The following is a 137,093-nucleotide window of genomic DNA, read 5'->3' as shown; positions in this document are numbered from 1 at the left end:
GGGATCCATCCCCCTGTCGGGCTCCTTGGACAGAGCCTGCTTCTCCCTCTGCCTGTGTCTCTGCCTCTCTCTGTGTCTCTCGTGAATAAATAAATAAAACCTTTAAAAATAATAATAAACAGTTCACATTTATTATGGGAGCACTGCTGTGTGCCAGGCAATATGCATATATAATCTGTACAAGAACCCCACGAAATATGTACTATTATTTCTATTTGACAGTTAAGGAAATTGACATTAAAAGAAATTAAGAGGAAACAGCTAAGATCCAAACAAAAGTCCCTTACCAAAGCAGTCTGATTCCTCCTAGCTCTGTCTTGCAGTCTTGCAAAAAGAGGGCATTGCAAAGGTTCCCAGAAGGCCAGTGGTACCCGAGTCCAGGAATCTGCCACCTCTGACTGGAATATAGATTTGAGGGAAGCAGGACAAAAGACGAGGCCCGTAGAGAGATTAAGTCCTTCTACTCAGACTTCTGATGGCCTTGGGGAGCTAGGAGGAGTTTAATCCAGAGCTGGTTCATTTGCTTTTGGGGAAGCTCCCTCTGGCTGCAGTGCAGGGAGGAATGGATTATTAGATCTGGAGAAAGAGGGTTTGGGGGTGATTGTGGACATTCAGGCAAGGTAAGGTCCTGGGGGCCATCGTGGTAGAGAGGATAAAGAGCTTGGGACAGATTCCAGAGCTCCTTAGGAGGCAATAGCGATAGGATAGAGAGTAGTAAAGAAGAGGACAGAAGGTCTTCAGACAGGGACACTTCGTGACAGTTTACTCTGGGGGCAAGGACGGTTTTCAGGGACTCCATATTCAGATCCTCTACTCCTATGGGTCTGGACCTAAGCACATGCCTGGAGTCCTGGACGTTCAGCCTCCTTCTCCTGTTTTATAAGGAGCTGTCTCCAGCTTTACAAAGGAAAGTCTCAGGCACACACTCATTCTGCATCTTGCTCTGCTGCCTCCCCCTGGGAAATAAAGAAGGGTTTCTGATTTACTTTCACTGTGATCCAAGGAGGATTTAATCCTGTTGTCAGCCAATAAGTCATTCAAAATATATACTTTTTGAGCATGGGTAATCACCAGGAATTAAAAGAGCTGAGAGACACTGACAGAATAAACCTCCTTCTATCTGCTTTCTATGTGGACCAATGTTTATCGGTGCTTACAAAAGGCCCAAACTCTGTCTCGTTGTTAGAAAAATTAATATTCATCCCTGGATCTAAAAAGTTACTGGAAAAATAACTGACTCTACTATTCATGAGAGACACAGACAGAGAGGCAGAGACATAGGCAGAAGGAGAAGCAGGCTCCCTGCAGGGAGCCTGATGAGGGACTGGATCCCTGGATGCAATCACAACCTGAGCCAAAGGCAGATGCTCAACCACTGAGCCACCCAGGCATCCTTTCAATGGCACTTCTAATGAAAATTTACATCTTATGTTTAAAGAGGATCTCTCCTGTAACAAAGTGCTTTATGTTTGTTATTTGATCACATGTACTGAAAATACTTGCGACAATATCTCAACTTAGAAGGGAAAAATTAACGCCTAGAACTCTATGGGTCCCAGAGCACTTTTAGTGTTAATGAGATCAAATTTATATACATAATTTTGTGCCATAAAGGCATGATTGGCTGCTCCAGATAATATTGCCAAGCATGAAAATATAGTATGCTGGGATTGACGCCATAGTGGCTGAATGGAAATAGAAGTTCAAGAAGGGAAAAGAATGTTGCATATAATGTAAATGAAAAACAAATCTGGTTTTAGTAAGGAGAGACAGTACTTGAAAGGATTATTTGGAACAGGGTGGGAGGAGGGGAGAACTATAGTCATAGGGGGAGTGCTCTGACCAAAAGATCTGCTAAGTTAGGCAAAAAAAAAAAAAAAAAAAAAAAATGGGGGGGTTTCTTTTATAGGGAGGAGTAAACAAGGCTAGAAAGAATGCCAATGGGGGGAGGAATGAACAGGAGTGATCTAATCCAATATCCAGATGGTAGGTCGTAGAGTCTTTGGGAGATTGTTTTAGCCTAAGGTCTATTCTCTGGAGGGGTCATTAAGGAGGAATTGTAAACTGGCTGTCACTGAGGGTGGGCCATAGTTGAGGGGTCTAGAGGAAGAAGAGAAGCTTAGCCAAAGTTTGGTTAACAGGCATTTTGTTGGGGATCCCTGGGTGGCTCAGTGGTTTAGCGTCTGCCTTTGGCCCAGGGTGTGATCCTGGAGTCCCAGGATCGAGACCCACGTCCGGCTCCCTGTGTGGAGCCTGCTCCTCCCTCTGCCTGTGTCTCTGCCTCTCTCTCTCCGTGTCTTTCATGAATAAATGAATAAAAATCTTTAAAAAAATAAAAAACAAGCATTTTGTTCTGATTGATCAGTGGGCCCCGCAGGTCAGATACCCATCCATGAGTCAAAGAATGGGCATTCAGAGTGTCTGTGCCAAGCCTCATTATAGGTAAACAAAGGGGGAACCCATTAGTCTTATCTCAGTGAAATGTGACAAAGTGTTTCTTTGAATAAGTCATTTTCAGAACACAAAAGGATTTGAGAATTTCTTAACCATTGCTGCTTTCCAGGAGCACAAGGCTCAGGGAAAATTCAACATTGTCAGTAAGAGTCTTTCATTTATTTTTAAAATAGATAACGATGGGGCGCCTGTGTGACCCAGTTGGTTAAGTGTCTGCCTTTGACTCAGGTCATGATCCTGGGGTCCAGAGATCCAGCCCCACATTGGGCTCCCTGCTCCACTGGGAGTCCACTTCTCCCTCTCCCTCTGCCCTTTCCCCTGCTCGTGCTCTCTCTCTCTCTTTCTCTGTCAAAAAAATAAATTAAAATCTTAAATAAATAAAATACATAACATTATCAAATTGCTATGATATTTAGACTTCACTGCACTCATTTAAGGACACTTTTAAAAAGTGTATTTACAACACATTTTTTAAAGATTTTATTTATTTATTTGACAGAGAATGAGAGACAGAGTACAAGCAGGCAGAGCAGCAGGCAGAGGGAGAGGGAGAAGCAGGCCCCTGCTAAGCAGAGAGCCTGATGTGGGACTCCATCCCAGGACCCTGGGATCATGACCTGAGGCGAAGGCAGATGCTTAACTGACAGAGCCACCCAGACACCCCACAATACATTCTTTATAACTATGTACACTTATGATTAAAAATATTATCAAGCAGAAAGGCTCCGGAGTGGCTCCGTTGGTTGAGAATCAACTCTTGATTTCAATTCAGGTCATGATCTCAGGATAGTGAGATGAGCACTGCATTGGGCTCCATGCTGGGTGTAGAGCCTGCTTAAGGTTCTCTCTCTCTCCTTCTCCACTGCCCCTCCTCACTTGTGTGCTCTCTCAGAAATAAAATAAATAAAATAAAATAAAATAAAATATTAAAAACATATAATCAAGCAGGGGCGCCTGGCTGGCTCATTCAGTGGAGCAAGTGACCCTTGATCTTGAGGTTGTGAGTTCAAGCCCCAATGTTGGGTGTAGAGGTTACTTAAAAAATATATATTATTGGGATCCCTGAGTGGCGCAGCGGTTTGGCGCCTGCCTTTAGCCCAGGGCGCGATCCTGGAGACCCAGGATCGAATCCCACATCGGGCTCCCGGTGCATGGAGCCTGCTTCTCCCTCTGCCTGTGTCTCTGCCTCTCTCTCTCTCTGTGACTATCATAAATAAATAAAAATTTAAAAAAAAAATATATATATATATTATCAAACAAAAAACTTGAAGGTCCCCAGGTATATAATACGGATGGCCCAATACTGGCATCTTGACTGTGGATGGAAATATCCTCAACCTCACCTTTAGGGATCTCACTCTCTCATTCCTGGAGTGAAAACATCTCCTTCCACAGAAGCTGTGGCTTCTATATAGCAGAACCCTTGGAGCTGGGCTTGGTGGGAGAAAGTCCATAACCGAAGTCTTGTCGCTACAGACCCTACCATTTCCGCCTCTACCTTACCAATCCCGAAGCATTTGAGACATGCTCGATTGGTATTGCACTTACAAACCATCATTGCACTTAGAATTCATCAAAGCACCATTCTTCCTGCCACGTATCAGTTTTGAGGACTGTTTAGGATGCTATGGGATTCTCATGCTGCTGGACCAGGTGCAGACTTGAAAGGTGGTGTCAATCTGGTCACTTTGTAGGCCAGTGGTTCTCTAAGTGTAGTCCTAGACCAGCAGCAGAGGCATCACCTGGGAATTGGCTGGACCTACTGAGGCAGAAATCCAAGGGGTTGGAGCCCAGCAATCTGTTTTAATGAGCTGTTTGACAGCTTTTGGGTTCATGTTCAAGTTTAAGAGTCCTTGTTTAGATCGTATAAAGCTGACAAAACTTTGGGAGCCAAATGAAAATAATTTACTCATTTTATTCAATCAGATTCCCTCTGTATAGCATGCTTGATCCAACAGAGACTTTGAACTTATTTGGACACAGCCTGTCACCAAGACGCTTGGGGTACCTTTATGCCTTCCCTCAACTTCTGAGAACTTCCAGGATTCTTAATGCAGGTTAAGTCTCACGTAATTGAATTTGTTTAATGGAAAATGTAGGGCCTCTGATCCAGTGGAATTGTATCCTCCACCATTACGTGTTCCATTCTAGACGAGGGAATATCTTCACAGATAAAATCAGCTTTTACATTTGTGGTCCTCAATCTCGGGTGAACATTGGAATCGCCTGCAGAGCTTTCAGAAATACTGAAGCTTGGTCACACCCCAGGACTTTGATTTAACCGGTCTAGAGATGCATTTCTTTTAAAGCTCATCAGAAGATTCCAGTTTGCAGCCAGACTCGCGGTCAAAGCGCAACTACCTAGAGAACCCAGCAGAGGGCGCTGCGTCCCCGCTCATCCAGGGAAGCAGATGCGCGCGCTGGAAACCTGCCTGCTGGTTGCACACATCTGCTGCACGCAGTTAAGGAAAGAGGACCCAGATGTCCTGACCCTTGGATCATCAACTCTTTTGTGTTCTGACACCTAGAAAGTTTCATTAAGAAGTTGTAAGCTGTGGGGCGTCTGGGTGGCTCAGCTGGTTAAGCATCTGCCTTTGGCTGGGGTCACGGTCTCTCCCTGGTCAGTGAGGCATCCGCTTCTCCCTCTGCCTCTGCCCCCTGCTCTCTCTCTCTCTCTCTCTTACTCAAATAAATAAATAAAACCTTAACGAAAAAAAAAGAAATTGTAAACTATTTTGCTGAATGACCTAGAGGTAAGTCACACGCCCTCTCTAAGCTTGGTTTCTACTTTTTCTGATAAAAAAAAAAGGGTGGTTTGCAGGGAGGGAGAGGGGATCTGTGGCCTATATTCATTCTTTCAATATATATTAAGTTGATGTAAATATATCAACATATGTTTATGTGTAAAATATAATTATATATTATATATAATTATATAATATAATTATATATTGTATAATATATGTATATATTAAATGGATAAGATACTGATCTGGGGAGGGAAAAGATAAACATCTGAATGGGATAAAACTCCTACCTGATAGGGGAGACGATCTTAGAGAGACTGTGAGTAGTTCTCATGTGTTCCTACTTCAGGGAAGGAGACCTGTGGATGACCCAGGTCAGGGAAGAGAAAACCATGAAAGACGAGGCAAAGAGACTACCACTGAGTATTTACATGTGCCATTATGTATTATGACACTTCTCTGGCGTAATTATCATTAACAGCTAGCATGGTTAGTTATGATAAGTTCCTTTGTACAAGTGAGAAATCTGAGGCTCAGAGATGTTAAGTGACTGGTTCAAAGTCACACAGCCAGTAAGTGTTGGAGCCAGGATCTGAACTGGGGTGTCTGGCTTCAAAGCCCAAATTCCATTCCCACCCCCACCCCCAGGGAGTGCCTAGTTCCCTCTGGTTTACATTCTGCTACACATCAGCAAGGGCTCTCTGACGCATCTCTCAACTCCAGAGTGCCGGCACCCCACTTTCCTCCCCAGATGTTCCTTTCACTGAGGCAAGGTCTCTCCCCCTCGATCCCCACACCAGGCATGGTGGCTGAGGGCTGTCAGGGAGAGATTTGACTTCCTTCCTCTCTTGTTCCTTCTGCCCCAACGAAGGACAGACACCCGCTGAGTGACACCAATTTGCAGCCTTCTCAAGTGTGAATGAGATTTCTAATAGGACCGGTTTGCCCACTGGCTTCAGGCAGGGTCAGGAATAAAGAGAAATTTAAGAGGCAGGAAATGGGAGAGAAGGGAGCCGGTTTGGAGGAGCTGAAGCAGCCACTGAAGCTGTGACAGCAGCAGCCTCTGGTGGGAGTGAAGCATTTGATTCCTTCAGAGGCTTAAGTTCTTTGCCAAACGTCACACAGCTGGCAAGTGTAGAAGCAGGATGAGCGCAGCTAATGGTTGCATTTTTAGCATTCCCTAAAGGAATACAACTCCCAACCCAATTTAAGTTGGTAAGGGAAGGGGCTTTAGTGTTAAGATTTTTTCCAGCCTTTGCCTCCCTAGGTGGCTGACCAATCCTCCGCTTCTTCAGCTGGAGGGTTCCAGGGTGCCTTGGGCCTGCTGTGAGTGAAGAAGGCTGGGAGGGTATTTGGGATTGTTGCTTGAAAAATGTGTCTCCACTGAAGGTCTCATCACAGGAACTTGGTGGCCATGTTAGAGCAAGTTGCCCCACATACAAAGCCATGGAGATGGGCTGGGGAATCCTTTTAAGGATGAGCTCTTCTGTCACAATGGAGGTGGCCTCCCAGCACAGCTACCCTACCCCAGTGTTTCCCTTGGTGATGCCTCTGGACCCAGCAGCACTGAAGCAGATTCTGGGGTCCTGAAGTTGCATACATAGGAGTCTACGCTCTCAGCCCTGAGGTAGGCAGTGGAAATGCTCCAGATGAGCCAGGGGTCTCTGTATTGCTGCCAGGGCACTGAGCATGATAGGTGCCTCTGCCATGAGTACCTGCTCCTCTGTGCCTGCACATACCACTGCTCTGCTGCCAAACACAACCCAACTATGGGCACCCAAGGGAAAAATGGTGGTTGGGTGAATTCGTGAGTAATTGAGAGGAACTGTCTTTCCTTGCCCTTTAGGGATGTGGAAGGAGCCCAGCACTCCAGAGGACAGACACCCTCATCCTCACACCACACCACCACACCCCCCTTCCACGCTCCTCTGCTCACACTATAATCTGTCCTTGTTTCTGGAAGAGTCTGCTCGAGGTGTGCTGGGTGGTTTCCAGAGGTGTTTTCCAGGACATAGAGAAAGCAGAAAAAGAACCTTGGAAGGAGAGCCAAAAAGGGGGGCATGGCCCTCTCCACACTCTGCTGCAGTGGCCAGCACCATGTGGCAGACTGGGACTTGTTGTTGGATGCAGTGAGACAACAACAAAATCACTAGTCTTCCAGATGGGGCGAGCCAGTCCACGCCCACACCCTGGCCTCTCCTGTAGGTGACTTCAGCACAGGCATGTTCCAGGAGGGCCAGGCCTGCTCCCTGCACCCCTCGCCCAGCCCAGTGCGTCCCCTCCCAGCACTCATCCCTTCCCCAACCTCCAACCTCTGAAATCTCCCCATCCTCTGCTCAGAAGGGGGAGGGAAAGGGTGGTGTCTTCTTTTCTTGTTCTTGCCTCTGGAGTGTTTCATTTTCTATAAGGAACATACTTCTTTAATAACAAAATCTTATTTTTCAAGGGAGTCAGGAAGGCAGCTCATTTCTCTACCTTTCTTCATTAATCATAAAGCAGTGTGTTATCATGGAGATGAGGAAAAAGGAAGGACTCCAGGTAACGGTGACCCCTCTCTACCAGGTCTCTCTGGTCTCCCCAAGGCCTGCAACTCCACAGTCATGGTCCTCCCATGACAAGGTGAAAATCCTCCCAGTGTTTACTGAGCCAGAGTCCAGAATGAAGTTGGGGGTGAGGGTGCGGGGGCAAGCAGAATAGAAAGGAGATGAATAAGGGACCAGTAGTGGCCTCTCAGCCCCCACAGCGTCCCCTTCCCTGGAGCCCCAGTGCCTGGCTCCCCACTTCCCCAGCCCAGGTCACTGATGGAGGAGAGGCAAGGCCGCCCCTGTCTAGCCCAGCCCTTAATTGCACTGGCAGGACATATCTGCTTCTTAATTGCCAAAAGCCACAATATCCTGGTGGCTCAGAGAGCACGGCCCTAATTTTATTTCTGCAGCAGCTGAAGGATAATTACCCTTCCCTATTGGTGCTGCTTTTAATTCTTTCTCTTTTTGATTGAGAACTCTCTCCCTGGAGCCCAGCTTTCCAACCTTTGGTTTGTTATCTTCACCCAGAGTGGGGCAGTGCTTGCTGCGAGACACAGAGTGGGGACTTGGAGAAGACGGGAAGTGCCCGGCTGAGGCCCAACGCCTTCTAGCTGTTAGCCCCTCACCATGAGAGCACGGCTTTTTTTGTTCATTATTATATTCCAGTGCCTACTGCAGAGACGGGCTCATGAAACTCGTTAGCAAAGAGGCAGAATTCAGAGACAGAGTTTGATCATGGGGTGTGACTACAATAGATCCGTTTTCATTAATTTTTTCCTGGCAGGACCAATAGAAATGGACATAGCTCCAGTTTTCTTAATTTTTTTTTTAACTCTGGGCACTTTCTTGGTTGGGTGAAGATGCAAATAGAGGGGCGCCTGGCTGGCTCAGTCCGTAGAGCATGCAACTCTTGATCTTGGGATCATGGGTTCCCGTCCCAGGTTGGGCATACAGCTTACTTTAAAAAATAATAAAATAAAAAATACTTTATTATTTTTTAAGATGCAAATAGTAAAGGAGACCATTACAATCTCAGAGAAAAGTAGCTTGAAAACATGACCTGCCCTTGAGCTCCCCACCTCCCTCTCCCCAATTCTAGTTTCTTTCCTCTGAATTTAGAGCCATCCCCTTGGCAATGCTGGTTTCCATGGTTTCCTCCATGACAATGATCCCCAAACCCCTCCTCTCTTTTTCCTCCAGACGGTAATGGGTGATAGGGATCCTCAGTGTGGCCACTCCATGTAACCATGGTAACGATGAACTGAGCCTTCATTTATCTTTTGTAAAGAGAGCTAGGGAATAGAAGCTTTTGGAAGGAAGAGATGGGGGAGGGTCCAGGGCTAGAGCTGCCATTGTCATAAAGAGGAAATTAAGAGACTTGTCTTGATACTAGCCTGTAGGATTCAGTTCAAATATTTTTGAGCCCCTATTTTAAGCTCGACTAAGTTCCAGGGAATCAAAGGTGTGCATGACATAGCACCTAATATTGAAGAGCTTATAGTCTAGTGCTAGGAATCATGGTGCCACTGAAACCCTGGCTAAGATGAGGCCATTAAAGGAGGTGGCCCTTGAGAACATCATCATGATCAAGTATGTGTCCACTCCAAGCATCCCCTCCAGCTAAGAACCAAGAAAAGACTGATTAAGGGGGTCTGTACTCACATTAAACCTTCTTCCAAACTGTTGTCAGTTTCTGTCTTGGAAGGGGGAGGAGACTTTAATGCCCCTTTCTTTCACAGAAGTGTAAGCTAAATGCAGAATCTCCAAATAGGACTATTTGGTGTAGGGAGAAAGAAGGAAAACATACCTGCCCAAGTCCAGTGCCACAAGGGGCTGGGATAATCTTCAGTTCCAGGGATCATCATCACCTACCTGCCACAAACCCTCTTGGGAAGTGCTGTATCTGCTTCTACACTCAACTGGAGTGTCATCATCTTCATCCACCCAGATTGTTGTCACTGAAAATGCAAGCCGAAGGAGAAGCTATGAAGAATTAAAGTAAAAAAACAAAACAAACGAACAAAAACAAAGCTACCAGAGACACCAAAGTTGGACAGAATGAACCCAAAAGCTGAGATACAGGTTTGTCATAGGTAACACAGCTCTTCCCTCTCCTAGCTTCTCCTCCTCACTCTTGAAAGTTTTCACTAAATCCTTAAGGGTGGGAACCAGTTCTGAACTTCTAGGAGAAATCACAAAGATTCCATGGACTTTTCGAGTGCTGATACCACAAACCTGCACTGACTTGGAGAGATGCTCAAGATATATTTTTATTTTTATTTTTTTATTTTTTAAAAGATTTTATTTATTTATTCTTGAGAGACAGAGACACAGACAGAGGGTGAAGCAGGCTCCATACATGGAGCCAGATGTGAGACTCGATCCTGGGTCTCCAGGATCATGCCCTGGGCTGAAGGCAGGCACCAAACCTCTGAGCCAACCGGGCTGCTCTCAAGATATATTTTTAAATGAAAAGAAAAATCTACAGGACAATGTAATTTTTGTTCAAGAAAGCTACAAATAACTAGGTAGCAAAATTTGTTCTTGCAAAAGCAAGAACTGGATTAGCCAAAGTTCCTGGGTCCTAGAACTCTGAGCTCCATCCTTTGCTGCTGGATGAAACTAAGGCATATTCAAACATTCTGGGTACTCTGTTCGCTCAGCTAGTCAGAAAAGGGTAAATGGCATCCTCTGATTGGTTGGCAAGGCAATACAAACTAACCAATGAAATAATGTCTCTCCTTTACTGGCCAGTAAGATCTCAGTTCTCTTCTTGAAAGGAAAGAAGATCCTTTGTCCATAAAGAAAATAGGCAAAAAGGGAATAATAATTAAAAAAAAAAAACCACTGTTGCTATGGGACATTATTGATGTGATCAGTGATAGCTGTCCCAGAGAATTCATAAAGGAGGCATGTCTTTGGGAAGAAAAGTACAAAGTACCAGCTGTCTGGTCTGCATTAAAAAGAAGTTTCTATAGTAACATGTGAAGGAGAAGAATTTTAATGTAAATCTCCCCAAAACTAGCCAATGGAGGGTAATTTTGACCTTCAACTTAGGTCGAAGTTATAATGATTCTTCTTTTTTTCTTTCTTTCTTTCTTTCTTTCTTTCTTTCTTTCTTTCTTTCTTCTTTTTTTTTCATCGGCAATATGTGAAGGAAAAGGCAAAGAAGAGAAAATGAAATGCGTGTTTTCTGATGCAGGGAGTCACAGATAATGATATGACAGCTACAGTTTGAAACAGATTTCCCTGTTGTCAAGTCATAGCTCAGTTTAAAACAATGTTTTGGAAATGGAAAGTTCATGGCTCTTAAGGAAAAGTATTCTAGGTGAAATAGTGCACAGGACACTATTACTAGTGTCCTATTAACTTGCTAGTGATATTCCTTGAAATCATTCTGAGACTGTTACAAATGTCTTTGGGAAATGATGGGTAAAATGCTTTCCCACAGATACTACAAACAAACGCAGGTGGATAAAGCAGACAGGTGAAAAATGGAGTCAGTGTTTGTCAATCAATGGAAAGGACGAAGATCCGAGGATTAGAAGCGTTGAGTGCCATATTTGCTAACTACAAAGGCAGACTGGAGAAGAAATAAAGAGAGGGGAATCCCATGGAATCAAAGGCAGGTGATGCCCATGGCAATTTGTTGAGGGAGCAGCATTTCTACTGACCTGCGCTATGTGGTTTGTGGGAAGAAGTCTGAAGAGGGGGTGATCTAGAATTCAGCTCCCCTCTCATGATGGATGTTGTTTAGGGAGGGAGGAACCACGGGCAAGCCAAAGAGAAATGCTTTCTGTACCAGAGACACCTTTGGACAATTCCCCTGGCTTCCTTGCATTCATCCATGAAGAACAAATATGTTTTTCTCATTTAAAGAGAAAATAAAGAGAGGGAAGATCAGACCTTCCATCTAAGGGACCAAATGAAAAAAAGGAAAAAGAAAAACCCCCAATTGTAAATCTCAGATAAATGGCAGGATAGAAGATGCTTACCTCAGTGAAGAGGTCGGGGGGAGAGAGTGGGAAGTGTTGCCATGGTCGAAAGGTAGCTGCTTCACCATAAACTTGACTTAAAAAAGAAAAAAAAAATTCACCGTCTACAATTTTCTTTTAAACCCCTGGGATTTTATAGGACTAGTTGTGACTCACATCCAGCCCAAGGAAAGCAGGGCTCCCCAGTAGATAATTTAAAGAATCAAGGTGCTCACGGATAATCAATGGCTAAAACCCCACCACTCACTGTAACCAAGGCAACAGGAGGCTGGGGCTGGTTGCCAGGTAACCACACTCTAGCCTGGGTCCCGTCCCTCTCCTCCTCCCCCACATCCGTTAGCCCTTTTGTGATAACGTCTTCCCCTCTGCGTCTTTTTTCCTCTCTGGCAAAAGAATCATTCTGCTCCTCGTGTTAAGGGCACGCTCTGGGCTCCTTCGGCTAAAACTGAGGACCTTGATGTTCATTTTGGACAGATTTCATCTACACCCAGATACTCTGACCCAGATAAAATGTGCTTCTTATCTGGCTTCAATAAATATCTTCTCCCTCCATCCCTTCCTTCATCCGCGTTAGGGAGTAAGGAGATTGCGGAGAGAGAAGGAGAGAAGGAAGAAGCGCAGGTTGGTGGGAGCGAGAGAGAACACGGCTTGGATGTGGCAATACTTTGGAACAGAGCAGTACCTGGCGTTCCCACTGTCCAGCTTTCCCCTAAACTCACCTTTTCCAGGCGCGCCTCTTCTCTCTGGCACCCTCGGGCACTTTGCACCAAGTTTTTCCTATTGGTCTTAGAGAAGGGGAGATAGAGTGTCCTCCTAGAATCCGACACCTACGCTCCCGGAGAAATGGGGAGGATGAGTGTGTCGCCCACCCCACCCCGCCCTCGGCGAACTCTGCCTCCTGGCCTCCACCGCGTCGGGGTTGAGGAATTTAGGGCAAACGGAGTCGGGGTGCAGCGGGTCCGGGCGCTGTCCAGCCTCTGGTGCTGAAGCCGGAGCCTCGGATTCACCGTGGAGGGACTCGGGGACCTCCAGCTGCCGGCTCCTGGCCTCCGAGGAGGGGATCCGAAGAGCAGGAGCCCTTTGCCCGGGGTAAGGGCGAGGCTAGGACGTGTCTGCCAAAGAAGTGCTTTCTCGGCAGACCGGAGTCCCTCCCGGGCGTCATCCCCGGAGCCTCTCCCTTCCCTTCCCTTCCCTTCCCGGAACTGTGTAATTATCTGCGGCCATCGCGGCGGGTAGAAAGAGCCCCTTGCCCTGGGATGAGTATCCACCCAGGCGACTCCTGGCACTCCCCTCATTTTCTCCTTCGGAACAGGCTGTATCCCCGGACTCCTGGGGTGGGCTCAGATCTGGTGGTGGGCAAAGCCGGGAAGGAAAGCCTGGAACACCGAACCCCGCCACTTTTCTACATGCAACAGGTCTGCTGCATCTGGAGTCTGAAGGGCGAGCAGAGCGGAGACCGGGTTGCCGTGATGGGCCTGGGGAGACCTGGTGCGGAGAGCGCGCGCTCCGGAGGCCGGTGCTGCCCCTCGCCGAGCGGGCGTCTGACCAGCCAGACCAACCGCCAGCCCGGGGTCGGCGTCCCGGGGCTGGGGAGCGCAAGAACCCAACGCCCCCAGAACTCGAGCGGGCCGGGGAGGCCGGCAGGAGTGCTCAGCTGCCGAGCTGCCGAGCTGCCGAGCTGCCGAGCTGCCGAGCTGCCGAGCCGCCTCCCGCTTCCCAGGCGCCCTCGCCGCCTTCTCTAGGTGAATCTGTCAGCGGGCAAGACACCTTTGGCAGGTGCCGAGCCCGCCCGCCCCGGGCCCCCCGACGCAGCCTCGGGCTCAGTCTCGCGAATTTCAGCTCCGGTTGGATGCTCCGCGGGTCTCCGGCCCTTGCCCCCGGGGGGAGGTTGGACGGCGGACCCTGGTCGGGGTTTTACCTGGCACGGGGCGTCACGGCCAGGGAGGACGACAGCTGCCCTCCACGTCTTTCTGGAAGAAAGCCCCCTTACGACCCCGCCGTGGGCTCGCCGCTTCTCCACCTAGAACTGCAGAGCAGGGGCGGGCGGGGTGGGGGCCGCGGGTTGAGGAAGGTATTCTGCGAAGCACCCTTGATTACTTGCCTGTCTTGGGTGATCTTCTGTCTCAAGCGGTGGCCGCGCCGCCAGGGCGGGAGGCAGGTGCTCCGGCTGCAAACAGTCGCCACGGCTGCGGGGGCCCGGGGAGAACAGCTGCTTTAAAGCCGAGACCAGCCCACAGGTGGCCTGTCAGGGCCACGGACATCCATGACGTCATCCAGAGGACAAGTGGAGAAGGGAAGTTGGTGGTGCGGGGGGTGGGGGTGGGGGGTGGTCACGGCGCTTCACATCAAAAGTCCCCTGTGGCCATGGCAACAGCCCGCGGGGCGGGGGGGGGGGGCGCACCAACCGCTCGCCGCCTCTGCTCTGTCCTGCGGCGGGGCTGGGCTCCGGGATCCCGCGCTCCACGGCCGCAGGATGCTGGAGCGGGAGCCAAAGCCGACCTTACCCGCCCTGGACGAAGCCCTAGAGCCAGTCCCGGGTCCACCTCTCCGTTCGCGCCCCTGTTTCGCTGTCCTAGCTAAACTGGGGAGGAGAGGGGCTGCCTGGCCTCAGGGAGACCCCAGAGAGCATCGCGCAGAAACCTCCGTTCCCACAGGGACATCCCATAGCCTCCCCCTTCAGCTCCCACTGCCCCACCTGGGCAGTCGGACCCCGCGTCCCTGACCGCACACACAGCCTGTCCTTCCTGAACTCAAGAATGCGAAGGCTTACCCTTCTCACCCACTCTTCAGTACTGAGGGAGCACACCCAGGGAGCGCCCGCACAGAACCACCTGCTGGTGTCCTCACTCGTTGACACGGATCAACGAGGCTCCATTGCTTCAGAGAGCAGAGCAAACCGAGAAGAAAAGAGCAAACCCACCATGGATCTAATGTACATCTAGGGTTTCCATGCTGGTTTCCAAATGGGGCACAGATGTGTTAACTGGGGTGGGGGGGAGGGTTGTCTCACAGATTTTTTTTTTTTAATGAAGTACTTGTAAACAAGATTGAAAATGTTCAGATAGAAATCTGGGCATTCTATGTCTTTCAAAGGTAGGACTGGGGTTCTGCATGCAGTGGAGTAGCACTGACCCTTGTAGAAAGGACTGGGGTCCAGTCCAACCCAATGAAGCCTTCTATCCTTTTTGTCAGTGTCACCAAGGCCATTAATCAAGTATTTTCCTTTTTTTCCCTTTATAATAGTAAAAAGGAAAGTGATATATTTTTGTACCCATCTCAGTTGTTCACTTCCTTAATGCCACCTTCAGGCCCCCAAATCATGTGAATTTTCTGCCCCCCTATGTCCAACAGGAGCTGGTAAGGGCTTTACGCAGGCTGAAATTTTTGTTTCACTACTGGCTGGCAGGTGCCCTACAGGTCCAACCTTTGACTGGCACATAGACCTCTGTGCTGCTCATATTTGGACAACATAGGGAGCAGGATATTTCCTGCTAATAAGGGTAGGTTTCTTTTTCTCTTACATTTTCACATTTCAAAATACACAGGTGTTGGAAACATTTAAAAATTTGTATTTTTCATTGATCATCATCGAGCCACAAAAAGACAAATACTGTATGATTCTACTCATATGAGGTACCCAGAGCAATCAAGTTCATAGAAACAGAAACTAGAACTGCGGTTGCCTGGGGCTGGGGGAGGAGAAATGAGAAATTACTATTTAATGGGCACAGAGTTTCAGTTTTGCAAGATGAAAACTACTACAGATGGGTGGTGGTTATAGCACAACAATGTGAATATGTTTCATGTCACTAAACTGTACACTTAAAAATGGTTAACTGCATATTATATGCAATTTACCATATCTAAAAAATTTTAAAGGAGGTGGTTATAGTTATAATGTCCAGCAAACCTTGAATTGTTCTGTTTGGAGGAAAGAAGAAGAAGAAGAAGAAGAAGAAGAAGAAGAAGAAGAAGAAGACGACTCGGGACGAGAAATGCTAAGCATTTTTTCCCCTTTTTAAAAAGTTTTTATTAAGTAATCTCTACACTCGACATGGGGCTTGAACTTAACAACCTTGAGATCAAGAGTCCCACACTCTACTGACAGCCAGCCAAGCATCCCTGTTACATTTTCCAATGATTTGTTCAACAAATATATATGGAGTACATGGTATACACCAGACAGTACACTGGAGCCTCAAACACAAAGACAGTGGGACAACCAGTAAAGTCTAAAAACAAATATACTTAAATTTTTGTAAGTTCTTAAAAAGAAAAAATAAAGGGGTGCTTGGGTGGCTCAGTTGGGTAAGAGATGGACTCTTGATCTCAGGGTTGTGAGTTTAAGCCCCAGATTGGGTTCCATGCTGGAGCCTACTTAAATAAATTAAAAAAAAAAACAGCTAAAAAGATAGAAATTATATTTAACCTCCAGACCAGCAGAGGAAAGAGGAGGAATGAGAAAAATTCATTCAATCAAGTAGAAGGTTAGATAGGAAAACCAAAGACAAAAGCCCAAAGTAAACAGAAAACAACAAATAAAATGGTAAAAATACTTTTAATATTACTAATCACAACAGGGGCACCCAGGTGGCTCAGTTGGCTAAGTGTCTGCCTTCTGCTCAGGTCGTGATCTCAGGGTCCTGGGATGGAGCCCTACCCCCCCCACCCCTCGGGCTCCCTGCTCAGCTATAACCAAATTATAAGAGACATACATAGTCACATAAACATAGAAACTTTGAAAATCAAGAGTTGAAGAAAAAGTATATTTAGACAATATTAACTAGAATAAATCTCGTATGAAAACTTATGTAGGGGATGCCTGGATAGCTCAGTGGTTAAGCTCTGCTTTCATCTCAGGGCGTGATCCTGGAGTTCAGGGATCCAGTCCCACAATCAGACTCCCTGAGGAGAGCTTGCTTCTCCCTCTGCCTATGTCTCTGCCTCTTTCTCTCTCTCTCTGTGTGTCTCTAATGATTAAATAAAATCTTAAAAAAAAAAACTTATGTAGAACTTAATGTAGAATTTAAAGCAAAAAGCATTAAATGGGGCATGACTTAATGATTTTAATGATAAAAAAAGTAATTGGCCAGGAAGATAAAATTGAATTGGTGAATCTTTAACAAAATCTACCATGCTCTACCCTAAAATACATGTGACATAAAATTCAGATGGTTATACATGCAAATCTTACCACAACTTTGAGGAATAAAATATCTCTATATTACAGAACCAACCTGACCGGGGAAAAAAGAAAGGGGGAAAGGAAAGGAAAGGAAAGGAAAGGAAAGGAAAGGAAAGGAAAGGAAAGGAAAGGAAAGGAAAGGAAAGGAAAGAAACAATAACAAATCACAAGAAATAGGGGAAATAAATGTATAGAGCAAACTAACTTATAAACAAAGATGTAGAAAACAAATTTTTAGTAAGCCAAACTTACATAATAAGTAAGATTTATTCTATGAATGCAAGAATTTTTAACATCTGGAAAATCTAGTTATGTAAATTAATTCAATTTTAATAGATTAAAAGGAAAAAATCTTATGAACAACTGAATAAATCTAGAAGCATTTGATAAAATTCAATATTGATTTAAGATTAAACTTTTTAACCAACCTAGCATGAAAGGAAATTGCCACTCCTTAATAAAGGGTACCTACTCACAGCTAATATCACATATAACATTGCAGTATGAGAAGCATTCTCTCTGAAGACAGGAATGTGACTGCTTGTAATCAACATAGTACTGGATTGGACTATGAGAATACCAAATTGTCATCCTTTCTAAATATACACAGAAAATGTAAGAGAATCTATAGACAAATACTATGGACTACTAAGATTGTTTGAAATAATACTACTGTCAAAACTCAGCAGCACAATTGAGAGAAATCAATGAAACTGAAAGTTCATTCTTTGAAAAGATCATTACAATTAACAGTTCTTTAGCTAGGCTGACTGTAAAAAAGAGAGAAGGAGATTAAAATTGCTAAAATCAAGAGTGAAAGAGGCAACATTACTATTAACCTTATAGAAAATTTTTAAAAAGATTTATCTATTTGAGAGAAATAGAGATAGTGACAGAGACAGCATGAAAGAACACGAGGAGGAGAGGGAGAAGCAGGCTCCTCACGGAGCAGGGAGCCTGGCATGGGACTCAATTCCAGGACCCTGGGATCATGACCTAGGCTGAAGGCAGATGCTTAATCAACTAAACCACCCAGGTGCCCCAACCTTACAGAAATTTAAAAATATATTTATGTAAGACAATAATATGAACAATGGTATATTGACAAGTTAGATAACCCAGGATGAGAGTGGAGAATACCTGGGGACACAGAAATTTGCTGAAACTAACTCAAGAAGAAATAGAAAATCTGAATGGACCATAATAAGTAAAGAGATCAAATCAATAGTCAAAAATCGTCTCACAAAGGAAAGCCCAGGACTAGATGGCTTCACTGTTGAAGTCTACCAAATGTTTCAAGGAGCAATAGCAATCTTTTGCAAAGTCTTCCAAAATATAAAAGAGAAGAGGAGGGAATGTTTCTAAACTCATTCTCTGAGGCTAGTATTACCCCAACATCAAAACCAGATAGAGATATTGAAAAACTATACAACAGCCCTTATGAATATAAATGCAAAATCTTCAACAAAATATTAGAAACAACAAAATATTAGAAAACCAAGTCCAGCAACTTGTTAAAAGGATTATACACCATGACCAAGAGGGATAAATCCCAAGAGGGATTTATGCAAGATTGGTTTAAAATACAGAAATCAGGGCAGCCCGGGTGGCCCAGCGGTTTAGCGCCGCCTTCAGCCCAGGGCCTGATCCTCCAGACCCGGGATCGAGTCGTGGAGCCTGCTTCTCTCTCTGCCTATGTGTCTGCCTCTCTCTCTGTGTCTCTCATGAATAAATAAATAAAATCTTTAAAAAAGTAAGAAGAAAATACAGAAATCTATATAATACCCTGTATTAATCGAATATGGATGAAACCCATAAGATCAACTCAACAGACATGAAAAAGCTTTTGACAAAATTCCACATAATTTCATGTGGAACTCCCAACTAACTAAGAATAGAAAGGAACTTCCTCAACCTGATAAAAGTCATCTACAAAAAAACCCACAGCTAACATCACATTTAATGGTAAAAGAATAAAGCTTTCCTTCTTAGATCAGGAACAGGATGAAGATGTATACTCTCACCACTTATATTCAATGTTGTACTAAAGTTTCTATTCAGGACCAATTCAGACAATGAAATAAAATTAGATTAGAAAGAATTAGAAAGGAAAAAGTAAAACTTTATTTGCAGATGACATGGTCTTTATAAGTATAATGGAAAAGTCTGAGGAATCCACATACACGTACATGCCAATAAACAAAATTAGCAAGTTTGCAAAATATCAATATATAAAATCACTTCTATTTCTAGCAATGAACAATCCAAAAATGAAGTTAAGAAAACAATTCTACTTGCTATAGCATCAAAAAGAATAAAATACTTGGAAATAAATTTAATGTAAGTTGTGTGAAACTTGTACATTGAAAACTACAAAGCACTGTTGAAAGAAACTTAAAAATCTAATAAGTAGAAAAATATCCAATGTCCATGGATTGGAATAATTAATATTGTTAAAATGGTAATACTCTCCAAATTGATCTGTAGATGCAACGCAATTCTTATCAAAATTCTAGCAATGTTTTGTGTTTTTTTCTTTTTTGAGAAAGTGACATGCCCATTCTAATATTCATATAGGAATATAAGGAACCCACAATAGCAAAACATTCTTGAAAAGGAAGAGGAAAGTTGGAAGGACTCACACTTTGCAGTTTCAAAACTTACTGCAAAACTACCATAATTGAGATGTTATAGTACTGGCATAAATATAAATATAAATCAATGGAATAAAATTGAGGATCCAGAAATAAATTCATACATCCAACATCTATGATTTTCAACAAAGACCTCAAGATAGTTCAATGGGGGAAAGTAGAGTTTCTTTAATAAATGGTGCTAAGACAACTGGATATCCATATGCAAAAGAATGAATTTGGACCTGTACCTCACACTTTACACAAAAATTTACTCAAAATGGATCAAAGTCTTAAATGTAAGAGTTAAAATTACAAAGTCCTCAGAAGAAAATATAGGTATAAGTTGTAGTGAACTTAGGTTAGGCAAAGGTTTTTAAAATACGACACTTAAGGCACATGCAATCAAAGAAAAAATATGGATAAATTGGACTTAATCAATACTTAAAAGTTTTTTTGTTTCAAGGGACATTGCCAAGAAAATGGATGACCCACAGAATAGGAGAAGATGTTTGCAAATTATATCTGATAAGGGTCTAGGAACTTTAAAGAACTTTTACAACCCAATAATAAAAAGACATAACCAAATTTAAAAATCAGTAGAAGATTTGAATATGTCCCTTTAAAGAAGATACACAAATGGCCAATAAGCACATGAAAAGATGTCCAACATTGTTAGTCATCAGGGAAATGCAAATCAAAGCCAATGAGATACACTCACTAGGACAGCCATAATTTTAAAAGTGGACAATAACAGGGACTACTGGCTGGCTCAGTCAGTGAAGCATGTGGCTCTTGATCTTGAGGTCATGAGTTCAAGCCCCACGTTGGGTGTAGAGCTTACTTAAATAAATAAACCTTTTAAAAAGTGGACAATAACAAGTGTGGGTGAGGATGTGAAGAAATTGGGACCCTCATACACTGCTAGTAGGAATGAAAAATGTTAGAAAACATTTTGGCAGTTCCTCAAAATGTTAACAAACATTACCCTATAACCCAGACCCAATGATTCATACTTAGGTATATACTGAAGATAATTGAAAACATATGGTAGAATCAAAACTTGCATACAAATGGTCATAGTAGCATTATTCATAATACCCCAAAGCGGAAACAATCCACTGTCCATTAGCCAATAAATGAACAAACACACGTGATAGAGCCATATAGAGGAATATTATTCAACCATCAAGACTGAAGTGCTGACAACATGGGTGTACCTTGTAAACATTTGGGATGCCTGGGTGGCTCAGTGGTTGAGCATCTGACTTTGGCTCAGAGTGTTATCCTGGGGTCCTCGGATCGAGTTCTGCATCAGGCTCCCTCCAGGGAGCCTGTTTCTCCCTCTGCCTATGTCTCTGCACCTCTCTCTCTGCGTCTCTCATGAATAAATAAAATCTTTAAAAAAAAGAAAACATTTTGCTAAAGGTGATGGAATTTCTTTTTGCAGGTGATAAAGATGTTTCTGGAATTAGACAGTGATGTTTGCATAACCTTGTAAATATACTAGAAACCACTGAATTGTATGCTTTAACAGGATTAAAATTTTATGGTATATGAATAGTTTCTCCATTTAAAAATATCAGTGGGGTGCCTGGGTGGCTCAGTCAGTTAAGCATCTGCCTTTGGTTCAGGTTATGATCTCAAGGTCCTGGGATTGAGCTGCTCAGTGGGGAGCCTGCTTCTCCCTCTCTCTCTGCTTGTGCTCTTTCTCTGTCAAATAAATAAAATCTTTAAAAAAATCAGTAGCATTCCTGAGCAACACCTAATTTAAAAAGATAATTTAACAAATGAACTGATCCAAAAAACAAGAACACCCTTTATGTATCAAGGAATAAATCTAATAATGATATGGCACTCATTGAGAAGATTCTAAAATTTTATTGAAGATTATAAAAGAAGACCTGAGTGCATGGAGAGACATGACATATTTGTGGATATGGCAATGACACTACAATGTTAATTTTCCTAAGTTAATTTATAAATTTATTGCAATTCTAATAAAAAGCCGGGGGATTTTCTTGTGCGAACTTAACAAACTGATGTTAAACTTAATATGAAGATGGCCAACAAAAGCCAAAGAGAATTATGAAGATTAAGGAAGAAGACTTTCTTGTCAAATATCAAGGTTTATAAGAAAACTATAGTAGGGGCACCTGGCTGTCTCACTCAGTGGAGTGTGGGACTCATGATCTTGGGGTTGTGAGTTCAAGCCCCACATCAGGTGTAGAGATTACTTAAAAATAAAATCTTTTAAAAAGTATTATTATTGTTATTAAAATTTTATTTATTTATTCATGAGAGACAGAGAAAGAGAGGCAGAGACACAGGCAGAGGGAGAAGCAGGCTCCACACAGGGAGCCCGATGTGGGACTCAATCCCTGGTCTCCAGGATCAGGCCCTGGGCTGAAGGTGACACTAAACCGCTGAGCCACTGGGGCTACCCCATATTATTATTTTTTAAAAGAGTTTATTTACTCATGTGAGACACACAGAGAGAGGCAGAGACTTAGGCAGAGGGAGAAGCAGGTTCCCCACAGGGAGCCTGATGCAGGACTCGATCCCAGAACCCTCGGATCACAACCTGAGCCAAAGGCAGATGCTCAACTACTGAACCACCCAGGTGACACTAAAATCTTTTTTTTTTTTTTTTAAAGCTATAGTAATGAGTATTGCCTGGAACAGCCATAGAGATGTTAAAATAGTCTAACAGACTAGAATAGAGAGCCCAGAAACTGACAGAAGCTAGTCTGTATGTGTTTGGCACTTGGAATATTTATATGAAAAAATTCTTAAGGGAAATAAAATAAAATTAGGTTCTTATCTCATACGATTCCCTGAAGTAATTTACATTTAGAATTAAAAGCAAAAACGTGGTAAACTTTTATTAAAAAATAGAAAAATATACCGGGGCATATCTTTATGATTTCATGACAGTGAATGATTTCTTAAACAAGACCCAAAAAGCACAAAGAAAAAAGTATTCAATAACATTTACCTTTGAGACTTTAGTGGAGGCTGGGGTGCCTGGGTGGCTCAGTCGGTTAAGTGTCTGCCTTCAGCTCAGGTCATGATCCTGGAATCCCAGGATGGTGCCCCGGGGCTCCCTGCTTAGCAGGGAGTCTGCTTTTCCCTCTCTCTCTCTATGTTCTCTCTCTCACTTGCTCTCTCTTTCAAATAAACAAATATATAATCTTAAAAATAAAACAAACTTTAGTGGAGACAAAAGTTATCAACTAAATTAGAACCAAGTTCATTGGGAGAAGATATTTGCAAAGCATATCAACCATAAAGAATTAATATCTAGAATCCCTTAAGAACCTGAATAAATAAGTAAGAAAAAGATAAAGAAATGTTGAAAATTGAATAAAGGATATAACCAGGCAATTCATAGAAAAGGGCACTCCAATGGCTAATAAACTTATGAAAGATGCCCAAACTGACTAGTAATGAGAGTAATGCAATTAAAACAACCAATCGTACCCATTAAACTGGAAAATTAACCAGAATAATAATCCCAAGTGTTGGTGAAGATACAGTGAAACAAGAATTTTTAGGCATTTGTTGGAAGTATAAATCGCTATCATGTGGCAGCATCTAACAAATTTGATGGTATGTATATCCTTCTAGTTACATACTCTAGGGAAATTCTCCTGCATGGTCACAAGGAAACATGAGGAAAATCGTCACTACACTGCTGTTTGAAGAATAAGACATGAGTACAGCTGGCTGGCTCAGTCAGTAGAACATGGAACTCTTGATCCTGGGGTCATGAGTTCAAAGATAGAGTTTACTTAAAAAAAAGAAGAAGAATGGGGCACCAGGTGGCTCAGTTGGTTAGGTGACTGATTCAATTTCAGCTCAACTCTTGATCTCGGTGTCATGAGTTTGAGCCCCATGTTTGACTCCATGCTGGGCATGGAGTCTACTTAAAAAAATTAAATTAAAATTTTTTTTAAAAAGTAAAGGGTGCCTGGGTGGCTCAGTCAGTTAAGTGACCATCTCCTGAGCTATTTCACAGCTTAGACTGGACCACACTAGCGTTCTGCTTTGTAGCTCTTGCCGAAATGACTTCTGCAAAATGTCCTAAAATAAGACAATTAAACACAAAGCATTTGTCAATATCACAGGCAAGGGGCAGTTAAGACATAAGCCCCCAGGTGTCAGCAAAAAAGACCATCAGCATGTTGACATTAACCTAATAGGTAGATATATGAGCAAAGCTATGATTGGCAGGACTCAGCACACCTTGATTGCTTAAGATAGTTCTGCAAAAGAGCTCATAAAACCCCTTAAACTCAGAAACTCCAAGGACAACCCTTTAGGGTCCCCTCCCTCTTGAGGAGCTTTATATTATTGCTCAATAAGCTTTGCATTCTGCCCACCACTCTTCATCTCGTCTACCTTTTTATTCTTCAAAGTGTCACGACCAAGAACTGCAGGCACTAAACATCTACATCCAACATGGGGCTGACTCACAATCCTAAGATCAAAAAAAAAAAAAAAACATGCTCAAAAAAAAAAAAAACAAAAACACAAGAATCTCATGCTCCACTGATTGAGCCAGCCAGACATCCCTATATCATTTTATTTCTTGTTTAAAAGCATCTGAGGTGGGGCACCTGGGTGGCTCAATTGATTAAGCGTCTACCTTAGGCTCAGGTCATGATCCCAGAGTCCTGAAATTGAGCCCCATATTGGATTCCCTGCTCAGTAAGGAGTCTGCTTCTTTCTCTGCCCCTACTCCCCTTCCTTGTGCTTGCTCTCTCATTCTCTCTCTCTCAAATAAATAAATAAAATATTAAAAAAAAATCTGAGGCAAGTACATCAACAGCTGTTAAAACCAGGAAATAGATACATGGCCATGTTTTGTATTTTCTGAAGGATTTTACATATCTTTGAAATTTTTAATGATTTATTTTTAAAGTAGATACAAGCCCTGCACAAGGTTGTTTGATGGTAGAAATTGATGTTTGACTTTAGGAAGCTGTTGGACTCCTGGGTCACAGGTTCTTTTTCTTCAGATGAGGATGGCGACCCTTCTTTTGCTACCTGATAGGGTTTTGGTGAGCATCAAATACACTCACTCAAGAGAGCACTTGGAAAACTATAAATTCTGCTTAATGCTAATACTATTTTTATCACATAAAATGAAATGGCAAAAACATAATTAGCTAAGAACAGCTCAGTCTGAGATTTACAGTGAGAGCACACACTAATTTTGAATTAGATTAGAGATAAAGAGAAGGTACTCAATTTTTCCTTAATGTTTCCCCAGGGTGTTCTAAGCAGTACAGATAAAGGCCACTTGCCCAGGGAGGCAGGTGAGAAGGTCCTGGGCTTAACTGTAAGTATAAATCTCTCCTTTGGCAATCTACCAGGATATCCATCAAAGAAGCCTTTTAGTGGAAAATGCCAGAGGCAGCAACCGAAGGTAGCTTGTAGAAGTGATGGGCTAGTTACAGAGGCACATTTAAGAGAGGATGTAGGTGAATTCTTGGCATTTTCAGGGCATGAAGGCCTGCAAGACTTGCCTGTGAGCAGCTCCATCTCTCCTGCCTTTGGAGAGGAAATTGCTGAGTTAATTATATACACGGGAGACACAGTGCTAGTTGACTGACTACTTCTGATTCGCATTATTATTACTGAAATGATCTCGGCTTTTTAGCTAGATTGGGAGAAACCAGTTTCCTGGACAAATCTCAATAGAATCATGGTTTTCCTATCGTCAGGTGGAAATCTTGTTAAATGCTCCAAGGACCTTGGTTTTATGGGTTTATTTCCACAGCCCCTGGCACTTTAGCTAAGATTTCATTCTGAAATAACATTTCCCCTTCGTGAAAAATGTCTTGTTGCTCCAGGCTCTTGGGTTCAATGACCTTTATGAATTTCTGACTCCTGGAGGCCCAGGAGTGAATTGGAGGACACTCGCATATAACCTCTCAGCTGGCCTACAAGATGAAAAGGGGACTCCTATCAAGGGGAGTCTTGATAGGAGGGAACTCCTCCTATCAAGGTCCCATCCAACCATTCAGAATGATATTAAATGTAAAAAGATTTTTTCTTTTTAAGTAGATTTTATATTTTAGAGCAGTTTTAGGTTCATAGCAAGCTTGAGCAGAAAGTCCAGAGTGTTCCCATATCTCCCCTGCCTCTACACGTGCCTAGCCTCCCCTCAAGTCACATTTCTCACCAGACGGTACATTTCTTTTAAACTTTTTTTTTTTTAAATTTTTGATTTATTTATGATAGTCACAGAGAGAGAGAGAGAGAGAGAGAGGCAGAGACATAGGCAGAGGGAGAAGCAGGCTCCATGCACCGGGAGCCTGATGTGGGATTCGATCCCGGGTCTCCAGGATCGCGCCCTGGGCCAAAGGCAAGCGCCAAACCACTGCGCCACCCAGGGATCCCCAGACGGTACATTTCTTACAACTGATGAGCCTACACAGACACTTTACTACACCCAAAGTCCATAGTTTACATTAGGGTCCACTCTTGGTGTTAGAATTCTATGCTGTGCATTTTGACAGATGTATAATGACATTTATCTACCATTATAGTATCGTCAAAGAATAGTTTCAGTGTCTTAAAAATCCTCTGTGCTCTGCCTGTTCATTCCTCCTTCCTCCCAACTCCTGGCAATCACTAGTCTTTTTACTGTCTCTACTAGTCTGTTTTACCTTTTTTCCCAAATATCATGTAGTTGGACTCACACAGTATATACACCTTCCACATTGGCTTCTTCTGCTTAGTAATATGCATTTAGGTTTCCTTCATGTCTTTTTTATGGCTTGATAGTTAGTTTCTTTTTAGTTCTGTATAATACTATTCCATTGTCTGGATGTGCTACAGTTTATTTATCCATTCCCCTAATGAAGGGTACCTTGGTTACTTTCAAGTTTTGGCAACCAGAATAAAGCTACTATAAACATCTATGGGCAGGTTTTGTGTGGATATGTTTTCAACTCACTTGGGTAAAAAAAAAAAAAAAAAGATTGCTAGATCTTATGGTAAGAGTATGTTCAGTTTTGTAAAAAAGTATCAAACTATTTTCAAACAGTGGCTCCACCATTTTGCATTCCTGCCAACCATGAAGGAGAGTTCCTGTTGCTATATATCCTCACCAGCATTTGGTGTTGTCAGTGTTCCAGATTTTAGCCATTCAAACAGGTGTGTAGTAGTATCTTATTTTCATTTTAGTTTGCATTTTCCTAATGACAAATGATATGGACACATTTCCATCTGCTTGTTGGTCATCTGTATATCTTCTTTGGTGAGGTGTTCACTCAGGTTTTTCCTTTTCTTATTTTTGAGTTTTAAGAATTCGTTTATTTTTGGACATACAGATATTTATCAGACACTTATAAAATATTTGTCAGACATTTCTTTTACAAATATTTTCTCTCAGTCTGTGGCTTGTCTTCTCATTCTCTGGACAGTGTTTTTGGCACAGCAGAAAAATTTAATTTTAATGAAGTCCAGATGACCAACTATTTCTCACATGGATCATGCCTTTGGAGTTGTGAGAAAGTTTTTTACCATGCCTAAGGCCATTTAGGTTTCCCCTGTGTGATTGTCCAGCAGTTTTATAGCTTTGCATTCTTCATTTAGGTCTATACGGTACTTTTGCTTTAATTTTTGTGATGCATATAAGGTCTGTGTCTAGATTCACTCATGTGACTGTCCAGTTGTTCAGCACCATGTGCTGAAAAAACTATTTCTATCTCTACAACTGAACAAAATTCCCAGTAGACTGAGTCATTTCCTGAAATTAGAACATTGCTTGCCAAATAAGAGATACCTAAGGCACTGTCAAATTCTGCTTTTCCAGCTCCTATCCTTTTCTGTTTTTTATGTTTTATCAACCTCCCTTCTGTTGCACTTTCTACCTTCCTTCCTTCCCATTTTTAAGTAATTTTAGACTTACAGAAAAGTTGCAAAAATAATACAGAGAATTAATGTATACCCCTTACTTTGCTTCCCCTAATGTCAGCTACTTATATAGTCACAGGGTAATTATCAAGGCCAGAAAATTAACATCTTTACAATACTAATAATGAAACTACAGGCTTTATTTGAATTTCACCAGTTTTCCTGCTAATGCCCCTCTCTCTTCTTCTTGGATCTCACACTGTGTTTGGTTGACATAGCTCCCTAGTTTTCTCTGATCTGTAGAAGTTGCTAATTTTTTCCTTGACTTTCACATCCTTGATGGAGAGCATTGGTCAATTACTTGGTAGAATGTCTCTCAATTTGGCTTTGTGTGTTTTCTCATTGATTGGATTGAGGCCATGCATTACTGGGAAAAATAGTACAGAAGAGATCTCAGGTCTTTCACAGTACATTGTATCTGTGGGTACCTGATGTTATCTTACTACTGATGATGTCAGTGAAGTGGTGTCTGACAGGTTTCTCTACTATAAAGTTATTTTTCCCTTGTAATTGATAAATATCTTTGGGGAACTACTCTGAAATGATGCTCTATCTGCTTCCCCTGGTTTTAGCCTCTATCTTGTCTGCAACAAGTATTATTGGAGACACATTATTTCTTAAAACATTGTTAAAAACTACATGGATATATTCTTATATTCAGTTTACAGAATATAACTTTAAAGGTTCTTCTTCACTCTTGCCACTCAGTACCACTTCCAACCCAGAGATAATGTCTCTTCAATGGTGTCTGTCCAGTGCTTTTTCTATGTACATCAAGAAAAATCTCCATTCTATTCCTGCTCCTCAGCCACCCCTTGCTCTTTCTGAAGGCAAAAAATGTCATTAGTGGCTTGGCTATTTATCTAGGGATATTTATGAATATGTGAGTACTGTTTATATGTATACCCTTCCCATTGTTATGCAAATGGTAGTATACCTTGAATACAATTCTGCTCCTTAATTTATACCTTTCCCTAAATGCAACTTGGAGATCATTCCATATTGGTACAAAAAGCATCTCCTCCTTAGAGCTAATGATGGTAGAGCATTTTATTGCAAGGATTCCGTTGTATGGACTATTTAATTAGTCCCCAGTTGGTGGATATTCAAGTAGGTTTCAATCTTTTGGTCTCTCAGTAACGTGGCAATGCATTATATCTTCATGTTGGTGCAAGTGTTATTTATACGATAAATTCCTGGAGGTGAAAATACTAGATAGAGGGCATGTGCATTGATAACTTCTACAGGATATTAGCAAATCATCTCCCTATCAAAGCTTTATCAGTTTGTACTTCCATTAGCAATATATGAGAGAACCCCTTTTTCCTCGCTCTTATTAACATAATGCATCATTAAATGATTCCATCTTTTTTAATCATATGTAAAAAATTATATTCAATGTAGTATTTTAAAGTAAATTTTATTGACATTTAACATATATGCGGACATATGTAGTAATCATAAGCATACAGCTCCATTTATTTTCATAAAGTGAATTCGTCTGTGTAATTGCACTCAGATCAAGAAATAGAATTCCAGCAGCCCCATCATATCTCCAGCTCCCTACCACCCAAGACAGATTTCTAAACACCTTCAATTAGTTTTGCCTGTTTTTGAATGTTATATAAAGGTCATTATGCAGTCTGTCCTTTTCCTGAACTCAATATCTCAATATAGTCTTATTTTGCAATTAAATATATTGTGTGTACAATGGGATATCACATTTTATGTTTTAACAGCCATTTCTTAAATCCCTTTTTCTGTGAACTCTTGATTCATATCCTTTGGGCATTTTTCTTTTGGGCTATTAGTCTCTATTTTTGTTGGTTTATGGAAGATTGTTACATATTAGGAAATAGCCCTTTGTGATATAAGTTGCAAATATTCTTTCCCAATTTATCATTTGATTTTGCCTATTGTAGTTTTTGTCACAGAATTAAAAAAAAAATGTATGGTGATTGAATGTATTAGTCTTTTGGAGATTCTGAAGTTTGCTGTCATATTTAGAAGGGACTTACCTATGCCAAAGTTATTCTTTAATTACCCATAATTTGCCTAGTTTTGTTTACATTTAAATATTTAAAACAATTGGTGGTCTTTCATTTCTGAATACCTTGTAATTTGATTTTTTAATTTTTTCTTAACCTAAGAGTATTTAGGAGAATATTTTAGTGACTTTTTAAGGCAGATAATATTTTGGTTATCCTTTTAAAACTACTAATCTTGAATTTATTTCATTGTGTTCAGAGATTGTGGCCTCTTTATGATTTTTAGGATTTGTCTAGTTTTCCTTTGTAGCTCAAAGCTGGGTCATTTTTTGTTCCCCGTGTGCTGTATGTGTGCATAATTTCATTCGCTTTTGTGTGTATTTGGTGTGTGTACACATATGTAAAATACATTTATATATGGTCAAGTTTAATTATGCCATCAAATCTTTTACTTTTACCTAATATCTGATCGATGTGGCCCAAACCTTCTACCATGTGGTTTTATTAATCTCTCTTTGTTTTTCTATCCATTCTTGCTCTCTATATTCCAAAGCCATGCTCTTAAGAACATAAGGGATCATGATTTTTTTTACTTTAATTTTACCACCAGTTGATACACAAATGTGTCTCATTGTTAAAATGCAATGAAACAGAAATAGAGGTGAAAAATCACTACTCAGTGTTATTACATTAAAGCAACAATGAGATACCATTTTTCCAGGAACAGATTGACAACATTTTTAAAAGATTAGTAACGTTCCAGAGCGCCGGAGTGGCTCAGTTGGTTAAGTGTCTGCCTTTGGCTCAGATCATGATCCCAGGGTCCTGGGATGGACCCTGTGCTGAGCTGCCCCCCACTCCCACCCACCCCATCTGATCTAACCATCAGACCCCCTTTCCTCCCCCTGTTCATTCTCTCTCAAATAAATAAATACAATCTTAAAAAAAAAAAGATCGGTAATATTCCGTGATAGCAAGCCCCTGTCGTGGGTGAGAGTACCCCTGGGAAAGGTCCTAGAGCATTGCCTGTCATGTATGTTAGAAGAACAATAAACAAGACTTCTTGTTACAAGTGAAATGACTGGTTGTGCCATTTAAAAGTTTGGTAAGTATTACCAAGTTCTTCACCTAAAAAGTTTTGTGTTTTTTTTTTTTTTTTAAGTTTATCTGTTCATTAAATAGCCTCTATACCTAGCATGGGGAGAACTCACAACCCCAAGGTCAAGAGTCACATGTTCTTCTGACTCAGCCAGCCAGGCACCTCCTTCACCTAAAAAGTTGTAATCACTCTCTATCAAACCCACTGTGGGGATGCCTGGGTGGCTCAGTGGTTGAGCATCTGCCTTCCCCTCAGGTCGTGATCCCAGAGTCCTGGGATCAAGTCCTGCATCTGGCTCCTCACAGGGAGCCTGCTTCTTCCTCTGCCTATGTCTCTGCCTCTTTCTGTGTGTCTCTCATGAATAAATAAATAATATCTAAAACACAAACAAACAAACAAACAAACCAAAAAATAACAACCTGCTGTGCTCGGAGTAACCCCAGCCCTAGTCTCCTTGCCCTAGTAGAGTAAGAGAAATGCAATCTGAGCCATCGTTTTCTCTCCTTCCATCAGGGTCGTGCAAAAGTTCTGGGTTTTTGGAGATGCTAAGGCATCGGCTTCTGGCTCACATGGGTTTCCTTGGAGCCATGCATTGTGCCAGCCAGCTGCCCACTGCACAGGTTAAGGAACGCTTTGTAAGGTTAGGAGTACAGGTACTCCACCCCACCTGAAGTTTTACCATCATCTTAGGAGTGTGCATCCTCCTTGAATAGTAAGGGCATAGACTTTGTCTCCTCAGATCCCAGGAAATCTCCCTTCCCCAACATCACAGCTCTTCCCTTGCCCCTCCAAGACTCCTCACCTTATCCCTTATTCTGTGGCTTACTATTTCATAAAAGGGAAAAGGCCTTTGCCTACAGGCTGTGCCTGCTTACTGTCCTATTTAGAAATTTCAAGTCCTGCTTGGCTGCCAGAATTGAGGAGACAGGAAGGAACATTTAAGGGTAAAGAGATAAAATGTGATATTTTATAAATTATCCTACCACAATATCTGTCATTCTGTTTCCAGCTTAAAGGCTAACGCTACTTTATTCTTTTTTCTAATTAAAATTTTTTAATTAAAATTCAACTTGCCAACATAATGTATAACACCCAGTGTAATGCTACTTTATTCTGTCCCAGCTCACTTCGTATGTGCACCCCAACACACACAGACACACACACACAGAGCTCCTGCACGCCATTTAAAAAGACAGCTGGACCATCGGGCGCCAGGGCCAGCCAGGCCTTTCTCACACCTTTCCAGGAGCTGCTAACTAGGCACTCTGGTTCTGTCTCTTCCGAGTTGGTTTCTCCTGCAGGAGCATCAAGGTTGCCTGGCAACCACCAGCAGGTTGGCCTCTCATATGGTTTCCTTTAAGAAAATGGCAAAGCTCTCTTTCCTGTCACCGTGCAAGCAAGGCCTAATTAGTGTGAACCGGGAATCAATCACGTAGGATTGGGAGCTGTGGCGCAGGATGGTAAAAGGGTGTTAAAAGCACAGAGGGATCTGGAGTGGGCACTTGGGTGCTGGTGTGAAAATAGTCACCATTTCTGAATTTTACCTTTTATTCCCTCCATGATGGAGTTCAGGGCAGAGCTTAGCAACGGGGAGCTCCTTAGGCTCGAGCCTGAGCTCCCATTGAAGGAATAGGTCATCTTTAATCTGGAGAAGACTCTTCTCAAGGATTGGAGACATGGAAGTCTTTAAATATTTGGAACCTGAGAGTGCAGGAAGGGGATTAGTCTGGTTCTAGTTGGTGTGGGAGGGAAACACACATGGGCCCATTTTATAGAGTGGATTTGAAAACCATAAGTGGTCCATAGAGGAGAGAGGGTTTGTTTTGGGAGGCAGCAAGTTCCCGGCAGGACAGGTATGCATGCTGGGGGAAGGTATGCACAGGTAAGCACTGATGTCCACATCTATGACACCTCATCTTGGACAAGTCTGCATTCCTGAGTGGACACGGGTAGCTCAGTGTGTGGGCGCTGAGTCTACCCTCCTTGTACCCTGAGTTCCAAGAACTGGCCATCCTCTGGTCTCCACTGGCAAGTGGTGGGCCTGCTATCAACATCCACTGCATACACATGGGCATTTCAGCCCAAGGTCTCCTGAATCCACAGGTAAGGTTGGGGTCACAGCTGGTGTGGCCGACGCCGCTGCTGGAGGACACTGAACACAGAAGGTTGGGGCAATCTTGTGGAATGGACAGTAGAAAGGATCGGCCTACTCTTGCTGAAGTGGACAGCAGTGTGAGCAGGGACAGGGCAAGGGTTTTAAGTGGCACTTCTGCAGTTGCAATGGGGATGGGAAAATCATGGAGTGCATGAGAGGTCGGAGTGGAAGAAGTTGATGCCAAGTGATGTCGAAGTTCATTTAGATATTGAGTCTGTCAAGCAAGGAAGGACAAGTAATCAGGAGAAGCAGGCTCTTAAGGGGCCAGCTATTACACAGGGACCCACACTGCCATTTGGTGTGATGTGCCAGGTGCTTTCTTTTTAACTGTCTTTAATCGTCAACAATGGGTAAGGCAGGGAATATTACCCCCACTTTACAGATGAGGAAACTAAGGCACAGAGCAGACACGAGACCTGCCCTGAGTGACTTAGGAAACAGCAGAGTCGGGAGTCAAATACAGATGTGTCTTCTTTAAATTCTATCTCTTTCTGCCTTGCTGCTGCCCCCCACCTTCACCCCCACCCCACAGCGGACAGGGATCCAGGCAATAGGACGACAGTTGTACACACACAGTCTGGGTCTCTTGGTGGGGAAGGGGGGTGTTAAACCTGGGTCTCTTGGTGGGGAAGGGGGGTGTTAAACCTGGGTCTCTTGGTGGGGAAGGGGGGTGTTAAACCTGGGGAGCCTCCCTGTTGCTAATGCTCCCTGTTGCTCCCCGTTGCTAATGCTGAGTTATGCATTCCTTTTTTAAAAAAAAATTTAGATTTTTCTTTTAAATGTATAAGTAGAGGGATAACAGACAGAGAGTACATGCATAAAGGACACTTAGGCATACAGCTGGACGACTTTTTACAAATGCACACGCCTGTACAATAATCACCCAGGCCAGGATACAGAACATTCCCAGCAGCCTCGATGTGTTTTTCTTAACACAAATCAGAACTCTATTGGAACAGCTAAATATATACATTAATGGGTCATGTGCCACAGAATAGAGCCTAACAAGATTTGCTAACATAGGTAGTGTGTTTTCTCTGCAAATGCTATGGTTTCCAGAGCCCAGAAGAGGAGGGGATGAGGCGATTGTACAGCAGATAAGATCCTGAAGGCCAGCGTTTGAGATGATTAATGGTCCCTGGGCTGCAGCTCCTTTTCAGACTGATATGGAGAGAGGGCAGCTTTGTTTAAATTCTCGCCGTTCCAGCCTCCCCCCTGTCCCCCAACCATGCTTCTGTTATCTCAGCGAGGTCAGAATTAACCCGTGTTTAAACCATCAGAAGCCTTAGAGAAGGTGAGTCATTGATAGAAACTCATTTCTTAACAAAGTCAAAGAGGAATTTCTGAAGTGTCACCTGGGAACACAGAACACTGCCTTATAGCCCTCAGGGTTTGGGGGGCTTCATTCTTCCCGGCAGGTGTGTGGGACCCCTGCGGCCCCCTGGCTTTGAGGAGGTGAGCCAGGAGGCCTGGGTGGCGTTGTCTGGAGGATGAAAGTGCCAGATGGCTGGGCAGGTGTTCCAGCTGACTTAACAACCTTATCAGATGCCCCGAGGGGCCCTGCCCTCAGTAGATAGTAATGTTTTGTGAAGGCAGCAGGGGAAGGTACCCCCGCTCCTCTCTTCCCTCTTCCCATCTCTTGAACCTGTCCCATGTTGGTCAGAAGGCCATCCAGTGGTTCTTAGCTGCTGGCTGTCACCCTGTCCCCCTCGTACCAGATCCCTGGCAGAGGCTTCTGGCCAGGTCTCTAGAAGGACGTTGGCTGTGTCCCAAATTCACCAATTGTGGACTGGCAAATGTGGCAAATCACACCCTGGCTGGTTGTGAGGTAAGATTCCTGGTTGAGTGGAAGATGAGTTATCTTACTATGGTCATGTGGAAGGTTTGGGCATGCCCAGACACCCACATCCTAAACTGTTCTGCCCTCCTGTATTAAGCTGTGGGATTATAGCCTTTAGTTTTGGTCAATGGGGTGGAAGAAAGAAGAGAGTAACTCTGGGTGGCCTTATCCATGGAAGTGGCCAAATTTCACATCCCAACTACTGTGGTTATTGGTTACATATCACAAATGTCAATTTCCAGTTGCAAATGCCCACCTCCACCATCTTGGGACAAAGTCCGGTTCTTTACGATGATACCTAAAATGATGTCCTTTTCCTATATTCAGCCTTTGGAGACTAGGGAGGCTAGATGTCCCCAGGAACACAATCCTTCCCAGCACCTCTGCTCCCATAAAAGATAGAAAGGAGCCTCCAGGTCAAGGTGGCTCCCTGCACACATGTGTTTTCCTCCTGCCTTCTCAAATCCCATGGTGAAGGCAATGATGTACAGAAGGACCCATGGCCCATGTATATAGCCATAATGTTGAGGGAAACAGGATGAGAGATCAACAAATTTCCACAAGAAAGAAGGTAATGGGGAACGCTGACCAGAGTAGCTGAACACTCATAGTGTTGTAGAGGAAACGGTTGCCGCTTGCATAGAAAAGCTCAAAATTCAGAGTTTGATAAAAAAGAGTGGCTAGCTGCTTAACATCTGTTCTAGGAGGAGGTGGGAAAGCTTGTCTGGGGACAGACCCCTGGGGCTCCTGCTATGTTTGATGGGGCTCTGGAGCAGCGGCCCTCAAACTCTACTACCCTCTAGAATCCTCAGAAAGCTCTGAAATACCCCATGCTCAGGCTGTACCCCTGGTCAATTTAATCAGAATACTTGAGCATGGGTCCCAGGGCTCAGCAGCTGTAAAGCTCCCTAGCTGCATTCACTGGGCAGCCATGGTTGAGAACTGCTAATCCAGAGGACACACTTTGTTCAGGCATTGGAGAGGGGGTGAGTCAGCTTGTTCACTGCCAGCTACCTCTAAGAGAAGCCTGCTAGTTGATAGGAGGGGCTCCCTGGATACATCCCCTAGCCTGGGCCCTCATCACGGGAAAGGTGGCCCCATGTTTCCCTCCCCATGTTGCTCTCTCTGTTCTCTACAGCCCCTAGATGATCTTCCTAGGGATTGATGCAAAAATCCTGTCGCACCCCTGCCCTCCATTGCAGACCAAGTTCAGGCCATAGAGACTTCCCCAAAGATCAGAGATCTTCCCCAAAGATCTCCTTGCTCTTCTTTCTAGCCGAATTTCCTACCCTGGCCCTATACTCTGGTCAAATGGAGGGCTCACCTCATCCTTCTTGTGTCATGTGGCACAAGCTAGCATGTGGCACACCTAGCTAGGCACCACCCCAGTGCCTAGCTAGGTGATCTGTGTATAGAAGATGCTCACATAAAGGGCTTGTTCTGCTGAATTGAGCTTCACCAAGTGCAGTATCTTTGTGCGGCAGAATGAAGGAAATATAATCTGTCTTCGCTGAGCTGCTCTGGCCATGGATGGCCTGTTCTGAGGGTAAAAGTGGGGATTATAAGCAGCATGAAAACTCAGCATTTTTCTCAACCTACCATTTATGCTATTATTTGTGTTTTATTTGCAATACTTTCAGTATAAATATCTGTGCTGATTTGCCAATAATTAAAATAAAACATGTTCATTATAAATTTAAAAACCAGAGATACCTAGGTAGTAGAAAGTGAATCTCTCCGTTACCCTTTCCAGGAATAACCATTGTCAACAGATCGATGTCTAAACCTGCTGACTCTTTATTACCTATGCAAACTTTTCTCCCTTTCAAGTGGGTCCACACTTCACATACAGCTTTCCCCATGAACGATAGTCACCAATGTGTCCCCCGTTGATACTGGCTGATATTCCACCTCCATTTGTTGAATGAGTTCCCTCTTGGTAGATGGTTACATTGTTCCCAACTTGAGCTGTAGGGTTTTTAGTCTATGAAAAAGTAAAGGATAGAAATAATTCATGAAAAACAATGAGAACAAAAGAAATAGCACTCTATCTCTCATCCAAGCACCACCATTTTGTCATAGTTGTTTCCAAGCATTGCTCTTCCCATAGGTTTTCATTAAAACATTTTAGCATGGCACGTACACAATTTGGGTCCTACTTTGACACTTGCTTCACCATAAATGTACACCATGTTGTGAGTCACTTGTCCTTACTGTTGGCTTTGGGAGTGGCTTTCTAGTCCTCGAGATGCCATCAGTTGCCCAGTAATTGCCCCGCTGTGGGATATTAATGGTTGCAATGACTAGTTTGGCATGGATGGTTCCACTCCCCTAAGACCTATAGTTATAATTCCTGGCCGGAGTGATGGTACTCTCCTTCAAGAGGCTTACCACTGGTTCTATGGCTTTCTCAAAATGACTCTTTTAGAGTGGAGTATGTCTTCTAGAAGGTGTCTCTCACCATGTGCTTTCTCACCCATGCCCTTCTTCTGTGGCTTCCTCCCCTGACAGCTGTGCACCAGACCTAGTCAGAGATGACTTCTTGAAAACCATCCCTAACTAAGGGACACCTGGGCTCGCTGTCATCTGCTGTGTGTGTTCACATGGCCCTGTGCTTCCCCAGCCAGCATGCTCCACACCCATTCTCTTTTACAGTGTGAGTTACTCACCACTGGATCCTCTCTGGATGACAGGGAGGATCACAGGGACTGGGGAGCAGGACGGAATGCCTGGTCTCTCTCCCACAGACAGCCCTCTGGCTCCCTCTAGGCCCTCTGGGGATCTGTAGCCTACAGGTAGACAGGGGGTCAATTCTAGCTCAGCTACCCCCTTCACTCCTGCCCTCAGAACAGGTCCTCATTCCATGGTGCTTGGGCGGCCAGACCCCAGAAGTTAGGTGGTGGTTGGGAGGAGGCTTGTGCTTTGTGGGTGGCCAGGCCACCCCTGTTCTTCCAGCCAACCCAGCTGCCCACCCCAGGAAGGACTGTTTGTTCAGTCTTCATAACAGAGGGGCGATTACCAGTGCTGGAGGGGAGGACCAGCTGTTCCAAATCCCCAGCCAGTCCTGTCCCCTCACCTGATGGCCTCCCTATGTTTTATCGAATCTCTGTGTCTCACAATTACCTGTAATTTCATTGCCTTCATGGGAAGAAGAGTGCTTTTCCCTGCAGCTAAGATTTTTCATGTTCTCTGGATTTTGCCTCCTCAACCCCCAGCCTCTTCTCTTCATTTCCAGCAAGTGACATGAGCAATCCTTTCCCCCGGAGCTCTGCCTGCACCCCTATCCCAGCCACTCACAGCTCAGCTGTTACCCCTTGTCCTGTCCCTGAGAGAGGAAGGTGGAACAGGATGGCCCTCGGGTACCTCTGGGACCCCCAGTTTAAGGGACACACTCCACGAGGCCCTGCTATATGGCTGAAATAGCTACTGCCACAGGAAAGAATGTGCTGATGGTTCCCTACTTCTTTTTCCTCCCCAGAGACCTTCTTCCCACCCCAGATCACAGGCATATCTAGAAGGAGGAGACTTCAGGTTTGGCTTACCCCATTCATTCATTCACTATTATAACAAATACTTGTTATGTCTCTAATATGTGTTAGGCATTAGATAATGAAAAAAACTATTTAATGCAGATTTATGAGACGTGGCCATAGATATAATTTTAAGACATGGTAGCTGCCTTTGAGAAGTTTCAAATCTGTCTGGGCATAGAAGTGATCGTTGATAGCTAATCAGACCTGGTATCATTTGAAGTAATACTGTTATCCCTTTTTTAAAGGAATAGTGAACCTGAGTGAACCTCAGAGCCTTTAGCCCTCTATCCTGTCACTGTGTACTTTACCCTCTGTGATTCAGTAATGCCGAACCGCATTTTGTTCTCTGTAGACACTATGCTGTTTTGCATTTCATATCTTGGCCCATGTAGTCCCTATTGTCTGGATCACCATCCCTACCTTTCCTTTGGCATCTTCTGTGGTGTTTGTTCTCAGAGTACTGGGGTGAGTGCCCATCTACCCACCTTGCACAGACCTCCAGCTGAGTGCTCCCCACATCATATAGAACTTAGCTGTTCATGAGTGTCTTTCCAACTAGGCGGTAGGCTTCCTTGAGGCAGAAATCATGTCTTATTTACCTTAGTCCTGCCATACTCAGCACAGGGCCTGGCACAGAGCCAGCAATCTAAAAAGATTGGCTGAAAATAACAGACGGGTGAAGTCACGTGTCTAAAGTTGCACTGCTCACAAAGGGCAAAAATGAGATTTGAGGGGTACCTGGGTGGTTCAGTGGTTGAGTGTCTGCCTTTGGCTCAGGTTGTAATCCTGGGGTCCTGGGATCGAGTCCCAAATTGGGCTCCCCACAGGGAGCCTGCTTCTCCCTCTGCCTATGGCTCTGCCTCTTTCTTTGTGTCTCATGAATAAATAAATAAAATCTTTTAAAAAATGAGATTTGAACCATGGTTGCTGCTACTGTAAGGCACCTTTGTGTGAATTAGGACAGAGCTTCCTCTCTGAGTGGATTGACTGCAAAAAATGCAAGTCTTCTGTGTGGACCACTGAGAAAAAGGCATTCCTTCTCTGGCTGATGCAGCGCTGTACCAGGATCCCAGCTCGGCTGAGCCAGCAAGGACGAGATTTCAGCCCCATTCTGCTGCCCAGGCATCCCAGTTCAGACACAGCAAGGGATGGCCTGTTTAAACTCTGTCAGTCCTCATTTTGAAGCCCATACTCTTTTTCTCTGCCGAATGAATGGGAGCAATTCTCCATAAACATTTCCAAGCCAAAAGGAAACTCGGGTGTGCATGTGTGTGTGTATGCTTTTGGGCAAGAGCAAACCTCATCCTGTTGCCTGAGCATAGGTACCTGAGGCAGTGGGAAGATTGTCCAAGACAGACTAAAAAGGCTGTGGGATCGCCACTGCTGGGGCAGGAAACATTTAGCTGAGAGCATGGAGGAAAGGTATGTCTTCAAACACTTGATAAGAATTTGGATTCATGGGGCACCCAGGTGGTTCAGTGGTTGAACATCTGCCTTTGGCTCAGGTCGTGATCTCGGGGTCCTGGGATCGAGTGCTGCATCAGGCTCTCTGCAGGGAGCTTGCTTCTCCCTCTGCCTGTGTCTCTGCTTCTCTCTGTGTGTCTCTCATGAATAAATAAATAAAATCTTTAAGAAAAAAAGAATTGGGTTCAAAATCTGAAGGCTGAGGGACTACAAGCAGAAACTTTGCATTGCCTGCAATTAGCAATAGAGGATGTATTATAAGGAAGTGAGCCTTGTAGAGAGAGAAGAGAGTGGGGGGATCTAAATGAGAATCAAGTGAGACTGAGCTTAAGTTTCTGCATCTGTGAAGTGGGGGATAATAAGACTGAACTCGTGGGGGATTAAAGGACATAATATAGGTGAAATGATTGTCATAGCATCTGGAGTATAATAAATATGTACTAAGTGCAGATTATGAGGATTTTCATGAAAGGATAGATGATGGGGACGGTGATGGTGATGATGATGGTGTTAATCATGCTGTTTGTTGGTGATGGTGATGATGGGGAGTGGTGGTGTAATACTTAGGATAAGAAATGTCTGCCACTGAATATAGAGGTGAAAAGAGCTCAGCCAGCCTCTTTTAGAATGGGAGAAAGAACAAGAGCCTCTCATCCTGCTTTTGTTCCTATCTCCTCCTCTTGTGGCTAATGCACATACCAAGCAGAGCTGCTAAAAGCCTTGGCAGAAGAGCCACAGGAGGACAGAGTGAGAGGAGAGAAAGCTCTCAGGTCCTCCAGGTCCCCCTCCCTAGTACTCCATCATCCCACTCACTTGGGGACCTGGTGTGCCCTGGGACTCCTGAGAGGGACAAAGGAGCACGGGCTGCGGTGGGGGCTCAGGACTCAGTGTTCTTCCTGGGCTGGGAGCACAGTGGGAGGGAGTGGTGGGCAATTAGAAGTTGGAACATCTGGGAGAGGCAGGCTGAAGAGCTGTGGAATAACATGTGTCATCTGAGGCACTGCCTTGACTGGTGTCAGCATTCAGCAAATCTTTATTGCGTGCCTCTGTGCCCTGGCACTGTGTTAGGCCTCTAGAATCAGTAGATGCAAAACCAAAGTGGTCACTCTTCTCATGGAGATGACTTTAAACGTGGCCCAATCCAAAGATACTATTACTTTTTGAGTAAAAGCATTCACAGTTACTCAGGCCAAATATTTTGGAACATGCTTGCCTCTTCTCTTTCTCTCACACTGCTTATCCAAGCCATAAGCAATATATCTTTAATGTATATTTCAAATCTGACCACTTCTTACCACCTTCAAGCCTTTATCACTCAAATCCAGGCAGCTATCATCTCTTGCCTGGACTATTGCAATAGCCTTCTGGCTGGTCTCTCAAGTGTCTCCTCTCCCCATTCCTGCCAGAGTGAACCTTCTAAAACACAAGTCTGCTTCTGCTATTCCTCTGCTCAGAGCCATCCTGCAGCTCCTTATTTCATTCTGAATTGAAGGCAAAGTCCTTCCAAAGACATCCCAGGCAGTCATAGTCTTGGTCACCTTTTTTAACATCAGACTCTGAGGGCAATGAAATGAAATCCACTTCCTGGAAAAGTCCAGGAGGAAAGACAGCCTCAGGCCTCCTCTACCACCAGCAGATCTTCCAGGAAGCACAGTGAAACAGCCTCCCCATGCTAGACTCTGCCTTAAATCAACAAATAGCAAGAATAATAGTGGGAAGTCAGAGGGTTTTAAAGACAGTCTTATAAATGAAAATCAAATGAAAGTTAAACGTTGGTGGCCACCTGAGTGGCTCAGTTGGTTAAGCTTCCAACTCTTGATCTCTGCTCAGCTTCTGCACTGGGCATGGAGCCTGCTTATGATACTCCTTCTCCCTCTCCCTCTGACCCTCTGCCTCTAAAAAACAAACAAACAAACAAACAAACAAACAAACAAAAACAAAAGAAACAAAACCTGCTAAACTATTTTCCACAATGACCACACCATTCCTACCAGCAATGTAAGAGAATTCCAATGTTCTACAACTTCACTAATATTTATTATTTTCCTTTTTGAAAACCATTGCTGTCCCCGTGGCTGTGAAATGGTACCTCACTATGCTTTTGATTTGTGTTTTCCTGATAATTGATGATGTTGAGCACCTTTTTATGTGCTTATTGGCCATTTGTGTATACCATGTTTTGCCTATTTTTCAATTGGTTTGTCTTTTTGTTGCTGAGTTGCAAGAGTTCACTTTTCAAGATTTTTTTTTTTCTTTTCAAGATTTTTGAATTTATTCATCTGAGAGAGAGAGACAGAGGGAGCACAAGCAGTGGGAGGGGCAGAGGGAGAGGTAGAAGCACTGAGCAGGGAGCCCCACGGAGACTTGATCCCAGGACCTGGAGATCATGATGTGAGCCGAAGGCAAACAGTCAACCATTTGAGCCACTCAGATACCCTGAGTTGCAAGAGGTTTTTTTTTTTTTAATATTCTTGGGGATCCCTGGGTGGGTCAGCCTGCCTTTGCCCAGGGCGTGATCTTGGAGTCCTGGGATCGAGTCCCACGTCGGGCTCCCTGCATAGAGCCTGCTTCTCCCTCCGCCTGTGTCTCTGCCTCTCTCTCTCTCTGTATCTCATGGACAAATAAATAAAGTCTTAAAAAAATAAATAATAAAATAAACATTCTTGATACTAGACCTTTATCAAATATATGATTTGCCAATATTTTCTCCCATCCTGTGGGTTGTCTTTTCACTTTCTTGTGTGTTTTGAAGCACATTTTTAAATTTTAATGAAGTTCAATTTAATCTATTTTTTCCTTTGATTGCTTGTGCTTCTGATGCCATATCTAACAAACTATTGCCTAATCCAAGGTCATAAAGAATTATGCTTATGTTTCTTTCTAAGACTTTCATAGGTTGCTCTGCATTTGATAGTTTCAATGACATTCTCTTATGTTATCTAATAATCAAATCAGATAATTACCAAATATCAGATATAAGAACACAGACTTGGAGATGGTGATGCCTAAAATCACGACAGAGTCCGAACTTGGTAGTGTGGGAGAGAACCCTGGAAAAAGGGAGATAGGAGTCCTGGGTCACAGTCTCCATTCTGCCGCTTGGGTCTGTATGAACTTGTGCAAGTCATGTCCCTCTTTGGGTCTCAATTTACTCATGCATGGGCAAGGGAGTTGGTCTTGAGTAATGGCAATAATATTTTACTGAGCATCTATCACATTCCAGGCTTTGTGCCCGGCACTTGAAGTATAACACCTCTAATTCTTTTTTTTTTTTAAAGATTTTGTCTATTTATTCATGAGAGACACAGAGAAGCAGAGACACAGGCAGAGGGAGAAGCAAGCTCCCTGCAGAGAGCCTGATGCAGGACTCGATCCCAGGACCCCAGGATCACACCCTAAGCGGAAGACAGATGCTCAATCACTGAGCCACCCAGGCATCTCTAACACCTCTAATTCTTTCAGTAACCTTACTAGATAGGTAAATTTTCATTTCCCAGAAGAGAAAATGAAGACTCTGCAGTCAGTACCTGAGAACACTCAGCCTAGAAATATCAAGACTGGGCCAAGTACCCACCCTGTCCCCTCCTACCCACTCACCCTTCCTGAGTCTGTGTGCTCATCTGTAAAGGCTAACCAACATTCCTTCCCTCCAGAGTTCCTGTGAACAGTGTGGGTAGAGCCACTCATTCACAGTCACAGACCCACTCCTTAATGGGCACCTCCAAGATCCCAAACCCTATTGCAGGCGAGGACAGAACAGAAAACAAGACAAAATCCCTGCCCTCATGGAGTTGACATTCTAGCAGGGGGAAGGGAAGCACAACAAAGAAGGAAATTTGTGCGTACACCCCCCCCCCCCCCAGGTATTATCAGATAGTGATGGGGGCTAATGAGAGCAACCAGGAAAGCAGGTGACTCGTGCGCCGAGAACTGCATGATTGACGCTGGGACATGTGGGGGCAGCCTGTCCAAGTAAAGATCATGGGACTAGGTTGGAGCAGGAAGCTTTTCTGTACTTGCACTATATGCCAGCCACTGTATTGGAACAGGGTGTTCAGAGAGCAGCAGCACAGTCCTAGGGGTTCAAGGGCGCGCTGCGCAGGAGCGGACCACACAAAGCTGATCGTTTCTCCGCCCATGAAAAGGCCGCATCTAACCAAGAGATGAAACATTCTTTACCCACGTGCTTGCAAAGGTCTCCAGCAGGTGCAGAGACATCACCCTAAGAGATCTCTGACCGGTCCAGGTTAGGGCTCCCGGTTCCTTTCTTTCCTTTGCAGCCATGGGCCCCTTTGGCGGCGATCCCCCTCCGGCCACCAGGGTGCGCTGTAGCTGTCTCAGCGCCCGCTGACGGCGCCGCGCTCTGCCCCCTTCTCGTCTCGCTGCACCGCACTTCCGGGGGCGGCGGAAGCCGGCGGGCGCGGGGGCCGGAGGCATGGCGGGGGCGGGGCCGGGGGAGGCGCGCGCCGAGCTGGCCGGGGGGTCCCTCGCCCCGGCCCTTTGAATTCGGACCGTACAGGTGAGGACTTCTCCTTTCTTGGCCCAGCCTCCAAGCCCGTCCGGCCGTCCCGGGGGCCTTCCCGGGTTCCCGGCGAGGGGCGGCTCCCTCCCGGCAGGCCGCCGAGGCCCCGCGGCCCCCGCCCTCCCTGAGCGGTCCCTTCCCATTGAGGCCCCGCCCCGGGCTTCTCTTTCCGGGGGCGCCCCCTTGGGTGCGTGTGCCCGCCCCTCGGTATCCCCTTACGGTTCTGGAAGCCGGCGCGGCCGAGGGAGGGGGCGTGCGCCGGCGCCCCTGGGGAGGCTGGGACGCCGCCTCGGGGAAAGCACTTGCTCGCGTCCCGGCACAGCTAGGCTTTCTGCTTTCACTCACAAATAACGTGCCGAACGCGTACGCAGGGACCAGCCAGGCTCAGAAAACCGAGGTGACCCAAGCGGACGTGGTTGCTTCCTGCCTGGGGAGCACGGCTTAGTGGGAGAGTCGATCATTAAAACACACAACCTTGCAAGTAGCAGTACGTGTTCACGTCGTGGCAGTCACGATGGAGAGGGCAAAACAGAAAAAGCGATGGGGGAGGCCTGCTTCGATAAGGATGACCAAGGAAGACTTCCTGGAGGAGGTGACCCTGGGGCCGCCACTGGAGAAGTTACGGCGAGGGCTTGGGGAAAGGCGTCCTACCCCTAGGCAGAGGGAAGAGCCCCTGTGGGTACCCGAGTTAGCAAAAAACCCCAGGGTGAGGCAGGTTCAACCTTCAGGAAATGAGGCTTAAGATGTGTCCACCGTGGTGCCGGGCAGACCGTGTGTGTGCTGGTCAGGAGCTCACCTTCTGGTGCCACAGGTAGGAATAAAATGCAGAGACAAAGCTGCAAGCGTGGCAAGTGCCCTGAAGGCGAGGTGTGGCTAGCAAGCCGCTCTTCTAGCTAATGGGCAGGTGGAGGCAGATTCCCCTGAGGAAGGGGTGGTTAGGCTGATGTCTGAAATGGGAGGTAGCAAGGGGCAGAGAAGAGCTTTTTTAGGTTTCGGTTAATAGTTAAGTGTCGGGTTTCTGAGGCAGGAGATAGAATCTCTGTTGAAGCAAGGGTTAGAGTTAACGGGAGAAGATGGGGGCACCTGGTGGCTCAGTGGTTGAGCATCTTCCTTTGGCTCAGGCCGTGATCCCAGGGTCCTGGGATGGAGCCCCCAGTCGGCCTCCCCACAGGGAGCCTGCTTCTCCCTCTGCCTGTGTCTCTGCCTCTCTCTGTCTCTCATGAATAAATAAATAAAATCTTTATTTAAAAAAAAAAAAAAGGGAGAAGATGGGGTTGGAGAGACAGAGCTGGGACCTTTGAGCACCTGGCTGGGATGTTAAGGATTTTGATTCTGATCATAAAGAGCAACGGGAAGATAACTGGCCTGTTCTAATCCGCAGGGGAAAGGAGGTGGTCACAAAAGCATTTTTGGAAAGATTACTGGCTGTTGAAAGAAATGGATTTAGGTAGGAAGCTGGTGCAGTTATTGCAGATGTGAAACGATAAAAGTTTGGATGAAGGTGCTGGCAGGTTGTGATAGAAATAAGTGGAAGATGAGAGGACTCTTTAGGAGATAAAACCTCCAGAGTTTGGTGACTGATCAGAGGGCTGAGGGAAAGGGGTGTCAAGGAGGACGGTCAGGGTTCTGGTTCTTGGTGGTGGGAGGGTTGCTGGGCCATTCACTGGACTAGGGGAGCTTGGACAGGGAAGGCTTTTGGGAAAATATCGTAAGTTACTCTTTTTTTCATAAGTCTGACTAGAAGAGAGTATATAATACTTTTTTCTGTAGTATTTTAATTTTTATGAGTGTGTTTTATTTTTATGATGAGAACAATAAGAGAACAAATTTAAAAAGCCGTAAATAGCTCCACCATGTCTCTAAAAATCATAATTGTGTGTTATAAAATTGTGTGTGTGTTGGGGGGTGGGGTGTAGGGAAGGGGAGAGAGTGCATATGCTGAGATAAGTGTTAGGAAAGTCAGTGAGGATTTCCTGTAGAATTTGGAGCTGGAACTAATAGGTCCTCTGCTTACCCTACCCCTTCACACCTCTCACCCCAGTTACTGGTGTCTTTGCCTTAAGAAGACAAATGAGAGAGTTTAAGATGGGGCTATGCAAAGTATATGTCAGTTTTCTTACAGTTAAGCATTGATTTTGTTTAATAGGTTTAGTGGCTCTTTCTAAGTTGAGTACCTGTGATATACTTGGTTCGGCTCATCAGTCAGTCTGCTAGATGTCCTGCCATCCCCGGCCTTATCTGCCTTTGCCTTCCCATTCTGGTCATCCTCTCTGACTCCAGCCCCCATCTTAGGTTGGCAGGGTGCTGGTTAGCAGGCTTGTCCTGGGCAGGGATTGAGTGACGCAGTTTTGTGTATTATTTGGTATTTTGAAATGCTTAAACTTTAATTGTGTGTTTTTTAGGCTGTATCAGAATAGCTACATCAACAATGTCAGTGTTACAAGGTGTAACTGTGTGAAACTTAGTATCTTACTGAGTTGTTCAGATATGGAGGATATTGCTCACTTTATCATGCCAAGGTCCTTTGAGAAAACTTATGAGAGAGATTGCTTTTAAGCTCTAGTATTGGGAAGATGCTTCTTGCAAGCATCTGTTAAGTTTTTATCTTATTGGCTGTGCAGATTCTGTAACTGATTGTGTTTTCCTTTTTACTTTGTATGCTGAGAAAATCAGGGCCAAATTAGAAGGTTGGAAGTCCTGCAGGTCCGTATGGTATGTGTACATCTGGCTTCATCATCCTGTCCTACCTTAGTTTTCTCTTCATGGTGATTGTTTTTTAAATAAAAATTTTGTATAAGTACAAATAATACTTTAAAAGCATATGTAATCTTTCTTAAAAAATTTTTTTTTTTACTTATTTGAGAAGACAGAGCCTGTACACAGAGGGAGAGGGAGAAGCAGACTCCCTACTGAGCAGGGGCTTGATCATGACCTGAGCCGAAGGCAGACGCCTTACTGACTGAGCCACCCAGGCGCCCCAAAAGTATATGTAATCTTTAAAGAACAACAGTATAGTGAATGCTGATTTAAGAAAAAATACAGCCTTCGCGTTTACCCTCATCCCATTTCTTACTTCTCACAGGTAACCACTGTTCTGAATTTTATGTTTATAATTCCTTTAGTTTTTGTAATTGTATATCACATATGTTGATAGCCTTAAACTAGAAATTGTTTGAAGCTTATATAAAGAGAATCACAAAAATATTCTGCTCCTTGCTTTCTTCAATCACCCTTGTATTCTGAGATCCATGTAGGTTGATATGTATTAACTGTAGTGCATTAATTGCTTCAAAGATTCCACTGTGTGAATATGCCTGAAGGACTTGTTCTGGTCTTCTGTTGATGGGCACTTGAAGCGTCATCAGTTTTTACTTTGGCTGACAGTCCTGCTGCGGACATTCATGTTATTTATGTGCAGACATTTCTCTAGATCAAGGTTTCTCATCCTTAGCACTGTTGACATCTTGGTCTAAATGTGGAGGGCTGTCCTGTTTACTATTGGATGTTTGCCAACATCCTTGGCTTCTATTTGCTGGACACATAGCACCCCTCCTTCCCAAATTATGACAACTAAACATTGTCTACAGATGTTCCAGAACTGCCCCAGTTAGGAACCAGTGCTCAAGATCAGTTATTGGCAAACTTTTTATGTAAAGGGCCAGACAATAAGTATCAGGCTTGTGGGCCATGTGATCTTTGGTCTCAACTAATCATCTATGCCTTTGTAAGGCAAAAGCAGCTATAGATAACGTGTACATGAATGGGAATGGCTGTGTTCCAATAAAACTTTATTTACAAAAACAAGCAGGCAGATTTGGCCTGAGGGCAGTAAGCACTCTTGCTGTAGTCTAGATCAGTAGGAAATATATTTGTATTCTCACCAAGTACATATAATTCATATATATAATGGAAACATTTTATAAAATAGTAAATTTACCCTTACTATGTATGATACAATTTGGTGTTTTCTATTTTATTCCACTTTTTATAATGTCGGCTATATCCACTAAATTGATTTCAAGGCCTCACTAATGAATTATGACTAGCAGTTTGAGAAATTTAGTTTGCTCATAGAGGTATGCACATCTTTAAGTTGACTAGATAGTATCTATACTTACAGCATTTCAAATTTTTAGAAGGGGACAATATAAATAAATACCACATTGTGTGTATATTTTTATTTCTCAAATATAGACTGGATCAGTGACTCCCCTGCTGAAAACCTGCAATAGCTGCTGTGGCATGGTGGGGCATGAAAATGTTTTCCAGTCTGGCTCCAGTCTACCTTCCTGGGCTTCTCTTTTATCACACACACTGTGCCTCCTGGGCTCTCACCACTTGGAGTTACCCTGTTTCCCAAATATATCATGCCACACCTTCCAAGTGTATTTTTTAGGCTCCCTTCTTTCTGACTTGCTCCTCTTTTACTTTGCCTAATGAATTCTTTTCTTTCTTTTTTTTTTTTTTTTAAGATTTTATTTATTTATTCATGAGAGGCTCAGAGAGGGAGGCAGAGACACAGGCAGAGGGAGAAGCAGGCTCCATGCTGGGAACCCTACGTGGGACTCAATCCCAGGTCCCCAGGCTGGGCTGAAGGCTGCGCTAAACCGCTGAGCCACCTGGCTGCCCTGTCTAGTGAATTCTTGATCCTGCAAGGCCCATGTTGGAAAGTTGCTCCATTCATTCACTTGACATATTTCTGAGCACTTAGTGTCTCAGGTACTACTCAAGGTGTTGAGGATTCAGCAAGGAATTGGGCTGGGTGCGTGGGGTCTGGTGTGTGATGACAGATACTAAAAAGGTAAACAAGATAATTTCAAAACATGACGAGGACTGAAGAAAATGAAACAAGGTAGGATGATAGTTGACGTGAATGGGAAGGTAGGGGAAAAGCTGAAGAGTTGCTTTTTTAGCTGAGACTTGAATGTTGACACAGAATCAGCAAAAGGAAGCAAAGAAGTTGACCAGCTTCCTTCTGGTCTCCATGGTTTCTCAGGAAATCCATAGACCTTTGCATCATTCCCCACCAGGTATAGATCATCTACCTGGTTACTTCTAAGATTTCTACTTTGTGTTTCAGTTAAGTTTGACCGTAATGTGTCTGGGCATGATTTCTTTGGGTTTATCACATTTGGGGTTTTCTGAACTTCTTAAACCTTGAGTTTATATCTGTGAGGGTTTGTTTCTGGATTCTCTGTTCTCTTCCATTGGTATATTTGTTTTTATGCCAGTACCACACTTTTTTTTTTTTTTTTTAATTTGGCTTTGTAATATGTTTTGAAATCAAGAAGTCTGAGTCTTCCAACCGTTCTTTCACACAATTGTTTTGGCTGTTTGGGGTTCCTTGACGTTACATGTGCACTTTAGGATGACTTTTTCTTTCTTTTCAAAAAAGACCTTTGGGATTTTGTTAGGGATTGCATTGAATTTATAGATTGTTTTAGGTAGTATGGATATCTTAACAGCCAGTAAAGAAATACATTTCTTTAATGAATGTGCACTGAATGTCACTCTTAACACTGAACAAATTTGGTGTAATTCTATGTTTATTTTTCTGAGTATTCCCAATAGCAAAGTGTGCTTTGAAGGTGTTCTGGTGAATTAGGTCCTTCCCTCAGACCTGTTTTTAAAGTCAGAAATGTCAAGACTGCTTGCTGACTATAATCAGAGAAGGGAGAAATGCTGATCACTCTCATCCTGCGAGTTCCTGGGTCCAGGGCATAAGGAGGAAAATCTCTTTCACTTGTGTATATTTATGTTTTGGTCAATTCTGTTTGTTTGTTTGTTTGTTTTTTCTTCTTCTTTACTTTTCTACACAGAGATGTGATAATGGATCATCATGTTTCCACCATCAAACCTCGAAGAATCCAGAACCAAAATGTCATTCACCGCTTGGAGAGGCGGCGGATCAGCTCAGGCAAGGCAGGCACCCACTGGCATCAGGTCCGAGTATTCCACCAGAATGTCTTCCCCAACTTCACAGTTGTCAATGTCGAAAAGCCGCCCTGTTTCTTGCGTAAATTCTCACCTGATGGACGCTACTTTATTGCTTTCTCTTCAGACCAGACGTCTCTTGAAATCTATGAGTACCAGGGCTGCCAGGCAGCTGAGGACTTACTGCAGGGCTATGAGGGGGAAACCCTGTCCAATGGCAATGACCAGCGGTCAGTCAGCATCCGCGGTCGGCTCTTCGAACGCTTCTTTGTCCTGCTGCACATTACCAACGTGGCTGCCAACGGGGAGCATCTGAACCGGGAGTGCAGCCTCTTCACTGACGACTGCCGGTGTGTCATTGTGGGCTCTGCTGCCTACCTCCCGGATGAGCCGCACCCTCCGTTTTACGAGGTATATCGGAACAGCGAATCTGTGACCCCTAACCCGCGGTCTCCTCTGGAGGACTATTCCCTTCACATCATTGACCTTCACACTGGCCGCTTATGTGACACCCGTACCTTCAAGTGTGACAAGGTGGTCCTGTCACACAACCAGGGCCTATACCTGTACAAAAACATCCTGGCCATCTTGTCAGTGCAGCAGCAGACCATCCATGTCTTCCAGGTGACTCCGGAAGGCACTTTCATTGATGTGAGGACCATTGGCCGTTTCTGCTATGAGGACGACCTCCTCACTGTGTCAGCTGTGTTCCCCGAGGTGCAGCGGGACAGTCAGACAGGCATGGCCAATCCCTTCAGAGACCCCTTCATCAATTCCCTCAAACACCGGCTGCTCGTGTACTTGTGGCGCCGGGCAGAGCAGGATGGTAGTGCGATGGCCAAGAGGCGCTTCTTCCAGTATTTTGACCAGCTGCGGCAGCTGCGCATGTGGAAGATGCAGCTTCTGGATGAAAACCATCTGTTCATCAAATACACTAGTGAAGACGTGGTAACCCTTCGAGTCACAGATCCGTCACAGGTATGCTGTGCTCTCCTGCTCTTTACTACTCCCATCTGTTTGGTAAAATGGGAGAGTTTCTCTCTTGGCCTATAGCCAGTCTCTCAGAAATGTGCATTTTATGTATTCTTGAGTTTTTGTTATCCTTGGCCTCAGACTTAAAACAGTTCCATTTTTCTCTGGCCACATGTATTTATTTGGACGAATGGAAGCTCAGTCTCAAGCCATTGATATGTGGGTAGTCAACTCTGTGATCATTACCCTAATACTTGACCAGAGCATTTTCAGTATCCTTGAGATAGACGCCCAAGTGCTACAAGGTCAAAATTTGGACTACCTGTGGATAATCCTGCCCTGATTTTGTGAGACTGGCTTTTTGGTCTGACCTCTTTAGTTCTAGGAATGAGAATGAGCCCACCATGCCACAAAAGTTTTCTAAAAATTTGGTCTCTCTTTCCTGCTTAAATGGATAATGTCAGTGCATGTCTTCATAAAACCTTTGGGAGGTAACTAATAGGTAAGTTCATCTAACAGTTGAGTGTTATGACTTTATCCTGACCATACCCATGTGCTGGACCATAGGTTGGAGAGCAACCTACAAAATTAAAAGGAAGCCAAGACTTATGATCTTCCAAGTGAATCATCACGACCATAGGTCCTAGGGTTTTTCAGTGTGGATGAAAGATCTTGGAGGGGAGAGAGCTATTTCTTAAATGGGAACCTAGGGGTGTTAAGGGCACAGAAACCTCCCAGGACTCTTGGGTTGAAATACCATGTTGAAATTCAGGCTACTTTTGGGCATTTTTCTTTGAGAAGCTCTCTACTTTAGTGTTGATGGAGTAAGAGACCTACCTTTCTGTACCTTTGCCACCTATTCTCCCGTTTGCAGAATGTCTCCTTAGGTGTGAATTTGGGAAATCACAATAGAGAGCAAACCAGTCAGCTACAAAGAGGGCTGAGTCTTGTATCTCCCACTGACTTGCAGTTGGTTCTATTATGAGAGACTACAGGCCATTGTTTCCTAAGACCTTACCAGTCATCCATGGTAAAATGTTTTCCAGTACTTTCTTTGGAATCATAGCTTGTATATTCTAAAAAAAAAAGGTGGGTGGCAGGGAGTAATATGGTTGGAGATAGTTTTTCTGGATTCTTTTCTTCCCTGTTAATGATGAAGTCACCCATTGAGCCATCACAGATGAGCATCTAGTTCATGTTATGTTTCATAGGAGATTGTCAGTGACACTCTTGGCTCCTTTCACCTTCTGTCCTGTATTTCCCAGTCTGTCCTGGAGGGAAGGCTAGTAAAGTTTGTGTAATTTTATATTCACATAATTGTGATGGATCCTGGTGGAGCCCTGATAATGATCAAAGTGTTGTCCAGGTCTATAGAAAGGACATGAGTCAATCTTTTATTTAGGTTTGAGCTATAATTACCTTTTTCTTTTGGAGGGCATAAGTTATCTGTGATAGCCGCATTTGAGATTATCCTCCTTCCCTTTGCTAAAACATGACCTACTTATTTCTGGTAGTTATAATGAATTGTGGCTGGAATCAGTACTAGAGCTCAGTGTTTTGCTTACAGAGTTTGTAACCTTAAACCCAGTTTGCCCTAGTTGTCCTCCCACCCCTTTCCCCGTTTTAATTTGAGAGGTTCCAATAAGGTTAATGAGTAAAAAGTGCACCCACATACAAAGCCTTGCTAATATTATGGGTATTATTCTCAGGTTACTCTCCAGCCTCCTTAATTTACAGCCATATTTAATTTCCAGGTGACTGTAAAAGTCATGTAATGAAAGCTCTGGGAAGGACTAATGACTAATAAAACAGGTGGGCACTGTGGCTCTAGGAATTGATGACAGAGACTTAAACTCAGTCATAGGAGGGGGAGTACTAACCTTAATGTTCTGGAAACTTCTAGATCAAGCTTGCAGATTGATTCACACTACCACATTCATTGTGACAAAAACCAGGGGTTCCTGGGGCTTCCTTGTTAGGTAGAGCAGAGCACTGGTTGTTTAGAGGGCTAGTCACCCAGGGCCCATTCAGAGAAAGTAGAAAACTCTGCCACCTATGGCATTTGAATGCTTTTCAGGTTCCCCCTCTGATCTTAATTGCTACAAATCTCAAATGTATCGTCCAAATGCTCTTGGCTGAAAGAACATTAATGAAGAAAGAAATGGAAAATGCCTCCCTGATTTTTCATTTGTTCAGCAGCAGTTCCCTGCTTGGTTACAACTTGCCTGGGCAGTTTTAGGACACAGTGTACTTCAGGTTTCTCTCTGCATGTTAGAAATCTTAAGAAGGAAAATAAATGTCCCTAAATTGAACTTTCAACTGTACATATACAAGAGAAAATAATTTGCCAACAGGCAGCTACAGGCTACCAATCACTTTCTCAGCAGGGAGGAAAATTAAATCTGGCATTTTAAAAAAGTGCTTTTTATTTCAGGCTGGGTTGGGGAGCAAGGAGGGAATAAAGAGTAGGAAGGAAAAATATTGAATTTGCAGAGTCAGAAATGCAAGATTGGAAACCTTTCTACACATGTATGTGGGCCAGTTCAGTAATTCTAGCAGCACAGATACGGTGGTAAATCCAGCAGTTCTGACCATGACTGATGGCCCTTGGCTGATAAAGTTTACTGAGGCTTCCTCCTCTCCCAGAACCACCTGGAGCCACATTTTTATGCTAGTGCAGGAGAAGTGTTTGCTTGTTTTACTTGAGTACTTTGAATTTTCAACCCAGTGGTAGGTTTCCAAGGCTGTATACCCAGCTGTCTCATAGCTGTCTCTGTTCTTCTGCAGGCATCTTTCTTTGTGGTGTACAATATGGTGACAACAGAGGTGATTGCCGTGTTTGAGAATACATCAGATGAGCTTCTAGAGCTCTTTGAGAACTTCTGTGACCTCTTCCGTAATGCAACCCTACACAGTGAAGTCCAGTTTCCCTGCTCAGCTTCCAGCAACAATTTTGCAAGGCAGATCCAGCGCCGGTAAGCTCTTCCACCAGGCTTAACAGGCTTAATTTTTCTTTAGACAATTCACTGGTGTTAGGCCAGTAGTCATGTCCTCCAAAAAACCCTTCCGATATTCTCTCTGCTACCTTGCTTTGGTTAGGTCTGCCTGTTGTAATCCCTTGGGTCATCCTGAACTTCTGTCTGTCAGCACCTATGGAATTAGTTGTGCGTTATCTGTGATTCCTCCTAGAGGAAGGAGAGCAGTGTGAGAGCTGCCTAAGAGATGCAGAAAGGTAGAGACTATATCTTTATTGTTTATTCTTGTAGTCTCATGATGCACTGTCAAGCATTTAAGTATTTTTTGAGTGAATGACTAAGGAAATAATTTTAGAACTTTTGGTTAAACATGATGTGTTGAGCACATGTGTTTATCTCTGCTCCATCCCCAAGCCCCACTAAAATGACAATAAAGCAGTAAGAGGTATAAATTTAACAAGAGCAAAGAGAATGGGAGAGGAGAGACATTGAAGACGGGAGATGATTGGCAACAAGAGAGGGATCTGAATCAGTGTCGGGAGCTGATAAGCTAATTGATCAGCGGTAACCTATGACTTGGCACACTTCAGAGAACAAAAACTTAAGACTGCAGAATTTAGCCATCAAGAAACAGGTTGCCTTGCTCCAGAGAACTCTGGAAAGGGTTGGGGAATCGGATGCCCCTAGTCACTCTGACAATACCTGTGACGTAAGCTTAAAGCAGGCGGATTGGGTAAAGGTCTGGAAAGGCCCCATTGCCCCCTTCTCTAAGCCTGCTCTGCCAGATAACTGTCTTCCCCACCTTCTCAGGAGGCTGGAGGTTTAGTCTCTGGAGAAACTGAGCCATATAGGCACTGGTTTCACATTCATGAGGCACAGCTGAGGCAAGGATGGGATTTGTCATGCTAAAAACAAGAATTAGGTGAAAGCCGACAAACTGAAGGCAAGATTCCTGTCCCCTTTATCAGATATGGCAGCCAAGTGTATACTTCTCAGGCAGGAGGTTAGAGATTTTTCCCTGGGGGAAAAAAAATGACCAACCCAGAGAAGAGACCCTCAGATATTCATACTTAGAGTTCCTCTTCACACACCTGGGTGACCCTCACTTAATACCCCACATCAGCCAGGTCTTCCTATGAACTAGAGTTCCTGATAGAATTATCTGAGCACATGATTATGACATGAACGGTTACTTTGGGTCATTCGCCCAAGCTGAATCCACTCTAGTCTGTAATGCCTCATTCGACGCCACATACTAAATTGCTCCTCCGACTCTAGCCAGTTAGGGAAAATATCTGCTTTCAGGTTTCAAGATAGGTCAGACCAGAGTGAACAAATGACTCAGAATAAGCATCACTGCCACTGGAAAAAATGAACAAAGCAGGTACATTAATATAGTGGCATCATCTTTATGTGAAAGGGTAGTACTCAATTAGAAATAGATGGATGCTGGTTTTCAGACAGGTTACTTGCCTTTTCCTTTTTTTCTGGTTATCTTATATTCACTGCTGTATCCATAGCACCTAGGCCAGTATCTTTCATGTGGGAGAAGCTTATTAGGTATTTGTCGAATGAACGAAGTCACCCAGTAATTAGAGGAAGCTGTGTTTTTTGAGAATTATTTCAGAATACATCTGGAATTAAGTGAAATTGTAGGAAGTCTCAGGAGGAGAAAGTAAAGGTTTAAAAGAAAGGCAGAGTTCCAGCCCTGTGATCCTCAGAATTTTGCATCATACCACCAAAATATTTTGAACAACTGTAGATAGCCTCACACATGAATTTTTTTTTTTTTTTAATTTTTATTTGTTTATGATAGTCACACAGAGAGAGAGAGAGGCAGAGACACAGGCAGAGGGAGAAGCAGGCTCCATGCACTGGGAGTCCGACGTGGGATTCGATCCCGGGTCTCCAGGATCGCGCCCTGGGCCAAAGGCAGGCGTCAAACCGCTGCGCCACCCAGGGATCCCCTCACACATGAATTTTTAAGTTGATCTTAAAATGTTCTTGCTGTTATATTTAAATAACTGCAGAAGATGCAATTTTCAGTGTATATTAAATATTGATTTTTAAAAATAAAATTATTATAAGCCTTTTTCCCCCAGCTTTATTGAAATACAATTGGCATATAACATTGTATAAGTTTATGGTGTATAACTCAACACCTTTAAACATAACCCAGGGAATCTAGATGCCATAGTAGTTGGTGTTCAGTATTTGATTATAAAAAGGAGAGAGCCAATTATGCCCATACTTTTGAAATTTTACATTGTTTCTTCTTATGGTCAAATTCATATATCTATTTTATCTCCTCCACAGAATTGTATCCTAGTGCAACATATTCCATTAACCGTCTTGTCATGCTTTGCTGCATTGAAAATATAATATGTATGTAAATTGGAATTATTTTTTATTTTTTGTGAACATATGACTCTATATGCTCAATTTTATAGTCCCTAGTAATCTTTTAGTAAAAATAAGTGAAGGTGGATCCATTATAGGTTAAATGTCCAAGAAAAAAAGAAGGACACGAAGGATCATGAGTAACTTAAGAAAAATCTTTATTTTGAAAGAGACCAAAATAAAACAAACAGTAGAAAAAATAAAGGAGGAACATTGCAATTGCTGAAATAATTGAAGCTGTAAAAAAAAAAAAAAAAAAAAAAAAAAATTCCTAGAACAGAAATTTAAACTTTGTTAGACATAGTTGAGGAATTCTCCAAGAAAGTAGAATAAATAGATGAAAGTAGGAAAATGGGAGAGAAATGATTAAAAAAAAAAAAATCAGAGAATTTGCCCAGGAAATCCAATATCTGGTTGTTTCCAGAAGGTGCAATAGAGAAAATGACAGGGAGGAAATAATGTAAATAGTTTTCTGGTCCTGAAGAACATAAATTTCCAGATTGGCAGGACCTTTCATTGGTGTGTTGGGGCTGGCTCATAATGGCTCATGAAGAGCCAGCTAAGCTATCAGGAATTTTTGCAAGCTGTTCCCAAAAGTGGTCATTATTAAAAATTAATTATTTCCTAGTTATTTTACTATTATTCTCTTGAGTTTATATGCATATTTTATCTATATGGTGAAAATACAGTATAGTTATGTGCTACTGCTCATCTTCAGACAGCTCCACATTCAGTGATGTCACATTGGTACCCTGAAATTGACCACAGCAGTAGGATTTACAGCACAGAAAGTGGCAAGTGCTGTAAATCATGGCTTTTGCCTTCAGATAAAAAAAGTTATTAAATCTTTATTAGGCTGTCTCCAGTTCCATCAAGTACCCAGTGAGAAAAAGACCCATACTGAGGCATATCATGAAATTCTGAGACATTGTGGGAATGCCTGGGTGGCTCAGTTGGTAGGGTGTCTGACCAGTATTTTTTTTTTTTTTTTAAGATTTTATCTATTTATTTGACAGAGCAGCAGTGGGAAAGGGAGAAGCCTGAGCAGGGAATCTGACGTGAGGCTCCATCCCAGAACCCTGGGATCATTACCTGAGATGAAGCCAGATGCTTAGCCAACTGAGCCACCCAGGAACCCCCTAGAGTATCTCACTCTTGATTTTGGTTCAGGTCATGGCTCAGGTCATGTGAGATCAAGCCCCACATTGGGCTCAAAGTAGAGCCTGCAAAGGATTCTCTTTCTCCCTCTCTTTGCCCCCCCCCCCCAAATAAATAAATAAAATCTTTTAAAATGAAATTTTGGAACATTGAGGATAAATAGAAAATTATAAAAACTTGCAGAAAGAACATACATTTCACATGTCAAAAAATAAGTCATCAGAATGGTATTGGACTTAATAATAACACTGAAAGCTTGTAGCCAATAAAATCATGCATTCTGTGAAAAAAAAAAATGATATCCAATCTAGAATTGTATATCCAATAGGATGGGATAAAGACCTTTTCAGACATGAAAGTTCTCAAAAAATTACCTCTCATGTACCTTTTCTAAGAGAGCCTCTGGAAAATGTGTTTTCCACACAAATCATAAAATATGGTAACAGGAAATAGTCTGAAATTGTGTAGTTGGGTGAAACTGATGGTTTAGGAAAAGGTAAGAAGAATTGATTATACAAGAGGTTGTGGGATCTAATACCTAGAGAGGAGGTTCTGTGGTGCTGGGAGGATAAACTCTGCAAATTTAGAAATACTCATGAATTGAAAGAGTCACCTGGACAGAGTAAGAGTGAGCCAGGGGACATCACAGGGATGACTGCCTCATCTTTTTGTCAATGGGGAGCATGGAGAGTGGAGGTAGTGGTGCTGCTGGGGAAGACGAACTGCTTCAACCTCCAGAGGTTGTCCTGGAGGCTTTGACTTAGGATCATCATATAGCTGTGGGCCGGCCAGCCCCCATGGTTTGAAGCCAGTGAGCCAGGCAAGGCATAGTGTGGATTATGAGAGGAGGTAGTAGGGGTGCTCTCAGTGGGTTAAGTGTCTGCCTTGGCTCAGGTCATGATCAGAGTCCCTGGGATCAAACCCCATGTCAGGCTCCCTGCTCAGTGGAGAGTCTGCTTCCTTTCCCTCTGCCACTCCCTGCCCTTGCTTGTGCATGCTCTCTCTCTCTCAAATAAAATCTTAAAAAAAAAAAGAGAGAGAGGTAGTATTAGAACTTGGCTGAAAAGAAGCTGAAAACCAAAAACCTCAGGATCTTTGATTCAAGCTCATTCAAAAGGGAAAGAAAGAAATTCTCCTTGGCCCAAGATTTAATGTTATGATTGACACCGAGGCTGTGAAAATTAGTCTCAAGAGGAGTAACGGAAAAGCAGTATTGATAGCTTGGCTGTCTTCGAGGGAAACAAAATTATTGATCTCCATCCAGCATCACAGGTTAATGGTAAAGACAGAATCCATCTCATCAAGTTTTCTGGCCTCCACAAATTTGGGAGCATTCAAGTTTTAAAACTTATTTCATTAGTTTTCATTCCATTAATTTCAGGCATGAGATGTTATGTTTTTTCCTGGACTAAAAAATTATTTTCCCCTTGAATTTTAAACCATATGATCTGCTTTGACATGACAGAGAGAAAAAGAGAGAGAGGCAGAGACACAGGCAGAGGGAGAAGCAGGCTCCATGCAGGGGGCCTGATGTGGGACTCCAGGATCATATCCCAGGCCAAAGGTGGTGCCAAATCGCTGGGTCACCGGGGCTGCTCTGTATCCTGTTTCTTTTACTTACCGTTATGGTAAACATTTCCTCTGTTACCATGTAATCTTTGAAAATCACAGTTTTCCATTAGGTTTTTAATTTTCTGTCAATTTATCATAAAGAACGCTGTATTGAATGTGCACAGATATTTTTCTGCATATGGGATTGCTTGCTTAGGGTAAATTTCTGGAAGTGTTAGAAATACTTGGTGACGGGATATGTATTTAGTATTCATGACAGTTGTGAAAAATGATTGCTTTGTTATTATTACTACAAATAAGTGAGATACGTGATTGTGTCCGCGTTACTATTCTTTAGATACTGGTGTTTCTGTGGGAGTACAGGTAGCTAGCTCTGAGCCTGAAACAAGGAATGAATAATTTGTCGAAAGTTTTGATGAAAGTTGGCTTATCACTGATCCTGAGAGGAGTCAGAGGCTGCTCTTCTCCACGAGATCCTCTGTTCTCTATAACTCCTTTCTAATGCAAGGTGAAGCTGTTATTTGGGGGAAGTAGATTTGAGTAGAAATGTTGTCATAGAATAGTTATGCTCGTTTTAAACTTGTTTGGAAAGTCTTTGTTAACTTTTCTAAAGTAATTTAATGTTCCCATTTCAAATTCTGTTTTCTGCTTTTTGAGAATATTTGTAGCCAGGCCAACTTGTGATGTGTGAGTTCTGTCTGACTTCCTTCACTATCTAGATTTCTATTTACAGAATGAGTTGTTTTTAGACGTGTTTTATCAGTTTAAAATCCAAGGCAGCATTGTGTGCCTGCTAACACAGCCTTCCTCACTGGTGCTTTATTTTAGGTTTAAAGACACTATTGTAAATGCCAAGTATGGAGGGCACACGGAGGCAGTACGCCGACTACTGGGTCAGCTCCCCATCAGTGCCCAGTCTTACAGTGGTAGCCCCTACCTTGATCTGTCTCTCTTCAGCTACGATGACAAGTGGGTGTCTGTCATGGAGCGACCTAAGACTTGTGGAGATCACCCTATCAGGTATACCGTCACTGCTTCAGCTGCTAACTGCCTGAGGGCTAAAGATGGCCCACTTTCCACCTCTTCTTCTTGGACCTCATTTCACTGTGATTGTGTCCACTTGTACTCATGGGTCGAATTGGAAGGATAGGCTATTTCTATAATGTGAGTGCTTTTGATCATGTAGGCCCTGGTCTCATAAATGAAGGAGTTCTGCTCTCCCTGGTCTCATAAATGAAGGAGTTCTGCTCTTTGCTTCTCATCAGAACATCCAATCCAGATAAGTGTTGTTCCTTTTTAAAGGTATCCAGGGTAGGAAACCGCATTCCATTTCATGATAGTGTTTATAGTTGAGACTTTATAATTTTATTTCACTCAAATTATTTTATCTCCTCATGTTACCTAGTAGAAAAGATAGCAGAGATAATTTGGGAAATAGGCAGGTTTTGGAGAAACTCCTTGCTTCCTCACTTGAGAAATTTTGGAATGTAAACGACTGCATTATTGCTATAGAATGTCTTAGAATCAGTCCTTCCCTTACAAATGTCCATTCCCCAGTCTCCCATTCTCTCCATTTTGGGAGCTTGTGATGTTCTGTGTACTATGTTAGGTACTAGGGAGAGTAACTGGAACCTCCACTGCAGGGTGATTTCAGGGGATGTGTGTCCCTGGAACCTTGGTCTGAAGAGCGAAAGGCCTTTTTCACTCTGCAAAAGGTGGTAGGCAATGTTTCACGATCTAGCTTTGTTGTGTATTAAATAGGTTTGTGTAACACATTCTGTACAGTTAATCACAGTTCGTGGTATTTCCTTTGGGAAATTGCAGTCATGTTGCAAAAGCCAGTTAACTTTTTTTTTTTTTTTTTAATTATAGAAAGCTTTAAACCTATAAAATGGGAGAGTATAGTGAACCTGCATATACCCACCATCCAGTTTTAACAGTTATCAACTCATTTTTAACGTTGTTATCTCTTACCACACCCTGCCCCCAACTGCCACCCTTGATTATTCCGAAGCAAAACCCAGATTTCATAGCATTATACTCAGATTTTGGTATGAATTTCTAAGACATAAAGACTTAGAAAAAATACAACCATTATTGTATCTTAAGAAAATTATCAAAAATTAATTAAGATCACCAAGTACTTAATTTTCACGTTTTCCTGTTGTCTTGTAAATATTTTTTTTATGGTTCCAATTTGTTCCCATCAGGATCTAAACAAGGTTCATACATTGCCTTTGGTCGCTACTCCCTTAAATCCATTTTATCCTATAGGTTCTGCTTCCCTCTTATTTTCCTTGCAGTGAAATTGTCCTGTAGTGTTACCCACATTCTGGTGTCTGCACACTATCCCTGGAGTAGTATTTATGATTTTTCTCATTCTCCCACATTTCCTGTGAACTGGTAGTTAGATGTAGAAGCTCAAACAACTCACTTTACCTTACAAGCCCTTTGTGTGTTGGAGACTGTGTGGGTAAGGTGAATATGGTTTTCCCATGTAAAAGCATATCATGGACTTCATGTGATATTGTCAAAGTAGCATGGGATACATTCCTCGCCTTTCTAACCTACCTTTCTAATTTGAAAAGAATAACCTAAGTAACAAATTTGGAAGTGGCTATTGCCCCTAACTAAGGGAATTTTTCACTTATTTTTAATTTAAAATGAGAAATGTGAGGATATTAAAGGCATTGGAGGAAGAAATGCCATGACTTGACCACCTGTATTATGTGTTCCATTCTGGTCTTTGTCAGTATGCATGCTTACATGTACATTGTTGTCATCCTGGTTAGCATCATCCTTTGTAGTCTGCTTTTCTTTTCTTTTTTTATTATTTATTTATGATAGTCATGCAGAGAGAGAGAGAGAGAGAGAGGCAGAGACATAGGCAGAGGGAGAAGCAGGCTCCATGCACCGGGAGCCTGACGTGGGATTCGATCCTGGGTCTCCAGGATCGCGCCCTAGGCCAAAGGCAGGCGCCAAACCGCTGCGCCACCCAGGGATCCCTGCTTTTCTTTTAGAAATGTTTTTTCATGTTGTTCATAGTCCTCAGAGTTAGAGTCTTAATGACGGCATATTATTCCCTCAGTTAGTTGTACCACAATTGATTGAACTAGTCCCCTGTCACTGAACCTTAATTATGTCCTGCATTTTTACATTGGAGCTGCACTAGAGTAGCTGTCTTTATTCATACACTATGTTCTCCATTTAAATTAAATTCTGAGGATGTAAATTCTTGGAAATGGAGTTACTGAGTCAGAGCCTATTAATATCTTTATGTCTACCATGTGTTTGCTTTCCAAAAGGGAAGTTATAGAGCTCTTCATTTTCTAGGACTTTCCCTAATTCAGCCCCAACCCCACTGAACATCTCTAGTTCCCAATACCCTACGGTGTTTATTTTTACATATGGGAAAATGTCTTAAAGTATGAGGTTGAATGGAAGTATTCGATGAAAAATTAAAGGCTACTTAGTATTTTGTTTTTATCTGTGAAAAGAGGAACCTTCTAAAAGAATTTATTATTATTAGCACCATGCTCTAACCCACTGAGCTAACTGGCCGCTTGGTAAGAGTTTATTCTTAAAAGTGAAAAACTTAAATATGGGCTGAGATCTGCACTATCGTGTACAGCAGCCACTCACCACGGATTGAGTGGTGGATTGTTAAACATTTACAATGTGACTAGTCCAAGTTGAGATATGCTTAAGTGTCACACATCAGATTTCAAAGGCTTAATAAAAAAAAATGAAATATCTCATTAATATTTGTTTACCTGGGTTACAGATTGGATACCAGGATTGGGTTAAATAAAGTATATTATTAAAATTAATTTCACCTTTTTCTTTTTAACTTTCTTAATGTGGCTACCTGGAAATTTAAAAGTATACATGTGGCTTAATTTCATTTCTAGCCCTGGCCTAGACAGTCTTGGGTCAGCTTTTCTGGAAAAGGGGAAGCTGTAGTTAAGGCTGTAACTAAGGGTCATCTTGGGAAAGAGAAATGATCCAATGACTCAGGACAGCACAGTAAAATTCATAATGACCCTGTGCATAAAATGAGTTGCTCAAAGGCAGTTTTGCGGTTCCAATAACTTGGGGCTGATGTAAGAGGAGATAGTGTAAGATTAAAAAATGAGTTGCCACATTCCTGTGCTGTGCAGATTTGTAGATGGTGGTGAATATCTGTACCATCCTCTCTTTCTCTCCTTGTTCTGTTTAGGTTCTATGCCCGGGACTCTGGTCTGCTCAAGTTTGAGATCCAGGCAGGCTTGCTTGGCCGCCCCATCAACCACACAGTGCGACGCCTTGTTGCCTTCACCTTTCACCCTTTTGAGCCTTTCGCTATTTCAGTGCAGAGGACTAATGCTGAGTATGTTGTCAACTTCCATATGCGACACTGCTGCACGTAGGTGCCTCACCAAAGTCCGGTTATCTGGTCTTCCAAGACATTCCCCCCTTCTCATCTCAAGGGGACTCTGAAGCAAAAGCTCCTGACTACCAGCTTTGTTGGTTCCAGACTATAATACCTCAGATGGGGAGAGTTGGAGAAAGGAGTGAGGGTGTCTCAGTCTAATAGAATTATCATATTCAACTACTACTGGTTGATGGAAAGTCATCTGGTCTTTACCTTGTGGGAATGTCTAGCATTAATTAAGTCTGTTTAATTTTTGTTTTATATTGCATTTTATTGCTATGAAGATGAGAGCATTACCCCTTCCCTCTTGGCATCTGTTCTTTGGCATTATGGTATGCAGTCTGAAGCAGGGATGTCTTGTTTACTCACAGGAACTGTGTACGTCCTTTCCACGTAGCCAACAACAGGGCTGTCTTTATAAAAAAAGAATAATAATAAAGCCTTGGTATTTTCTTACTTAAATATATCCCGTTTGATGATTGCCTTATGTCCTGATCTCACCAAATGCTTCTCACATCCGTGGGTTCTGGGAAGGACTGTGAAAGGGGCCAGAGGCCATGGCTCCAGCGGCCACCCTTGGGAGGACTTAGTGGTGTGTGCCTGCATGGAAGACTATTCTCTGCCAGGACTGTTTTCTTCCCTGGGGTTTTCTCCTGGTAATTGTTACAGCTGGAGGAACTGGGCATAATTGCATGTTGTCATGTGGAAGCATGCTCCCATCTGTACCATCTGTGTCATGCAGGTGGAAGAGTGAGCAGTTCTCTTTGGCCATAGCAGATACAAACACTGTGTGGCACGTACGGCGATTGGGGAGCTCTAGCTGGCAGACACCAGGTGTCTCTAAAGAGATCAGACCGGTTGTGCCCGGACGGCTGAGCCATTGCAGCTCCTACAGACGCTTGCTGGGCCCCAGCCCACCCCCTTCTATATGGTCTCAGCTAGAGTCCTCCAGTGGGCTTGTCAGGCTGTTTATGTTTCATCTGCATAATGTATCCACTGTTTATGTAGTAAGCTTGTTCAGTAACATCTGACTTTGAAAGCAGCCTGGAAATGCTGGGTTTCAGAGCAGGTTGTGAAAGGAGCCATGGATGCAAACAGATGGATTCTGTATCCCTCTGCCATCCAGATTGACATCCCTTGGGAACATGACAAATGTAATATGAGATACTGAGCCCCACTAAAAGCAGTTCAGTTAATTTCATCATCTTCAATATTGAACAACTAAATTCATTCTCATTTGGCATTCAGTACAGGATTTGAGCACTTACTATGAATCAGGTAGATGCTATGCTACTATGTGAAGGATGAAGAGAGAAATAGACAAATAAAGAGAATTCTAGTGCAAAATGACAAAAGCCCCCATAGTGGTTACTTGGGGATAGTGGAGGAGGATGAAGGAGAGGTGGAGAAGGAAAGCTATCCTGGAAGGATACCCTGGAAGGGCCATTGGAGCTGAATAAATGGAAGCATGTCCTGTGAACCAGGGCAGAGGACAGACATTTCAGGGAGAGCTCCAGCATGCCCAAAGACACACTAGCATGGACAGGGCCATTGGGGCTGTGGAATGATAACTAACATGGCTGAGCACAAGCTATGGGGGAGGCCAGGGGAATGTGACTGAATCACAGAAGTCTGGCGCACAGTGCTAGAATTTTGTGCAGTGGAAGACCTACTCCGAATTTCACAAAGACCATCGTTAGCAGCCTGGAAGATGGTTTGGGGGAACTAGAGACTGGAGATTGGCTGACAGACCAGTGGTAGTAATCCAAAGGGAAATGGGAGAGAGGATGACATCCCTGGGCATCGGGAAGGGTGAAATACTGATTCTTCAAAGGTTATAACAACATCAGGGTCCCACAGCAGTCACACATATGTGGGACTCAGAGAATCTTCCTTTGTAGATGTACCTTACCTGCAGCTTTATCTTTGCACTGGGTTGCTCGACTGCACCTGAGGGACTCAGCAGCATGGAAGGAGCATGGCGTGTGAAGTTGCTGGGGTCTCAGTGTGAATCCCCCCACTTCCACCCATTAGCTGTGTGATCCTGGGCCCATTCCCTAATCTTTCTGAAGCTTAATTTGTACTTCCTTCCACCTTACTCATCCACTCTCCTAGTCAAATCTTAGGTCTTTCATCACGTCTGCCTACTGAGCAATCCTCATGTACCTTCCTTGTCTGCTTACTCTCCCTCTCCCTGGAATTGCCGATTGACACCTTCGTTTCTCTTCAAAACCCCTCCTGTTTCTCATGATCACCTTGCCACTGACTCCATGACAGCAAGAGAAACAATTGGATGGGAATTTCCTTATCTTTCACCATATCAACCATGTGACTTGCATATGCACTCCTTCCAGAGTGAAAGAGCCCTACTTCTATAAAAGGCCAACTCCTCTACCTGTTCACTGGGTCCTCTCTCCTCTTGACTTCTCAATGTCCTCCCTTCTGCAATGATTTTTTTCTGCATCTTTCTCTTGATAGGTCATTTCAGTCTGCATTAGATGCCCTCTAGGATCTTTCTATAAATACCTGCTTTGGCCTCTGTTTTAGTTACCGTTAGTTATCACCCGTCTCTCTGTTACCCCTCACAGAAAAACTTCTTGGAAGAGTTGTTGAAATTAAATGTTGTCACCCCACCACCCATTTTTCCTCAGCCCACTGCAGGTAGATTGTAGTGCTCACACCCACTGAACTACTTGTCTAGGCACCAGTGACTTCGTGTTGCCAGTTCAGCACTCATCTCCTGTCCCTCTTCTACTCAGCCTCCCATCATTGGGCATGATTCATTTCTTAATCAAGAAACACTCGCTTCTCTAGGTTTCCATGAGTACATGTTTCTGGTTTTCTTCCTATCTTGCTGATTGTTGCTTCTTGGTCCCTTTGCTGTCTTTTCTTCTTCGATTCTATGTTTAGATGCTAAGTACCCCCGCCCTTGGCCTTGGAACCTCACTTCATTTCTTCTGTATATAAATTCTTTAATTGATTTCTTCCATTCCCCAGGTTTCAAATTCTATCCATATGCTGATGAGTCTCAAAACTGTAACTCCAGCCCTGACCTCTTCATTCACCTCCAAATTCATATTCCCATGGCTTACATGGCATCTTCATTTGAATATCTAATAGATACTTCTTTTTTTCTTTGTAACCGTTTCTTTTCTTTTTTTTTTTTTTTTTAAGGATTTTATTTATTCATTCATAGAGACACACAGAGAGAGGCAGAGACACAGGCAGAGGGAGAAGCAGGCCCCATGCAGAAAGCCCCATGCGGACTCCATCCCATGTCTCCAGGATCACACCCTGGGCTGCAGGCGGCACTAAACCGCTGCGCCACTGGGGCTGCCCCTCTAATAGATATTTCAAAACCACACCCAAAGCAATGGTCTTGATTCCATCCACCCATCTCCACCTCCAACCTGTTTTTCCTTCAAGAATTCCCATATGGCTTCAGTGTCTACCCTTTGACTTCAGGCAAAAACTTAAGAACTGTTTTCGATTTTCTTTTTTTCTATCCCCCTCCACTCCCTGCACTGCTCGCACCTCTGACTTCACTCTGGGGATGTGCCCTGAGCAATCTAAACCAGGCATGGTAATCCTGTACTCCTTGTTAGTGACCAGAACTAGAACTTTGGTCGATAGCAATTGGCAGGAGGGATTGGTTTATGATTGTCATGTGATAAATCAGGTCAATGATACTGTGAGGTAGAGGAACTGTTGGGGGAACCCTTCTCTTTTGAAAATGTCAGTGAGGAACCGTGTGGCCCAAGTTCCACTCTCCACCGCCCTATGATCCTGTTCCAAGTTAGCCCGAGAAGGAAGTTAACCTGGAGGGCAGAATGGAGAGAAAAGAACCCAGATCATAGATGACATAGTTGGTTGACTGGATCACACAACCCTGAAACCCACCCTATAGCTAGATTTCCAGTCCTGTGAGACAGTAAGTTTCCATACTGTTTAAGCCACTTCGAATTGGTTTTTTTGTTTCTTATAATTGAAAGCAAAGTAATAGATGCAAAGAGAAAGGCAAGTCCCCTGGGGAAAGACTCATGAAATTCCTGCTGGCTAGGTTCTTAGATTGGGTTTGAAAAGGCCTGACTGTGATTCCTGTTCTTTGATTTCTGTGGGATTCCTGGCTCCCCTAGAGCCCCCTGCATCCATACCTCAGGTGGCCTCTTGTACCTGAAAGGATGTAACTAAAATGAGAAAGCATTCAGCCCATTGAGCACTTGACCCATATGAACTTCGCAACCCCTATGTCTTCATATTAACTTTGTTTCTAAGGAATTTAAGGCCACTCTTGGTAAATTCTAGTGCCTTCTCTCTACAGATATGCAGTGAATCTCAATCTTTGGAGAAACAAGTTCTTTGCATCCAAAATGTTTAAGAAAAGTAGAGACTTCTGGGAATATATCTTTCAGATTTAATTCTTCCTGAAACTCTCCTCTCTTCCCTACTCTGCAGGGTTTGGCATGTCAACGATTCGTGCCAAGCTGCCCTGGACCTTTGAAAGGCTCCATTTAAATTTAGCAAAACCTCTTTCATTCTGAGTCCTTGTAGAGAAGCACAGTGTAAATCATTGAAAAGCCTAAATTAGATAATTTTTAAAAGAACGATAGCTTCATTATTTTCAAGTACACAGAGTAACTCCATCTCATCCATGAAGTGTTCCTTTGTAGAAGCCCTTAGAGACTTTTCCTTAATGAATGGATTATAATTATTGGTAATCAGCATAACAGTTCTCTGCGCTACGTGCTTCAAAAGGAATTGACCATATTAAGTGATTTTGATGTTCCAGAGGGCAATTTTATTTACAACATTCATCTGCTCAGTGTATACCCTTTATAGCTATAAACCTCTGTTTAAAAAAAAACAAAGAACAAAAAACTTCTGATGGCTCTCTCCATCATATAGGACATTTGATTACCAAAGGCAGAAATAATGTAGGAGGAGAGACATACATAGTGGGACTCATTCTTTACTCATGGTGTCCTGACAGAAGAACCCCAGGAACAGCTCAGGCTGGCAAGTGCAGCCAATACAAATGCTGAGCTTGATAAAAGAACTTTACTGAGTTTCCATTCCTCCGTAACATGGGGCTGATGTTTACTTTGCAGGGCTGATGTGAGCACTAAATGACTATTAATTAAGCTCTTCATACAGTAAGTACTCAATACATGCTAGCTGCCTTTCTCTCCCTAGATTGCTTGATCTGTGTGGGAGGCTCATGTCTCTTTAATATCACAGAGACCACCCAGTCCTGGTAGTGCCTCTCCATTCCTTGCTGACCAAGAAACACAAACTTGCCCCTTCTCCACACCCACCCTGCATAGGAGACTGGTGGCTTGGCTTTGGAGGTGGTGCCATTCCGCTGCTATGGCCTCTGTCCCCAGCATACCCCCGTCTGAGAAAATGAGAACATCCCTAGCCCTCTTTGCAGCCAAACACATTGGACTTAGAGGAGCCGTATTTGCTGAGTTTATTGTTGTCAATTGTGAACATGTATTAAGCATTTACGATGTGGCATGAAGCTATGTAAGCACCTTATGCTGGAAGGTATTCTTTCGTTTCATCCATTCTGAGATACATTTCTCAGCATTGGAGCATGTCTAATACCAATGTCTTATCGGTGGTGCTAGACCATGACTTGACATCACTACTGTTGTCACCTGTGCATGTGAAGGCTGGGCTTGCTCTTCTTATTGTCACATCCCTGTTGAGTAAATGCCCTGTGAATACCATGTGTGTTAAATGTACATGCTATTTAAAATATCTTCAAAAAAAGATTATGCTGTGATTTGGTACTGAAATGAAAGGTTATTTTGTATATAGAAAAGTATGGAAGCAGAGCAGTGTGGTTAATTTTGGTCTCAATGAAGTAAAGTTTTGCACTGAAGGAATGAACATGAGGCCATATCTCTTTGCAAAACGCAATCAAGAGCTTTTAGGAACTAAGAAAGAAAGCAAGGTAACCACTGGCAAATGAGATTTTATTGACATGCTGAGATTCGTGCAGAAGGACTGCCTGTCAAACACCCAACAAGGCACGTGAATGAAGGGAAAGCTATCACATGCCTTGGAATAAATGGAAGAAGTTTTAATGGAATAAGAGGCCTGGTGTGATCGATTCATGCAAAGCACAGGACTAATCATTAAGGTGTGAACCAATTTGTCAGAAACTTCATGCTGACTTTGAACAGAAGCTGATTAACTTCCAGGGGCCACATGATTCCAAATAGGAAGAAGGTGAAACTATAGCTGAAGTCAAATGAGAAGTGCTGATGACTCGGGGTTCATAACATGCCCCTAATGCCTCTAAAAAAAAAACCAGCCTGAAATGCTCTTTGGATAAATATATGTTTTAGGGGTACTAGGACTTGTTTTAATCCAACACACAGACATGGAAGTGACTGTCACAAGGGAAGAAGTCTGTTTGACTTACAGGCCTCTAGAAACAGGACGTGAGGGATGACTTGCTTCCATGGGGAAGCACCTGGGTCACTCAGGAGATAAGGGGAGCCGGGGGAAATGTGGGTGAGAGCCTTTATTATGGTTTCTACAGGAAGGAACAGACAAGGCAAGCTGAGTAGGTTTGGGATTGGCTAATTGGAATAATTTTGATGGGCTCTGGAACATAGTGACTGTCCCTAGTTGTCTGATACTTGGCTCTGAGGTATTAGGGCAGCTGGATAGTGGCCCAGGATGTAAGAGCACTATAGAGGAGGTGGCTAGGGTATTGGCTCTGTATTGATTGGTTTGCATAGAAAGTCACATTCCTAAGGGGGTTGTTACTATCTCTAGGAATTAGCTAACCCTGGGAGGGGTGGTCCCTATAGGGTAAGTGAAATCCTAACATGTCAAAGCATCAAAAAATAAAAGGAATGGTTAATACAGTATAAAATAGTAGTTCCAACTAATAAGAAAGCATTGTCATGGTATAATTATCTGGGTTCTTTTTTGTTTGTTAGTGGCACATCGTTGGTAGCCAGCCTCCAAGATGGCCCACAGTGAGCCCACCTCTTAGGTTCATGTTCTTGTGTAGTTCCCTCTTACATTGTATCTGGGTTTCTCTGTGTGACTACTACAGTACAGCAGAAGTGTGAGCAGGTCACTTTCAAGCCTAGGTTATAAAAGGTATTTCAGGGCTAGGCTTCCACATCCACTCTACTTCCCTTGAATCAACTCACTCGGGGAAACCAGCTGTTATGAGGATATTCAGGCAACCTTCTGGAGAGACTCACTTGGCTTCTTGCTAATAGCTATGTGAAAGAGACATTTTGGAAGTGGAGCCTCCAGCCTTAGTCAAGCCAACAGATGAATGCAGCCTTGTGGGAAACTCTGAATAGGAACCACTCAGCCAAGCCACGCTTGGTGTGGAGTCGGCTTGGGTTTCTCTCCCTCTGCCCCTCCCCCCCAAATAATTAAATCTTAAAAAAAATTCTCTTTCTCCCTCCCTCTGCCCCTCTTGCTCATGTACACATTCTCTCTAAAATAAATCAATCTTTAAAAAAAAAACCAACAACAAAAAACCACCTAGCCAAACCACTTTCAGATTCTTGACTCTCAGAGATTGTGTAAGATAAATGTTGTTTTAAGCTGCTGAATTTTGGGAGTAATTTGTCATATAACAATATATAATGCAAATAATGGTGTGTTTTGCAATATGAAACCTTGTATTTGAAAAATGCCATATTATCCTCGTTTTATAAATAAGGAAACGGATCTCAGAGAGACCAAGTGATGTGCTCATCATTACTAGTTAGTGGCAGGTAAAACTGTAACGCATCCTGTGTAAGAATTAATTTAAATTTATATAGGTCTGGATATAGATAGGTCTAAACTGGTATTTTACTGATTACCAATAACATTAATAGGAAATTCTGCTGTTTTTGTGCTTCTGTATCCACTCCCTCCATTATAAGGAGGATGACCAACAAAAGTATCTTTTATTAAAGGTTGAAAATATATTCCACATATTTCTCTCTTTACACTGGTGTGTTGATTGACTTACTTGTTCACTTACGTATTTGAAATGTATTGAGGACCTACGAAGTGTCAGGAACTAAGAACATAAGAATTTGGAAGCCAGAGACCCAACCTTTGAGCTTCTAGTCTGAAAATGTTTCCAAATACAGCCATGCCTCAGAGAGATTGCAGGTTCAGGTCCATAGCACTGCAAGAAAATAAATGAATACTCCAATAAGGCAAGTCAAATGAATGTTTTTGTTACCTGTGTGTATAAAAGCTATGTTTAAAAAATTTTTTAAAAATCTATGTTTACACTATGCCTAGTCTGTTAAGTGTGCAACATTATGCCCAAAAGAGCAGTGTACATACCTTAATTAAAAAATACTTTATTACTAAAAAATGCTATCATCACTGCTTTCACTGAGTTATAATGTTTTTGCTGGTGGAGGGTCTTGCCTTGGACTGGTGGATGCTACAGGTTGGCACAATTTCTTAAAATAAGACAACAGTGAGGTTTGCTGCATTGATGGACTCTTCTATCACGAACAATTTTTCTGTAGCAGGTGATGCCATTTGATAACATTTTTCCCATAGTAGAACTTCTTTCAGAATTGAAGTCAGTCTTCTCAAACCCTGCACTGCTATTTCAACTAAGTGTATGTGGTATTCTAAGTCCTTTGTTGTCATTCCAACAGTCTTCACAGCATCTCCACCAGGAATAGATGCCTCTTAAGAAACCACTTTCTTTGCTCATCCACAAGAAGCAACTCCTCACCCATTCAAGTTTGATCATGAAATTTCAGCACTTCAGTCCTTCTTCAGGTTCTACTTATAATCCTTGTTCTCTTGCTATTTCCACCACATCTGTAGTGCCTTCATCCATCCACTCATGGCATGAACCCCTCAAAGTTATCCATGAGAGTTGAAATCAATTTCTTCCTGAATCCTGTTAATATTGATATTTTGACCTCTTTCCATAAATTATGAGTGGTCTCAATGGCAGCCAGAATGATGAACCTGGAAAGGTCCAGGTTTTCAATTTACTTTGTCCAGATCCACCAGAGGAATTACTATCTGTGGTAGCTATAGCCTTACAAAATGCATTTCTTAAATAATAAGATTTAAAATTACTTCTATGTCCATGGACTGCAGAATGGACATTGTGTTGGCAGGTGTGCAAACATGAGTCTCATTGTACATCTCTGTCAGAGCTCTTGGAGGATCAGGTGCATTGTCAATGAGCAGTGATATTTTGACAGGAATCTTCTGAGCAGTAGACCTCAGTAGTGGGCTTGAAAAACGTAGTACAGCATGTTGTAAACATTCGTACTGTCTGGGCTTTGTTGTTCTCCTGATAGAGCACAGGCAGAGAGATTTAGCATCATTCTTCAGGTCCCTAGGATTTTCAGGATGGCACGTGAGCACAGGCTGAACTTCAGGTCAGCAGCTGCATTAGCCCCTAATGATAGAGTCAAAACATCCTTTGGAGCTTTGAAGCCAGGCCCTGACTTCTCCTCTCTAGCTATGAGAGTCCTAAATGGCATCTTCTGATAGAAGGCTGTTTCATCCACATTGAAAATCCAGTGTTTAGTGGAGCCACCTTTGTGAATGATCTCCTCTAGATCTTCTGGAGAATCCTTCCTTAAGCCTCATGAACCCACCTCTGCCAGCTTCAGACTTGTCTTCTGCAGTTTCGTCCCCTCCCTCAGCCTGCACAGAATTGAGGAGAGTGAGGGCCTTGTTCTGGATTAGGCTTTGGCTTCAGGGATGTCCTGGCTGTTGGATCTTCTGTCTAGACCACCAAGACTTTCTCCTTATCAGCAATAAGGCTGTTTCACTTTATCATTCTTCTGTTTAGTGGAGTAGCACCTATAACGTCTTTCCAGAACTCTTCCTTCCAGACAAGTATTCATAACTTGTCTGTTTGGGGCAAGAGGCCTAGCCTTTGGCTTATCTAGACTTTCAACACACCTTCCTCTCACTAGGCTTAATCATTTCCAGCTTTTGATTTAATGTGATAGTTGTGTGACTCTTCCTTTCACTTGGACACTTAGAGGCCATTGCTGGGTTTTTAATTGGCTTAATTTCAATATTGTTGTGTCTTGGGGATCAGGGAAGTCCGAGGAGCGGGGGCGGGGGGTAGACAGAGCAGGCAGAACACACACCAAACAATTACATAACATCAAAGATCGCTGATCACAGATCGCCCTAGTAAATATAATAATAACAAAAATCTTTGAAATATTGAAAGAATTATCAAATGTGACCCAGAGACTCAAAGTGAGCAAATGCTATTGGAACAAGGGTGCCAATAAACTTGCTAGACATGGGGTGCCATGTGAACACAGGGTATCGGAGAAATATCATAATGTGAGGTATGTCTATGCCTACCTATCTACCTGTGAAAGAAAAAGGTGCCTGGGCATCCCTCTGGCTCACCCATCGCACCATCAATGAAGCACCAGGTAACCGGTGTCTGAGTGTGAAGTTGGGAAGAAGGAGCCACGGGGTGGACTGCTGTGCTGTGGGAGCCCATGCCTTCTCTGTGCCTTGTTTAACTATGTCTGATGATGAAGTTCTGTCCCCCACAGGGAGCACTTACAGCACCACAGGGCAGCTGTCTGAAACTGCTGCCTGGTTCTGCTGGCAGAAGCGGGATTCTCAGGCCCCATGCTGCACATCCCATTCATCTTCCTGAGACCAGAGATCTCCTGGTCTTCAACTACTGTTTCTCTTCCAAACTTAGTAATTAACTTTCCAGGATTAGGAGAGGAGACTGTCACTTAGCTTTAATTAATTGTTGAAAGAACAGAGAGGGGTCTATGTTTCTACTAAAAGGAAAATAAAAAAGGGAGAGATTGGAAATATTCTGAATGGGGGAACGCAGAAGTCAAATGAATGGTGATTTTCAAACTCAGCTTCTTCTCATTTTTCTTTAAATGTTTTTTTGGGGGGAAGGGGTTTATGAAGTTTTAAATGTGTCCTTAAGGAAGGATGTATTACTCAGAATAAATGGCCTCTAGATTATTTTCCAAAGTCAGTTGTTAAAAATTTTTTTTGAATGTCAGTCTGGTTACATTTTTTAAGAATAAAGCTTATCTGAAAAGTGACTGTCAACTCAGGGTGGGTTACAGATAAAACTGGAGTAGTGGGCATGTTAGAATCCTGAAGGAAGTTTCTTTTGAAAAAACCAAGTTGATATTTTTATTGAGAGAATGAAAAAATAGTGTCAGTTTTCACATGACAAATTGTAGAGAGTTAAAAAAAAAAATCTCTGATGAGGTTATGTAGAAGAGAAGGATTCATGATTGAGACACATCTCAAAATCCTGGAGGGACATGAGATTGTCCAGGTTGCCAAATAGAGGGATGAGTTTTAGACGGTTGAAAAGTATTGTGTTGGGAAAATATCCATTTTCTGAAAAGGCAGAATGAAAAGAGCTGGAGTGGGAATCAGGTACATTTCTATGGGTCTCTTGAAGAGTGGGTTCCGGGAGCATCAGGTGGAGGGCCAAGGTCAGAGAAAGACAAGTACCCCCTCACAGAGTGGATCCGTGATTACCCAGGTGCTTTTGTCTTCTCGATTTCGGTTTATAATTCTGCCATTGAGTAAGCACCTTTTCAGAACGGGGGTTGGGGGGACCCAATAAAGTTGAATACATACAAATAGAAACATATATAACAAAAATTATCAAAACAAAATCAAATGACAAATGACAATACATTTATCAAAAGATTGACTTCCTTAGCATAAGACATTTTGAAAATGTATGATGAAAAGATGAACAATCCCAAGTGAAAAATGGGCAAAGAATCTTATTAGCAGGGTGTTCACAGAAAAAAATAAATACACATGGACAAGAGCTACATGAAAATGTTCGCAGTATTTTCTTCTCACCCATCAGATTAGCAAAGGTTAAATGATGACCCCGTGTTGTCAAGAACGCAGAGTGCCCTCCCCACACTATTGGTGGGGGAGTAAGCTGACTCAGACTCCCTAAAGGACAAAAGAACAGTGTCTTCATAAATGTTCATATTTTTTAAACCCAGTTAAATTCTATATATTAAGGCAAAACATTTGTGTATGTAAGACATATGTACAAGGCTATTTCAATGCAGGTTTTTCATTATGAGAAACTAGAAACTACTAACTGTGCATCATAGAGAACAGACAAAATAAATTATAAATGTCCATAAAATTGAATCTGATACAGCTGTTGAAAATAACGAGGCAGGTCCATACTTATTGATTTGAAAAGCTCTGTGAGCCCTAGTAATTGAACAACTGTGTCTAGTGTGATGCCATTTTTTTGTAAAGATATAAAAACCAACTAAAATCTGTACTGAAATTGAAGTCAGCCTAGATATAAATATATACATGCTCACCGAGTCATGGAACACTTTGGAAAGCATATGAAGATGCTATTAATAATAGTTACCTCTGGAGAGTAAGCAAGCTTATTTCCTTTATCTTTGTAATTTTTTAATATCAGCATGTATTTCTTAAAAAATTTCAATGAGGTCTTTTTTCAATTTTTAACTGTACAATTAAAGCACAAACCAGAAAACTTACCAGCTTATCTCTACATACAGTTCAGTATTGTTAAATTTATTCACATTGCTGTGCGACCAATCTCTGCAGCTTTGTCATCTTGCAAATCTGAAACTCTGTAGCCATTAAATAATAATTCCCCATTTCCCCCTGCCCAGCCCCTGGCAACCACCACTGTGCTTTCTATGAGTTTGACTACTTGAATAACCTCATGTAAGTGGAATCGAACAGCGTTTGTCTTTTCCTGTGTCCTTTTGTGACTGGCTAATTTCACTTAGCTTAATGTCCTCAGAGTTTGTCCATATTGTAGCTTGAGTCAGAATTTCCTTCATTTTTAAGGCTGAGTAATATTCCATTATATGTGTATACCACACTCGGTTTATCCATTCACCCATCAGTGGACACTTGGGTTGCTTCCATCTCTCGGCTATTGTGAATAGTGCCTCTGTGACCATGAGTATGCAAATTCAACTTTGAGCTGCTTTTAATTCTTTTGGATATATATGCATAAGTGGGATTCAATGAGTTATTTATTTTTTAATTTTTTAAAAAGATTTTATTTATTTATTCATGAGAGACACACAGAGAGAAGCAGAGACACAGGCAGAGGGAGAAGCAGGCTCCCTGCAGGGAGCCCAACGAGGCACTCGATCTCAGGACCCCAGGATCGTGCCCTGAGCCGGAGGCAGACACTCAACCACTTAGCCACCCAGGTGTCCCTCAATGAGTTTTTTAAATAGTACTTAGCCAATGAATTCACCTGTAGCAGCTGAGGTGATATTAGGTAGGTGCCCTGTGGGCCAGTTGAGCTGTGTAGTCTGAGGCCGGGATTTTCTTTACTAGTCTCCAGGGGCTTAGCAATTTCATTCCTGTCCCCTGAGCCTTTCCTTTGTACAGACAGGAGGGGCGTTCTCGGGCTTGTGCACCCGCTGCTCCCTGCCCGCTCCTGCCTGCATTAATTCAGCACATTTCTATAGCTCCCCGAAGGAGGAGATGCTGCAGCAGCATTTAATTAGCGGCCGGGAACATGCTTTCCCAAGGACACGACTTATTTCGCAGCCAGCTGTTGCCAGTGGCTCCCTAGCAACATGCAGCACTCACATCTGATTGCTTCTCTCTTAGGGGGTGGCTGGTCCACCTGCTGTCACCAGCCTAGGGTGGGGGCACGAGGCAAGGGGTCCCTGGGTCTAGGGCTAATTCTCTAAAAGAAGTAAGTGATCGGAACCTGGTATCCCTGCAAAGCCAAATGTGGTACTAAAACCTCTTGACCCTTGAACTACCTATCCCACCCCTCCCTTAAGCTCATGATTAGAGCAGACAGAAAGAACATCACCAGCTATAGCACAGATAGAGCGACATGGTCTAGAAAGGTCCATTGGAATTGTGAAGTGCACTGAGAGACTTTGGGGAAGAGAGAATGATCTCGCCCCATAGTAGGCAGAGCCTGCCTTTCAGAATGGACTTGGTGGGGGGGGTGCCTGGGAACACCACCTCTAGGACAAGGGGAAGAGGAAAGCCTCATCCCCAGTGTCCCCCGAATTGTCTGGGTTTCCTGAGGCTTTGGAAAGAGGGCGTGGGGAGAGAGCTACCACTTTGAACGTGAACTTGCCATTCCTCAAGGGGTCTGAGAGGTGGCTGCTCAGGAACCTGACTTCAGGCCTTGATTCCTCCCAGGGGCTTCTTCTGCAGAGGCTGCAACTGGACGTTTTGAGGCAAGGTGCTGCTCAGTGACCTGCTCTATTTGGCCTATGTGGTGCTTTCACAATTTTGAGGATTTGTAAAACGTCTTGCTTTTTCACGCGGCCATTAGGAGCCCCACAGTGGGACCCCTTTAGACTGGCTCGTGTGGCCCCACTTCACCTGTCCATCAGCCTGTGGCATGTGGGAGCCCCAGGCACACCCTTCTGCATCCACAGCGGTGAGGGAGGCTGCATCTGCAGGGGTCCACTTGCATTTGCTCATTTGTTCCACAAATGTTTCTTGAGTTGCTTCTGAGTGTCAGAGCCTGAGCTAGGCACTGGGCCGAAAGGACCAGTAAGATGTGGCCTTTGCAGTTCTGCATTTATGGGACAGATGGGCAGGCAGACGAGGAGACAGGTTGGGGATTCACTGAGAGACTGACCAGTGCACCTGGAGTCCAGGAGCAGAAAATCTGGGTGCCTGACCCACACTGGTGGGGTCAGGGCTGACTCTGGGCAGAGATGCCACCTGAGCCCAGTTCCCAAGGATGATGGGGGTTAGGCTGGTGAGGAGAGAGGAGTGGAGGGGAGAGGGAAGAGAAGGAGACCTCAGCCAGAGGGATCTGTTCAGGGATTGGCACACAAGACCAGAGACCCAGGTTTTCCCCTAGGCCAAGAGTGCCCAAGGGGGTGGCCTGCTGAGGGATTGCACTTAGCCCCGCAGAGTGTCATCAGGGAAACCATTTATCCGGCTCCAGAGTGGATCTGACGTGGTGAGGGCAGTCAGGAGGCAGGGAAGTGCTGGCAAAGAGGTTGTGGAGGTGACAGAGGAAGTGAGGTGTCTGTGTGGGGCTCTCTGCGCTCCCCTCTGTCACTCCCCCAGCAGGGAGCAAAGCTGCCTTTAGAGGTGGGCTCCAGGGGGGCCCCTCCTGTCCTCTGGGACCCAGCCTGCCTCTCACAGCCTCCTCTGCCTGCTTTGTGCCTTCTCCCACCTTACTACTCCTGAGGCCTGGCAGCGGGACCCTGGAGTATTATTGGAGGCTCAGCCAGGTGTGGCAGAGTCGGGGCTCTGGAAGTGACAGTTCTTGTTGGATGATGAAGCTGGTTGAGAACTTGGTTTCCCTCCAGCTTGCTGCCTCTCAGTGCTGGGCACCACTGCCCATGGCCTGTCCCAGCTGGCTCCTGGGCCCACCATACCTGACTGGGCCTCTGTGACCTGTGGCCCATGGAGGGTGGTCAGGAGTGCTGGTGGCCTGGCAGTGACTGCGGGGTATGGGGTGCAGAGCAGTTGTACACTGGGGGCCTGGGGAAGGAACACTTAGGGATGAGTTAGGCAGGTGGGAGACACAGTGCCTACCAAGACTGGGAACCCAGGGAAAGGCTGTCGTGGAAGGGACAGTATCCGACACGGTTGAGGGGCCATGGGACACCCAGTGAGGCATCCACAGGAGGCCCAGTAGTGAGCCTGGAGAGCCAGAGCTCTAGACTGGAGGTCAGGATTGAAGGGCCAAAATCACCCACGGCAATGTTTTGTTGAGAAAAAGATATAACAATTGCTGTGCCAAGTATTTGAAACCACACGCTCATTAACTCCTTTTTTTTTTTTTTTTTTTTTTTTAAGATTTATTAATTCATGAGAGACACAGAGAGAGAGAAAGGCAGAGACACAGGCAGAGGAAGAAGCAGGCTCCCTGCGGGGACCCCAGTGCAGGCTGGAGGCACATTCACTTCACCTCTTTTTGAGGGCAGGCATCCAGTGAGGGCAGCAAGTTTGGCCTCTCCAATTCTGAGGCTACCTCTTCCTAGGCTCTGACCCCACTCTGTTGCCTCCCTCAGCCTCAGTTTCTTCACCTGTATATGGGCACAAGAATACTGACTTTGGGGTCATGAGGATGGAATAAGGGACCGCACGCCCCACACAGTCTGTGGTCTGACATGCACAGCAGAGAGCACCCTGTAAGGGAGCACATGGCCCCTCCAGCGTCTGGGTGGAGCAAGCCAGTGTTGGAAGGGTTAACCAGGCAGTTTCTGGTCCTCCCACCCATGAACGGAAAGGCTTCCTTTTTCCCATTTCTCGAGAGACCGTGGGGGGACGACAACCTTTGGTTCTGGCTTCCCTTCCAGCTGCTTCTTATTGATGAAGTGAAAATGGAAGCCACCAGCTCAAGGTTGTCCTGCTGTGTGGGCAAAGGGCCGGCTTGCCTCAGCTCGCAGGCCCCTTCCAGGCCATGCTTCACATCCCTGGAGCCACAAATCAGCAGGAAGCCTGGCTCAGGGGTGGCCACGCAGACAAAGGCTGTGGGAGACAGTGTCTTCTCCAGAAAATATCAACATGTGTGTAGGCTGCAGTTGTCACAGAACAGAGGGCAATCTCATAAGGCACCCACAAGAGTTTCAAGTTCAAGACCTCCATTCATTCCCGAATGATGCTAGTGGGCTCACCCTGCAGCTCTGCTTTTCATACATTGTCATTTGCTTGGTTCCCCCCCCCCCCGCCCCAGCATTCAAACGATCTTTTTGGGAGTTTGCAGGATCCTACATTTTATGGGTTCTAGTTGGGAGCAGGACCCGCTCCCATGAAGGGGCCTCAGCTGAGGCTTTGCCGCTGGCCCACCCCCAACAGAGCTGTGGGGTCAGCTCTGCAAGAGGCGCATATGGGCAGCTCCCTTCCGGAGTCCCAACTATGAAGTCTTAGCATCAAAACTGCCTCTTCTAAGTACAGTTTGCATGTGGAAGTAGCCTACAGTTATCGAGATCATCTACTGCTGGAGTAATGAGAATCAGGCAAAATAATTCTCATTTTTATAGAATGGCAAAGCAACTCAGAACAAATGGGGGGAATTCTCCGACAGGCCAATACTAGTAGGTGGGCCTTTCGCTTTGTAGTCTTTCTTCTAGATTCTTAAGGTCCCTTCATAGGTTTCAGGACACGTTTTGAAGAGGGTTATAAAGCTATTGCTTTGACTATTCTTTCTGGAGTGCAGACAGACCAAGCTGAAGGCCCTGCTTGAGTTAAAGGGGCTGTCTGCTGCCCAAGATGCCTTCTGGAAGGTCAGCTGGCATTTTCTTGGCCACTTGAGCCAGACACTGTGCAAACTTCTTTATGTATGTTAACTTACTGAACCCTCTCAGCTAACTCTCTTGGCTCTCTGGAGCACCTACTATTGTCTCTACCTTATATGAGGAACTCGGGCACAGAGAGACTACGTAACGTGCTGACAGTCACACAGCTGGAACCAGAATTCAGATTAGACTTCCGAGTCTGCCACCCAGTCAGCCCCTCACCCCTGCCTGTGGTGAAGGCCCTGGGGAATGACGTGGGATGGAGGAGGGCAGATGGCGTAGCTGGGGCTCACACTGCCAGCAGGAAGCTCTGTGGGAAGGATGGAAAATCCCCAACTGAGGTACAGATCCAAGCCTGGGGGAACAGGAGAGATGCTCTGAGGGATAAGGAGCCTCTAAAGACACCTGTGAATCTTTGGCCAGGGAGGGTGGGTGGCAGATGGGCAGCCATGGAGCACAGCCCTGACCAGCTGTTGTTTGCAGAGTAGGCCGAGTGCATGGTGACAGTTGGATTAGGTGTACCCAGCAACCTCAGTGACCATCAGGTGGAGACGCACTGTGGGCCCTTCTGGCTGGCCCTTCCAGCACCTACCCGCCCTTGGAGCTTAGCGCTTGCTAATCTTTGTCCCCATGGCGGCAGGAGGTGACAGGGCCATCGCTTAGGCCATGGAATCTCCCACCTCTTACCAGCCAGGGAGCTTTTGATCAGAGAATCTTCTCCCTTCCAGAAAGTAAGATGTAAAATGAGAATGACAGGCCCAGCATCTGTACCTGGGGCAGACAGTCTCTCCTGGCCTACTCTCAATTCCCCTTTCTTCTCCAGCCTTCTGTCTCCTTTGATTTGGGTCCGCTGATTTCATTTGTGCCCTTGTGTTTCCTGCCTCATTTCACAAAGGTTTTTGAAGCAGTTATCAAAAATGCATTCCAAACAATAGGACAATAAAATAAATATCTGCATGACTCAGGGCCAGGAGAATACATGAATGAGCCCCTAGAGGTGTATGTGGGATGCTACGGTTCCTTAGAAACCCCTTTTCAGAATACTGCTTCTGCAACCGTTCCAGTCTGTCTCACACTTTAAAGCTACCTTCTTATTTTGGGCATACCTTCTTTTTTTTTTTTTTTTTAGATTTTATTTATTTATTCATGAGAGACATAGAGAGAGAGAGGCAGAGACACAGGCAGAGGGAGAAGCAGGCTCCATGCAGGGAGCCTGACGTGGGACTCGATCCCAGGTCTCCAGGATCAGGCCCTGGGCTGAAGGCAGTGCTAAACCACTAAGCCACCCAGGCTGCCCTGGGAATACCTTCTTTTTCATATTACACAAGCAGTTGGTTCATTCAGTAAATAGTCATTAAGTATCTAATAATAAGAAAAAAAAAAAACATCCCCCACCTTCATTTCTAAATTCTTTTGTCGCATTTTGGAAACAGCCCCTTAGAACCAGACACTGGCCGAGGTTTCAAATTCCAGGTAACACTCTAGAATCCATTCCTACATGTCATTTTAGCTGTTTGCCCTGTTGGTAATCCAGAGTCTTGCTACTTAGTGTTTTGGAATATTTCTCCAGAAATGTTCTAGAAAACTGCTGTAAAAATCACGTGATGGAATGCTCTCCAACATTCTCACAGCATCTTTCTGGAAAATGGCTCAGTCAGCAGCTGGATGGCATTCCGCTGGATGGCATTCCTCCAAGTGATGGCACCTCTGCAGTGTGGAGCCGTGGAGAGCTGGTGAGGGGTACTGAGGCCAAAGCTGAGCCCCCTCCTCTTGTTGCTGAGCCCTCATTATGTACCCCCTCTCTCTTCTACTCTGCCCCCCCCCCCCATAAATCCACAAGGCCCTGCCTTCGTGAAGTTCTGACATTCCTTCTGACAAGCAGAAGCTAAACAAGTAACAAACGAGTGACATCCTCTGTTGTTGTTGTTGTTGTTGTTTTTTTAAAGATCCCCCTGGCTGCTGGGTAGGAAGTGGGTCGTGCCTGGGGCTTCCAGGGCAAGAGGACACAGGCAGGCCAATCAGCGGCAGGCCAGGGCAGCAGGCCAGGCAGGACTAGGGCGGTAGTAGACACGGTGAGAAGTCAGAAGGGGATCTAATTTGGAGGTAAGGCCAACTGGACCAGCTGATGAATTTGGCATAGGGGTGAGGCAAAGGAACCAAGGATGTGTCCAAAGTGTCTTGGCCTGACCTGGGCCAGCTGTTCCATTAGCTGGCTTAGGTAAGACAGGGAGAGGGAAAGAGTTTTGCTCTGGCCACATCAGGTGGAGAGATCTGTTAGACCTTTCAGTGAGAAGATCTACAACTTCCTAGTGATCACCCAGCACTCTGCTAGATCTGGGCTGCGGGTGCAGGAGCAGAGGGGATGGTCCCAGGGGGTAGACTGCTCAGGAATTCACTGCCTGGATCAGGGCAACCCAGACCCCTCTGGACCCCCAACCCCCACCCCCAGGCAACTTACTCTGGCCTCATACATTCATTCCCCTGACACACGCAACACATGTTCATTGAGCACCGTGGTGGATATTTTCCATTTGCCCCTGAAAGGCACAGTTTCTGGTGTCGTTAAAATGGACAACATGTCCTTTTCTGCTGTTCCATTTAGTATTCCAACTTTTGAAGAAACATGAAAGCCAGCTGAATGAACAGATGGATAATAAAATATAATGAATAAGGCCCACGAGGCTGGGCTCCAGTAACCTGGGCCAGCGGGAGGACAGGTGAACTCAGAACCTTTTTTATCCTGTGTCCCCGCTCCTCAGGCCACCATGACCCTCTGCTGCGAGGTGCTGTCATGCCTCTGACGGAGCCCTGCTCAGAAGCCTTAGGCATGACCCAAACTCCTTTGCATGGCTTTCCCAGGGTGGCCTCAGCAGCATTCCCAGCCTGCCCCTGCCCTGACTGCCACTGACCTGTCCCTACACTGTCCCAGAGGGCTGTTTCCAGAGCCTGGGGCTGGCCAGCCCCCTTTCCTGGCCTCTTGGCAGATAGTCTGCTGTTCCTTGCCGCCCTTCCACCCCCCAACCATGCCCTCCAGGCTGTCATTGTTGCAGAGACCCAGCTCAGAGCCGCAGCCCTCTGAGCCTTCCTTCCCTGGTCCCCTCCTGGCACCCCCTCCTAGCCCCAACACGAATCCCAGCCTTGCTCCCCATGCTTCTTCTACACTCATCCTTCCCGGACAGGAAACCCAGGTCCCCCCAGGAGGCACTGCTGACCTGTGTCTGGGAAGCGAGATTTCTTCAGTCACAAGGTATGGAGGAGGCAGGAGGCTGTGTCCTGTGGCCCACCAGGCTGTGTGTGCAGTATGAGCTTCTCACTCGATCCTCGAGGGCTCCGCCTGGATCTAACTCACCTTCGTGTCTCCTGCTCACTTGGCCCAGCCCCACTTGTGCAGGATGGTCAAGGGGCCAACTCCTGGTGCTTTGGTTTTGTAGCTCGAGGCCCATAGCTGAGGGCAGGTGATGCTACAAACCCTCATGGTCTGAAGCCCTGAAGCCCTGCTCTTCAGCAGGCCTGGTGTAGAGTTAGGGCGAAGGCATCACCAGGAACTAGTTAGAAATTGAGCCTCTTGGGTCTTTATCTAAGACCCATAGAATCAGACACCTACATTTTAACAAGTGTCTCCCGGGTACTCATGTGCACAGTCAAGGATGAGGACTAGTCACATCCATGTGAGACCTTAATAAAAGATAGAAAAACAGTGCCAATAGCTGCCACCCCATCCGGTGAAGGAAGAGCTTCAAAGTTCAGAAAGGTGTACTGTTACAGAAACAGAAACGACTAGCTATTTTTGGTTGAAGAGGATTTGTTATTGGAGATTAGGTGTTTACAACGCTGTCAGAGGGGCCCAGAACATCACTGCAGACCCTCTAGGGAACTGTGCTTTTGTCCCATCTGAAGGCTAGGCTTTCAGAGCGAGTGTGGGCCTGGGGGCCTTAGACCCCTGTCTCTCCTTGACCCCAGGGTGGGGACACTGCCACTGCCCCTGCCACCACCAGCTCTCGACACCAGCAGAACTGGAAGAAACCCAACATCTCGACCCAGCCAAATCAGCGGGATGGGGTTGATCTCTTCTTCCTTCCAAATCTTCTGCTTAGTGAGACCTTACATAGGGCCAGGACTGCTTTGGGCTTTGAAGTCAAGTGATGGGGGGGAAGGCTGGCAGGGCTCAGGGTGCCTATGGAAGAGGACTAGAGAAGCATGACTAGCTGTGGGAAAGTGGTGAGCCTGCTCCACGCCACCTCTAAGGCAAGATGGTTCTACGAGAGAGTTTTGGGGAGCAAAGTATTGATGGCACCTCTGGGAGCTTGGGTAGAACATTCGGGCACAGACAATGGTGCCTGCCTCTGCTTCTGGCCTGGAGGAACCGGGAGGTGGGAGACTGGTGCAGGAGGGCTAGGGTAGGGCCAGGGTTGGGTAAGCCATGCTGCTGGCATTGGGTGGGGCCAGGGTCAGTGGGGCATCCCCAAGGTTTCTGTGGCTCAGTGGACACTGAGGAAGGAGCCCCATTCTGTCTGCCTTCCCACCCTACCCCATGCTTGGGAGGGTAGTGTTAGAGGCTGGAGACGGAAGGGGAGAAGCTCTGGACAGCCACGAGATCGAAGTTTCGTTATGGGTTTGGCTGGGCTTTGGATCCCTGAAAGACAGTGGTAACCATCAAAATGGGACTTATTCTTACAGTTTAACAGGTGATGGGGTTGAAGGAGCACACCTGCTGTGACAAGCACTGGGTGATGGATGGGAGTGCTGAATCCCTATAGTGTACACCTGACATTCATATTACACTGTATGTGAACCAGAAAAAAAAATTCAAAGAAATTTTAAGAAGTACCCACAGAGCCTTGGAATCTTCCTGGGATGGAGGCTCAGGGGTGTTGAGAGGGTCTCACAGGGTTGATTTGAGGCAGTGAGGAGAGGAAGAGAACCGGATCCTGTTAGACTCCATCCAGGATCTGTGCCTGGACTTGCCCCTCATCGAGGGGCTGTTGGAGCTAGCTGCGTCCTTGGGGGACCTGGGGGGCGGGTGGGCCTGCACGCTGCCTGTGGTGTTCTGGAGGCCCCGGGCCCACGCGGTGACCCAGTTTTCTGCCTCCGTCAGAGCCGAGTGAGCTCTGATTATAGGGGGTGTGAGGGCTCTAAATGACTGCAAAGTACTTTTCAATCAGATAGAAAATAGGTGAGAAATGCATTTCCGTTAATGCTCCAATTATCCCAATCCTGACAGGACCAAAAAAAAAAAAAAAAAAGTGCCTGCTCCCTGGGACGTGCTGTCAGGATCCCCTGATTGTCCCGGCCTGCCTGGAAGCAGCTTTGTCCTCGGCTCACACAGCGAGGGGCTGCAGAGCCGTCCTGGTGGTCCTTGCTGTGGCCGAGCCCCATCTTCGAGGGCCTGGAAAGCAAAGCCAAGGAGGGAGCCCCCCTGCCCCTTGGTGTGGGGTCTGCCCAGGGTGCACCTGTTCCTGCATGTCTGTGCAGACCTCTGACCCCGGCCCCTTCTGTGAGACCCTCCCTGCTTCTCAGCTCTCTTCCACCCAGAAACAGGACTTCTGCCTCCCAGGCCTCTCTTGGATGGGCCCTGCCAACAGTTCTGATTGCTGCTGTCCTCCATCAGGTTCTCATCTCATTTCCAGGGGGAGAGCCCATTCCTTGCCTCTACCAACTTCCAGCGGCCCCGGGTGGTCCCTGGCTGTGGCCGCATCCTCTCCAGTCTCTGCCTCTGTGCTCGCACAGCCTTCCCTCTTCTGTCTGTGGTGCAGAGTCGGCCTCCATTTTATAAGGATACCTGTGATCTCGCTCAGGGCCCATCGGGATCGTCAAGGTCATCTCCCCATGTTGAGATCCTTAAGCACAATCTGCAAGGACCCGATTTGCATCGAGGTTGTCATGTACAGGTTTCAGGCTTAAGACCTGAGATCTCTGGGGACCATGCTTCGGCCCGAGAGAGCCTCCCTACCTCACATTATGTTCTGAGCTGTGTGCAACTTACTGCACATACTGTGTCATCTCTGTCCTCTGCTTTTCGTTCATGCCATCCTCTGCTAGAAACAGGCCCCTTCACCCCTCACCCCCAGCATCTGCCTTCTCATACTCTTATTTTCAGCTCAGATGTCACCTCCTCTAGGAAGTGTTCCTTGAACTATCACACATGTTCTTGCATGTGTGTGCATCCATGCACACACACGCACACACACAAACAGGTGCCCCTGTTCTGTGGTAGTACTGGTGGTATTACAATAGACTTTTCCAGAATTTGTCTCTCCCCACATTAGCCTCTAAGCTGCTTAGGGCAGCAACCAGGTTTCACACATACTGTATCTGAGTGTTGATAGATTTTTGAGGAAGGAGGGAGGGAAGAAAGACCCCTGAGGGATAGACTCTTGAGTCATTTGGCTTTTTAATTTAATTTTTGGCTGCAAATTTTTAACAATCTGGCTTAATCTACAGTTGAGTGGATTTAAGGGAGTAGGAGGACAGGTGATTGGCTCCTACAGAACATTTTCTGATTAAAATCACAGGGGAAAAAAAAGCTTTTGAAAAGTAATGCTAATGATGGCTGCAAGAAGGCACCTGCATTCACCATTGTGTTCCCAGCCGGGTCCCCACAGCATGCAGTGTGAGGGGGACAGGGGCACCCTGCATGAGCACCCGATGTGCAGCATGCGGTACAGGGTTATCTTAGCAAGTCCCTAACAGCCCTCTGAGGGTGAGAAGCTGAGGTTCAGACAGATGCAGAGATGGTCTCTAAGGGCTAAGCCCTTCCCACCTCAGCAGGCTAGAAGGGATGGGCAGCCGGGGGAGCCCTGGAGAAGGCACAGGGTTGGGGCAGAAGAGCTAATTGCCTTTCTAGGACACACAGGTAGACCTTCGTCACACCCCTGAGGCTTTCCCCCAATGCAGTCACGTGTGTCAAGGCCTCGGCTTTCCTCCCGGCCACACATGAGCTGCAGGCTCCTGGGAGGCCAGAGCCGCATCCCACTCAACCCCCTCTTTGACTTGAGGGGTAAACCGAAGTCTGACGGGGGACAGGGAGCATGACCTGACAGCCTGTGTGTGGAGTCTTTGCTCAACTGGGTCTAGACGACATTTGTTCTGCTGGCCAGGGACCCTGGACACTATGCTGCCCCTGAGTTGACATTTTGTTTCTGTTCGATGGGATTACGCAAATCCAAATGGTTAAGCTGCCATTGGGTGCTATGGAAACGGAGCGCCCTGCTTTGTCTGCCCCCTCCTTCCAGCCAAGCAACAGAGGCCAGCTTCTCTGGCGAGACTCATGCTAAATCGCAGAGCATGTGCACAATTTAATTTGGACCTGGGCAGGCAGAGGGGAGAAGCCAGATTAATTACCAGAACAAATTTCCAAGCCGAGTCAGATGTCTTCCCCCAAACACTGGACCACCAGCAGGATGGGGGTGGGGTGGGCATTACAGGGTCTTTTTAAGTATCTATTAAAAATGTTATGTGCATACTTTAGCAGATAATTTATATAATGCCCAACTCTGCAGGTTCTATACCTTTTTTTTTTTTATTTTTACCAACCAGTCCTTCATTTCAATTTTTATTCTATTTTAGTAGGCTCATTCAAGATTTTTTTTTTTTTTTTAAGATTTATTTATTCATGAGAGACATAAAGAGAGGCAGAGACACAGGCAGAGGAAGAAGCAGGCTCCCCACAGGGAGTCTGATATGGGGCTTGATCCTGGATCCTGGGATCAGGCCCTGAGCCAAAGGCAGACGCTCAACCGCTGAGTCACCCAGGCGTCCCTTAGTTGGCTTGTTCATTAATCTGTATAGGCACCAATGTGTACATGGCACCCCATCATAAGGATGAAAAAGGTAAAAAGTGAAGTCTTTTTTCCGTCTGTTTCTCAGATACTGTTTCCTTCCCTGCGGAGATGCTACCATTTTGGGGTATGTCTTTTCAGACACTCAACACATATATTTATGTACCCATACCCTGTCCTTTTGTTCAAAAATGAGTAACTTGTACTATGCACATTGTCCCCCTCCACACCCCTTTATTTTTCACTTAGCAATACATGTTGGCCTGTTTCAGGGCTAGTATTTCATTATATGGGTGCGTCCTGATGTCTTTAGCTGGCCTGCCACTGATGGGACATTGAGGCTGCAGTATCTTGCCATTACTCACAGCACTTCAGAGTCTAAGCTGCGCTGTCCAATATAGTTGCCACCAGCAATGTCTTCCTAGTCACATTTCAATTAATTTGAGTTGAATAAAACTTAAAATCCAGCTCCTCAGTCATGCTGGCCACATCAGTGCTCGAGAGCTGCGTAGGGCTGGTGGCTCACAAGCCAGTGGTGAGGATATGGAGCATTTCCAGGGTACAGGGAGTTCTCTGGGATAGCGCCATCCTGTAGGGTGAATTCCTAGAAGGGCATTCTGAAGCCAGAGGTCTATATATCTTAAGAGTTGACAGACACTGCCGAACCTCCCTCTGAAGAGGCTCTAGCTATTTCTCTTCCCTGCAATCAAAGCTCAGAGAGGAACGGCACGTTTTATTTCCGAACGACTGTATGCACTGCGAGGGGGAAGAAATGTTCCCTGTGTGCTGCTTGCAAGGACATTGTGTTTTGTTGGTGGTGACCAGTCGAACATCGCTGTCCCCAGCTTAACAGGGGGCGCGCCCATCACCGGGAGCCCCACATGGGCGGCTCCTGGCTTCCTGCCCCCTTGTTAAGGGCTGCCTCTCCCCAGATCTAAGCCACCTCCATCTGCTCCCTGAGGTCCAGAGCACCTCCACGCCCTGGATCTGGACCCACTATGTCTCAGGGAAGAGTGCTGGCATCCTGGCACATTCCCTGTCTTCGTGACACAGCCTTTATTGGAAGACTCAGCCTCCTTCCTCGCCTCCCACTCTCTCCTAGCTCTTCTCTCTTTGGCAGGTGGTGACCTCTGCATCGCCAAATCCAGGTGGTGTTGCCCTGTCCTCATCTTGCCAGAGCTCTTAGCCACAGCTTGCACTTTGTCCCTTGGCTTCTGAGATGCCACGCCTGCTGCCTCTTTGATCATTTCATCCCTGCCTCCTTTGCAGCCTCCTCGTCCTCCAGCAGTTATAATCGGCCTCTTGTTTTCCTCCTTCTCTACCTTTTTTTTCCTGGGCAGTCTCACTGCCACCATGGCTTTGATTAGCATCGTGTGGGGAATAACGGTCATGCAGTTTAATTCCCATTTTCCGGTTACTAGTAAGACTGAGCATCTTTTCATGGTTTCTGGCCTTTGTATTCCTTATAAAAGCAGGTTAGAAGCAGAGCAGACTGGGACCCAGGTTCCCGTGCAGACCAGGGTTATGGCCCGACCGGACTTCCCTTTGTGGCCTCAGCAGTTAAGACTGACAGCTTTCTTTGTCTACAGCTTATAGTTTCTCGCCTTGAACCTGAGATTTACTCACACTCAGTTTTAGATGACAACATACCCAACTTCATCACCTGTAAAGGAGTGAGCTTTAGAGTCCCCACCGCTCAGGTTCCTTCTACAGCCTTCCGCGCCCCCACTTCCCCTTCTTCACACCTGTTGAACCTGCTCTTTATTCTTGTGTTTGACTCCTTCCTCTTCTCTCACCCTCCGGTCAGCTCTTTTCTCCATTTGTCTTCCTATCTGGTCTGAACCCCATGACTTCCCAGAGCAACCAACCTGTACCTGGTAACCCAACGAGCTCTTACCTCATTAACTTGGGCCTGGTTGCTTTGCCAGTTTCCAATCCTAAGGATGCTGATCCAGTTGCTTCTGCCTGCCATCTTCTCTTAAGGGACACAAGCCTTCTCTTGGATCCCTTAAACAGAGGGGCCGTTCATGCCTCTTTTCTGGAACTTCTTTTTTTCTAATTTGGCCCTGTGTCTGTCTAGCTTCCTTAGACTGTGAACTGCATACAGGACAGTCATGCCAGTGGCATCTCTGTTCCCCCAGGGCCCAATCTGTTTGTGCAAAATAACCTATGTTTGCCTAATTTGGTTGAACAGAAAATTTCTGCCTTGGCAGTGACTGCTCCCAATCACTTGGCGCTGATACTCCTTAGATTTAAAAAGCAAGATGTTTATCGGGTACAGGAAAAAATGCATAGAGAGAAATGATAAAGGGGCCCAAGTGGATGGTATATATGCATTCTTTTGAATGGACAGGTCAGGGTGAGGTTGCAGGCAGAGGTGTCTGGAGAATGGCTTTTCCTCAAGTGCAGTGAGATTCTGCTAGCATTCAGGGACTCTCATGTCAAGCAGGCTCATTTTAGTGGTGACGGTACATCTTGGTATCTGGTGATGACCTTGGCTCAAAGATGGGAAAACATTGCATCTATGTGGAAAGGAAAGAAGTTGTACTTGTCTTTGCCTGCATAGAGGCTTCCCTGATGTAACCAGTCCTGGGCCAGCAGCTCTGAGCCTATAGGAACAAACCTGTGAATGCACTCATAGAAATAATCCGAGGGCCTGCTGCCTGGAAGCGAGGGAGTGTCTCACACAAGCTGATGCCAATACTCTACTTGTGCAACTACTCGGGACCCACTGCCCAGCTCTGCCCCTTTCCGTCTCTGCCTGGGGGAAGTGCAAGCATGCAGCCCACCTGTGTTCTCAGGACCACCAGGAGGCCTGTTGCTGAGAAGGGTTTGTGGCAGCAGGGGGCGGGGTGGCCAGCGTTTGAAGTCAATGCTACCTGCCTTAATTGGTCAGGCTTCAGTGAATGTGCCTTAGTCTTCCCTAGGAGGGGCCGAGTCTATGAGAGGCCAAGACCTAATGAAGAGAGCACCGCCTTCGTTGGCCTCCCCGGGCCTGGACACAGCAGCGTGCCCTGAGAGCTCACAGTAACAGTGCACATTCTCCTGCACACCTTGACCACCAGCTCTGGCGGTAGCCCCAGGCATCCGTTTCTGGGCCCAACACCATTGATCTTGTATGGCTCCCAGTGTCCTCTCTGTACTTGAGCATTATCTTCCATTTCAAAGCCCTTCTGTAAATAAAAGCATGTGCTTTTTTTTTAATTTTAAATTTTATTTCATTTGAAGTCATTATTTTATTTTTTTACAGTTTCTTTGAAGGCTTTTTTCATTTTTTAAAAATTTAAATTCAATTTGCCAACATATAGTATAACACCCAGTGCTCATCACATGCCCTCCTTAATGCCCATCCACCCGGTTACACCATCTCCCCACCCACTTCCCCTTCTGCAACCCTTTGTTTGTTTCCCAGATTTAGGAGTCTCTCATGGTTTGGTAAGAAGTTTTCTGATGCTACAGCATATGGAGGATTTCACTTCAGGAAGAACAAAGACCACCATTCTAACCACACCAGCCTGCTCCCCTCCCTTCTTGCTTCTGGTTGGGCTCAGCCCCTGGGACGCCTCGCAGGGGATCAGAGGGTGGGTGGTCACAGTCAAGGCGTTTCCTTCCATTCTGGGCCAGGCCAGGGTTTTGGCAGAGGCTGTGCTCCTCACAGCCAGGTTCTGGGAACCTTGCCTTGGCCCTGCCAGGCTTGGGTGGGAATGGCTTCCTGTTCCTAATCCTTGAGCACTCCAGCACCTTTGTTTTCTCACCCCTGCCCACACCTCTGTAAAGAGCCCTCCTTCAACTTCTCTTCAAAACCTTTCCAGCCATCTGTCTCTTGCTGGGGCCCTGCTGGATAATCTGTCCAGGTGTCCTCTGTCCAACCAAGTAAAGGCTGAACCCTATCAAATCCTGGAGTGGTTCTCAGGAGCTGTGTGAGCACTTGTGTTTTTTCACGAATAACATTTACATGTAGTGAGACGCAGGGCTCCTTCTAGCCTTGGCCTTTACCCGACAGGCCTCCGAGTGGGTTTTTTCAGTCAAGGGTCACAAGGAAACCTTCGCAGCTCCTGCTGAAAGAAGAGAGGGCAGCAGGGAGATATTTTTCCTCTTAAACTTGTGCCCAGGGCAGCCCCGGTGGCACAGCAGTTTGGCACCGCCTGCAGCCCAGGGTGTGATCCTGGAGACCCGGGATCTAGTCCCATATCGCGCTCCCTGCGTGGAGCCTGCTTCTCCCTCTGCCTCTGTCTTTCATGAATAAAGAAAACCTTTAAAAAAATAAATTTGTGCCCCGGATGTGGTCTTTTCTGCCTCCAGCCCTGCATGACAGTGGTTTCCCTGTTCAAGAGGTGCATGAAGTCCCTGGGGTCCAGGCCTATGGCCTCTCTGTGCTCAGCAGGGCCCTTCCTTCAGCTGGCTCCCGAGTGAGGAACGATGCTTCTCCGGACGTGTGCTGCTCCTTCCCCTTGGCCATGCCCTCCACCCTGGCCCTCTCTGCCCACGGAGCCGGCGTCCCTCCCCTTGGGTCTCTAGAACCCCAGCCTCCCGCTCCCATTTGGCGTCCGGGGGCACTCAGAGCTGATGGATGAGCAGCCAGTTCTGCCTGGAGCTCCTGCTTTTGTCCTATCCACAATAGTGGATAGGGCTCCACACTATCTATTGCTCCTGCCCATTCCTCCATCCACTCTATTTTCTAGAAAAGCCCATTTTATACTCCTCTCCTTCCTCTCTCCAGGGTCCCTGGGTCTTGGGTGCTGGGAATGTGGAGGGAGGGCCTCAGTGTGTGTCAGGTGACGTCACCGCAGGGGAGTGCAGGTAGGCCTCCCACACCACTGGGAACTTTAGGCTAATTTTAACTAGGCCTATTGACGGTGGAATTTCTACAACCAGAATACTCCAGAGGGAGGAGGCAAGAAGTTCTCAATCTGGGGCCCGAAAGGAAACACCTGGAAGCAGTGAGGAAGCTGCCTAGTAAACAGCGGCTCATGTCTATGTTTCCCCCGTGTCTGGGGTCTCCCCTCCATCCAGTCACCTTCTCACTTTTGGAAGGCAGCCTGGATTGATGTTTGCAACTCTTCAAGCAAAAACAATCACAAATTACTTCAGGTGGCAGAGATATTTTTATTTTTGCAGAGCAGAGGCAGCATTTATTGGCTATGGAGTCTAAGTGGCAGCTGTCCTGGAGCTCCTCTCGAGTCCCTTCTGGACACTGGTCTCCAGTCGGAGGAACAAGCAAGGCCACCACGCTAGAGGGCAAGTCTCCCCCTTACTCCCTGAGAGGTCTCTAGCAAGCCCTCCACTGGAGACGGGTTGGACAGGGTGCCTTCTACGAGGTCCAGCTGGAGGTAGGACTTGAGGGCAGGTTCAGGGGCAGGCTTCCTTTCCATCACAGCCTCCGAGCCTTCCTGGGGCGGCAGCCATTGTGCGGGATAGGAGTGTTGTCTGTGATGGAGATCACCTCCAGGCCCCCCATGGTCAGTCCCTTGATGGCAGACTGGAAGGAGCAGAAGAACAGCAGAATGCCGTGGTCCCACACACGATGACCCAGCATGTCCAGGCAGGGCTCGGAGGGGCACCAGGGGGCTGTGAAACCTACAATTCTAACTGTTCTCTCACAACAGACACCCAACCGAACCAAACCCTTCACCGTGTCCTCACCACTGTCAATTTCTCTAGAAACACCTGCCACTTCCCACCTCGTGCTTTACCATCTGAAAACCGAGATTACCTATGAACCCCTACACACCTACCTTAAGCATTATGCTTCTGTAGTGTCCTCTGTCTGGAATGTACCCTCCCTCCCCACATACCTGGCTAATGCCTCACTATTCTTGAAAGTCAGTACAGATATATCACCTCTTCGAGGATATACCCAGTGGGCTCCCAGCACCTTGGGCGCAAGCTTTACCACTGTACCCACGAGTCTGTGCTAAGGGACCTGCCTGTGACAACCCCCCCACCTTTCTATGCCCAGTGCCTGGCACACAGCAGGCACTCAATATGGGTCTGATAAATTAAACTCGATGACCTAGACTTGCTTTTGAGAAGCTCTGTAGGTTAGAAGACCAGAAAGAAACTCCAGCCATCCTGGAAATCTGCCAGAGGCTTCTTCCATTCTCGACTCTACGCTCAAGCCCGTTTCTCTCACTAAAGAAGCACACTCACTGCAGAGACTCCTGGCTACTTACCAAGCGCCCTGGCCCCAGGCCCTTCACCACCACTCGGATGTGGGTCACTCCCTTCCCCGTAGCTTTCTGGAGAGGAGAGGTGAGTGGTTAGTGCTCTAGAAAGAGAACTGCTACATCCAAACTCTCTTGCTGCTACCATTTGGAGCAAGAGGGTTACGAGTTCTGGGGGAAAGGCACCCACACACGTAAACAGGCAGAAAACAGGGAAGGAAGCAAAGGACACATGGTCACAGTGCAGGGCAGACACCAGCAGAGAGCACAGAATGCGTCAGATTCTAGATTTATAGTCAACTGTGATCCTGGTTAACCCAGGGCGGCACTGCCACCTGATGGAGATTTCTAAATATCACTCACCTTTTCCTCAGTAAATGCAGAATTTTAAGGCTGAGCCTAAATAACCCATTGAAAAAGTTATCGTTTTCAGGTGTTTTAAATTTTAAGTGTTATTTAATATTTTCTCTCTTGATTATAAAAGTAGTTCATTATAGAAAGTCTGGAAAACACTCAACAAAGTCACTCAACCTGCCATGCAGAAGCCACTATTAACACTGACCTTCTAACTGTATACAATCTGTATTGTATACTGACGATCATTAATACGTGGCAAATAATATGTTGGGGCATCGAGCTTTATTTGAAGGCCAAGGTTTTCCCTCAGGAAATACTTCTTGTTTGGCAGAGTGTGAACCTTTGTGAGGCTGGTGCTATGGTAGACAGCACGTAGGCCGCGATCCCAGACCGATGACTGAGCAAGTCGCACTCTGGACTTTAACTGGCTCTTAAAGACATGGGTAATACTAAGCATCTTCTGAGGATTTAAGGTAACGAATGTAAAGTGTCTGGTGTACAGCAGACGGTCAATAGGACCATATTGCCAATGTGCTTCTAGAAAGGTCTGCAACAGTTCACAATGAAATTAGTATTGCTTGAGAGAGAGAGAGAGAGAGAGAAAGCGACAGAGAGACCTCTTCAAACTGCCGCCAAGGTGGGGTATTGAACAAGAGTTGTCCGATAGCATTGTTTCTGAACAACTTCAAGAACCTTCCTCACAGGGATGAGCCATGCAGAAAATGGAACCCATCATAGAGGGAGCCAGAAGGAACACACACTTACCACAGCGGCGGCTATGCCTGCTGTTTGTGCAGCAATGCCCGTGCCCTTCTTGGCGTTCCGGAATCCCTCCGTGCCACAGGAAGTGCGGGCAAGGGGCTGGTTAGCGGCAGAGACCACCTGGATCTGCGTGCTGAGGAAGCAGGGAAGTGCACAGGCTATGACCACTGGCCAGGGAAGTAAGGGCACTGAGCCAGGGCTGTCTGAGCCCGCGGAAGATCAGTTGCTTTCCCTTTGAGCTTCTCAGATGAATGCTTTTTGAACTCCTACAGGAGGTGTCTAGAAAGGTCAGAATCATCCCCTAAACCTCATCAAAACCTGACATGTCAATCAATCTAAGGACTGCTCTGTTAATGGACCACATGTTTGTGTCACCCCAAATTCAAGTTGAAATCCTAACCCCAGGGATGCCTGGGTGGCTCATGGTTGAGCATCTGCCTTTGCTTCAGGTCATGATCCTGGGGTCCTAGAATCGAGTCCCACATCGGGCTCCCCGCAAGGTGTCTGCTTCTCCCTCTGCCTGTGTCTCTGCCTCTCTCTGTGTGTCTCTCATGAATAAATAAATAAAATCTTAAAAAAAAAAAAAAAAAGAAATCCTAACCCCAAATGTGATTGTATTTGGAGGAGGGGCCCATGGGAGGTGAGTAGGTCACAAGGGTGGAGCCCCCATGAGAGGAATTAATGCTCTTATTATAACAGGGATAGTGACTTAAAAAAAAAATCCCACAAAACCGTTATCATACCTAACACAGTAAGCAGTATTACTATAGTGGATAATTTTAATGCTAAATGACACTGTTCCACCATCAAAAAACTTTTAAGTGACACTTCTTTTCTAGTCATCTCTGACTTTAAGAAATACTTAGACATGATTTTCATTACTCCTTGGCCACCATCGCTCCATCTTCTGGCCTGAAGAGCTCCCTGAGGCATCATGTAAGGAGAGAGGGAGAGGAGCAGCTAGGGGGAAGATAGAGGGTAGCCCCGGTTCTGGGCCATCTGCCTGTCGGCCTGGCTACAACTGCCCTTCCCCCCTAGCGGAGCTCCCAGGGTGTCCAGTGCAAACAGAAGCGTAAGAGAAATGCCTGTCCCTGATACAACTTCAACAGCGATCTACAGGGCTGGCCATAGGTGCTTCTACACACAGGGAACACTAACCTATGTCCTTGTTAGCCTGAAGAGGGGAGAAAAAGAAATCCAGGTGCTCTCATTTGGAGCTTCTCACATGAATGCTGGGTGAATCCTGTGGCATCTCAGCTGTGCCCCACACTCCATCCCCAACGAGCAATGGTTTCTTGTATGGTTCTCTGAATTGCTTCATGGGCAGGCTGTGACCAAAGATTGACCCCCTCCCCCGGCAGGGCTGGACTGCAAAATTGTCCCTGATGTCAGGATGGCTTCTGCTGTCAACACGCAGCTGGGGAGGCCCTCAGCACTCACGTGGAAGTCACACATTAAATCACAACTCTCGTTTAGCCCTACAAGGTTGGGGGTCAGTGCACAATGGCCCAGGGTAAGTGCTTCTTGCAGATTTACATTTTGGTAGGTTTGTTTGTCAATAAATCATATCCTCTTAAACCACTGCTCTCATGTTTATCTCACCCATCCTCTGTTCCCCAGGATCTACTTACACTTAGCACACCTTCTTAAATGTTCTCTGCAACTCCTGAGTGAGGCCAGGAGATACTAGTCCTAAGGCACGCAGAGAGAGCTGAACACTGTAACGTGCTCAACCTAGCTCACATTTCATGAAATCTGAATAAACTTTACAAAGACATGTCGTTTCCCAAAACAAGGAGGAGAGGCGTTGGGGGGCCTCTGCATTGACACTACCAAGAGGAATGGGGGCCCCTGGGTGTGCCCCCCCAACCCCTCTCCACCGCCCATGAAGGGGAAAGAAGCCCCCTTGAAACCAGCCTAGGTGCTTCTGCCACTTACTTGTTGTAGGATGCTTTAATGTGTGCGATTGGGATCTCTTCGAATTTCTTTCCTGCCCACCTCAGAGGGCTCTCCTGTCCTGGAACTGGAGGGTAAATGCTGTAATTAAAGAAACACTTGAGGTAAAAACTCTACCCCGGATCTGCTCCTAGGGTAGCCACCCCAGTCCACCTCAGTTCAAAGCCCAGTTGGCCATGCTGTGCTCTCTTTAATTCAAATACAGGTGTCCTTCAAGATTCCAGACACAAGTAAGCCTGCTGTTGCATCCTGCCTACATGCTCGGATCAGACCCGTGTTTGTATCCCCTAACACCTCCTGAAATTCAATGGACTTTAGTTTAGAAAATACTCTATTACAGGAGTACAATCCTGCCCCGGAGCCCTACCTGTCTTCCCAGAGATAGAAAACAAAACAGAAAATAACATAACGGTCTTCAAGGGTGTTCCTTCCTGCCCGGCCTGATCTGGAGACAATGCGACCCCTCAGCAGGCTGTGGGCTTCTCGACCTGCAAGCCAAGATGGAGAGTGGATGGGGCTCTGATTGGACATTAATGTTTAAAACTGCATCATTTCCCCATAGATCGTTTCACCTACTGACTCCGGGATCTAAGAACTAAGCCTACTAAAGTCTGGATGTGCTAGTGTAATGCCTTTATATACAGCAAGGGTTTTTTTTAAGTTTTATTTATTTTATGAGAGACAGAGAGAGGCAGAGATACAGGCAGAGGGAGAAGCAGGCTGCCTGCAGGGAACCTGATGTGGGCCTCGATCCCAGGACCCTGGGATCACGCCCTGAGCCAAAGGCCGATGCACAACCACTGAGCCATCCAGGTGACCCACGGCAAGAGTTTTGAACTTGAGAGGATTTGGAGCTTGAACCATTTAACTGAAGGCACGGAGATAGGCCTTTAAGCCGACCAGGTCCAATGTACAAAGGAACAAGTGGTTCACCCTGGGGCAGCCCAGACCAAGGAAAGACAAAGCCTTCTGGGCACTGGCCTGCTGCCTCTTCATATCTGTCCTCACAACCGGGAGAATAGAGAGGGGCCAGCATACATAGTGTCTCTTCGGAAGGGCCATGGATTGAAAACAGCCTCTGCTCTCCACTGCTGAAGGGCTGGAAGGGAAGGCTGACTCCCATCACAAGCAGCTCAGGCAAAGAAGTGCCACCAACCCTGACGGACCATGATGGTGTGGCAGCTGCTGGAACCTGGGCCAGCTCAGCTGTAGTTCCGCTCCCAGATAAAGAAAGCCTGGCCTCACGGCCTGCACCCCACTTCCTAATTGTGGCTAGAGACCATATTTTAAAAATGCAAATGCATGTAGAAAAATGTGGGATTATAGCTCCTGGCTCACTACTCCCGTCACAATTCTATGCATGGCTTCTGTAAGATCCTTCCAATCCCTTGGCTTCTGTTTCTTGACCTCCTTTTCTCCAATGATCCTGTGTCCTCTGGCCTAGCCTGGCTGCTTCCTCATGTGGTCACACCTGGCCTTTGTCATTGCCATGTCTGCACACCTCGTCATGACGTCAGGCTACCACCTCCAGGCACACCCCTGCTACCCTCACTCTAGGAACCCTTCTCCAAGCCCACTGATTCACTTTCCCTCACTGCCCCCAGGCCTTTACTTCTCTCCTGGCCTCTAGTAAATTCCATGACCAATCATTATAATTGCTCCTTTTGCATACCTCTGCCTCTTACTTCATCGTCCCCTCCTGGCAAACTCTAACCATGGCTGAATCCATCTCTCCTGCCACTCTGAACCTGGGCATGCCCCTGCACAGCTGGCTACGGAAAAATCCATACCAATGTTGACTGGTCTCTATACGTATCGTGGTTTCTCAACTTCAACACTATTGACATTTTGGGCAAGAGAATTCTTTGTTGTGAGGGGCCGGCCTACGTGTTGTGAGGTGTTCAGCAGCATCCTCAGCCTCTACCCACTAGTTGTCCCTCCACTGTCCTAAGTTCTAACAACCAAAATGCCTTCAGACTTTTGCCAAAAGTCCCCCTGGACGCCAAACTGCCTCAGCTGGGAACTACTGCTTTATTTTATGACTTCTAGCATCAAGTGGGCCCTCAGGACTGCCTGGCAACCCGCACTGTACACATGTCCCCAATTCAATTATTCTTCCACTCTCCTGGATGACTACTTTAGACCGTCCTTTGTCTCCCTAAGCCTCCACCTCCTTCTCGTCTCCTCACAGCCAAATGATGACCTTCGGAGAGAAATACAAGCAATCAGAATTTCTTCTTGCTTCTACTACCAAACATCTGTGCCCACAATCTTTCCCTTCTCTCCTCTTACGATGCTCCACTTGTGTTAGCCTCTCAAGGACATCATTCCACCAATGTTTCTACCCCATGTCATTCCTGTCAGCAGAACATGCTGACATCCCCCAACCTAAAAACAAACAAAAACCTCTTTATCCCAAAACCTTCCTGAACTCCTGCCCATTTCTCTACTCCCTCTCAAAGAATGGACCATACTTGATATTTCTTTCTGTCTTCTATTTTCCTTGAACCCACTCCAATCAGACTTTAGTCCTATTATTCCACCAAAAATACTCTAGGCAAGGTCACCAACCAACTCACTGTGTTAAATCAAACGAGCAGTTCTGTCATCAGCACAGTGACTTATTATATCAATAACATCTGACACGGCTGATCTCTCCAGCCTTGAAACCACGCTAGGTTTTCTTACCACCTCTCAGGAGTTTCCCTCTTTGTCTCCTTTGCTGATTTTTCCTCATCTCCTAAATTTCTAAACACCAGAGGACTCTAGGTTTCGGTCTTAGGACCTCTTCTCTTTATCTACAGTTACATTCTTGATGATCTCGCAGTCTTGTGGTTTTAAATGTCATCTACACGATGAATCTTCCAAGTGTGTGTGTGTCTCTAGCCCCCATCAGTCCCCTGATCTCCCTTTCTAAAAGCCCACACTGTATCTCCATTAGATGTTAATTAAGCATCTCAAACTTAACCACCCAAAGCCAAACTCCTACAGTCTTCCCCATTTTCAGAAACAACAACTCCACCTTTCCAGCTGCTTAGGCCAAAGATTTTAGTGTTCCTTCTTCATTCTTCTCCTTTTCTCACACCTTACACGAACACATCTTGTTGGTCCCACTTTCTGTATGTTCTTACCCCGAAAGCTGTCATCTTGACCCAAGCCACCATCATTCCCTGCCTGGATTATTTAAAAAATCTTCTAACCACTTAGAAGACTTCTCCCGGCTTCCATCCTTGCTTCTTGACAGTTCCATTATCAGCATGGCAGCCAAAGGGACTCTTTAAAATGAAGCAACATCATTTCAGCCCTCTCTTCAAAATTCTCCAGTGGCTTCCCATCTCATTCAGAGTCAAAGCTGTTTGAGGTCCTTAGGAAGACCTACAAGCCGGTAGAGCTGCCTCCTCACAGATGGGCGGCACCACTCATCCCCTTCCCCCATCACCTGTTTTACTCATGCCACACTGACCTTCTTGTACTCCTCCCAATTGCTAGACACACTCTCACCATCTGTCGTACCTTCACGTTTTATGTGTTTTCTATTTACTGCCCCCTCCCACGAGAATTTGAGTCCTATGGGGACAGGGTTTTTTGAGTGTTTGGTCATTGATGTGTCCCTAATGCCTTAAACAGTGCCTGACATTGCTGAACGACTATAACAGGATGTTGGCTTAAATTCCTTTAGCAGCTCCCCACCCCCCACTGCCTACAGTGGGAACAGTGTGAAAGCTGCACGGTTACAGATGAGACCCTCAGCATTCTGATTCCTTCTCCTGTTGGCCTCTTGTGCCATCACACTCACACCTGAATGTACCACGTGCCTTTACACAAACTATTAGCTTTGCCTAAGATGACCCCTTTCCCATTGTCCAGCTGAACTCCAACTCCGTTCAGTTCTCAGCTCCACATTATCTTGCCGGCAGTCTTGGCTGATCTCCTCGGGAGTGAGACACTCATTCCTTCACCTCTCATCCACTACTGACCAGATTATGCTGCATTTGTTTGCATGGCTATCTTCCCCAGTAGCCTGTGACCTACTCGTGGGGTAGAACCATCTTCTGTACTTGCATTCCCAGCATCTAGCACAGCGCCGGGCACCAAAATGGTTGTGAATGCACGCAGGGGTGGTGGCACTGATGGAAATGCAACGTGTCAGTCCCTAGGGCGGAGCACAAAACCCACCCTGCAACAACTCAATAACCTACACCACCGCGGAGCACCCCCAACTCCCACGTTGCAACCGAGACCCAGGGAAGGTTGTGAGTCAGCCGTGGGACCCCTCTCGGTGGGAAAAAGGTGATACTTCCGCTCATTCACTGATCAAAGTGTTCACAGAGCGTCTGTGTGCCAAGGCTCATCGCATTTGACCCCCGCAACCTCTCTCGGCACCCTTTCCATCTGTATATGAGAAAGCTGGGGCTCAGGGACTAACGTGCACAAGCTCCCAAAGATGTCAAGTGGCACAGTTGGGAATTCACTGGTCCTCGGACTCTAGACCGTGACGCCGGTGTCCCGAGACTTAACTGGCCCTCACCTGAAGCCGCTGCGGCTCGGAGTCGAAGCCTCCGCCTTCTCCCCAGCCTCCTGCTTGGCAGCTTGGTTTTGCAGCTGCCGGGCGCCGGCGTGGATGGTGGAGGCTGGCGCCCCCGCCACGACCCTGAGGGGAGAGAAAGCTCAGTGAGGTACAGGCCTAACGGCCACTTGCAGTCCAAGCAGCTCAGGGGCACGTGCAGGAGCGCAGTCGCCGGGGAGTGGGGGGGTGGGGGGGGACGGTGATCATTCTCACCTGGGCGTCGGGGACCAAGCCCACGACCGCAAGAGCCAAGACCTCGTCGTCCGTACCACCTGCATGGCTGGAATTGACCCCCGTCAGCCACCGTCCGCGGCGCCCGCGGCGCCAGCACCACGAGAGCTTGTGGGGGAGAGCGTACAAGGAAAGTCATCTCATTCCTCTTCATAAGGCCCACTAAAGATTTTTACTCCCATTCAAATGCTCTACGATAACTATCATTGCGAGTGCCCACCGAGAGTTTCTTCCTTTTGCCCTAATCTTCTAACATGAAATCTTCGCCCACCCCTCCATATTGGAATGGTTCATTCTAGTAGCTCCCCGGACGGCCCGCGGGCTCTCACGCGCTGCCTTGTGGGAACATGCGATTGGCCCAGGCCCCGCAGGGAGCCGCGGTGCACTGTGGGAGGGCCGGAGCATGGCGGCGCCCGTAGGGCGGACTGTGCTTGGGGTGGCCAAGGGCTGGCGGCGGCTCGAGGGGCTCCGGACCGCTAGCCTGGGTTCTCGCAGCCTGTCCCTCGCGGCCGCACCCTCGAGCAGCGGGTCTCCATGGCGTCTTTTGGGCGCGTTGTGCCTGCAGCGGCCACCGCTGGTTTCGAAGCCGCTGACCCCGCTGCAGGAAGAGATGGCGGCTCTCTTCCAGCAGGTAGGATGGAGGTGCGGCCGGCGGCTTCAGGGTGCTGTTGCGGAACCCACAGAAGCACGTGGGCCAGGGCTGGATTCCGACTCCGGCACCAGTCAGTCTGCGTAACCTTGAGCAAGTCCCTTCGTTTCTCTGAACTTCACGCTCAACCTGCGCATCAGCATCTACCTTACAGGGTTGGCTCGCTGCGTACAAGGCGTTCGATGTTGTCGCGTTAGGCAGCTCTTTAGAATTGTTTTCCTTTGTGGTCGGACACACGGTAATTTTTAAAATTTTTTAAAAAAGATTTTATTTACAGAGAGAGGCAGAGACACAGGCAGAGGGAGAAGCAGGCTCCCTGCAGGGAGCCCGATGCGGGACTCGATCCCGGGTCTCCAGGATCACGCCCTGAGCCGAAGGCGGACGCTCAACCACTGAGCCACCTAGGCGCCCTGGTACTTGCTGATTTAGAGAAGGGGGAGTCCGATGTGATGTTTATAGAGGAAGGTAGTGGGCACATCTATGAGATGCCTGTAATAAGCGGCAGGTGAGGAAACGGGCAAACATTAAGTGTAGTGGCTGTGAGGGGCGTAAATCCCCACAGATAGTGATTGAAGGTTGTTTCCCTAGAATTTGAGATGTTTGTGTGTGGTGTGTGTGTGTGTTGGCTCCTAAGAGCTCTAAACTTCACTTCGTGGTTTTTACTTGGTTTATTTATTATGTAAATATTGATCATTTTATAGATAGTCACTTATCACCTATTTTGCTAAGTGCTAGAGATGAGTAAGACAGACCTGCTTCTGGTTCTCCGCGTGTTCGGTCCAGCGGAGGTGGGCCAGCCAATAACCAAATAATCCCATGACTATAACCGCAGACCCTGGTGAGTGTTGTAAAGGAAGACGCAGGGTAAAACGTTTTAACGGGGACATCTAAGTTGATTCAATGGGTGGTGTCAACGAGTATCTCCCTAAGAAAGTGATGTTTAAATTGAAATCTGGGAGCACCTGGTTGGCTCAGTGGTTGAATGTCTACCTTTGGCTCAGGTCGCCTGCTTCTCCCTCTGCCTGTGTCTGCCTCTCTTTCTGTGTGTCTCATGAATAAATAATAAAATCTTTAAAGAAAATAAATTGAAATCTGAAGGATAAATAGGAATCTCTAGAAGAGCATGAGGGAAAACATTCTAGGAAGAAGGGAGTGCATCTGTAAACTCCCCGAGGCAGGAAGGCTCACTGTGAGATCAAACACTGACAGAGGAGTGTGGTAAGTGGGCAGGCAATGCCTGTCCCAATCCCTCTGTTCTTTGTAGCAGCTTGACTTCCAATCACATCCTAACATTTTAGCAAATGTAACTCAAGCCCAAAGTGCGGGTGACCTTTTTTTCCTTTTTTTTTTTTTTTTTTTGGTGGTGTTTTGATTTTATGTTTGGTTATGCTGGGTGGTAAACTTCTGAGTCTGTCAAGTGTGCTATAGCTCTGTTTTCTCTTCTACCTGTTCTTTGTTTTGGTGTGGCTATTTTGTGCTTTTAATTTTCCTAGATTGAGGTAGAGAGAAGTAGGTATTCAGACCATGAGCTTCGTGCATTGGATGAAGCCCGCCGACTGGCAAAGAAGAAAGCTGACTTGAATGATGAGGAAGATGATGAACAGGATATACTGCTGGTGCAGGATTTGGAAGATGTATGGGAGCAGAAATTCCTACAGTTCAAACCTGGGGCTCGCATAACAGGTGTGTGGTCTTTTCAGGCCAGCAGGAGAGAAGGGAAAGGGGAGTATTGTGGTTCCTAGATAAAGGACATTGGCTTAGCCTTTGCTTTGTATTTTAAGTAACAAGGAATTGCAGAACTTCCTTCAGGTGGGAGGAAAATAAATCCTTTTCCCTGTTTCTCACATCCACCCTAATAAAATTTTTAAAGGCACATGTTATTTTTGAGTGGAAGGTAGGGGGGTGTTGGGATAACCTATTCTCTCTCAGTTAAACTTTATGAACGTTATTTGAGTTTAACTCCTAGTTCAGGTGTGAGAGTGGGGGGGGGGGAAATTAAGCCTTTCCCACTAGTTTCCTGTGTTTTATCTGAAAGCTCTCCTAAAGCAGAGGATTGAGTTCTCTTATCTTTGCTTCAGAGATGAAGCCTGAAGAACAGAGAAAGTGGGGCCAAGTTAAGTCACTAATAGTGTCAAAACCAGTGAAGTAGTAGTGTTTGAAGTAGTGTGGGTAGAGCTGCTTTTCCAAAGGCTCAAAGTACTTTGTGTTGTGCTCTTCAAAGGAGAAGTTCAGCTTTTGGTTTTCTCTTCTTACATTGTAGTTTTCTTAAGATTGTGAGACTCTGAAAGAGGTCTGAATTAGAGAGATGGATCAGGATTGTAATTTGATTATAAGAGGACAGAGGTTGTGGCTCTACCTTAAAAGAAGACTGCAAAACTCTGTTCTTTCTTGGTTCTGGCAGATCACAGTCTTTGTCTTCTGTGATCCCCTTTTCTTCACAGAAGCCGATAAAAAGAATGACCGAACCTCACTGCAGCGGAAGCTAGACAGGAACCTTGTTCTGTTGGTCAAAGAGAAGCTTGGAGACCAGGATGTTTGGATGCTTCCCCAGGCAGAGTGGCAGCCCGGGGAGACCCTCCGAGGAACAGCGGAGCGAACCCTGGCCACACTCTCAGGTGAGTTCTCTGCTTCCCTCTGAACCTCACAAGACTTGCTTCACACTAAGCCACAGGATATGCAGGCTGACTTGTTAGGATGGCTGGAAGGATTGGAGATGGGTTGTTAATGGGAACTCTGAAATCAATGAAAGTTTCAACTAGAAAAAAATCTTAGATTAGGCAAAAGTCTTTGTCCCAGAGAGATTTTTAAGTTTTTCTTCTATTTCTTTTTTTTCCCTTTTATATAATATTGCATTTGGTCTTCTTGACGGCAGAAGAAATAGTTCTTTTTTTCACTTGTAAAAAGTATTTGCTTTGTTGAACTCCATATTTTTTTTCTATCCTTTGTGTGGAGTTGAATTTTCCCCCCTCAAATCTACTATTTCATTCTCCAGATAATATCCACCATGTCTGCTGCTGCTTCTGAAGGGAAAGCAAGAGGTCTGTCAACAGGTTTTGATCTGGAAGTTTTAGCCAGTGGCTCCTTTCTTCATAAAGACTCTGCTTGGTCTTAGTTCCAAGCCTGGGGAGGTTGGTAAAACTGCTGGGTTGGCTGAGTAGATCTTGTTCTGCCTTCACCTCCTCTATGGAACTTGGGAGTTCCCTTGTGGGTCCTTCCTCCTCTCACACCTCTCTTTGAGTGGGCCGGTGTTGCATCAGGGCACTTTGTGGTTGCTTTAATAGATTTAACAACTGCTTTTGTACCTGAAGAACGGAGAGGTTCAATTTCTGCTCAGTGAACCTTGTCTTCCCAACAACACGCACAGCCTTCATTTCCAGGTTTTCATGGTTTTGCATATTCCACAGGAAGAGATAATTCTAGTACTTTTTCAGGCTTAATTGGCCCATACCTTCTCTTGAGTCCACTGTTGTAAGATATTTAATTGTAGTAGGTAGCCATCGTAGGTCCTGCTGATTCGATGGGTCCTACTCGCCTTCTCTTTAGTGGCATTTCTGTCTCTGTTTGGAACGCCAGTGGAATTCAAAGTTCAGACAGGATTCCGATCATTAGTATTTATGCCAGATTTTCAGATTTTATGCCACTGAAAACTTCATTATTTATTATTCATAAAAATGATCATGGTGTGCTTGTTTGGCTTTCACTTTTCCCACAATTTTGATTAGTTTAATCTATGAATTTCTTGAAGTGGGTTTTATTTCATATCTGCATAGGATGAATCTTTTCCTGATCTGCTTCGCATAAACTTACCTTTTTTTTTTTTTTAAGCAACATCATTGTACTGAGAACTTAAAAAACACAAAGTACCTTTAATTCTTTCATATCTAGAATATGGCCTGTCACTCATAATTCTCTCTTTAGCCCATACTTTAGATCCTGAAGAAGTATTTGGTGTTTCAGAACGTTTCTGTCTAGATAATCCACTGCCTTCTGAAATTGACTTTGAATTTTGAGTGTCTCTTTGAAAATGAGGACATTTTTCATTTCTTGGCTCTGGTGTCATTTTGAGGAAGATGTCTTGGTGACTCAGTAATGGACAATCTGTATTTTCCCTGAGAAAGTTGTTTCTGCTGTGATTTAGGTTCTGCCCCAGGGCCCAGTACAGGAGCAGCCAATTAGAAAGTGCCTAGACTTTCTGTACGAGGCTTATTTACTTATCTTAAAATGGGTGGTTTGAGGGGCAAGCATTCAATTCAACACACATCTAGGGGTCTGAAAATACCCTCTAGGGATGCAGGCTAGCGAGATCATCCCTGTGCTTTCCCTGTCCCCCACTGAGATTTAAAAATTTAGTGTGTACTTTCAAAATTGACAGTCCTACCACTCTCAGACTGCATCTCTTCTTATCCTTGCAGCTTTGCTTAATGGCCTGACACTTAACTCCTTTACCCAACTGGAAATGTCAGAGTTATCTTTGACCTCATTCTTACAGTCTGAAGTTATCAAGTTCCACCTGTTCTATTCTAAATATTCCTCTCTTTATTCCCACAGTGTTAACTGTCACCCTTTTTGCTTCTCGCCAGATCAGGTTTTCTCATCCTTGGCACTGTTGACATTTGGGGCCAGGTAATTCTTTGGGGCGGGGGGAGGCTGTTCTGAGCGTTATGGGATGGTTAGCAGCATCCCTGGCCTCTACCCGCTAGATGCCAGTAGCACTAGCCCATCCTCACTTGTCCTAGTCTAACAGCCAAAAATGTCCCTAGACATTGCCGCCAAATATTACCCTGGGAGTGAAATCACAGTGGTTGAGAGCCATTGTGCTAGACCTTTGAATTAGATGCCAAATAAATTCCCCATGGCTTTCATGTCATGCCCTTCAGTGCTGCCAGAATGAACTTTCCAACAAATCTCTCTGCCTAGAAGGTTTCCCAAAAAAGTTCAGACTTGCAAGAATGGCCTATAGATCCGTTTGCTCTGGTCCTGAGCTTGCCAGTCTTCCATCTGGCTGCACATTGATGTATATTCTGAGTTCCAACCTAGCAGACCTTCTGTGTTCCTCCAGTAATGTGGTCATTCATGTGTCTGTTTTGTGGCCTGCTGATCTCTGACTGGAATGGTATACTCCTCCTTGGCGTGACTACTCAGTTTTGAAGACTCGGCTTATACATTATACCTTCTGTGGTGGAACCTTCTCCAAGCCTCCATGTAGACAGAACTAATCCTCCCTCTAGGTTCCCATAGTATTTGTGTGTGCCTTGATTCACATTATGCAACATTTACTCTGAGCCTACCATTTGCTGGATACTGTCTGGGCAGTGGGGTTACAGTGATAAATAGGACACTACCCCTGCTCTATGGGAGCTTATGTTCTAGTGGAGTATATGCTCTTTCACTTACTTCCATTGCCTGGTAATCTGTTTATTGACACATTTTTCCCCCAGCTAAAATTCTGACTCCTTTGAAGGTACAGACAGGATCTATCCCCTTCCATCCTCCCAGCTCCCAGCTCTCAGCACAGTGCCTGGCTCACAGCTGAGTGTTTACTGAATATGTAGATTTGGCAGTGTCAATACCACTTTACTGGCCCTGCCACCAGCGCAAACACCTGCCAACAAAGCAGCAGCCAGTGTGTGACCCTTTGCTCCTTGGCCACGAAAAGCCTGGGGGGCTTGCGAGAGCAGGAGTGAGACAGAATGGAGTGGGGAGGGGACCTTCACCATGCTTCCGTGTCCTCCTTGTCACCTAGGAGGTGGCATCTGGGTTTCCTGCCAGGATCACTGTGTTCAGATGCTCAGCTTCCCTCACACATATGTGATTGACGCTTGCTCTCCCTCTCGTCTGCCACGCAGAAAGGGCTTCCACCTTGGCACAGCTTTTCCTCCTCCTAATGTTCCCGCTGTAATGAACAGACATGAAAGGAAACATACGAAAGACACATTGACATTAAACGGTGCATAACAAATAAAATGTGTTGATTTATTGTGAAGTTATTAAAATGGTAATATAGAATAATTAAAATGACAAAAGCTCAAGAAATGTAAAAGTGTACACCCATATATATATGTATATATGAGTCAGAGTCCATTTCTTTCCTCCCCTTTGGCACCTCATTTCCCACATCCTGCAAGATGGGCTTCCTCCAGGTGGAATTCATGGTGAAGGATGGACACATGTACGTTTTTGTTGGCTGCTGCCCAGTCCTGCAGAATGTGCATAATGCTGGACATTTTCAGGTCTGGTGTAAGGAGTGCCTGCTTGTCTAGGCCCCACCAACATATGGAAACGTCTCCTTAATTTTTGCTTATCCAGTCAGTAAAAAATGGTCTCTTTTGGATTAGCGGTTTCCTGCTCGCTAGTAAGGTTGACCGTATTTTATTTTCATGGGTTTATTGGCTGCTGAAATTTCTCCATGATCCTTTGCTCATCTTGTAGTGAACCGTTTCTTTTTTCTTCTTGATTTGACTGTATTTTTTAATCTGTTTCTCCAGATATATAGAAAAATATATATTCAGTGAAATAAGTGGAAAAATTCGGGAAAGTATAAAGAAGCTTGCCAATGTAGTTCCACCACTCATAGATACCCACAGCTGACATTTTGTGTTGTAGATGAACTCATGTCATATATCAGTTCTTCATCGGATGCTCCAGTAGTGTGTGTGTTTTTTTTTTTTTCTGTAAAGTTTTTATCTATTCATGAGATACAGAGAGGCAGAGACATGGGCAGAGGGAGGAACAGGCACCTGGGGTTGAGGGGGTGCCCAGTGTGGGACTCCATCCCAGGACCTCGGGATCACAACCTGAGCCAAAGGCAGATGCTTAACCACTGAGCCACCCGAGCACCCCCATCAGTGGAGTGTTTTTGTGTTTTTGTTTTTTTAGTACTAAGAGAAGCAATTTGTTATATGTGGTGAGAAAAAATTATTTTTAAAGATTTTACTTACTTATTCATGAGAGAGAGGCAGAGACACAGGCAAAAGGAGAAGCAGGCTCCTTGCAGGGAGCCCGATGTGGGACTCGATCCTGGGTCTCCAGGATCATGCCCTGGGCTGAAGGAGGCGCTAAACCGCTGAGCCACCCAGGCTGCTCTGAAAAAATTGTTAAAACAGTTTCTAGTACATGTAGTATAGGGTAAGAAGTAATATTAGTTTTAGAGGCATCCGCTAGTAACAGTGTTTGGTGTATCCTTTTATTTTTTATTTATTTAATTTTTTTTTTTTGGTCTTTTTAGGAATTGCAAGCACATACATACTTCATCTGTTTTTCCCCCGCACATAGTAGGAGCATGGTTATATACCTTCGCTTCTCTTCTTTGCAGCTTTTAAGCATCTCTCTGTATCAGCATGTGAAGCCATACCTTAACGCTTTCTGACACGAGCATATGATTCATAATATACATGTGCTACAGTTCATTTAACCAGTCTTGCTTTTAGAAATAAGCTGTAGTGAATGTCTTGTGTACCTACCTTTGGTCACATGGGCAGAGAAACATTTCTGGGAAGATCAAGTTCTAGAAGCCAAGTCGCTGGATGAAGGGGTATGCATAAGGTATGCATAATTAAAGTAGATAATTCTTGCCAAAAATAGAGGTTAACACTAATTTCTACCCCCCTGATGGTGTGAGAGTGCTCATTTTTCTCTTGACAAGCAGTGTACAGCTCAAAGTTTTGGGACTTAGTAATGACATGTTGTTTGAATTCTTATTTCTTTAATTGTTAGTAAGATTGAGCATCTTTTAATGAGTTTATAGGTCAGTGGTATTTATTTTTATGTGAACTTCTTGTTCTATGTTTAGTTCATTTTTCTTTTGGATCTATTGGCTTTTTCCACATTGATTTCTAAATACTTATACCCGAAATTACTCCTCCTTTGTGGAGTGTGTTGAAATATTTTTGTTAGTGTGCCATTTTGTCCTTGACTTTTATGCTTTGCTTTTCTTTATAGAAAGATTTAGTTTTATGTAAATAAAATGTTTTTGTCTTTTACAGATTTTTAAGATTTGTGTCTTGGTGAGGGCTTTCCCTCTCAAAAATGATATGGAAAGTATCCTACATTTTTTCCTAGTACTCTTTCAGTTTCTTTTTTCTTTAATGAAAAATTTGAAAATACAAAAACATTCAGAAAATATTAAACATCTATGAAACCACCATCCAGAATGCACAATCCTTTTATGAAAGTTAAATTTCTGTGGTTAAATCTTTGATCTGTGTAGTGTCAGTTTTGATGTAAGGACTGAGGTTGGTGGAATCAAGCTTCATTTTTCCTGTTGAGCTAGCCAGCTTTCCAAATGCCAGGATTTGTAGGTCCTTTCCCCTTCCTTTGAAATGCTCGGTTGGGGTTAAACCTTTGTTATAGATTCTAGGTAAATTCCAACCACCTGTCTGTGTCTTTTAACTATTGATATGATGTTTTCACCCTACAGAAGTCAAATTGGGTCCTCTTTTTGCTTTTCAAGTGACACTCCCTTTAAAAGGCTAAGAGTGGGGCAGCCCTGGTGGCACAGTGGTTTAGTGCCGCCTGCAGCCCAGGGCATGATCCTGGAGACCCTGGATCGAGTCCCACGTCGGGCTCGCTGCATGGAGCCTGCTTCTCCCTCTGCCTGTGTCTCTGCCTCTCTCTCTCTGTCTCTATGAATAAATGAATAAAATCTTTAAAAAAAAATAAAAATAAAAAATAAAAGGCTAAGAGTGGGCAGCCCAGTGGCTCAGCGGTTTAGCGCCGCCTTCAGCCCAGGGCGTGATCCTGGAGACCCGGGATCGAGTCCCATGTTGGGCTCTCTGCATGGAGCCTGCTTCTCCCTCTGCCTGTGTCTCTCATGAATAAATAAATAAAATCTTTAAAAGATTAAAAAAAAAAATAAGAGGTTAAGAGCTTTGCTTTACAGATACCCAGTGTAATAGTCCTTCATTAACAGTGATGGCCAGGCTGAGTCTAGAAGCTTGGTGCCCTGACTCCAGGTAATGGTATCTGAACTGCATCACTAACTTCAGTTTGAGAGTAGTAGCTTGGCACATGGGATAGATCCAGTGAATCTGGAGCCCATGAGCCCGTGGGCCAGGAGCATTTGGATGGAGATGGGGAGAGGCTCTTCAGGAATGACCCTCGTCCTCACTCTCAGGGATTGCTTTACCTCACACTGGAAATGACTCTCACAGAGACCCCCTGGCATTTGAGGGGCCAAAAGTAAACAGATGGGTGCATCCTCATCTTCCAAATCTTCCCTTCTTCCCTTCAGAGAACAACCTGGAAGCCAAGTTCCTGGGAAATGCCCCCTGTGGCCACTACAAGTTCAAGTTCCCTCAGGCATTGCGGACAGAGAGCAGCCTTGGTGCCAAAGTATTCTTCTTCAAAGCCCTGCTATTAACTGGAGACTTCTCTCGGACCAGCAAGAAGGACCATCACGTCTGGGTCTGTAAGGAGGAGCTGGGTGACTATTTGAAACCCAAGTATCTGACCCAGGTTAGGAGATTTCTTTTGGACCTCTGATGGGCGTTGCCACCTGTGGACAATACTCGACCAGGCCTGGGACGGTTCCTCAAGGACATCATGTACTTATCCCATCTTTGCAGGGAACAGCATGCAGCCAACTAAATTCAGAGAAATAAACAAGTTTATCATTGTGTGGGTCTCAGCTGATTTGTCCTTCGAGGATGACTGGCTTTTCCCTGTGCAGAGAGAGCTGTCCCCTAGGGTGCCTTTCCCTTGTTTCCAAACTGATAGTTGTGTGTTGCATTACTTCATAGTGAATCAATTGGCTTCCTGGGCCCAGAAAGAACCAAAGGAAATGACCTAAGAGCCCTGAGTTCTGTAAAAGCTAGTCTCATGCAAAGAAGGTAGTTCTACCCAGTTCCTTAGCCATTATCCATTTTGTGTTTTCCTCCCTTTGTTTTTGATATGGAGGTGTATCAGGCTAGCCTAGGAAATTATTTCTTCCTTTTTCTTTTCTTCTCTCTTTTTTTAAGATTTTTTTTTTTTTTTTTTTTTTACTTTTTTAAAGATTTTATTTACTTTTTTGGAGAGGGGCAAAAGGAGAGGGAAGCAGACTTCCTATTCAGCAGGGAGTCCAACCTAGGGGTCAATCCCAGGAGTCTGAGATTATGACCTGAGCCGGAGGCAGACACTAGACTGGCTGAGCCATGCAGGAGCCCCCTTTTCTTCTCTTTGTTGTTTTCTTTTTTTAAGCGTTTTGTATTTAAGCATTTGAATTTAGTCCTACCTGTTTTGAAACAGTTGTGTGAAATAAGCAGGGTCTGATTGCCCTCTCCATTTTATAAATGGGGGAGTCATGGCCATATGGGATTTAGGCTGAGAATCTTATGTCACTGATGGTACAGGAGGAGAAGGCTGACCTCTTGCTTCTGGTCTTGGGTTCTTGATCCCTCCTTGTGTTGCTTGAGTCCTCACTGGTCCCAGTGCTTGGCAAATGGGAGGTACTCTGAACATTTGTTAAATGATTAGAAGAGAGGGAAGGTCTCAGGCATGCCTCTGCACAGGATGGCGGTTCCAGTAGCAAGGCTGCTGTCCTGAATCCCAGTTTCCTGCTCTCCTCTCAGCCTTCTGGGTTAAACAGACTGGCCTGTCTGATGTAAGGTGGTGAAATGGAATTCCTGTTTCTGCTTCAGATGTAGCCTTTCATTCTGAGTCAGGTAAGTTGCTTTCCATGATCAAAATGAAGGTGCTTAGTCCTGATAATGCCCTCCTTCCTCTGTACCCCCATGTGCCTGCTCTTCCCCCTCATCTCAGAGGGAGATGTCCTCCAGCTGAGGCTTGCAGATTTCATGGGCAGTTGTGATGCCCTGGGAGTGAGAGGTGGGTGCTAGGAGAGGGCAGATGGAGGACCAGGGGTGCATTTCTCTTTCAGGGTTTCAGGGTTAGTTGTGTATGTGAACTATACTGCTATACTGCGAACTATATTCGCCTGAGGGACCTCCAGCCTAGAACGGAGGGAATTCCCAGAGTGAGGTGTAGACTGTGGTGTTGTGATTTATAATAAATATACAGTTGGTCTCTGTACCCACTCCTTTCATAAAACTAAAACCTGTGGAATTTCCTGTGCTTAGAGCAATCAAGGTGTCTTCTGTCATGTTAATGAGGTGAGTTTTAGGGAGTCCCTTGTAACCTAAGGATTGGGGCTGGTTGCCAGGGAAGCCAACCATGTGACTAGAGGGTGAGAACTTTAGTCTAACTCCCTGACCTGGGAGTGGGAAGGACCTAGATGGAGTTCAATCACCAATGGCCAGCAATGGAATCAACCTTGCCTAAGAGATGAGTCCTTCATAAAAATCCAAAAGGATGGGTTCAGAGAGTTGCCAGGGTTGGTGACCACTTGGGGATTTGGGGAGAGTAGTACAGTCCTAAGACAGCATGAAAGCTCTGCCCCCTTGTCCCCCATCTTGCCCTGTGCATTTCTTCCATCTGGCTGCTCCTGAGTTTATGTCCTTTTATAATAAACTAGTATTCTAGTAAGTAACCTGTTTCTCTGAGTCCTGTGAGCCATTCTAGCAAATTAATTGAACCCAGTTTGGTAGTGGGGGTGGGGGTTACGTCTTAGAACATCTGACGAACCTGTTGTTCAAAAGCACTAGTGCCTGGACAGGTGATTGGCATCTGAAGGATGGGGGGATGCGGGAGGTATCTTGAAGGACTGAGCCCTTAACCTGTTGGATCTGATGCTCTCTCCAGGTAGATTGTGTGAGAAGGGAGCTGAATTGTAGGACACCCAGCTAGTGTCTGAGAATTGCTTTGCGAGTGGGAAGAACTCACACACTGGGATTGGTACCAGAATCTTTTTTTTAAAACAGTTCAGTGTTTCTTTGTTTTGTTTTTTAAAAGATTTTATTTATTCATTCATTCAATGAGAGACACAAGGAGAGAGAGAGAGGGAGAGACACAGGCAGAGAGAGAAGCAGGCTCCATGTAGGGAGCCTGATATGGGACTCAGACCCAGGGCTGAAGGCGGCGCTAAACCGCTGAGCCACCCGGGCTGCCGGGTAGCAGAATCTTAATGACTATTCTTAAGATGCTCTGTTTTGTTATCAAGTTGTTTCTTTAATGGGAAATAACACGTACAATTGGTAAATAGAGAAACGGTGTCAGGATAATGCAAAATTAGGTTAGTTCGTATAACATTTTCCCCAGAACATTAATATTTTGAAGTGATTAGGGACAGGATTGAATTACCTTAAGAAAAAAGCCGCAAATTTTATAGAAGTGCCTTCCTTTATTACGAATAGTAGCTGGTTTAGTAGCTTCAAAAATCACTGTTAGTGACTCCACGGTGTTAGGCTGTCTGGGGAAATGGAGTGGAAAGAAAGATGCTGGGAAGGCACCACCCTCCCCTTTGTTTTACAGAATTGATGAAGAAGGTCCCTTCCTGGATCACGTTTTTTATTTTGATGGAACTAGTCCCTGTGTGTCAGGAAGAAGCATGAGCCCCGGGAGCAGAGGCTCAAAGGACCAGTGCACATGCCCAGTGGGGGCTTAACTGCAGCAGCATCACTGGGTTATTTGTGCCCTGGCCACAAGATCCCATAGTATCTGTGTTGTCTGCTCTAACCCCCTTTTCCCAGAAGGCTTGTTATTTTTGGAGTGTGATCTTGCAGAATGCAAGCTCTTTTGGCATTACAGTCAAAATAACTATTTGCTGAATGCCGGCCTGAATCTTCTACCGGCTGCCAAACATGACCAAAAAATCGTTTCTAGTGTATCCTCTGGGGAAAAGATCATCAGGGAACCAGGAGGTGATGTTCTCTGTGTTTTATGGGGACCTTTCAAGAGAATGATGGGAAGAAGGAAGAGTTAAGGTGTGAAATGCGGGCATCAGAAGTTGTGGTCTGAGGTGTGTTTGTGCACCCTTAGAAGAAAATGCAACTGTGTGTGTGTAAGACACATGAAACAGACTACCGAGCTCACTAGAAGTCTCCTCTAAAAGTTTAGGGCCCACCTGGTGCCTTGCCTTCCCAAGTGATTTTTAGTCACTTCCGTTTTTTTACCTTTGCTATTACTATGGAGAAAATAGTAACCACTCTTAAAAAAACTTGTTTTCCTAGTAACCCAGCCTCAAGAGTACTTCCCTCTGTACCTTTTCTGCACCATGTAGGTGCTTCTAGACTTAGCACTTTATAAGACAATGAGTTGTCTGCCTTCTACACCTAACTGAACTTCTGAGTCCTAGGACAGAGCTTGCCTCATGGCCACCCTTAAAAAAATTATTTAAGTGAATCACTCCTCCCCCTTGAGCACTGAACTTAGGAGTCAGGAAACCTGGGTTTGAATTTCTTTTGACCTTAGGTAGTGTCAACCGAGAAGGAATTCACTGAAAATTTAAGCAAACTGCAAATTATTTGGGTAGTTAGTTCTGCCATTTGGGATACACGGTCTCAGGTAAAAACCTTACTGCATCCTGAGGAAGACAAAGAAGGGGCAGAGTGAAAAAGGCAAAAGGTCACAAGTACAGCTCTCATTCAGGTCCTCTATGTAAAACGGGGATTGAAACTAGGTTAACTAGGGGGCACTTACTTAGGTGGCTCAGTCAGTTAAAACTTCTTGCCTTCTCAGAGTCCTGGGATCCAGTGCGTGCCAGCATGGGGTTCCCTGCAAGGAGACTGATCTTCCTTCTGCCCCTCCCCACCAACTCCTCTCTCTCAAATAAGTAAAATCTTGTTTAAAAAAAGGAAACTAGGTTAACTGGGGTTGGTTGGGCCAATATGCAAATGAAGGGTTGAATTGGCTGTTTTCAGAGTGAAGAACAGATGATTCAAGGGTGGTGAGTAAGGGAAGTCCTGGCTGAGGGCTTGTCACTGGCAAAAAGTTCCTAGTTCCTCTGATAAGGATGGGCATAAGTTTCTCCACCCTTGTGGCCTCCTGACCCTATCTTAAAGACATTCTTGGGGTGCCTGAGTGGTGCAGTCAGTTGATCCTCCAACTTTTGATTTAGGCTCAGGTCATGATCTCAGGGTTGTGAGTTGGGGAGCTCTGTGTTGGGCTCTGCTCTCATGAGTGCTCTGAGTAGGCTTGTCCCTCCCTCTCTCCACTTCCCCAAGTACCCCCTCATTCTCATGTGCATGTGTGCACTCTCTCTTTCTCTCAAATAAATACAACCTTTAAAAAAATAAAAGACATTCTCTCACTTAGACTTGCTTTCTCCATCCTGAAATCACCTTTTACACAAGTTGCTCGTGCTACTGGCCAAGTGGAGAAGCTGTACTCGGGACCCTACCTACACCTTACATTTCTATATAAACTAGACATCATGAGCCCTGGTTTATAGATGAGAAAATAGGGAGTTTAGTTAACTTGCTTAGGGTGACTCACTAGTAAGTCCTGGATCAGCACTTGAACTCAGATCTATGCACAAAGCTAGTTCTTAAGTTTTCTTGACTTAACCTTTCTCATCCATAAGAGGAAGATGATCCTCTTTCTCAGGTATTCTGATAATTTATGTGAGAATACTTCACACTGTGTCTGGCTTGTTGTAAACACTAAGCAAATGTTTGCCCCTTCCAACGTATTTCGGCTCCTGAATGCTCCCAAACCCACCTGTATCATCTTTAGCTTTTGCAGCTCCCAGTCTCACCTTTTCCAGGTGATGCCTTGTAGCAAACAAGTGTTTCTGACCTGTTTGTAAAGGGACATGGGAAACTGGAGATTGATGGATTTCAGCAGACGATTTCAAAATGGGTGGGTGGCAGGTGAGCCCCCTAACCACATGCAGCTGGCTGGATGTCCCACCCTGGACCAGGCAGTCCAGAGCCATGGTTAGGTGCTGGCCTTCGGAGCACTGACAACAGGATGGACTTGCAGTCCTGTTCTGTTACCCCAGCAGGGGGGAACACACAGCTAAAAGGTCACCAACCCAATTATTAAGAGCTCACAGATCACTAAGCTGCAGGCACACACAGCAAGTTAAAGGCTGTTTGCCTAAAATATTAGGGCAGCTTCCATGCCCCCTTCTCTGCTGTATTTATTTCCTAGAAGCCTGGATGATAGCCAGCCCCTGCAGGCTATCTGTCACCTCCCACCTGCCTTGGAATGTCAGTGTGAAGCCCACAGGAAGGGAAGGGGGGAATCGCTCTTCTTGCTTCCAGGAGAGGAGTCCAGAATAGACAGGCTCAGGGATAGGTCCAGGCAGCTGAATCACTGCTGCAGCTGAGGGCCTGGCCCTGGGGGTGCCCTGCGAATCGGGTTATGGATGGCCAGAGAGGGCATTACTTACTAGTCCAGAGCAAGGAATAGGTGCGTGTGCATGTACACATATGTGCACGCACACACACATGCACAGACATGCACACACATCAGCTACCCTAACCCAAGTCATCCTCAAATGGACGGAGGAGCCAGCACCAGATTTTGTTGACAGGATTTGGCAGCACAGACACACCATTAATTTTCTGAAGATACCCAGGCCCCAAGTATCTGCTAGGGGGCTGAAGAAGGGGCTAATGTGGGGAGAGAGACCCCCAGGTTCTCTGTTGGCCCAGAGGGAGAAATTGGCTCTAATAGAATCACATGAGGGCCACTGAGGATAACAGGACTGTTGGCAAAACTGGGAACATCCTGAGACTACAGGGTTTGGCAGGACACCTCCAGGACACCTCCAGGTCAAGATGCCTTGGGATAGACAGGGCTGAGAAGAGAGAGGACACCCCACACTAAGCAGCAGTAGAGGTGGAGAGGGGTGAGGCAGGGCTTCAGGATCCAGGCGGGGTTGCATCTTACGCACGAGCACCACAAGGTGGCAGAATTTGCTTGACAACCACTTTGTCCCTTGCAATCTCCCTGCACCTGGCCTCAGGCCACTGCCTGGAGAGGCTCCCTGCCCAGGCCCTGCAGAACCCCAGTGCCATGTCCCCTGGGGCCAAGGGGCAACCTGAAGCTGACGTGCCACTGGCCAGCCCAGATGCAGGGCATGTTCCGTACTCTGCTTCATTCAATTCTCCTGTCAGCCCCATGTGGCAGCAATCTTGGGGAGGTGAAGGGACACAGCCTCGTAGCCAATGTGTGGTGGAGCCAAGATCGAACCCAAAGCCACCCACTGCCCCATGCTGCCTAGACAGCTGTCTTTGTATCATTGAGTTCCCACACCTGTCACCAAGGGGCTGCCTGCTGCCGGAAAGGCCCGAACAGGAGTAGTTTGGGAGCATAGGAAGAAGATTTGGAGTTGAGAACAATGAGACTGAACAGAGCTTGAAACCATTGAACTTAGAGAATGATAAGAGTAGTGATCCTCAAGTCTGCATGTTACTTCTACAAGGGAAGTCAATCAGTCTCCTTTGGCTCAGAGGCATTAAGCTTGAAATGCAGCAGGAGGGATTTCGGGGAGACTACAACATGAGAAGACTTCCTTGACGTTTAGGATTATTAAACATCAAAGTGAATCCCTGAAACATTTCACTGACCATTCAGCAAATATTTGTGGAGGAGATGGTTTGATTGCCAAGCACTGAGGAGAAAATGTTGATCAAAATACTCCTGGCCAACGTCTTCTCGACGGTTTAGTGCTGAGGGTGGTGGCAGGAAACAGACCCATCAACTAGCAAAAGGGAACTGTGCCATGGGAACCCAAGAGGCTGGTCTTGGGCCCAGTAAGGGCCTCTGGGACACACATGGCTAAGCTGAGGCCTGAAGAGTAAGGAGGACTGAGCTGGGGGAGTAGAAGGAGTAGGGAACATGTGCCCACAGAGGCCTGAAAGAAGTTCTGTGAGGCTGGAGTACGGTACATGTGGGAATTATTTTTCAATGTCTTAAAGACGCTTAACAGTTGTGTTGTCTGAAGGATGACTTCCATCCTTCCATCCTGCCAACCAAGAGAATGGGTTCAACCATGAACCCATTCATCTCTTATTATGGTGAAGCCACATCTTCTCCCGGGGGCTGGATTCTAAAGTCAGTGCACAAATCATGTGCAAAGCTACTACTGAACCATCATTTAGAAAGATTTTGCTGGTGTTTCTTCCAGTGATGGAACCAATCATGGTTTATTTGGTTGAGCACAAGATTAACTGGTGGCTTGTGCTCAGGGGCTAGGTCATATAAAATACTAGGACTCCCATACCTGTTACCAAGGGGAAATTGACTGCAGGTGTATGTACCCTGAGGAAGGACCCAAATTGGGGGCAGTTTGGAGGAACATGAAGGTTCTTTTCATGAGATGCTCACACAAAGATAGGCTTTCAATATCCAAGGTGGAGATGCCTTACCCATTGCAGGCTTACTCCAGAGCAGGAGCCCATGGGAGCAGTAGCCTCATTTACAGTGGATGGAAATGCCCATACTGTTTACACATTATTAGTCTCACCTTTAAAATCCCTGAATAGTATTTTGAATTCTTAGAAGTCAAAGGTTTATATGATGTGATTCTATGGGTATTTATCTGGTTCCCACTTGTTTCTGTAGCTCCCTGCACACTCTCATCTGCACTGGCTAATTATCAAGCAATGAAGCATATGTTTTAGCTCATACACCCCAAAGAGACTTGGTCTTAAGGGTGACAAATTAGCACATTTTTTTTTTTTAAGAGGAGAGATTTGGGTTTAGGAAAATTCTTAAGCCAGAGATGGGAGTGAATAAGTGATTAAGTTGGGTAATTCTAGCCTCAGCCAGTAAGAATATGGAGTGATTGTAGCAATGATTGTAGATTTTATGTATGGCACACAAACTGTCTGAAAGCGGTTCCAAAAACTTCACTGAACTGTAGCTGCATCAATAAAATAAGAATTTGGGGGATCCCTGGGTGGCTCAGCAGTTTAGTGCCTGCCTTCGGCCCAGAGTGTGATCCTGGAGTCCGGGATCGAGTCCCACATTGGGCTCCTTGCATGGAGCCTGCTTGTGTCTCTACTTCTCTCTCTCTGTGTCTCTCATGAATAAACAAATAAAATCTTTAAAAAAAATAAAATAAAATAAGAATTTAACTTTTTAGAAGGTGATTGCTTTGGAGCAGGTGACACTCATTTGGATGGAAAAGTATGTTTGTTTTAAAAAAAATGATGTTCCTTATATTCCTATTCATATACATCCTTCTCTGAACACCATCCTCATAGCCATTTTGTGTGCATACATGACAATGACATGTTTTGTATACATATCCATCCCTGACAGAGACACACGGCCACATTTTCTACCACGTCCATAAAGAACATTTTAGTATACTTCCTTTCTGCCATCCCCATTTCTCATCAGTCTCTCACACAGCCACACACACACCACCCCCCACACCCTTGAACATGATGCCACACAGCTTTGAACATTCACATCACACGTACACACAGCTTTGAGCATTCCCAGCACACACACACCTCTTTGAACATTCCCAGCACACACACATACCCCAAGAGCTTTAAATATTCTCATCACACATACACATACCCTTGAACACTCACATCACACACAAGCCCTTGGATGCTGGCTCCTATCACACATTTATACAAACCCTTGAAATCCATCTGATACACACACACACCCTTGAACAGTCACCCCAAAAGAAGCACATGCACATTCTATACACATGGACCTTTGAAACAGATAATGCACATGCGCATTCTTGAGCATTCACATCACACACAGACTTGAATATTCACCTCACATGCTGCTTGGGTCATTTGCCTGTTGCTCTCAGATCCGCTCCTCATACTTTCCCGCTGTGCTCTGTAGCGTGTGTGCATGCATGCATGTGCATGCATTGAGGTGGGTGCTGACCCCTGAAAATTGAGTTTTCCAAGCTTCCTTGCCACTGGGTTCCAGTTGGGTTTGGCCAGTATGAGGTACTGGCGAGAGATGGGAAAGTGGAGGGAGGATCAAGTGTTTCTTCTCATTCTTTGCATAGGTGGCACTCCCAGCATGCTCTCTGTAGTCCCACCTTCCACTAGCAGCCTTCTTCTTGATTCCAATTCCTGCAGGTTGATCAGGACTTCTGGCAGCACCACTTCCTTCCTCTGTCCTTCCACTCCAGGGGTGGTGGTAACCTCTACTCTTGCTCATCTCTGGACTGTTTCCCCATCCTCTGTTTTTGTTCAGTCTTTTCAAACACCTGTGCAAGTAGTTCCCTGGATTAAATTCCCTCTTCCTAACTATTTGGCATGGGTGGCTTTTCCCTAACTGGACCCGACTGGCTGCTCCGCTGACATCCACACTTGGGAATAGTCTCTTCCCTAACCAACAGACTTTCTTCCAACTGTGCTCAGATCTTGGTTGGATCAAATGCTGGCATGGAGAATGTGTTGGGTATTTGTTGAGTGAATGAGTACAGCGGCCCCTCCTCCCTGTTCCAGCATATAGTGGGGACAGAGCTTGTTGTATTCCTGGACTGAGTGGCTTGGGGGCATTTTCAGCCCTCCCTGGATGGGTCGCAGATGACAGCAGTGAACCCAGCCTCATGAGATCCAGGTCATCCCAGCCAGAGCCCATGTGGAGAGTGGAGCATGAACAGCCCTTGGCTGAGTCATGGAAACTTTCTTGGAGCCTAATGTGTAACCAGATTTTGCATTAGTAGGCTAGATGTGATTTCAGAAACACAGAGACTCTCAGTGCCTGAGATAAATCAGAGAAAATGGAGATGTCTCTCTTTCCCTAATGGTTTGGGTGCTCTGAGCATGGGCCCCCAAATCTAAATCCCTGCTTCAGAAACTGATTGGGGCAAGCTGTTCTTTGTTTCAGCATTCTTGCCTAGGGAATCATGAGCAACTGTTACCCATTGCTTATTCCAGTCTATAGAATGTCTAAGAAACCATCTGATCTTGAACAAGTGCCTCCATGTGAACAAGCCTCCATGTGAACCTTGGCTTTCTCATCTGCAACATAAAGAGGCTGGATTTACAATGCTGGTAGGGGCTGTGGTGGGCTGGTGATTAGGGGTGGGTCCCAGACAGTACATGTGTTGTCCACAGGGAGGCTCTACACACAAATGCATACACAGCCCCAGATTCTCCAGGCCAAAAGCTGTGCTGCCCCGTGGCTTCACAAGGCACATGGGGCCCCTCCGCAGAGTCTCCCTGCACGCGTATGCCTCTGAGGGGCCACCTACTTGTTGCAAACGGAGTTAAGGCATTGAAGGCCAATGCAAACATGCAATGATATGGTGAGGCCGAAGTCATCAACTAAGGCATTAACGCATTAAATGAGCTCATAAGAGTTAGACAGAATTATAGGGAGGTTGTGGGAACTCAGGGGAGGTAAAATTTGAGAGGGAAGACACAGCCAGGGGAAATAAGTAATAACGCCAGCATCCAAATATTTTCACAGGTATTTGATTCATTTTTGCATCTTTTTACTTCAAGCAGACCGTGTGCCATGTCCTCTGTTGTCCAGTGTCCCACACTTATGTGGACTTTGCAACAGGCCTCAAGAAGGCAGGGCCACTTATGTGGACTTTGCAACAGGCCTGAGGAAGGCAGGGCTGTATCAGCATTCCTGGCGGACAAGGGAAGCCAAGAGATGGGGATGTGAAGTGGCATCGCCCTTGTCCTACACCTAGTGAGTGGCAGAGCAGGGACTTCAAGTCCTTGTGAGGCAGGAGGACACCCCGGTGTATTGGACATAGTCAAGAGGGTGGTCACCTGCCTCAGGGTGGCCTCGAGTGATTCCATCTGGCGAGCAACAGCTCCTGATGTGACAAGAAGTGATGCTGGCTGGATTCTCTAGGTCAGTGGATGGAAAAGCTGAGATCCTTTACATTTTAGTGTGATGAGGCATCTCTAGTCTTGGATCTCATGCAGAGCCAGAGGCAAAGGCAAGAGACCCCAGGGAGGCCTGACTCCCAGCCTGGGACTTCTGTTCAGACACCATGTGGAGTCTGCCTGGCCTCAGCATGAGATCCAATCCCTTCTGGAAGGCTCTGAGAACCCAGGATTCTCCCTTCTTGTCTCCAAATTCCAGGCTCTGAGGAACCCGCATGGCCATGGTGACAGGCTCCTTGGCCCTTATGACCCCCTCCCGGGAGACCAGGGAGTGTACTGCACATGGGGGCCTGTACAGGTAGAGAGGGCTAGGCTCTTTGCTCTGCACAACTTTCCCTTAGATTACAAGATAATGCATATGAAGGAACATTAGCTCATCCAAGTTTATGGATTTTGTGGAAATCAAATTGTAGTAATCTCTCTGGCCATCTGGTCTTGGTGCCGGTAGCCAGAATCTCCCAGAAACCTTCTCAGGTCCACATGTAGGGCTGGGGCTGGGACTGGATGAGATCATTGTGCCCAGGGCCAGGCCAGGATTTTCCAAGGGGTCCAGATGGGTTTCTGCACCCAGTACCTGAGTAAGGAAGGCAGGACAGGGGTCCACTATAGCTTCAGGAGGGATGTGAATACCCATTCATTACCACTAATACCACATATGGATGGTCCACCTGTTAGTGTAATGAAAACTCAGCCTTGCATTTTAGAAGGCATCATTAGGCACATTTCTAGGGATTGGGGGAGGTGAGGATGGCTTTTCTTAGATGCAAACATCTTCCATCCTCCTTAAAGAGTGCAACCTGAACAATGGAGTACACTTCTGGTGGCCTGGGTCTTCCCTGCCTGTGAGGAATTGAAGTCAGATTTTCTATAGCTAGTCATTTGGGCTCTGCTTTCGTGTGTGACAGAGAGCCCATAGCCCACTGAAGCTTTTGACTGAGAAAGAAGTGCAGCAGGACAGTGTAATATAGAGGTGAGGCGTATGGACTCTGGCTCTAAACGATCACGTTTGGTTTTTTTGTTTTTGGAGAGGGAGGGCGGGGGAGAGAAACTGGCTCACCCTGCACCCCTGGCACCTAGGTTGCTACATGGAGCCCGACACAGGGCTCAATCTCATGACCCTGAGATCACGACCTGAGCCAAAATGAAGAGGCAGACGTTTAACGTGCTGAGTCCCCCAGGCGCCCCTAAACAATCAAGTTTGAACTCAGCTCTGCCACTTAAAGGCTGAATAGCCAATAGCTAAGTGGCCTTGGGCAAGTCATTTGACTTCTCTGCACCTCAGTTGCTCATCTGCAAAATGGAATATAAATAAGATGGACTAGTGGGGATAGTCTGACCCAGGAGTGTGTGGAAGAACGGGTGTCTAGAGGTGGTCGGCAGTGGGGAGGGAGTGCTGTTTTGTAGTACCTGCCAATCTCCATGGTGTAAACACCCCCATTCTGGCTAGTTTTGAGCCACCATGGTGGTGTCACTAGCTGAGGAATTAGGAAGAGGTGCCCATATTTGGCTCTCAAGAGCTGGCAGGAGCTCTGGCCTGGTACCACTGATATGATAAGGCTGCTTAAGAAATACTACAAATTTTCATGCTGGCTGGTAAATAGGTACTGCCTCATGAGTCCTACTCCTAATCCGTTAGCCATGGCCCCTTCCATCATGCTCCTCCCAGACGTCCCACAGGCCTGTTAATCCTGTCCCCCTGATTTGGCCAATATCTGTTCTAACATGTTAAGGCTGGGCCAGACCAGTAGGCAAATTACTGGAATATCACGAGTCTGCAACCAAAAGGTGCCAGGCCAGTAGGCTGATGACCCCAGCTTGTGGACATGATTCCCAGGTCCACCACTGTCAGCTTCCTGCCCATTATGTTCGCCAGAACAGCTAAGAGACAGAGCTCTGTATCTGGTGGAACTGGGCAACAGGGAGTACACATTACTGTTAAAACAGAGTTTGCACATGATTTGCTTAAATGATTAAAAGTTGTAATCAATATGAACTGCTTCACCAGGTTGGAATGCAAATACTGTCACATTTCTTTAATTTCTTCAATTAATTGCTTGAGCAGTCTTTATTATTCAGAAGTTCAGGATCTCTCTTTTGAGGCTTCCTGCCCTCATTGAATTGTTGGCTCAGTATGAAGGAAGGAGACCTACTTCCAAATGCCAGGAAAAAAACAACAAGAGTCTGATGAGCCTGCTAACTGGCTATCTGGATAGGTGGTTGCTGTGGTGCCCTCATTCAGTGCTCCCATCCTGACCTGTGTGCTAAGGTAGTTGGATCTGGGCAGGCAGGAAGCAGAAATGAGTGTGATGGGTTGGGGGTGAGCAATAGAGAGTGGTGGGATCTGTGGTGAAGTGGCATATGTACTCCCTCAACCTATTGTGGCCAATGTGGGTTCCATGTTGCCAGACTTTCTCATGCTTTCAAAATAAATGAGGTATATGTTGGGTTTTGTTTTTGAGTTCATGAAGCTTTATTAGAAATGGACATTTTTCCGTAGAGATTATGTCAGTTTACATCTCATCAGCAGTGTATGGGTCCTAGTGGCTGCATAGCCTCACCAGCTCTTTTGGCTGTTCCAGGTGGGTGTAGAGTGGTACCTCATTATGGTTTTAATTTGCATTTTCATGATGAATAATGATATTGAGCATCTTTACCTATATCTATTGGCCATTCAGTGTTTTCTTTTGTGAAGTTCCTTTTCAAGTCCTTTTCCTCTTTAAAAAGTGACTTATTACTGTATTATATATGTATAATATGTATTATGTGCTATATATATTTGTTCTCTATTCCTTATATATTCTGAATACAGATACATTTGCTGTGAATATGGCTTGCCTTTCACATTCTTGGTGGTGCTATTATTTTGTTCCTTAAATGTTTGGTAGAATCTATCAGTAAGCCATCAGGGTCTGAAGTTTAATCTGTATAAATTTTTAACTACAAATTCAACTAACAAAGATGGAACTTTTCTCTTTCTTGTATGAGTTTCATAAGGTGGTGTTTTTCTTTTCTTTTTTTTTTTTAAGGTGGTGTTTTTCAAAGGATATTTTAAATTTCTTCTTAGTTGTCAAATCTATTAACAAATTCTTTGCACTATTATCCCCCTATTATCTTTTCAATATCTGTAGAATCTGTAATAATGCATTTTTCAACATCTGTAGCATCTCCTTATTATTCCACATATTAGTATTGTGTTCTATCTCCTTTTGCCTTGATAATTCTTACTAGAGAGTAGCCAATTTTATTAATTTTAAATAACAACAAATTTCTGTTTTGTTGGACTTCTCTGTTAATTTTATTTTTTCTATTTAATTGATTTTTTTGCTCTTTGATTTTTTTGCTCTTTCATTTTCTTTCTACTACTTTGTGTTACATATACTTTTTTTTAGCTTTTTGTGGTAGAATCATTGGCCATTATTTTTTACATGCCTTTAAAGCTATATATTTTCCTCTAAGCATTGCTTTAGGTTCATCCCATAGGTTTTAGTGTGCTGTTTTTTCAGTTCAAAATATTTTCTCATTTCCTTGAAATTTCTTCTTTGATACTTGGAGTTATTGTTTTTGTTGTTACAAAGAGAGTTACTTAATTCCTATATTTTTAGAGATTTTTAAGTTTTGCTTTATTAATGATTTCTATTTTAATCCATTGTGGTCAGAGAACAGATACTATATGATTTTAACTCTTTGGGATTTATCAAGACTTGATTTATGTCCCAGCATAGGATTATTTTGGTGATTGTTCCATGTGACTTTAACAAAAATTATATTCTGTAAGTGTTGAATCTTGGTTTTTAAAAAAGTATTCATTTATTTAAATAATCTCTACACCCAGTGTGGGGTTTGATTTCATGACCCCAAGATCAAGAGTTGCATGCCCTACTGACTGAGCCAGCCAGGCATCTTGACTATTGTTTTCTATAAATATTAATTAGGTCAAGGTAGTGGTAATATTTCAAATCTACATATTTCTTAAAGTATACATCTGTGATTGTCGATTTATTTCTTTTATTTATGTGAGTTTTTGCTTCATGTATTTTGAAGCTCTGTTATTAGGTGGATATGCTCTATTATTAGATGCATATGCATTTATGATTGTTGAGTCTTCCTGATAAATGGACACTATTATCATTATAGCATATTCCATTTATTCCTAGTAATATTCTTTGTCTCAAAGTCTTTTGGTGTGATATGAATACAGTTACACCAAATTTTTTCTGATAAACATTTATATGGTATGCCTTTTTTCATCCTTTTACTTTCAAACTGTGTCCTTATATTTAAAGTTTGTCTTTTGAAAAAAGCATAATTTGAACTTGATTCTTTATCTGGACAATTTTTTTAATTAAAGTGTTTCATGTATTTACATTTAGTATAATTAAGGATATGTCAGGCTTTATGTTTGCCCTTTTACTATGTGTCTGATTTCTTTCTCATATATTTGTTCCTCATTTCCAGTTTCCTTTTGAATTAATCAAGCATTTTTAACCATTCCATTTTATTCTTTTGTTGACTTTTATAAACTGTACCTTCTTATGTTATTTTTAAATGTCTAGTGTAGAAATTACAATGATAATACTTAATTTTTTTGTATTTAATAAATCATATAATTAATATTAATCAGTATTATTACATTTAACAATGTTAGAATCTTAGAAACTATGATTCCTTTTACTTCCTCTCCCACTATTTCTGCTATTTTTCTTGTATTTCATATCTGGATATGATATAAATCCTACAGTTCAATGCTATTATTTGTTTGCTTTCAGTATTTTATATATATATAATATATAAATATATATATTATATATTATAATATAATATAAATATATATATATATATATGATTGCCAATATTTACCCTTTTTTGTACTCTTTATTCCTTCCTAAAGATCTGGGCTTCCATCTGTTCCTCAGCCTGAAGAGCTTCCTTTAGTATTTTTTTTTTAGTGCAGTCTGCTGGTGATGAATATTCTCTTTTGTTTTTCTGAAAATGTCTTTATTTTGCTTTCATTTTTGAATAATGTTTTCATAGCATATAGAATTATAGATTGACCATTTTTTTTCTTGTAGCATCTAAACAATGTTATCCCATTGTTTTCTGAAATCCATTGTTTGCTATAAACAATGTTTACATTGTTGAGATGTTTGCTGTAAATCTTATGGTTATTCCTTTAAATTTAATGTTCCTCTTTTCTATGGCAGCTTTAAAATTTTCTCTCATCTTTGTTTTTCAGTGGTTTTACCATAACTTGCTTAGTTGTACTATTTGTATTTATTCTCTTTGGGATTCATTGAGCTTCTTGGATCTATGGGTTGGTATGTATCACAAAATTTAGAAAATTCTGGTCATCATTTCTTCAAATACTTCTTTTTGTTCCAATTCTCTCTTTCCTCTTCTTTTTGGATAATTGTATTTATATACACTGTTTGTTTGTTTGTTTTTTCCTCACAGCACTCTGATGCTGTATTCTGTTTAAAATTGTTTTTTTCCTTTGGACTTCAGTTTTGTAATTTTCTCATTGACCTGTTTTTGAGTTTGCTGATCCTTTCCTTTGCTTTATCCAGTCCATTATGAAGTGATTTCTTCATTTCAGATACATATATTTTTTAGGTCTGAAATTTCCATTGATTCTTATTTAGAGTTTCTGTTTCTCCAATGAAATTCTCCATCTTCTTACCCATTATGTTTATACTTTCCACTTATTTTTAAAAATATTTATAATTGTTATTTCAGATTTCTTGTCTGTTAATTTCATTATCTAGGTCATCTATTGGTCTGCTTCTATTGACCATTTTCCTCTTGATTAGACTTGTCATTTTTTTGCATTCATTGTAATTTTGGATCACAAACTAGATGTTCTGTGTAAAAAGACAATAGAAGCTGAAGTAGGTAATATTTATCCCCCTGAAATGTGATGTCCTTTCTTCTTTCAGCAATACAATAATGGTTTTATCACCGTTGAACTCGAATGCCTTATGCATGGGATACGGCTTCTCCTTGGGATCTAAATGTTAAATGATTATAAGATCTCTCTCTAATTTCCTTTCCTCTTTTCACATTTTCATTCTATGGGAGATTCTTGTTCTGCTCTCCAGTCCAGGTCCACATGCTGCTGTGTGCTTGATAAACATCCTTTGAGGGAGAATTGGTGAGCAGAGAGTACCGTCTCTATATGAGGGCTCAATCAGAATCCAATCCATCATGTCAGCCCTTATGGTCATTATTAGTTAATCTGATTTCCTCTTAATTCAGCAAAGTACCCCTAACTATTGCAGATTTGCTTCTCTGCCTGCCCATGTCCCCAAGAATAAAAGCAGCCACTAGTCTCTATTCACTTTTTAAAGGCTTGTCTCTCTTCAGAATTTAGTTCATTTAGATTTCTTGGCATCTGTAGCTCTTTGTTGGGATTACAAAATATTATTTTATGGTTTACCTGATGTTTTCTCATTTTTATGGTAAGAGTGACTCTCTCTCATGACCTCCTCCATCTTAACTGGAATCCCAGACAATTGTTCCTTTATTGTGAAATCATCTCATTTTCAAGGTAGCAAAAAAAAGTCTCAGTATTTAAAAAATGTTATGAAGGCTGAAGGAAATAATTCTGTGAGTCAGACTGTATTTAGCCCATGTTTATAGCTCCAATCTAAAATTATTTATTGATTAATAAATTATTATTGATGGAATAATTGTAAATTACTATAATATCCTACTTAGTTTCCTGAAAAACAGTTTGAGGTTTTGTTAAAATCTATCATGCTTAAGTTCTTCATATCTTTCACAAATGTTATAATGGTGGAAACTGTTAAGAATTTACTTGATAAATCTACTTTTGCTATTGGTGCTCATGGTTGATAGTCCTTCATTTATTTACATCCTTGGATCACAATAAGCCCTACCTTGAGTGCAAACAGGATGGGATCTCCTGGAGTGGAGAAGAGAAGGAACTGAGGTTGTCTCTGTGTGTGTGTTTGTGTGTCTGTTTGTGTGTGTATATGTGTGCATGTGCGCATGTGTTGGTAGGGAGCAATTAGAGAAACTGATTAGCTGGGTAGGTCCATCCAAATTACCAAGTCCAACATGGTATATAATCCCACCTGAACATAATGACATAATGCAAGGCTATTCTTTCTACAAGTCCAGTAAAGGCCAAAGTCTTGGATTAGGAAGTCTATCAGAAGGACTTAAAAGGTAGAGAATGTTTCCAGGGGCAGGGGCTGATGGGAAGTGAGCCATACCCAGGGTAATAAACATACTTCATTCTAGCAGATCTCACCTGCTAGTAATAAAATCATTTAAAAAATCTTTCTCAATGTGAAAAGTTATTCTTGTTCTTTTCAGATATAACTCTTTTTTTTTAAATTAATTTTTATTGGTGTTCAATTTACCAACATACAGAAAAACACCCAGTGCTCATCCCGTCAAGTGTCCGCCTCAGTGCCCGTCACCCATTCCCCTCCAACACCCGCCCTCCTCCCCTTCCACCACCCCTAGTTCGTTTCCCCGAGTTAGGAGTCTTTATGTTCTGTCTCCCTTCCTGTATTTCCCAACATTTCTTTTCCCTTCCTTTATATTCCCTTTCACTATTATTCATATTCCCCAAATGAATGAGAACATACACTGTTTGTCCTTCTCCGATTGACTTATTTCACTCAGCATAATACCCTCCAGTTCCATCCACGTTGAAGCAAATGGAGGGTATTTGTCGTTTCTAATTGCTGAGTAATATTCCATTGTGTACATAGACCACATCTTCTTTATCCATTCATCTTTCGATGGACACCGAGGCTCCTTCCACAGTTTGGCTATTGTGGCCATTGCTGATAGAAACATCGGGGTGCAGGTGTCCCGACGTTTCATTGCATCTGAATCTTTGGGGTAAATCCCCAACAGTGCAATTGCTGGGTCGTAGGGCAGGTCTATTTCTAACTCTTTGAGGAACCTCCACACAGTTTTCCAGAGTGGCTGCACCAGTTCACATTCCCACCAACAGTGTAAGAGGGTTCCCTTTTCTCCGCATCCTCTCCAACATTTGTTGTTTCCTGCCTTGTTAATTTTCCCCATTCTCACTGGTGTGAGGTGGTATCTCATTGTGGTTTTGATTTGTATTTCCCTGATGGCAAGTGATGCAGAGCATTTTCTCATGTGCATGTTGGCCATGTCCATGTCTTCCTCTGTGAGATTTCTCTTCATGTCTTTTGCCCATTTCATGATTGGATTGTTTGTTTCTTTGCTATTGAGTTTAATAAGTTCTTTATAGATTTTGGAAACTAGCCCTTTATCTGATACGTCATTTGCAAATATCTTCTCCCATTCTGTAGGTTGTCTTTTAGATATAACTCTAATGAGCTCAATGACCAAGGCCTTGAAAGAGCATATTATTTCCATGATTTGAAGTTCTGCCAAATTTTTTCTTTTGGGCTTGTGATCATTAAGAAAACCAGGAACCTATCCTTTTGAATATGTAGGGCAACAGGGGGAGTCAGAGGTAAATAGTGTCTGAGTTCACTGTGATACTCATTATTTGTTACATACTTCTTATCATGGGCCCAACCATGCTTACTATAGCTTGGGCTGCTGTAACAAAATACCACAGACCAGGTAGCTTGAACAATAGACATTTATTCCTCACAGTTCTGGAGGCTGGGAAGTTCAAGATCAAGGTGCTGGCAGATTTGGTTCCAGGTGAGGGACCTCTTCCTTGTTTGTAGACAGCTGCCTTCTTGCTGTGTCCTTACAGGGTGGGGAAGAAGCTCTGGTGTCTTTCCTCTTTAAGGGCACCAGTGCCATCACGGTGGCTCCATGCTCATGACCTCATCTCAGCCTAATTATCTCCCAAGGCCTCACCTCCTAATACCATCACATTGGGCATTCAACATGTGGATTTGGGAGAACACAAACACTCTTTGTTCAGCCCATGACACTGATTGATTACTTATTTCTGGAACATATCAATGTCTAGCAATTCTGCAGCATTTTCTCTTCTGTTTCTAGTGTTTTTTTCTCTCCACACTCAGGCCTCTGCTCCCCTTCCTCAGCATTAGCCTTTATTTCACTGCTTCTTCAAAGCTGCATAAGCAGTTATTTTGTGGTTGCTCAGAGTTCCTACATTTGGCTAGCCATCTTTACCCTTCTTGAAAATTAAAAACCGTCAATTAATTAAATGAATGCACAAACACACAAATTTTGATTAAGCAGATAAATGCTCAAAAACAATGCAATTCTCATGCACATTTTTATGTACTACACTGAGAGGAAAAGAAGTGACATGCTTAGTGAGGCACTTTGCAGAAATTCAAAGGTTAATTTAGGAGATTAAGTAAATACTTGGAAATGCATACAGTTCTTATAAATGCTTTTATATACAGTTCAAAATAGGTGACACTATTTAATATCATTGCTGTAAAAATTCTAAATCTAATTTGTAAATATTAAGCAAACAAATGCTCAGAAGCGTACGAGTTCTTTCAAAGGCAGTCACCAAACGGAGAGGCGTGTTTTCTAGTGACTGGACTCATTATTTTAAAAATGTGTTTTCAGTGGAATCTTGAGGAAACAAACTTTTGGATTTTATATGTCAATAAATAAGGTCCATAACTCAGCCTTGCCCTGGCCCCAGCCTCAGTAGAGACTTGAAGGGTGGTGGCAGGAGGGGGGCACTAAGAGAATCAGTCAGGTCGCCTAGCATCACACAGTTCGGCTATTTATTGCTGTCCCCAGGCCATATGACATGGCAAGCAGGCCCTTCTCCAGATCTACAGGGAAGGAAACCCCTTGGTGGGGGTGGGGGTGGGAGGAGTCGATTATTGCATCTGAATCTGTCTGGGGTGGGGCAGCAGGAACCCAAACTCTGATGCTCATATCCTTTCTTTGCCCCTCTGGGTGACCACACCATGGAGAGAAAAGAGCTCATACTTTCTTTAAGATGAGAATCCTGGGTTGAGATTCTGCCCCAATACTCACTAGTTGGGCAAGTCACTTAGAGTTGACAAGTTACTTAGCTTCACTGATCTTCAGTTTTCTCATCTATAAAATGAGGACAATAATGCCTATTTTTACTGGGTTTTGGGGAGAATTAAATTAGATCATTGGATATGAGAGGGCTTGGTAAATTATATAAAGGCTGCACATAGTGCTAATTATGATGAGGTCCACTGCAGATACTCAATTCAATTCAAGAAGCGGGTATTAATCATTAACTGTTTACTCGCTGGGTCCTGTATTATGCACTTCAACTGTTAGAATGATGAATAAGAATCACCCCCTTGGGAGGCGGATACAGTATGTCTCCCCAAAGTAGCTGTGATGGAATCTTTTCCATGTGGATTTGCATCTGCAGTGTAAATGCACTGTTGGCAGTATGTCCAGTTTAGGATAATTTGCTGTAGTGGCCACAAGTTATTTGCTTCTCAAGCATCCATTCCTCATTTTTCTTGTAATAGTACTTTCCCATTTTCATCTGAGGGTCTATCTCTACCTTTCCTCTGCTTTAAGTAGACTCCATCCCCAGTCCCAGGGGTGGAGCATAAGGTTCAGGCTTATATAATGGGTGCATTTCATTGCCCTGCTGACAGTGATTGCTTCAGGAAACCAGCGCATAACTCAAGGCAGGCCAGTCAGAACCATTGAGATCGAACTCTAGGATTTTTATTTATTTCTAGGGAAGCAGACTCACACTTTCCAGTAGGCCTTGAACCTAGAAGTACATGGTGTTGGAGCCATTGTAGTCATCTGTGGTATTGTCAGAAGAGCCCTGCTGAGAATAGACCCTATCCAAAGAAAGTAGACTTTAGAGACAAAGAACCAAGTTTTGGTGATACACTTTGAACACCTATACCCAGCTATACCTGAAGCTAGCATTACCTCTGAACTTTTCAGTTGCATATATTGCTAAATTCTCTTTTGGCTTAAGACAGTTTGGGTGGGATTTCTGTGCCTCGTGACAGAAATGCCTCTAACTCACACCAGGATACCATGAAGACTCCCCAGTAGACTTCCTGGAAACCTTGTAGAGAAGACCATGCAAACCAAATGTTTTACTTCCTGTCTGCCCTCTACTCCTATGGCTCCTCCCTATATGTACCCACACCTACTGAAGACTTGAGGCAACATCAGGACCTTTTATTTTCTAGCTTTATTGAGATATAATCGATATAAAATACTGTGTTGGTTTAAGATGTACAATGTGATGATTTGATCACCACAATAAGGTTAGTTAACTCATCCTTCACCTCACATACTTAACATCTTTTTGTTGTGGTGGTGAGAACACTTAAGATCTAATCTTTCAACTTTCAAGCATGCAACACAGAATTGTTGACTATGTCACCATGCTGTATGTTAGATCCCAGAACTTATTCATCTCATCTTGGGAAATATGTACCCTTTGACCAATATCTCCCCACTTCCTCCACTCTGTAGCCCCTGGCAACCACCACTCTACTCTTTGTTTTTATGGGTTCGGCTTTTTAAGATTACACATGTAAGTGAGATTATGCAGTATATGTCTTTCTCTCTCTGAACTTATTTCACTTATCAGAATGCCCTCAGGATCCATCCCTGTTGTTGCAAATGGCAGGATTTCCTTCTTTTTCATGGCTGAACATATCTTTCAACAGCAGGAGACCAGTCTATTGTATAATCACATGTACCTGTCCAATGGGAACAATCTAGCCTCTTCTCCCAGGGGGCACCTGGCCTGAAAATTCTTTCCAATTTACTGCCCTCTTCCCTCCCTCTTTTAACCAATTCTGGGACCTGACGTCATGCAGGTAATCTTTTCTAAGTAGGGGAAGATATGAACCATCTTCCATTTTACATACCACCCCACTAACCCTGTTCAAGATGACCCTCAACCAAACAAGCTGGAGAGGCAGACCATAGAGATCATCTAGGTGTAAAGCAAGGAAGCGTCTTGTCCACTCTCACTTAGTGAGCTAGTTTCGGGGTCAGGACAAGCAACCAGGTCTCTGCATTTCTAGTTCAGCCCTCCTGCCAGCACTATACTAGCTTTTTTTTTTTTTTCTCCCTTTACATTCTGTATTTTTGCATCATGACATCTTAGCTGCTTTTAGATCAGTGTGGTGTGTATTGACATTTATGCTCCTAGGGAGCAGGGGTGGTATTGTTTGGTAGGGTCATAAAGCCACCTCTAATTTGGCATTCTGCTCACATAAGAATATAGCAGGGAATTTCTGATGGTAGGCTGAGGATGGAAGGGTTATGTTGGGCTACAGACCTAGGTGGACTAAATGTCAGGCTGGTTCCTGGGGGACAAGGATTGGGTCTGTGTGAAATGTGGGAGATTGCTCCCATAGGGCTCCAGCTGAATTCCTTGCCTGCCATAGGGACCTTTAGCTTTGGATTCGTTCCTCTCTGGGAAATGGGACTAATGCCTCACTCTCATTTCCTTCAAGGAAAGTCTACTTGAGGTCAAGCTTTCCCAGGAGATAGTGAGGTTCTTGAGAGCCAGAGCCAGTCTGTAGTGCACATGTGAGAGAGTTTGTATCTCTACCTCTATAATCTACTTATTCATCTCATGGGGTCCTAGCCACTGGAAGAAACAGCTCTTTGTTCCGTGTCATCTCTTTCTCTGGACCTTAGCTGAGTAGACCAGAGGTGAACATATGACCTAATATGATCAGATCTTCTCTCAAAAATTTGAAATCAAGACTCCAAGGGGCTGAGCTGATAAGCATGGGGCACTGAGCTGGGAGTCCTGTGGAGCTCAAGTGTCCTGGAATGCAGATACCAATGGAAAGCCTGCATTATGGGTGAGCCGGAACCCTGGTAGCTAGACAAAACCATTCTATACAGAGAACTGGACACGTAGTCATGATAATCAAACAGGAGAGAGAGGGAGAGAGAAACTCTGCTTGGGAGTGGGGGGAATGATTTTCCAGCTCCTGTGAGCATGACCTTCACTTCCTGCTCAATACTTCCTTGAGTTTTCTTGATAATCCTTCAATAAAACCCTCTAGTAGTTGAGCTCATTTGAGGCACTTCATTTCCTTGCAGCCAAACACTCCCTATTAGGACAGTGTCTCACGCCTCCTGCATCCCCAGCTCCTCACAGCAAACCCTGCCTGTTTGCTGAATGCAAATGTGTGCCTCTGAGGGCTGTGTGGCCGCAGTGAAGCCACATCAGCAGCCTGGTGGGCCTAAGGCAGAGACTGGAGGAATACACAAATGCTTCTTAACTGGACAAGGGATGCTGGGGA

The 137,093-nt window shown here is 44.6% G+C and overlaps 3 protein-coding genes across 10 annotated transcripts; 2 read left to right on the top strand and 1 right to left on the bottom strand.

Moving 5' to 3' along the window:
* The first annotated feature begins 43,811 nt into the window (after positions 1–43,811).
* On the top strand, positions 43,812–91,703 carry DET1 (DET1 partner of COP1 E3 ubiquitin ligase). 8 transcript variants are annotated; one of them, XM_041752967.1, is made up of 6 exons: positions 44,105–44,664; positions 49,892–50,015; positions 50,134–50,984; positions 53,766–53,953; positions 59,912–60,103; positions 63,303–63,959. In XM_041752967.1, exons 1-6 carry the CDS (start codon positions 44,587–44,589, stop codon positions 63,490–63,492), a joined length of 1,623 nt encoding a protein of 540 aa, XP_041608901.1. In that variant the 5' UTR covers positions 44,105–44,586; the 3' UTR covers positions 63,493–63,959. The 8 variants fall into 8 exon arrangements, with proteins under 8 accessions (XP_041608905.1, XP_041608901.1, XP_041608900.1 ...); XM_041752971.1 differs by lacking the exon at positions 44,105–44,664 and adding an exon at positions 43,812–44,069 and having other exon boundaries at positions 49,892–50,984; XM_041752966.1 differs by having other exon boundaries at positions 44,108–44,664; positions 49,892–50,984.
* Positions 91,704–93,613: 1,910 nt separating this feature from the next.
* On the bottom strand, positions 93,614–102,774 carry MRPS11 (mitochondrial ribosomal protein S11). The gene is made up of 6 exons (XM_041750982.1): positions 102,547–102,774; positions 102,295–102,417; positions 97,749–97,847; positions 95,814–95,943; positions 94,701–94,766; positions 93,614–94,006 (listed from the first exon to the last, which is right to left on the bottom strand). Exons 1-6 carry the CDS (start codon positions 102,609–102,611, stop codon positions 93,899–93,901), a joined length of 591 nt encoding a protein of 196 aa, XP_041606916.1. The 5' UTR covers positions 102,612–102,774; the 3' UTR covers positions 93,614–93,898.
* Positions 102,775–102,936: 162 nt separating this feature from the next.
* Positions 102,937–112,827, top strand: MRPL46 (mitochondrial ribosomal protein L46). The gene is made up of 4 exons (XM_041750991.1): positions 102,937–103,195; positions 104,707–104,896; positions 105,655–105,828; positions 112,443–112,827. The coding sequence occupies exons 1-4, from the start codon at positions 102,968–102,970 to the stop codon at positions 112,691–112,693; spliced, it is 843 nt and encodes a 280-aa protein (XP_041606925.1). The 5' UTR covers positions 102,937–102,967; the 3' UTR covers positions 112,694–112,827.
* The last annotated feature ends 24,266 nt before the right edge of the window (positions 112,828–137,093 follow it).

Source organism: Vulpes lagopus, chromosome 4 (assembly GCF_018345385.1).
Source record: "Vulpes lagopus strain Blue_001 chromosome 4, ASM1834538v1, whole genome shotgun sequence".
NCBI lineage: Eukaryota > Metazoa > Chordata > Mammalia > Carnivora > Canidae > Vulpes > Vulpes lagopus.
Note: the sequence above shows the minus strand (reverse complement) of the source record. Positions and strands in the feature narration are given on the sequence as shown.

Excerpts from the sequence above, each read along its gene's own strand:
- DET1 (XM_041752963.1), top strand. The coding sequence starts at position 44,804 with ATGAGGCTTAAGATGTGTCCACCGTGGTGCCGGGCAGACCGTGTGTGT. Across the intron at positions 44,884-49,891 it reads CTCACCTTCTGGTGCCACAG|AGATGTGATAATGGATCATC; the intron begins GTAGGAATAAAA and ends TTTTCTACACAG. Across the intron at positions 53,954-59,911 it reads GCAAGGCAGATCCAGCGCCG|GTTTAAAGACACTATTGTAA; the intron begins GTAAGCTCTTCC and ends GCTTTATTTTAG.
- MRPS11 (XM_041750982.1), bottom strand. The coding sequence starts at position 102,611 with ATGCAGGTGGTACGGACGACGAGGTCTTGGCTCTTGCGGTCGTGGGCT. Across the intron at positions 95,944-97,748 it reads ATTAAAGCATCCTACAACAA|CACGCAGATCCAGGTGGTCT; the intron begins GTAAGTGGCAGA and ends CTGCTTCCTCAG. Across the intron at positions 94,007-94,700 it reads GCCTGGGGCCAGGGCGCTTG|TCTGCCATCAAGGGACTGAC; the intron begins GTAAGTAGCCAG and ends TGCTCCTTCCAG.
- MRPL46 (XM_041750991.1), top strand. The coding sequence starts at position 102,968 with ATGGCGGCGCCCGTAGGGCGGACTGTGCTTGGGGTGGCCAAGGGCTGG. Across the intron at positions 104,897-105,654 it reads ACCTGGGGCTCGCATAACAG|AAGCCGATAAAAAGAATGAC; the intron begins GTGTGTGGTCTT and ends TTTTCTTCACAG. Across the intron at positions 105,829-112,442 it reads AACCCTGGCCACACTCTCAG|AGAACAACCTGGAAGCCAAG; the intron begins GTGAGTTCTCTG and ends TCTTCCCTTCAG.